Raw genomic sequence first — 144,179 nt, 5'->3', positions numbered from 1 at the left:
ACACAGAAAACACAAGTCGGGTGGATGCTTTCAGCATGCACAGAGTATTGCAGAGACACTGGGGTGCAGGAATGTGTCAAGATGTGCAACGTTTCCATCAATCAGTTGTAAGAACCAGCAGATTGTACAGACCTCATAACTAAGAAGCTAAGAAACATTTGCATGCAATCCAACAACCAATACATTACAAAACACACAATTTAAAGGTGTGCTAAGTCCTTCCATATCTCAAATTAATAAATTCTGTGAGTAAAATTTGACGGAAAAAGCCATGGTATCTGATTTGTAGCACGGTGGTTGGATTAATGCAGATGTTACAGAGTCCTATGGAACACTATAGTGTATTTTTGGCATGATTCAGAGTGACAAAATGCACTTTAACACAATTACACATTTCTGCACCTAAAATAGTGTATTTAGCAGGAAATCCGACCACAAGTAAAAATTGTAATATTTTCACATTTTGTCCATATATTATTTTTATGGCCAATTTAGATGCAATTTTTGAAGCAGAGTGATGCAATAGAAAGCCAAATAAATATGGCATTTACTTGCAAGTTAAATTATTTTTTCTTAAAAAATTTACATTATGTATTGTTCTGTGGTAGGAGGTCTGCCAAAAATATATTACAACTCACCACACATGGTTACTCAGTGTTTTCTTATAGAATTCCCATATATGTACTTAGTTGTTTTAATTAATTTATGCTGGCTCTTCCTCTGGGCTTCACCATATCCTTCCCATTCCTATATGATGGAGGAGGCAGGATTCAAACTACCACTAGTGGGATCCTTGTCAGTTTTAATTTGTTGCCTTCTTTGACCAAATGCCACCCAAAATGCTATGTATCATGTTATAATAATTTAAAAAGAAGCTTACAATAATATCACAATGGCTAAATGGTCACTGCATATTTTGTTTTGTTTAGGTCTCTGGCTACAAAATGACTTTGACTATTTATCAAACTGTGAGCAGCACAGTGTTGGCACTGTCGGAATGCTGACTAGTAAAGGACTATAAATGCCACCTTTTTAAAATGCGCTTCTGCATGATATCAGCAGACAATCTGTTCAAAAAGGGTGAAGGTATCCCTTGGCAAAAGGGAAGGTTATGCTGAACAAAAACCTCTTAGGACAGGGCCAGATACTGATCCCTGACTCTATGGGTAATACTGATTGGAAAAAAAGAATTTTGGTTGAGAAAGGAATGCCAGGGTAGTGTACCTTGTATTGCTTGGCAATATTTTGTTTGTGGCTCTCTTCCACCTGTCGAAATTTGGTCTCCAGACCACGCAACTGAATCTCCATCTTCTCTACATACTGAAGGTCCCTCTGCGTCCGCTGGTCCAGCACTTGGATGGATTGTGTCATGTTCTGGACCTGGAAGGAGGCAAGCAGAGAAATGGATAGGTTCTATGACACATGTAGCTGTCATTATACCAACTGGTTACCCTAAATAATTAACTTCCTGTTTCAAACTTGCCATGCTGTGCGAAAATCTTATAACAGTCCGTTGAGATACAATTCAAAGATCAACTACTTGCAAAAAACCTTTTTAAACCCTTCCAACTTCATTTCAAATGCAGAACAAATGAATTCCACTTGTAAAAGTAATGACTTGTAGATACTATGGACTCTGGTTTCCTTTCTATTCTAAATCTCTTTGAGCTCAGTAATGCTTTTGACACTGTCAATCGTGACATTTTTTTTTTTTTTTTACCATCCTGTCCTGGGACTCTCTTCGGAATTCTGAATATTATACTTAAATGGTTCAACTCCGAGGGGTGCGGTGGCGCAGTGGGTTGGACCGCAGTCCTGCTCTCCGGTGGGTCTGGGGTTCGAGTCCCGCTTGGGGTGCCTTGTAACAGACTGGCGTCCTGTCCTGGGTGTGTCCCCTCCCCCTCCGGCCTTACGCCCTGTGTTGCCGGGTAGGCTCCGGTTCCCCGTGACCCCGTATGGGACAAGCGGTTCTGAAAATGTGTGTGTGTGTGTGGTTCAACTCCTATTTTAGTCACTGCCACTTCCATGTCTTGCTCAATAATTTCAGTGAAAATAAGGATCTCATGTCAGGTGTACCTCAAGGCGTGATACTAGGCTCTCTGCTATTTAATGTGTACATGTTCCTACTTGGTCACATACTAAAACCAAATCAAATATTCAGGTATCATTTTTGTACTCATAAAGCTTAAATCTACATCCGTAACTAACTTTATATTGAAGCAGCTGTCTTGTCAATATCCAAATGCATTTTTGATAATAAATCCTGGATGACTCAACAATTTGTAAATGTAAATGGTGACAAGACTGAGGTCATGCTTCTTGACACCCCTCAAGTCTTACACAAGGTAAATGCTGGATCCAAATGTGTCATTGAATCTAGAGAACAAAACTAGGAGTACTATTTGACCCACCCTTCCACATGGATGAAGGATTATAAAAATACTGTTTTCACCTGAGAAACATTTCCGCACTGTGTCCCGTTATCGTTCTCTGTTGCTGAAATGCAAGTTAACACATGGAATTGAGTACTGTTAATGCACTCTTTTCTGAAACCTCAAAATCCAAAACTTTCGGTATGTTCAGAATTCAGCAGGTGGAATCATAATCAACTGACTTCTAAATCCTTATGCTGACCTCTATAGCTGTACATTGCAAAAAAAAAAAAAAAAAAAATCAATGGTTTCACAACAGAGGAACGTCCAGTGTGTGAATAGTAACAAAATACGTGTAACATTTTACCTGCAAAGACATTTAAAATGTAATGCAAAATGTGAACTCCTATGGAGCACAAATGGAGGTGGTCCTGAGGATATTTTTGGACACTATTAGAGTTTATGATGTTGGTGAAGAATACTATATGCTTGCAGAAAGCAGAGAGACATGACTATAAGATGAGAGGCTTCAGGGAATTCACCTTCTCCAGCAGCTGCCTCAGCTGTTTGGTTCGTGCATCCCGTGAACACATGGCCTGCTGGGGGGCCACCACGGTGCAAATGCACCTGCCCTCACTGTCCTGGGCTGAGCTGTAGACCTGCCATGACTCCTCTGGGTTTGCTGGCAGCACCTGGACACATGTATGGTAGGAAGGGGAGAAGAAGGAGGGTGAGGAGTAGTGGTAGTGTGGGTAATCAAGCAAAAAGTTTGTATAAAAAGCATTTGGATGTTCTAAACATGCAATCATCATTTAGGGTACAGTAAGTGCCATCAGGTTAAATTTGACTCATGGCAACCACTCACAAGGTTTTCATGGTAAGGGAGGTTATGAAAGTGACTAACCATTCCTTTCTTCATTTATTTTGCCTGTGAGGAAATCCACACATAGAAGACAAGAACATGCAAATTCCATACAAACTCAATCCTGGTGAAACCTGAGATCCAACTGTTTCACCATGGTACTGGGCAAAATTTTAAATGTTCAAAAGTAACTCCACATCACCTGGACTATCTGGTCTCTGTTCTCCAAAGAGTCATTTTTTATCATTTATTTAACTTTTATGATATGATCTTGTGTGAGGACGTAACATGTTGTGTATGCAACAGCAAAACGTAGATATCTAGTAGTTATATTTACTGTACATCATTAAGATGCAAGACACGACAGCATTATTTAAATGAACATCATTCTGGCACATAACAATTAAATTACTTCTTAAAGAGCTGAACAAATTCAACAATCCACAAAGAGATTTGAAAAACCATGTTTGTTTGGACACCAGCTGGAACACAATTCAAACAGTCAGCTCCTAGGCCTTTTGAATAATTAACAGATCCATGCTTTGAGGATTTATCCAGGCTAACATTGTCACATCAGAGTAAATAATCATCTAGGATCATCTTTGCGGCCAAGAATTTTAGAGATTTACTTCAATGTGCCATAAAAATACCATTATCATTGTCAAGATTAAGCCATTGAGAGAATGACTTTTCTAGATTAAATCACTTCAGTCAGGTTAAACGCTGCTTGTCCACCATTCATCATTCTTCCAACTCAATAGTGTAACTGTCAGATATGCTAAGCTAATCACAAACAGCATGTGTTAGCCATTATGAAGATCTTTTGGTCTATGCAAACAATCAATAATTTTACTACATTTATCATAGAGAGATTAAAAAATATGTAATGTTGCAACTATATGCCTCAGGTGTTTCATTTTTTTTCCACAAGGCAGACTATTATTCCATACTGTTATTGTTATTGCACTGTTTATGCTTACAGTGGGCATCAGCCCCGAACCTACCCCCAAACTATATCTGACAGCTGCCATTGGAATGGACTTGTTCCTCAAGTGGCCCCAGTTACGAACATTTAACAACATTTCTAAAAGGTCTTTCACGGTGACCTGAGGCAGAACTGGAAGAAGGGGCACTGTGTGTAAATTGTTTGAAAAAAGTGTATGTTACACATTACCGTGTTTTTGCTCCAGTTCCCTGAAAATTGCTGTTGATTGTTTCAATTAAAACCACCTCCTGAAATATAGCCTTTCTTCCCATTAATTAACATATACATGAAGGGTCATTGTTCTTTATTGTCCAACGCTGTTTAATTCCCCATTGTTTATAGGATATAATGGGGAGAAATAAAAACTTGGAGAACAGCCATCAGCCTCTGCCAAATCCAAGCAGTCCCCGAACTAGACACACCCTGGTTCATTACAGTGCTGTTTCACGTCACTCTTGCTGGCCTTTTGTCACACTCCCATTATTATACTGGTTGCTTTCACAGTAAATGATTAGAATCCGGTTGTTTAGAATCTAGAACTGAATTTACATACACTGTTTTGATGCATAGCACTGCATAAAATGCATAACTACACAATCATGCACTTACACAGTTACACAATGCAAGCAGTGAATTAAGATCTGACAAGTTTTAATAAAAATATTTTAATTTAAATTAGTAGCTATAAGAAAACAGAGAATAAGCTCTGAAGGGAATCCAGGTATTCTTTACTCGACAGGTGTTCTACAAACCGGTCCCACTTGATGCAACACGCTGCAATAATTACCAGCTAAGTAAGTGATCACAGCAAAGGTAAGAAATCCACAGGAGATGTGTTGCGCTTTGAGGTAACTCAGAATGAGTACCCGACTCTTTTTTTTTTTTTAATCATAGCCAGCCGTCTGTCACAGATTTTTAAATTTTGTGTGTGAACAGTAGTCTCTGATGTTAGTAATTATATAAGCTTTAATTGACAGACACTATGTATCGCCTCCTAATTAATATGTATCGCCGTCTCCCCATTGTCTTTCTTGGGTAATTTCGCAAATTTATCAGTTACACAATTTTCTTTCAAAATCACTTCAGGGCCTTTTAGTACCTTGAACTATCATATAGACGCGTAGAGTATAAAACAGTAAAGCTAATGTTACTTATGGATCAATGCTAATATATAGTATACAAAATTTGTTGAAACAAGAATTCATACACGTGGCAGGTTGAGCTCCAAGCTGCCCCAATGAGCCTTTCCGATCCTCCTTCGTTAAAATAAATCCAGTCCTTACAAGGAATGTCGCGCTCTTTCCCAAACCCTGCCCTGAAGTGAGCTGGGGGGTCTTTGTTCCTCGCGCCAGCGGAAAGATCCAGTCTTGCATCCTGATCCACATTTCTCAACATGATGTAAAAAGCTTCTCTACGCAACGACACCAGGCTGCATGCTTTTAATTGCCGGCTTCACTACTTCTAATTAAATTTAGACGCCGGTTATTCTCGCTTGAATTCCATATGAAACGGCTCAAAAATCAGTAACGCAATAATAATAATACTAATGATATGTCACAGTGAGTCTCAAGGCAGGCACTCAGTGTCGAACTTACTCCGATACTCCGATCGGGGATACCCCCGGGTGCGGCTGCGAGCTTCGTGGTGTTGAGTCCCACCAGGGAGGGCAGGGTCTGGGACATCCAGTTGGTGATCATGGCCATGGTGCTGAGCACGACCCCGATCTTGAGTAAAGGCACCGACATGTCTGCGCTCTGCGTCCCTCGCTCACCTTCATTCTACACTCGGCAGCGCCCGAGAGCCCTGCAGCCCGCGGCTCATCATGGTGCCCAGAAACGCGCGCTGCGACACCTGTGTGCCCGCTTCGGAGCCCTGCGCCTTCGACATGGCTGGACACACGACTGAGCTGCGCTTGTTACTTTGCTCTCGTCTCGTTCGCTTTCTTTGCTTGCTTATTGTACTGACGCGGAACCTCCTGGCCGTCGCTCTCGAATGCTCTGGGATGGGGATGGTGTCCCGGAGCGGCGCGCCGCAGGTGCACCCGTGAGCAGGAAGAATCCCCGAACACTGACTCCGCTCGGGAGTCCGATCGGTTCCGTTAAACGCTCGTTCGCTCGTTCTCTCGTTCGCTCGCTCGCTCCTGTGCTGTGAACGTGCCGGCGGCCGCGCACCGTCTGCTCGAGATGCGCCTCGTGCCGCGGGTCTATATAACAAAGCGCGGCGTGATGTCAGGTCCACGGTGCTCGTGAAACGCCCACCCGCGTGTCACCGGGGACCCTCGCCGGAGTTGTTTATGCGATCATTCCGCATTTAACCCCTCTTAATTATGAAAGAAAGAATAAAATAAAACACTCTCTCTGCAAAGGCTGCCTGCAGTTTTTTAAGAGCCAGCGGACCGAAGTAGTTGCTTCATCGAGCATTTTTAAACACATTTACCGAGTGGAATAAAATACACACACACACACACACACACACACACACACACACACACACACACACACACACACACACACACACACACACACACACACACACATTTTCAGAACCGCTTGTCCCATACGGGGTCACGGGGAACCGGAGCCTAACCCGGCAACTCAGGGCGTAAGGCCGGAGGGGGAGGGGACACACCCAGGACGGGACGCCAGTCCGTCACAAGGCACCCCAAGCGGGACTCGAACCCCAGACCCACCGGAGAGCAGGACTGTGGTCCAACCCACTGCGCCACCGCACCCCCTCTGGAATAAAATAATCTATAAATAATCAAGACTAATGAAAATGCAAACGAAGCATGTTCGAATATTGTTCTTCCATCGGAAACGTCGTGTTTTGCACACATTGATTGAATGAAATTATGTAGCTCGGTGACAAACCAAGGTCCCCACATAGAAATAACCCGAGTGTGTTAGTCAGGCACTAGATTATGAATTAATTGAACGCGCGTAGTTTGTATTTCCCCGAAGAGTACTTTGTTTCTGAGCGAGAACTGCGGCGACAAAGAGCGCGCGTAACTGCCGCTGAAAGGCTCAGGTTCTGTGACCGCCGCCAGTCCTTTGTCACCGTGTGAGCGCGGAAGGCTCGGTTTCAGAAGGACTCTGTCGCCACCCTGTAGACGCTTGAGGTATTGCACCACGCGTGCGCGTCGCCTGTCCGCGCGGAAGCTCGGAGCGCCTGGACACACATAAGGCATTGGAATGCTTCGATACTCATCTCAGCGACTGAGTGAGTAAAACCAGAACTATTATATTGAACAGGTAACTGAAACTGAAACTAAACTCTGAGCTTCTCAAATGACCACCTATTTTTTTTTTTGCTGTAGCAAGTAACGCCGCTACTGTCTGAAACTGTTCTTTTCAGTTTCACTTGACACACTTCCACTTAGGGAACAGATGTCCACTGCTTTAATGACCTTTTTCCCCCATTTTTCATTGTATTTGTTATGTATGTAGTTCTCTTGAAAAGGTCAGGCCTTTCAAAATATTTTTTTACTGGTGAAATTGTGTTTTCTGGGCCAAATGAACTGGTCATATTCATTCATTCATTCGCTGATCCTTTTCTCCGAAATTTCTTGCCGTTATTTACCTGTTTATACCCAGATTACCTGGATCAACTCCTGGGTCAAAGGTACTACAGCAGAAATTGAAACCCAGGCATCTCATTTGCAAGGTGAAAACTTGAGCCACTACACTACACTAATGTCCTCATTCATTCAGCAATTCCTTTTTGTTGATTATGAGACATGTCTACAAGAGAAAAAAAATGAATCCTAAAAGCGGGCCACCCCAAAATTTGGAGGAAATACACAACAGATTTATTGATGGCTTGTCAGATATCTTGAATTTCACTCTGTTACAGAATTTGATTCTTTATACAATCTAGTCTCGATATCTTGCTCACAGGTACACCAGCAAATTGTAAGCAGAATTGTAACTTTTTGCCACTGTTCCATTTCCCTATACTGTAGTACTGCTGTTTGCAGTCATGACAGTGTAATGTTCATGCTTGTGTGTCTTTGTGTAGTTTAATAGAAAAAAATCATACACGGTTTAGTCATCATTCTGCATGCAGGGGGCAGCATTCTTTTCATTCAGTATCCACTCTGATGAGAATTTCAGAGCCAGAGACAGGGATCTCCCGCAGAGCTAACACACGCTGGATGGACAGGTCTGCTGTTATGCATCTCTTAATACAGTCAACAGTCTCTACGGAAGATGTTCAGGCCGATGCCCAGAGCCACCACAGCGCAGTGCTTGTAAGTCACATATCAGATGATCTCTGCTGTCCTTTGTTAGAGAAGTCTACCACTAACCATGGTCCACGTGGAACCCCAACCTAACCTGAATGCATGTGGCCCTCAATTCCTAGAGGCTGACACCATCAAGCATCAAATGTTACTGCAAAAAATCTTTTTTTTTTTTTTCCCTTGTCAATTCAACACCACTCTCTCCCCATTATCATAATCAGCCAGGTGGCTTGTGTTTGTCATAAATTATTAAATGCAATGACGGTGACAAATTCAATATGCTTTACGACTAATCATGTTTTTTTTTTTAAACAGACACAATGAAAAAAAAGTTATTTTTTAAAATTCCTGACCATCAGTAAATATGAAAACAAGTTTTTAATGTAATTTTTTCAGATGTCCTCTAAATGTTTTTGAGGAAAGGACAATGGAAGAGCAGGGGATATCATTTTAGTGAATCCTACATTGTGTTGCAAAAACGATAAATACATGACAACTCTAAGTATTACAGAGTGTCAGAAATTATTTCACTCAGTGCAATAATCATATAAGTTCATGAACATTTAATGAAATGTAACAAATGCTTGTTACACTCAATATCTCCATGAATTTCTTTTGGATAAAATGTTTAATAATTCTGACTTTATCAAGACAGTGACAAAAATGTAAATGTAGCTGCAACTCTACAAAGGCTGGAAGCTGTACAAATTTTATCAACAATACTAGGACCTCAAACACATTTACGTAAGGATTTAAGATTTGTGAATAATCGCATCCAACCATCAATTACCAATCACCATATGTCCAGTGTAAGGTCAAAGTGGTGTGGAGGTTATCCTGGAAGCAGCATCAGTCCATTGCAGAGCAATCACACACTCACTCATACACACATTTACATTGACTCATTTAGCAGACATTTTTCTCCAAAGCAGTAAAGACAGTTTAGAGTCAGCAATTCACCTGAAACACATGCTAGTAAGTTTTTTACTAATTTAGGTCATGATTTTCTCCAAATCAACGTACATTGCTAAGCTTATTGCAGTGTTTCACCCATTTATACAGCTGGGCAATGTTATGACCCCTGGGGCAATACCTCTAGTGACCAGTGCACCAAAACTGCACCAATTGCATCTTCTTCTTTGCATATGCATATAGCACCTGAAAATAAACTCTGTACTTATGTTGAGCATTATCCATATCATGAGATCATGAGACGTAGTTCTTTCATTGGAACAATTCAGTGTAACTAACATGCTGAAGTTTACTATAGCACGGGGGTGAGATTCTTCTGAGTGCAAATCGGTGGTGCAAGAAAATCCTGCAAACACAGGAAGAACATGAAAACCCCACAAAGACTGAGCTGAACCCATATCGAAACCCACAACCCAAGAGCTGTGATACATCCGCACAAGACGCTACACTACTGAGTCCCCTTCTGTAAATAACTTCTGAACAAATAAACAACAAATAGTGGTATTATTTAGTAGTAGCAGTACTTGTTATATTTTACACGTTATAACTGATCTCTGTACTTTCACAATTAGTAGAATACAGGTTACTAAGCAAGCTGCCAGATTTCACAGTGTAGAATATGTGCTTTACTGTTCAGACTGTTGACAAAAGAACAGCTGCTGAAATGACAGGTCTAAATGTTCCACCTACACAGTGCTGTCAGCTGTGGGAAGGCATGAGGAAAACTCAAGTGTACACTTTTAATGAGCATGTAGTACATTGCAAAATATAGCTCAAGACTGTTATGGTACAGCAGTAAGCAATTTTTCTGTAAAATGGAACTATCTCTTTCTCTCTCTATATATATATAAAAATATACTGTATATATATATATATATATATATATATTTAGTGACAGAGAGAGTTAGAGAGTTAGTGCAGATGTCATACAGTACTGTCACACTTCTTAATACATGTTTGCAGTACATGAACTTTTGAATTTTGCGCACCATTGAAACCACGTTGGAACTTTCATTCTGCTGTAATACAATTACCTGGCAACAATTACTGACTTATGTAAAACATGCTTTTTAAATATATTTTTTTCAAGCATCTTTAAGGAACTACAGAAATACTGAAAGGAAATAAAATTTAGTGAACCACACACATATTTCCTTTCAAGTTATTCACTGGCTTTTTAACACCTGATGCCAAACATGTATTGCAGCTAAGATGCTACCTTTCTTTAAACAACATACAGTATTCTGTCTAGCAAGGCCCAGACATTGCTCTTGTCTACTTTTCTATTACTTTGTAAGTAAACACACACCTCACACTCCAGTTTATCATAAATAAGAAATATGATATACAGGATCTCAAAAGCCCAGTAAAAAGCAAGCCTTTGTTGTTCCACAGGTGGCCCCTTGTGAACCATGTTTAAGGGATTTTGAATTAAAAATTAAAAACACCTCTAAAATAATCGCTTAAAAATTTAACATCATTCTCTCTTACCATTCTTTACAAAACACACAAATACTCAGTTACCTCCACTTTTCCTATTACCCTTCACATTCTGTACCCTTGCAGCTAAACTAATCCCCAGCCTAAGAAAATGAAAACTTATAATGTTCAGGCAGAATCTGATGAAGGATTTGCATTGTGTAAATTAGGGCCTCTGCTACTGCACACATACATTACCCTATAAAATTCTTCTAGAAAATTTTGAAGAAAGGAGGTTGATAACTTAGAGGTAAATGTTCGCACAATCAATTAGCAACTGCAACTAAGAAAATTAAAGAAGTGGCATTATAAAGAACAACAGCCAGGCTTCATAAGAACTCAAGCTGATGACTTGGATCACGAAATTCTCGTTTATCCTTGTTTTTTGTCTTTCAGGATATTTGTGGATTACACATTTAGTAATGCAATGATAGAAGCGCCACCATTATGATAATTATGAACAAAAAATTTTTAATGGGAGTTGAAAACAAAATGATCAAAAATAAATGGAATCCTGAAAGCTATTTCTCTTATGACTATACCTATATTATACAGTTTATTTAAGCTAAAATGACCAAATGTAATTAACACCAAATATCCAGATATTTCGTGATTAATAAACATGCGTAACACAGGCTAACTAGGTAAGGTACAAAGAGGAGAAAAATGGCAGGTCTCTAACTTGAATGTAATAGGTCATTAAAGAATCACAAAAACAACAGATGTGTGCATGCAGTCTCTCCCCACAGGAGTAAATACTTTGATTAAAAGCTAAAACTGGGAGGAGACATACCACACTGATATGATAATTTTAATCAAGCACACCAGAGACACCAAAGAATAAATCCAAAAATGTGCTCCTTATAAATGCAAAACTGCAGGGGTGTCCACAATGACTGTTTTTTATTCATTTTTTTTAATATTCACTTCCTGTAACCATTTATGGACTTAGAATTTGCATACATAAAAATGTTTTTATCAAGTATAGTTAACACAAGGCTAGATACTGATGCAAAACATAATCAATATAAAAAGAAAACCGAACGAAGGTTTCATCAGAAATTAGTTACATGTATTATAACCCTATGATTTATGCATTAAAATCAATTTTTTAGATGTGGCCAAAAGATCTGACAGTATTAATGGAAAAAAAGCTTCCTCTAACAACTTAATTAGGTAAGTCAAATCTGTAATACTGCATAATTTCTCAAATGGAACTGCTGACTAACAACTCTCATTTAATTACAGCTGTCTACCTCTCAGCGAGTGATGCTACATATTCTCGCTTGTGCTTTACTTTTCCTCTCATGAAGGAAGTTCCCAAAGACTGCACTAAGTAGGTCAACTCAGCTAAAAGAAGCAAGTCATTTGGAAGAAAAAAAAAAATCATTCAGACCAAAAAGTAATGAAAATGGATTACATTAAATGCAGGTCCCCTGAAACCTTTCACCAAGACTCATATAACCTTAATGACTCGTCCTGCTTCGTGATTCATTTGGCTATAATGCCCTTTCCAAGGTAGGTATTGTAATTCCCCACCATTAGGAAGATATGGGTAAAGGAAATGCAAAATTTCTGCATTTCTGCATAAAATGACAGGTAATACTTGTTTTTATTAGAACTCCCACTCTGCAAGCAACCTAACCTTGAACTTTTCACAGCTGTCCATGAGCGGCTAGTGCCATCAGCATTCATTGCAGTGAATGGCTTTGCTTTAGAAGTCCACCAAATACAGAGGCCTCATTAAAATTCTCTGTGTTTTTTTCTTTCTTTATTTATTTATTTATTTCTTTATTTATTTATTTGGAAAAGCCTGCTTCTCTACACTCAATTAGGCAATACTTTAAGAAAGCTGCAACCTCAAAGAAGCTCAAAACTGAACTGTAATGATGCAGCAGTTTGTGCCAGTGTTTAATTGGAGTCCAGCCCCTTAACCTCTGTGTTTCCTTATCCTCTAATTAAATCAGTTTGCAAAGCAATGCCTTATAGTGCATTACATGCCCTCTTGGCCTCTACAAATTAGTATGGAATAATTAAGGGGCAAACAATGAGATGTGCATGTACGATACACTTAAAAACTTCACAATTACATTTTTTATTGAACACTTTCATATACTTTCACCTAAACCAATACTGGCATCTGCCTTCCTACTTTGAAAACATTTCATTACGTTGGTAGAAACAACATGGAAAAGATTTTAAAAATCTGCACAAAATACTTGAAAGTACAAAAAAAAAAAAAAAAAAAAACACTAGTCTGTACCTTATACTATCAGAGGAATAGCGCAAAACTGATTAACACTTTCTGTAAAAGTTCTTACATGCGATTACCATGTGATATTTTTCATGTATGAACATATATATTATACACTCACACACCTGTGTGTGTGTGTGTGTGTGTGTGTGTGTGTGTATATATATATACGTATATGTATTGTATATATAGTACATATAAACACACACCATCTGAAACCATTTGTCCCAAGTGGGGTCACAGCAAACCGGAGCCTAACCTGGCAACACAGGATGAAAGGCTGGAGGCGGAGGGGACACATCCAGGACAGGACACCAGTCTGTCGCAATGCAACCCAAGCAGGACTCAAACCCCAGACCCCCCAGAGAGCAGGACCCGGATATATATATATATATATATATACACACACACACACACTGTACATTCATACATATATAATGAAACTGCATTGACTGTTGGAGAAAGCAGATATCGGGTGACTTTGTCAGATGTTGCTAAACGGCAACCTGTCAATAGCAGTTATGTAAAAAATAAATTAATAAACAAAAAACCACAAACAACAGCATGTTTGTTCACCTCCTCTGGCCTCATTCTACTCAAAGAAGTCATACTGTGAGTTTTGAAAGCTTAGCACTGAACTTTACATTGTGTGCTTACAATAGTGGTCATCCAAGACTGACATTCACAGAACTGTGAGTGTGTTTATGATAAAATTAAACATATTAAGGTGAAACTGGTTGATTTTAGGTGTTCGGAGGTATTGCATATCTTGAGGTATAATGTAGAAAATATAAATCATAATTACTGTATGTGAGAAAATACTCCAGTTAAAATAAAAATGTGGAAATCTGAAACTTCTAAAAAAATGATGAGGAATGCAGTGAGCAAACTTATCTTATAAACTTCCAAATAACTTTTAGTGCACTTTAGGTTTTCTGGAAAATTACAGGTAATTTTGCATTTATACAGTTTTCATACTTTTAAGATCAATCAAAGAAGCAGGCTTTTAAATAACTGAATCCAATATTTAATTTTTGTCAGACAGAAATTGCGCTAGTTACACTTCACAAGGAGTCAGTGAATCTAAGGGATCCAGGTTATGTGACAATATGTAATAAAAGTAAGTTCTTTTCTAAATTACGTTTTTAGATAATCAAAGATAAATGTTTGGATAGATGTTTTGTTGTTTCTTTTTCATATTACAAAAAAATTCAGTGTCTTCCTTCAACTGTTCATCAATGTTCAGATTTAACAAGACTCAATTTATTTATAATCAGTGATGCCAAATTCCTAAATATATGGTATTATGTGGATCCTATGGAGTATATGTTTTATAGTGCCTTACTACATCAGGTGCAAATTTATTATAAAACAGTAAGAAGGCCTTATGAAATTCGAAAAACCTGTCCCTAGAGATCTGTGATATTTTAACACACAACTGTTCCACTTGTTTAAAATTTGTGATTTATGAAATTCTTTTCAGCATAATCTGTAAAAACAATTTGATTGTGTTACCTTTAGCACACATGTCTACAAAACCATTTTAAATCATCACACCTTGGGAAGCAAAACACAGTTATTAAGTTAAACTTAACAGGAGACAAGGGCCATTTATTATCCATCCTCTGTGTAGCTTTTGCAACATGTGTTACATTTTTTTGCAGCTCTGTAAATCAGAAAAGGTGACACTTCAAGCAAAAAAAAAAAAAAAAAACACAATATACTGATATGGCATACAAAGTGTGCGGCATCCCCGAGAGCGATAAAACAGAGGAGAAAGTCAAGCTTTGCGTGGCTCCACATGGTTTTAGAAATGTAACTAATTCATATATTTATGCAACTATAACAGAAGTATTTAAAATGCATATGTTGGTATATACAATGTATGTATGTATGTATGTATATATACACTACATATATACATATACCATATACAGTATATCTACACACATACACACCCATACATATATATATATATATAGCCATATACCCACATACGAGACAGATATTGTACGTTTATAATACTTCAGCTTAAAAGTTTTCAAATGAACTTATTTACCCGTGTATATGTGAGATGTACCAGGCAGAAGGACGAATGGAACGGAATGTCCTGGTTCAGTCTCTCCTGACACGCTGTATGGTATGGGTACCGTATGGTGGATGAAGGACGGATGATGGTACAGCGGTGCAGTGCTCATGTAGAACGGGCTCAGCTGAGAACACCAGCAGCAGCAGCGCACCTGTTTCAGCTCGGAGGTCTCATCGCCGGAAACAGGGGACCAGGGGACGCGTCAGCTTAGAGCGGAGCCTCGCACCCCGCCGTGTCCCTTGCTACTGGTCACGCTGGACAGGCTGAAAGTGTACCAGCAAGTTTTAATGGGAAGCCAAAGGGCGACGCACAACTGAAGAAAACGGCGACACTGATTTACAGTCCGCGCGCGCTGTCTGCCGCCGAATCCCTGTGAAGTTGTAAAAGAAGAAGCGCGAGGGCAGGGACCGAGCGCGGCTCTGCCTGCGAAATGTGCCGTAACGGTAACACGAGTCTTCCAGGCTGCTGCTGGACAACGTGGTCGTGGATAGAGCCGCGTGTAGGCAACGTGTAAAGCGCGTGCAGACGGCGGTCGGGCGACGTTCGGACTGTTCGGACAAGGTTCCGACAACGTGCGAACCGCGCCGCTGGCGAGGCAGCTTTCGGACAACAACACCCCGCACCGCGAACGCAACCTCAGATTCACGGTGAGCCGAGGGTACAGAAAACCCCGCACACACGGAGTGTAAGAGCGTGTGCGAGCGCCACGCGGGACCCTCTCGTTCAAGTGCCCCCCTTTTTTTTTTTCTGTTTTTGTTTTCTATTTCTTCGCCTCTGTTGCACCTGTCATGATTTTGCGCACCTCGACGGGCTGCAGCCCATATGAGACGCGCACATTACAACTACGCCAGTGTTGTGGTCCACGGTCAGCCCGTTCTCCGCCCGCGTTCCTTAGCCACCCTGAGCGCATCCATCACGCCACGCCACGCCACGCCACGCCACGCGCGATCTCATCGCACCGCTCTTCTTAACGAGGGAAAATGGCGTTGCGAACCTACTTGCGTGAGTTCTGTGCCCATCAGGACGAGGAGGGTGAGACTCAGGAGCTTGTTGGCGGGCTGCATCTCTTGCCTCCGACGTTCGGAGCGGCGCTTTTCTCACATGCAGGGGATGTCCCTTCGCCTCTCCGTGCGCTCTCTGTCCCCCCTTGGCAGAGTCCTCCTCTTCGGCTCGTGTCCCCCGCGAACCCTTCAGCACTAAAACACGCGAAAGCAGCGCATCGGTTTCGCGAAGCCGTCGCTTTGCATATTTATCTCACCCGCCGTTTTTTACGCCCCGTCTCTTCCTCTCCGTGAGAAATGCCGCTTTAGTTCGGTGTTCATATGCAGAAGAAAAAAGAAAAGATTCGGCGCTTCCCTAATTGCGACTTCTTATTACGAAAAAGTTTGCCTCGCGAAGAGGAGCGCGCAGCTGAGCACGAGATGGGTTTTTTGGGCGGCAGGAGCTAGCCACGGTTCTGAAAGCGGATGTGACGTCACGCTGCGAGGGAAATTCAAGCGAAGTCGAGCGAACGACAAACGACGGGTGGAGAGCGAGAGAGAGAGGAGGACAAAAGTGTACGCGCGGAGGAGGAATTCTCATTAAAGGAAATCATTAAAACCTTATTTGTATTAAATTTAATTACTTTGTTGGCATCTTTGCGGATGAACTTCTCTGCTGCGATCCATTTACTGGATATTATTTCAGCAGTCAGAGAAAAGACAGCCTTGGAGTTGCTATGGAGACCACTCCGTTTCTTTCAGCTATTACTATTTAAAAAAACCGAGAAAGAATTGTTCCATAATTCAACAAAGCTGCATTCAATGGATCCCAATGCAACTGGCTGTCACAATACAGCTAATTGCAGGTTCAGTAGAGGGAAAGCAAGAGAGAGCGAGGGAGTGTGAGTGAGATAATTCCTGTCTGAATACACCTACAGTGTACAAAGTCATTATTTGAAAACAAGGCCTCTCAGTAGATTAGTCACATTTATTCAATGAAATTTGTAACACAAAACACGCAGGCCTTTGTGTATTCCATTATCCAGCTGGCTGTGTGAATAGTTGTGTAAAGCAATACTGCTTTAATGTTTAATGCCACAGTGGTACAAAAAGATGCGCATGTATAAATGCAATGTAAAAATAGAAACCTTTTAAGATGTGAGCTGTCTTGTCAAAATGGATCCTTGTTGTTAAAAGCCTTACCTAAAATGTACACAGAGAGAAATACACAAAAAGCACAGATACTTTTATTAAAGAATACAGCTGGTAGCTCACAGTTTATGGACACAGACTTGAACCTTGAAAGGTTTAATGTTCACAGGTGTCCCATGAGGGGACCTGCTCTAGTACTTTTGAGCAAAGATCTGAAGTTCTGAAAAAACCATCTGCCAAACAACATAATTCCTCCCATGCACACAGCTAGTGTATTAGTAAAGCCATTTGTGTTAATTACTTTTCACAAGGGTACTATAGTTGACTGTACAACAGCACTGTGAACCCAACAGCCACCTATGCCAGTGAAACCTGGAAGACTACGAAAAGGATTGCCAACAAACTGAATGTATTCCACCAACATAGCTGACGTCAAATTCTGGGTGTCTCCTACCACGATCAGATCACAAACGAAGAGGTGTTCATAGTGGTCTGCTGCGACTGGAAGACACTGTTGCTGAACGACGAATGCGACTAGCGGGTCAGATTTTGAAACTTCCTCACCAGGGACTTCCAAAGGTGGCAATGCGATGAGTGCCCCCAAAGGGGGAGCGCAAACAGGGTAGACCACCGAAAACGTGGTGTTCCACCTTTTGAGAAGACCTCAAGACCATGAACATCGAATGGACAGATGCTGAGATCATTGCTGCCAGCAGAGTCTATTGGAGAAGACTTGCTGCCCAATAACTCAACCAACGTGGGAGGAACTAACTACACCTGTTCTGGAACTTGAACCAGCAATTTTCAGGTTACAAATCTGTTCCCTTGGCCACAGTGCTACCTGTTGCTTAATTCATGTAATGTGGATTCATGTGGGCAGGGAGTTCAAAAATTGAGTTTACTCAAACCAGACAAAAACAGATAAGCTTTATGCCTGACAAGGGGGTTTGTCTCCCATTTTGAAAGGGATGGAATGTGTGACATTTGGCTATAACAGTAATTTTCCCCAGGCATCACGTGGCAGTCTTTGCCAGACATAATTGAATTCACAGAATTCAGAGGATTTTAACTTGGAAGTTACAACGACGTCCAGATTGATGTCTCTCACAAATATAGAAAGTGGGAGAGAGATAGAGATTTGCTATTCAAATTTAAAAGTAATTATTTTGCTGACAGGCAAGACATGCAAAATACTTGTAGTGCTGCCAAAGCGGTGCAGTAACATATCATGAAACTATAGAGATGAAGAGATAGATAGTCTCTAAAATATTTTGTGCTACTGAGTTACATACAGGATTAGGGTTAGGATTACATCTTGGATTAACCCTAACCTTAACCCTAAAACTATCCTGTGGTGCCTCATCCTTATCCTTAGCTGATGGTTTATGCTGAAAGGGGCATTGAAGATTTAAATACATTTCTTTGAAAAAGGAAAAACATGTTAAAATAAAACAAATAAAATAAATACAATTAATTTTAAAAATGTTTGTTTGGTGCATTGGTTAGCACTGGTGATTCACATCTTGTGGGTTGCAGGCTCATTGAATCTGGCTCAGAGTATGCAAAGCTTATATGCTGGTTTTGTGAGCTTCCTGACACAGTCCAAAGACCTTTTAGGTGACTTGGTCACTCATGCTCTGTGCTTCTGGGATATGGTCCAAAGCACAAAACCCAGCAATGGATGAGCACTTATTAATAATGGATGGATGGTTTTTAAGCTCAGACAGTTACAAAAAAAGCAATTGAAAAAATCTACAGTGTGCATAATATCATGAGGAGTTAGAATTTGCAATCTGAGGTATGAGAAAATGCTTTTGTTACTATCTCCAAATCACAGGAAACCGGTGGCAATAAATCTGTTTAAGCCTGCCAGTATGCTGAACTGAGCCATTATGTCCCAACTGTTTGTCAGCTCCTCACTGTGTGTTAAACATTCTTTATTCCACTGATCCATTTAACTGAGAAGTTGGTTAATTACTTTCAAAATGTAAATAGATATAAGTTGTCTTAGGTGCCTGTAAGGTAAGCTTTGAAACAGCTTTTCCTTCCATAATTTTTCTCCTTAGCTGATGTTTTATGCTGAAAGCGGCATTACACATCTATATATTTATACAACTGCATACTTCAGCTGTACCAAATGATGACAGATGACGTCATCGCCATCATTAATAGTTAGTCTAAGTGGTCTGTCATTTTCATGGACCTATGAAATAAACATTTTAATATACTTCCTACCATGTAATAGCATAAAATATACAACATTCTGGGCTGCTGAATTTCAACAAGTTTAATAGCACAGAACTATGCAGAGATTGTTGTTCTCATTATTTGGTACAATGGGCTGTTTTGTATTCAAAGATCCCTCTTTATGGTTGAATTAACATACACATAGACATAAATATAACATTTTTTTAAGTATTATTTTCCATTACAAATACTGAACCGTACTTTTTCCTAAACTGCAAGGAAGCTTCTAAAAAGCGACTAAAATATGTAGACATTCTCTCTTGTAATGCTTAGCAGAGATGTTTAACCAAAATTACTTTTTAAATATTACAATAGTCTCTTTAGCTAGTAAGAGTACCCTACCACCTTCAGACAGTTATAATATCATATGTGGCACCTTGAACTGCACCTCTATGTCAGCAACTTAAATCAAAGGGTTATCATGTCAATGACAACATCCTTTGAAAGGCAAGAACACATCAGCAGTCTGAACGCGTCTCAGATATTGCAATTACCGTATAATGTTAATGATGAAGGTCAGGACGTACTGACCCTGATGCTGAAAGATGGATGATTAAAATTATGCTTTTTATTTAATAGAGGGCAGATGCTATTTTTTTCTGCTAACAAGTAGGATATTTACTGGAGTTATAAAATAGAACGTTGTTTTATTTTCATGACAAATGTGTACTGTAGATGTCCTCTGAACGCAGGTGGTAACAGTTGGAAAAAGAGGTATACAATATCATGAGCATTTGAATTTAATCAAAGTAAATGTTGTACAGTCAGCAGATCAAGGGAATATTTCAATGTTCAACGTATAACACTCCGGTCTGTTTTGCTCATTATTATGGTACATCACACACCAGTGTCCTTATTAATGTAGAACACCCAGTGCACTTTAACAACGACTACAACATACAGGTGCAACATAGAACAATAAAAATGAATCCCATGTTAACATTAACTGATAGTTTAAGTCAAATTGTTGAAAATCCCCTGCATGGTGAGTCACAATGTTAAGCACAGCAAGGCTTTAAAGGACCTTATTTTTAATCTTTTGCGTTAAAAATATCTAGAACCACCTTTGTGTTTTTTGATTAGCAGGAATGACCCAGATACTGTCAAACTATTGCATTCTCACAGCTAGGTTTTCATTGTAATAACACCACAGGCCTGGGATTGCAAAAAATAACAGGACACACTCGTTCTTTCGATAAGAACCCACCAAATGAAATTGACCAACACTGCAATTCTGAGTGACACTAGTTTAGAAAATAAGAAAAGCTGTCCCTTCTCCTAGTATGAATTCCGTAATAGCTGTATATATTTCAAAATCAAGGATAAGGTCATCATGTTGTGCATCAGGAATAATATATCCTAAAGTTTATGAGAATGGAAAAGTCATCTCCAGGCTGAAACATGAAGGTTTTGCAAGATTTTTATTTCCTTCTTCTATTATTCTTATTCTTATTCTTATTCTTATTGGGGTGCACGGTGGCGCCAGATTTGGCCGGGTCATGCGCTCTGGTAGGTCTGAGGCTCGAGTCCTTCCTGCTTGGGGTGCCTGTGACGGACTTGCGTCCCATCCTGGCTGTGTTCCCTTCCCCTTCAGCCTTGCAGCCTGTGTTGCCGGGTTAGGCTCTGGCTCACCGCGACCTTGCTTGGGGCAAGTTGTTCTTGATGTTGGTTATTGTAATAATAATAATAATAATAATAATAATAATAATAATAATATAGCTTTTTATCTAAAATTCTTTTCATTCTTTTGTTCCATGGGGTCATTTCCTAGAGCAAATCAGGTGAAGTATTTCTCCGAAACGTAACATAGAAAGTCACCTTTTAAGAATGTGAACCAGACAATATCTTCTTCATAACCATTACTTTACTTGCTACCCAATACATAAGAGATTTAATTTTGTGTTCCTTTAGAAAAATTGCAACAAATGTAAAATGAACCTACAAATGTGCTAACACAGAGGCAAAGCAGTGATCATTATGAAGCAGAGCTTTTTAAGTTGTAATTCTGAATCGCAGCCTTCATCTAATATGAATTCCTCTGTTGTACACCAGGATCTCCACAGATATGGTTACAATTCACTAGAAGCCATGTGAAGAAAATGATGGCTGGATGAAAACTATTCAGGATACTGTTCATCGCTCATTTTTCTTAGATCTCTGTGCCTTATACAATATGACCAGTAAAAGTGCACAGTTGTCATGGGGATTATCAGAATCATTCAGAATCGTGTGAGGGTTCCCCTGTGAGCCTGTTTAATAAAACATCCTTCTCTGGGCTTTCATTAGTCAGGCGGTAGTGTGTGCATTGAAAAAATCAAAGGGAATTAGGCAAAACCCTCTTATGTAATGAATTGTACTAACAGCAGAAAATTAACAAAACAATTAAGAACAGAAGTAAACTGATGTTAACTATAGTGAATAAAAATAGCGTTTTTGTTCTTTGTATTTTATTCTGATATTTTTTTTCATATTGAACAATTTATAATAGTTTTGCCTGTATAGACGTTTGAAGAATTTTCTAGATTAAACACCTTGCTGAAGTACACTGCAGCTAAGGGTTGCCCAAAGCTCAAACCAGTGAACCACTATGAAACTAGTTTTCATTTAAAGAAATAAATTAAGCTTACATGTAGTGCTAAATGAACTGAATTAAAAACTCAAACTCCTTTTACAAAGATATATTAGAGGGCTTTGGATTTAATTAATTTGAGCATTTGTAATTGGATGAGCAGTAACTGAAAATGGATGGATAAACAAATACATAAATTAATCACTGACCCTAACTGCATTTACTAAAATTGGGTGGAAAGTTAATAATTATATAATTCATATTATTAATAATAAGCATGTTCAATTAATTTTACCTGGCACAGAGGATTGCTATCATTACTATTGATCTGCTTCATGCTCATCAATAGGCAAGCTCATCATCTCATTAGTGTTCAGCAAATGCGTGGTGAAGATGGAATGTGAAAAAACAAGCTCCCTTGGATCAAATTAATTTACTTCTAAGCTGTCACTTTCAAGATGCAGTGCGCTTTCTCATAGAGGTCAACACAATTAGGTTCAATATGTATAGTAAATATGCGGTATAAAATAAAAATAAAAGCGGTGTACTCTTTTGTCTTTGTAGAATATTTCACACTAACTTGCTTGGCAGAGCGCAACATTTTCTGTCCTCCCAGGGCAGCGATAGGCGTTTAAATAAAGTCTGACTTAATACAGATCAAGGTCAGGCAGGGAAGTTTCTGCTGCATGAGCATGCTCTCATTTGTAAACCATTTAAAATTTTGTTCTGGGAGCGTAGGCAGACATTTTTTGACCCTGCATACATTAACTCTGCGTCTGGAGCAGACAGGCGTGTGGCAGCTAGGATTTTATGTTTTTCAGCATTCGACTCTTCTTGTCATCTCCCTGGACTTCAGCTGAGTCCTTTTGTTTAAAAAAAAAAAAAAAAAAAATCAGATGAGGGGGATGCCTTCTTGAAAACTGAAAAAAATTGAAAAATGACATGATAGAATTTGCATTTATATTAACATATTGGAGAGTTGGCGCCAATACTAATTAGCCTGGATTTTGTACTTAGAAGGGGGGAAAGCCATCTGTAACCTCCTTAGTCGCAGTATTCATGCCAATAGCTAGCTCTCGGCAGTTTCCTCATGACGAGTATGATTTAACAAATAAAAGTGATTTATTTGCCTATGGGAACAGACCTGGCAGAGACTTTGCTACATGTGTCTGTGTCCCAGGCTCTAATAAAGGAAGTTCAATTTAATCCATTAAAATTATTTAAATTACAGAAAAACTTACTTATATATGTGTCTGTGTGTGTCTGTGTGTGTGGACTGTGCACATGTTCCTTGGGTCGATGTGGGTTGCTTCCTCCCACTATGCAAAGACCAGCTCATAGGATGGTCTGGTGACTCAGAGGTGTTTTTTAAAGCATGTACGTTTGTGTGGCCCTGTTTTGCTAATTGCTGTGGAATGGCATCTTGAATGATGTTTTGACCAGGGCATTCTTTGCCCAGAGGCCTTGGCTTCAAGGAATAGGCTCTCTATTATGAGCCCCTATTCCTGGATAAGGACAGCACATGCCACATTCAGTCAATTCCCTCTTGCCTGTGATTCTAACTGCAGGCAAGTCATAAGGCTCAGTTCTGAAAAAAGGACAGCCACCAGGCAAAGAAACTCTCTGTGGGGGGAAAGCGTCTCACCCAGAGCTTCCCTTTAGGCTCTGGGTTTGGCTTTCTGCTTGATGGAAATCAAAAATGATAGGAAAGTGGTGTGCTAAGGGGGGAGGGGTGCAGTGGATTTGGCCTGTGCCTGCTCTCTGGTGGGTCTGGGGTTCGAGTCCTGTTTGGGGTGCCTTGTGATGGACTGGTGTCCCATCCTGGGTGTGTCCCCTCCTCCAGCCTTCTTCCCTCTGCTGCCAGGTTAGGCTCTGGCTTGCCATGACCCTGCTTGGGACAAGTGGCTTCAGTCAGTATGTGTGAGGTGTGCTGCTGGTGGGAGGAGTGTGAAGTGTCATTTAATGTCACGTAGCTTGCCTTGTCTTAAATTGGCTTTGATGATTAGGTTTTAAAAGAATAAATAAATGTTCATTATAAATTATGCTCAGGGAACTAAGGAGGTTTCTGAGGTTTTATACACCCTTACATCCATAAAATGAGTTCAAAGAATTAAGTAAGTTTTCATTAGTGTACTGTGATAAACTTGAAACTAGGAAGAAGGTGTAAGAAGATTTAATACTAGAAAGCACATGTTATTTATAGCATCAGAGACATTACACTGCCTCTTTCCTAATTCAGTCTGGTGTTTTGGCTGAGGGAGCGCAGTGGTGCAGTGGGTTGGCCAGGTTCTGCTCTCTGTTGGGTCTGGAGTTTGAGTCCTACTCGGGGTGTGTTGTGACAGACTGCCATCCTGTCCTGGGTGTGTCCCCTCTCCCTCTAGCCCTATGCCCTCCATTGCTGGGTTAGGCTCTGGTTTGCTGCGACCCATCTTGAGACAAGTGACTTCAGCCAATGTTTGTGTCTGTTTTGCAGCGTTGTTGAGTGCCAGAACCATGCAGTGCTGAATGAGCATCAGAACTCATGTTGACTTCACCAGAAGAGTGAGAATCTTCAGTGATCTACATCCACCCTAGACCCATAGACTGTGTTGGTGTGGAGCTGATTCCTCTCAAGCCAGTGCCCACCTTCCCCAAACCTAAACGTCCAACCGTGCATCATCTCTGGCTGCTCTGCCAAAGGCATGCAGTCCCCCTTGTCCTACAATCTTCACGTTGAACTCATGTACATATACTCAGCACCACAGAGCTACCAGTCCTTTTGTCTCTCTTCAGTTGTTGAACAGCCATGTTTACCCACAGAGTCATGTACCTGATAGAGAATCTGCAGCTTACTGCTGGGGGACGCAGCTCACAAAAATCCTCCAGCATCATGTTTTATTAATGAAGTGGTATGTAGGTCAGCTCAGGCAGAATGGAAACACGCTTGGAAGGAAGGTGGCAGGTTCAGCATCTGTAAATATTTGTAAAATTAATAAAAAAAGGTAGATATTGGAAAAGTTGGTGTATTCAACCATGAAATGGCACATGCTGGACAGAGAAAAAATTGCATCTAGTTTCCAAATACTTTGATGTATCTCATATGCTAAGCTCTCACTTTCATTTTCTCAGTTGCATGCATGCAGTTCATGTTAGCTGTGAACAATGTGCCAAAAGTGTCTGCCAGACATTGACATCTTTCTTCTTATATTTTTGCATGCCCTCAGGATGTGATATGTGGAAGCAATTATGTGCTAAATTTATCCTGCACAAAACTGTCTTTTTGGTACAGATGACCTTTTTTATGAGCACCAAGTACACGTATATGATCAAACTGAAGGTGTCTTTGAATAGACACACCAGCTAAAGCAATATGTCAACATAAATGCAACCTTAAAAGCAGTGTTTTATTATAATCTTTTAACAAATCTGAATACTGATTATTATATTTTAAAAATAGCCTTTATGACACTGTATACTATATCATACTTGTATTTTTGTTAGCAAGAAACTATCAGTTGATATCTAAGCAGGGACTTCTTTTGAATGACTGTGTAGTGACAAAAACTAACGTTTCTTTTTCATTTTTATTATACCAACATGACAATAGCCTAGCTGTTGTACAAGATCCTGTAAAACCTATGAAAATCCTCATAAAATCCTACAGACTATTAAGATCCATGGTGAGATGTGACATGGAACAGGATATTCTTCCCTAAATCCTGCTCAGACTAAGGTTTATTGTCAAATCCCACTAAAAGAGGATCGTAGTAAAGCATCCAATTCTTTGTTAAAGATCTTATTCAGGATGAGAAACCAGAGAATTATCCTTTGTATCAATTGAATGGTGTTCACGAGTTTCTGTATTTTAAGTTTGAGTGACGAGGTGGAAAAAAACTGGTCAAAATTGATGTTTGATCCCAGGTTAATTTATGCGCATGTCCTTATTTTTCCCCGTTTGGATTATACTTGTTTCTGTAATTTTTTTACATATATATTTTTTAATTTTATAACAATAATTCAACTGTAAGTTTGAATATTTTCACTTACCATTAATTTTTCTGATTTAGTCTGAAAACATACTGTATAATGTTTCATATTCATATTGCTTTGTTTTGTACCTTGTATTAATCTCAGCCAAGCAGCATTAAAAAGCATTGAAACAAGCAAGACAATTCAAGAAGAATAAATCTGTTCTAGAGAAACACCTAGAACAAACTCAGCACATATGCTAATATGTAGCTGATGGTGTTAAGGAGATGAATGGGAAATCATTGAAGGAAAGTAGGATATTTTGGAAATATTTGGTGCAAGATGATTATCTAAGTGCAGCTCCTTCCTAATCATCATGGCAACATGAACAAACCTCCAGTCATCAGTTTTTGTTAGTTGTCCCTGTATTAGCTTCCTCTCGATTGGACATCAATAGCAGGATGTGAGAGGTACAGAATCCAATTTTACTTTCACAGCTGGAGGGCCTACCACAAACATCCCTTTTCTTTCTATGTGTGTGAACACACACAAACATAAACACATACAGTAAATACATGTTGATAATGCTGTGGAACAGGCTGTGAGAGGGCATGAGATTGAAAGAAAAGGACACGAACAAATATTTTTGACATTTTTCTGGTCGAAAGGGCAATTTAAGTAATGTGGCCAAAAGGGCTTACTGCCTTCCCTACTCTGTGAATGTTCGCTCACACAAACACCAGCCATTTAGTTTTCTTACTCTGTGTCATGCTTGTGCTTCCTTTGAGAATCAGTCAGTCATTCCAGTTGCATTGCTTTAGGGATGACAGAAAAACCAGCAAGCATACTGGATATATTAAGAGCATCTCTCTGGGACTGACTTTGCTTTCTTGCATGTCATTGATGACAACAGGGGAGTGTACAGTCATTCTTTGCACTGTGAAAGTCCTTTCTTTGTATTTCCTTTGTCCTCCATTCCTTGTTATTGCTGCAGCGGGTTTGTGCAACAGCCTCAGTTTTGTTTCAAGACCGTGGATTCCTTCAAAAGCAAAAGCGCAGAGAAAAAGCACAGTGAAAACAGAAGAGGGTAATAGGGTTAAGTCACTCAAGGCATTGCAATATCAGAAGCGCCCCCTACGGACCTGTCAAGAACCTGCAGGCAGGATTGATGGTCGGCTGCCTCCAATCAGAGCTGCCTCTGCCTCAGGCCCTAGTGTGACCTACAGTGGGTATGATATAGTAATTGGCCAGGCAGGGATTGGCGTATAAAGGTTTTGCCTTTGAGTCATCTTAAGGCTGCAGGGTTGTGGAGGGATATGTATCTAACAGTGAATTAGAAAAAAAAATAGTTTGGACTCATCATTAAGGAAAATAATTATAAATCATTTCATTTCACAGGTACTTTGTTTTGGCTCATTGCATGACAAACAAATTAATATGCTAAATAAATCATTATTATTCAATCAAATTTAGGTCACGGTCACATCTTTCATGGGGAGTTCTTGCAGAGCATAAAATACTTTACAACAGAAGTTATCACAAGGAACCGAGCACACTAGAAATTAAAACAAATGATCATAACCTTTAAATGTTTTTTTTCATCCTTGAGAAATAAGTCAAAATTAATCTAAATAATTGAGATAAACACTTATTTTGCACTACCTTCCATTTAGGAATCTGCATCTTTTTTTTTTTTTTTTTTTTTAATTAAAAATGTTTTAAAACACTGTGAAAATTAATTTGCGCCTTAAATTTATGCTTTTACACTTTAAATGGAGTACGTAGTATGTAATATTGTGATGTATTCATAGCTGTACTTGAAGAAAGCTGAGGCACTCCATCATTCAGAAAATGTGCAAAGTTGTTTATGCAGTGAGGTCCTATACAACCTTCCTGTCAAATTTCTTGAACTTGAAGTGTGTCATATTTATTTAAATTTCTTTTGAATATATGCATTTTTCCTCACTGGTTTGTGCTGTGAGGGACTTCACATTCAGTGGAATTCACACCTTCTGGTTTTGCTGAAAAGTTTTCCATAATAGCAAAATCCATTAAAATTATTCAATGCTTCCATGCTGTACAATGAGAAAATCTGTCATGGCAGAATTAGCTCTGAGCAATCCACTGCTATTTTAAATTGACAGAAGCAATTTACTTGGATAATAGTGATTTCAGTTAGGCATTTTTGGAAGTAATTTGTTGAGGAAGCTTTTCTAATGTCATTCTTTTTTATTTGATTTACTAGATAAAAGTGAGAGAATATATGAGCCTTGCTTAACTAATGAATGTCTGCTTCATCACCAAGTTGACAATTTAATCCAAACAACCACACATTTCCTTGCAGAAATCTCAGGTTTTCAGTCCTGGGGATTTAAATGAATAATTTGAATAATCAGACAATTGTGAGGTGGTTTCATGAATCTTTAAAGCAATCCTTTTCCTTTACAATCCTACTTGTCTAAGATATAGTCCCTGATAAAAAGGGAAAACTTTTGACGGAAGGAAAGGATAAGTGATAAGGAAAAGACAAAACGAGGTCATACTCAATCAAGGTGATATTTTCCTTTCCATCCCTGTAATTTCAGTCCTTGAATATCTCATTATAACATCATTACAGTCGAATTGCCAGGACATTGTGCAGTATGACAAGCATGGTGGTTGGCAGATCGCTTTGCTTTCCTCCACTGATTGAAATTCAGTGGTTTCTCTCATGCCGCAGGAGGTGATACAAACACCCCCAAATGCAAGCAGTCTCAAGTCCTGAAAGGTCTGTAGGAGGTAAGCGTGATGAGCAATGTGTACACTGGGTGGACGTGTGACACTTTGACACTTGATGATTCTGCTGGACCTCTTTTTCCTTTCTGCATTCCTATATTTTTCAGTAATAGTGCTGGTGGGGGTGGACTGGTTGTGGCTGGTTACATAAACAGTCCAGGTTTAGCTGTTGACTGGAACAGTGTGTATGCATGTATGGGTGTCTAAGAATTCTAGACCGTGTATGAGGGAGCAAAACATGAAATTACCATTTATTAGTCCTGCATATTTTAGCATTAAGAGTATTTCAGAATTTATATGCAGTTTTTAAATCTGTGAGATTGATAGTTCCCTTAACAAATACAATAGAAGTTATACCTTTAACAATGGCTGTATCTCTGAAGCTCCCTTTTCACTCTGCTAGACTTCACCAAGGGTGTGTCATTTAACTTTTTCTTTGCTGCTTATATAAGACCAGCAGCAGAACGCAGTACAGATATAGGCTCAAAATAAAATTTGCTGGTGATTCAGTCTGCTGGAGATTTCACAAAATTGTGTAATTCCCAGTTACGTTGAATTTGAAAAGAAACTCACTTTCCATGAACACTTGTTCCTTGTCAGGGTCATGGTGGTGTGGAGTCAATCCTGAAATCAATGAGCACAAGCCTTGGGGGACAACCCTGGACAGGATGTCAGTTCATCACAGGGTAGCCACACAAATAAATACTCACTCACCCCTTCACACACTATGGAAAACATAGACTGGCCAACTCACCCGAACTTTTTGTGTCTTTTGGACTGTGAGAGAAAGCCCACTCAGACACGAGGAGATCATGCAGATTCACACAGAGTGAGCCTCATTCAACTCAACGCAGGACAACTCAGGTGCTGTGAGGCAGCAGCACTACCTGCTGCACAACTGTGCCACCCTACAAACAATCTGATCAGTGAGAAACAGTTTCAAACGATCATGAAGGACAGAGGGATGGTAGTGTAGATTAGTTTAAATATAAAAATGCAATCACTGACAGAATTAACACCAGGATTTTCCGAGACATATGAAGTATTTACTGTTTTTTTAAAGTAAATGGTTTAACAGATGTTGTATTTGTAATTTGGTTCTAACTTAATTTTTTCCTTGGTACATTTATGCTTGGACTGTATAGGTAACCTGTGACAGTTGCATTACAATTTAATAGAGGTTAAGCATAATGAAGATGTATACTGTATATACATATATATCTATGTGTATATATATATATAGAAAATGGTCTGATCTGCTTGAGATTTAATATCAGTCTTTAGGGTAATTGACAGGATTGGTGTGTTTGTGTGTAATCTGTCTGTCAGTATGGATTGAGTTTCTTGTGAAATTTCCCCTTGAGGCACAGCAAACATGTCAATCAGTTGTTCTAGAGAGGGTAGAACAAGCTCTCTGCAAAGCTGAACACACATAAAATTAATAAGACTAGAGCAGCCATCATGGCTGGCTTCCTTAGGACCTCTCTAGAAAAGTCCAGAACAGCTTGTTCAGGCTGCATGGAAGCTTGGAAGCACAGCCTGCTGTCTTTTGAAGGCATCTGTTACTGTTTTCTCACTCGTGGGAGGTGAGCACAGAAAATAACCCCACGCCTTTTTCTTTTTTCGTTGCGCGCTACTGTCCTGATGTATGCATCTCACACATCCCACGTTGCACCGACGAAGGAAACAAACTTTTTTTTCCCAGCCCAACTGATAGTTTGCACAGCCACTCGTACTGCTTCCTCCAGACCGTAGGATCATTGAGCTGCCCTGTTGACACATGCTGTCAAAGGCAATGAATTCAAAGTCACACTGCTGAGCTCTCAGATTTTTTAATTTATTTCCCCAAAAATGGCACAGGCTAGCAATATTCTGCAGCACAGTATGTTCCCATGACTTCAAAATCCAGTGTTTCTTTGCTTCATTTAACTGTAGGGGTGTGTACAGTACCAGCATATATTTATTCTACGGTATATTTCAAAGGAAGGTAGCCTGAACCTTCCCACACCTGAAAGAAGCAAGAAATGTTTTTTTGATTTGAACATAAGGGCAGTGTCACTGAAGAGCTGAAAGTCGCAACTATTGTTGTGTTATATCACAGAAGCTTCCATTGTTTAATTTCCTTTATCCATGACTAATTGCGATTCAGCCATCTACTGATTACTATTTTACAGAAATGCATAAACAAAGAATTTTTTGCCCTAGATGTACTACATTTCTATAATGATACCATATTGTCCTAAAAAGGTTATGGACCTTGACACATTGTGTTTATCCATCTTCACTCCTACAGCATAGCCAAGCAAGTATGTACCACTCAATATCTGCAGGAGCATTTATGTGGTTAATTCAACTTTAGCAAGATATGGTATGGCAACTGTTACTTCATTTATTCATTTATTTATTACTTCTTGAAGGTTGCACTCCAGCCTTCCTCTGGATCTGTGAATATGAAAGTAGATGGATTGATACAAGGATGCTATACATTTAAATTGCTTAAGACTTCCAATGAATGTTTCAAGGACTATAAATTTAAGTACATTTTCATGTAACTCTCGCTTATTTATTTTATCATTAAAAATGTGAAGACCCTCAAGAATTTATTCCACTAATTAGAGAATAGTAGTGTGAAGAGTAAATTCTGGCTTATTTGCTCTCTTAACAGGCTTTGGACCTGTAAACCCAGGGTCTATAAAAAGTAAAGATGTGAGATGACAGCTGGGATCATGTGGTGTTTGAGAAGATACCTTTCACATGGGCCTCTCTTAGCGTTTTTAGGAAAAGGTACTTCTTCGCTTTTCTTTTCGGCAATGAAACCTGGCAGGACATTTTTAGCCGCTGTCAAAAAAAAATTGAGAATACATTTGCAAGGTACCTGTGCGTATCCTTCTTAATCTCACTTGTAAGAAATAAGTGAACTTACAATAAGTGACCAAAATGAGTTAAAAAAATAAGTGAACAAAACTACAGGCCAGTCTCCATCCTCCCTTTTCTGTCTAAAACTCTAGAGCGGGCGGCTTGTGATCAACTATCTGAGTTCCTCTCCCAGAACCATCTCCTTGATGGATATCAGTCTGGATTCAAAGTTAATCACTCCACTGAGACAGCACTCCTGGCAGTGTCTGATGCTCCTCCAGGCAGCTAGAGCAGCTTCCCTCTCCTTGGCCTCATCCTGAATGACCCGTCTGCAGCATTCGATACTGTCGACCACCAAATTCTACTTTCCACTCTTGGTCAGCTTGGGGTCAAAGGAATGACACTAAGATGGTTTGAGTCACACCTATCTGACAGATCCTATCAAGTGGTCTGGTGGGGCTCCCATTCTCCTCTACCTATCTTAACCGGTGTCCCACAGGGCTCAGTACTGGGCCCTCTGCTCTTCTCAGTCAACACCTCCTCCCTTGGCCTTGTCATTGCCTCACTTGGATTCAACTACCACTGCTACGCCAATGACACTCAGCTCTTCCTCTCATTTCCAGCTGGAGCATCAGACATTTCTCACACGTCACTGCCTGCCTGTCGGACATCTCTGCATGGATGTCTGATCGCCACCTACAACTCAACCTGTCCAAAACAGAGATCCTACACCTCCCAGCTGGCCTGTCTTCCTGTCATGATCTCTCAGTCAAACTGGACAACTCACTGATTTTGTCTATCTCTTCGGCTAAGAATCTGGGTGTGATGATTGACCATGGTGACATCCCGTCTGGACTACTGCAACTCTCTCTTGTCTAGCCTTCCTGCTACTGCCATCAAACCTCTACAGCTGATACAGAATGCTGCTGCCTGAGTTGTGTTTGACTTACTTCCTATAGCTGCCTGTATCAAATCTAAGACCCTGGTTATGGCCTACAAATGCATCAGTAGAACTGCTCCCAGCTATCTACAGGACTTGATCATTGGCTACACCCCATCCAGACTGCTTCCCTCTTCCACATTTGCAAGCTCAGTGGTCCCATGCACAAAAGGTAAAACATGAAGGTTCTCGGTTCTGGCTCTGTTATAATGGAGCAACCTCCCCCTCTCACTCAGAACTGCTGAATCTCTGTCCACATTTAGAAAGGGTCTTAAAACTCACCTCTTCCAGAGTGACTTCACCCATGATCTCTTAAGTTCATGTAAAGTGTAAATGTTCATGCACTAGAACTTTCATGCCTGGATAAACCTTTACAAAGCTACTCCTGCAATGTAACTTAAATGTTTTTATGTATCTCAAAATAAAAAGAGAAATACTAGGAAGGTGATTTGGAATCGTGGATACTTGGATGGAATTTTAAGCAACTTTTCGTGTGTTGAACATTGTTTCATATGGTGGAAAGAAAGAAACTAATTGCACTTAAGAATCTTGCATCAGCATCTATGTCTTTCTTTCTCCTAATGTAATGCACACATTGTATTTTCTATGAGATGTACATTGTTTTGGAGAGAAGCATCTGCTAAATGAATAAATGTAAATGTAGGTGAACATAGCCACAAGGAATAACTTTTTACACTGCAGCAAACATGAAGTTATCACTAAACTTAAATACTACAACAGTATTTACCATGTCCACATCTAGATGTTCATTATTATGAATTATTATTTTCACAACACCTTTGCCAAAGTCAACATGCAGTGTAATGTTCTGTATACTAAAGTATTTGAAATTATTTAGCCCATTTACATGTCTAGGTAAACCTTGTTGGAGTAATTCAGGGTCAGTAATATGGCCAAGGGTTTTAATGCATGGGTTAACATCAATATTTTTCCATTGCAAGCAAAGATCTTAACCACTATATTATCTACTGCTGCATTACATGTTGTAGAAGAGATTTTGTATGATGGCAATAGATACAATGTATCTTAAGGTGTTAAAGGTGAAAATAGGACTTAAAAAGGGAAGTGCTAGCTTGGATATTTGTGGCCATGTGTGTTCAAGATAATGGAGGATTTAGACTGCGGGCCTGGAGGCCTCCTAGGTCTCTGTTGGCATGGGATTGGGTGGCATATCCCTGAAATTCTTCAGAATTCTAACTATGCTGGGATTTTAAAGCAGTCTCCTTTTGTGCAAACAGGCTTTGTTCCCAGCTTTCAAGGTTGAATCACATTTGCAGAAGTAAATTCAGAGCACAATAAGGGTTCTGGAAAATACTTTGTATGGCAGGGCTCACAGCACACAATTCAAAAGCAGCTTCTCGGTGAATTGGAAATGTTGTCTAATTCTATTATGTTATGGTTGAATGCACAGGCACTAGCAGACCTCCAACAATGAGGAACACATTTTTTATATGATATAAGATCATGTATTAATATAACTGATATACAAATATTTCCCAGAAATACAACAGATGGTTAAGTGGAAAATACATCATAAATGATTACCTATATTTGTATAGTTTGTTCATGACAACATGTAACAAGAGATTTTTCATATTATGTAATAACAAATTATGGGGTGCGATGGCGCAGTGGGTTGGACCGCAGTCCTGTTCTCCGGTGGGTCTGGGGTTCGAGTCCCGCTTGGGGTGCCTTGCGATGGACTGGCGTCCCGTCCTGGGTGTGTCCCCTGCCCCTCCGGCCTTACGCCCTGTGTTACCGGGTAGGCTCCGGTTCCCCCGTGACCCCGTATGGGATGAGCGGTTCTGAAAATGTGTGTGTGTGTGTGTGTGTGTGTGTAATAACAAATTGTTTGTTGGTATCAATACACATAATAACGGCATCTGGCATGTTTTCAGAATTGAAATGAAACTTCCCAAGTTAGTATCTTACAGATGAATGAGAAACAAATTGCTTCCAATCTTTCTGCTCTGATGGATATATTTATCTTCCAGACTATTAGTGTTATGTATAAGATGATTAAGCTTGGTGACAAACAGATCACAGCTTTTCATTAGCATATTTAAATAAAAATGAATCTCATAATCCCAAAACAGACATGTTCTTGTCAGACTCTGGGGCAAGACAAAGTATGACATCATGAAATTTGTCATAAAGATATATCCTTCATTGCATGGTGAAACTGGTAGCTAATAATTAAGATTGTTCATCTTTTGAATATACAACACAGAAAAATATTAAAAAAAAAAACAAAAAAAAAGAGCATCAAATGTCCTAAAAGATACTGGAAAGAAGGTGCGCTGGTCAATTTGAATGCTATTATTCATTTATAAGGTATTAGCTAGGAAAGTATCAGTCATGTATTGTTTGCAGAGTTCCTTCATACTATGTTAATGTGCTGGGTTTCAGCTGCCTTAGGGGCTTCTGCTACTTCTGTCGCTGCTGCAAGTACCACATTAGATTTTCAGGATGTGGTTGCTGTGGTGGCTGCTGATTTCTGTTATTTTGGCATCCTAGACAGGGAATAGACATGAGTGTGCAGAGGGATCCAGAGGGTGGGATACTGCGAACAGACACTACATGACCAAATACTTTTTCTGGGCCACATATGCAGAACAAACTAGTAAATTAATAAATTAATGAAATAATTCTGGCATAGTTAAATACCTCACTTTTTTTAAAGTCTTTTAAAATGCTCCAACAAAAATGCAGATATCTCAGGATGAACACATTAGGTCTCATCTTGTCAATCAGATTATCAACATGTGCCAAATAAGTGCGGAAGTTCATACAATCTAGCATCTCATTGAATGAGATACTATACACCAAAAGTGACTTCAGTTGGAAAATAAATGCTGAGTTTCAGAAACCCTTTTTGGCTTAGGGGTAATGTGTTTGGATTGCTTTTTCAAAGCTTTCTTAAATTAAATAACTCAGACTGACTCAAATGATTTGAATATGAACTCACTCTGTGCTCCTGTCGGTGACATTTTGACTTAGATTTCAAAATAGTGCCTAGTGACATGGATTTGCTTTATGAATGAGACATGGGTTTTAAAGTTAAGGACTGTGACACAGCTACACAGGGACAGTTTCAAAGCTCCATTATTTTCATGACTAGCATGAAATGACATAGAAGAAAAAAAAAAAAGTTGCACTTTCACTGATGTTGTTTGTTGTTCTTATGTTGTTTATCTGACTCTGATCTAGCAACAAACTAAAACTGGCCCAGTTGTATCACTGCAATTCACTGCAATTTAGTGGAGCAATTCAGGGTAGGAACCCTGCTCAATGGAACTACAACAAAAAGAAGTGGGGTTTGAAGTTGCACCCTTAAGATTATCAGGCCATGTCCACAACTGCTTTGCTGGTTGTTAGTTAACTGGACATAAATCACTGAAAATGACTGAAGGGCACAAGATTTACTCTATTACCAAAATACCTATTAAAATATTGTGATTAAGTGAATGAATTCCACAGTGAAATGTCCCGTTATTTTATTTACCAAACTAAGGGAGATAGAAACAGGTTGAACAACACAAAATCTGTAATCGAAACCATGCAACAAGATAACCGAAAGCCTGGGTGCCAGTTTTCGTCACCTGCCACAGTCTCCCATCCTGCTACTTTGCTGCGCCCCAATTAGGCACAGCTGGCTGCCATCCCCTAATGAGAGAGACGTGTGTCGGAAGGGACAGCTGTGGGACTGTAGAGGCAGACGGCAGACCTCAGAGATCGCCTAGCAGGCATTCGATGTAACTTCTCAGCACCAGCTGGTCCAGTGTTATTTGTGCAACAGACAGCTTTGCAGATTTGTTTGTTTATGTTTTAATTTGGGTGCCCTGTGAAATCGGCATATCTGCTGTCAGATCTTTGATTTTCTCTGCTCTCCGGATGAACTTCAACCTTGTTGTCAGACAGCTTGCCCACTGCCCTGTGTCCTGCAACAGGGTCACCTGTCTGTGGTCACCGGCCTCCTTCTTTACTAAATGTGATCCCTGAACTTTCATATGCATTAAAGTCTATGTTAAATAGATTTATAAAGGTGCTATTTGTTAGTGGGGTCTGCTCAACTATTACCCAAAGACAGATACCGGTGATTTTCAGGTTCCCACATGTTAGCAGTTCACTCACACACTGTCTGAAGCCACTTGTCCCAAGCTGGGTTGCAGCAAACCAGAGACTAACCCAGCAATACAGGGCACCGAGCTGGAAGGGGAGGAGACACACCCGGGAAGGGATGCCAGTCCATCGCAAGGCAACCCAGGTGGGACTCGAACCCCAGACCCACCAGAGAGCAGGACCCGGTCAAACCCGCTGCGCATACCAGAGTATTTTAAAATAATTGAAAGCATTTCTTAAAGGCTCCCATCCTTTCCAGCTGACTCTGACTTGTCTCAGAACTTTCTGAGCATCTGCCACAGTGAAGAAAACGACAAAGAGATGAAGCAGTGGAAAGGCCTCTCATTCTAAGTTGATTGCTTCATGTTAACTTAACCAGTCACATTTCTTTCCTCCTTCTATCCTCCATGCAGCCTGCCACCCCAGCCTCCCAGTCCCATGAACCACTCTACTGTCGTTCCCTTCCTCTGCAGACAAATTGTCAGTATAATATTGAGGTTGTTTTCCTGTTTTGGAAGGACAAGGCTTTCATGTCGATGCAGCACAGGAGAGGCAAAGAGCACATGGCCTGACAGCACAGAGCAAAGAATGAACGAGGAACCATGAGTGACGGGCAGAGCTCACAAACAGGCCCTGGGGCCATAGGCTCAGAATGGAAGATGAAGCAATATTGAGATGGCTTGGCGTAACCCCTTCTGGAGTAGAGGAAGTGGATAAAAATGGGCACAAATCAGCATCCATATACTGCCACCGCATATTGGATCGGAGCTGTCACTCTGTTGACATTCTGTAACAGGGATGTGGAAAAGGTACAGCTTAGTCTGATGATGTAATTAGGCCAAACACCAGAATTGTTCCATCCAAAAATGATCTTCTATTCAGGATCCTACTGTAGGATATCACATGACAAAAATCTGACAGATTCACATTGCAAATACTCTGCGGCAGAACAGGACCCAGAAAAAAATACCTTTGAGCCGTTTGTTGAAAGTCCATCTTGTCATCTTCCCCGTCTCTGTGTTGTTTAATATTTTACAAACCAAACAATGAATTGTGACATAATTTGATCCAACCTCCTCAAATTCAACATGTGTACAGTAGAATGAGCGTTAATCATCCAAACTATCAATTATCCAAACCACTGCGAACACCTCCGAAAAAAAAAAAATTAGAGTACATACTTTTGGCGCACTGTTTGTAATGTTGAATCACTACTGCTGCTTCATGCATTCATTTCCAATTACTTATTCAAAGATATTTATGCAGCATAGCATAGAAATAGATTTACATGTCATTACAGGTATTAAAAATCAAATGTTGTCTTCAGCTACGGTCTGGAAAATGGACAGTTTTCCATGTTCTTCCCAACTGTTGTCCATTGTGAGAACTGAAGTGTGGTGGCGGATGCTGAGGGCTGACAGTTACCTTTCACTCTGTTTGCTGCGAGCCACTGCAGTGTGAGGTTATTCCAAAGGTTTTGTTCCATGTTCCAGTTTTTATTTGTAGCTGTTTCAAAGTGTTTCAGATGTGTCATTTTGCTTTTTATTTTCAATATTGGTGCACTGTTGTGTTAATACTGGAGTTTACTGGCATAAGAAACCACAATGTCTTCTCAATGGGTATTGTCATGCATGTTTGATTATCTAGACTATTTGATGAATCAAAGTAAACTTGGTCCGAATTAGTTGGGATAATCGACATTGTATTGTAAATTAATATGTTAACCAGGTTGCAACCAGCAAAGAATTCCTGGTGTACTATATATATATATTGGTTCTATAGTAGATGCACTGTTACAGATATAGTTTACAGTGTTTCACTGGTGCCTGTTTAGTGCCTTTCTTAAGTGTAATTTCCAGTGAGATGTTCACTTGTAACACTTTGCTCTGACAATTATTTACTTTTCCTTTATAAATCTATTGCAATAGGTTTGAGAAACTAAAAATTGCAGTGTTTTTTTTTTCAGTCTTCAGATTGACCAAACTGCCACAGGTTTGATGTTACTCATCAAGTTCATTTTTTTCCCCAAGCACACACACTCACACACACACACACACACACACACACACACAGTCTGAAACCGCTTGTCCCAAGCAAGATCGTGGCGAACTGGAGCTTAACCCGGCAACACAGGGCACAAGACTGGAGGGGGAGGAGACACACCCAGGACGGGACGCCAGCCCGCCACAAGGCACCCCAAGCAGGACTCGAACCCTAGATCCTCCAGAGAGCAGGACCCGACCAATTTTTTTCCCCAAGCTATTTCTGCAAATTTTTTGAATATTAAAGAAGTTTTAGTTTTAGCTGTAATCAAATTCATTAAACTGAGATGAGACATGGATTTTATCCTGTCTTAAAACATTGGATAGGATAACCTCTAATAGATTATAATTGAACCATAGCTATACCATGTGAGGCAGGGAAGGCATTCAGGGAATGTGTTTGCAACGGAAATTATATCTGATGGATTGCCAGCTCGCTTATTCCCCTACAGCACTATCATTAAGACCCGCTCATTTAAATATGCTGGGGCCTGCGGAAAAACGGAACAGAGAATTAAATTTAACAAAAGGATTAAATAATGGGAGAAAGCGAAGAGCCTAAATGCAACAAGGGAATGTGAAAATTGTTTGACTTGATAACTCTTGGATCGAACAATGGCTTTTGTCTGGTTGCCTTCCTGTAATTTCTTGCAAGGTTTGCCTTTTATCCCAGGATATTTTCAATTAACAGTTTTCACTGCAGGCGAGAAATTACTCTGGCACATTTCCTGGAAAGACGGAGGGAACAAATTCAAGCCCCTAGCTAACATATAGTCCTTTTAAATGGCATTTAACCTAATATAAATAACATGTGCATTTCAGTAACAGATGAGTAATAATGGCAGGTATAAGAACTAAAATTTCACCATAGCTTGAAACAATGTGCTATTTCTACTGTTTTCTTAACCCATCTGTTCTATATTTGGAATTCTGCTATATGGTAGAGTAAAATAAAATCTGAAGACCATCCACACTTAGAAGAATCAGCTCTTTCTCTTCACAACATGTTACGATGATTTCAGTATCTACGACTTTCTTTCGTTTTCTTTTAACAGTCTGGCAGGAACCTACTTGCTAGCAATAAAAAGGGTATGCCTCCAGTAAAGAGGCAAAGATATTTCTGGAATGCCATCGGATGTTGTTCAATTAATGAATGTTGTTCAATTAATGTTTTAGGTTAATGAAACCCTTTCATAAGTACCGCAGAAGTAAAGCAGCTGCAAGCGCAAGACTATAAAAGTATTGTGCCAGTTAATCAGAGGCCACGGCTCATAGCCTGAATTGCTTTGTGGTTGCTGATCAACCAAAACATTACAACACCTGCCTAATAATATGTAGGTCGCCCTCGTGCCACCAAAGAATCTCTAACCTGTCAAGGAATGGACTCCACAAGACCTCTGAAGGTGTCCTGTGGTATCTGGCAGCAAGACATTAGCAACAGATCCTTGAATTCATGTAAATTGCAGGGTGGGACCTCCATGGATTGGATTTATTTTTCCACGACATCCCACAGATGCCCGATCGGATTGAGATTTGGGAAATTTGGAGGCCAAGTAAACACCTTGAACTTTTTAACAATTTTTGCAGTGTGGCAGGGTGCATTATCCTGCTGAAAGAGGAAATATTGTTGCCATGTAGGGGTGTATGTGGTCTGCAACAATCTTTAGGTAGGTAAATATGGTACATGTCAAAGTAACATCCACATGAATGCCTGGATCCAAGGTTTCCCAGCAGAACATTGCCCAGAGCATCACACAGCCTCTGTTGGCTTGCCGTCTTTCCATAGTGCATCCTGCTGCCATCTCTTCCCCAGGTAAACGGCAGCTCTGTAAATTAATGTATGTGAAGTCTCATTTGCCATAGAGGGGCTCAAAAATCATTAACTTTTAACTTTTATTTTTAGTAGTTAAATTTGTGTTGTTATTTTGTCTGGTGCATTATTGCTTTTGCTTTCTATTAAATTTTATATACAGTTGTTGAATTTTGTCGTTCTGCCTTTACTGATGATTTTATGTTGCCTGCAAGACACAACAGATAAAAGTGTTTTTACCCTGCTTGTAGAATTTTAAATTAGCTCCTAGATGGCTGTAAATGATCTTAGTAACACCTAGGGACAAGCAATGTAAGAGGAACAGTACAGTTAATTAAGCAAATGAGATATATTGCTATGCAAATATACCTACATTTAACTGCTCAAAAAATGTTAAGGTACAACATGGACCACAAGCTGTACAAAAAAAATCAGCCATGAAACTGATATAGTTTTTTTGTAGAGATTTTGAGGACAGATGGTACAAAAAGGACATCAATGCAAATAAAAATATTTAAAAATTCCCAAGCGGGAAAGAATAAAATGATTCCAAAGCTTTATGGAAAAATCTGTGCATATTTTACTATATAATGAATATGTAATAATTCACAGTGTAGTAAAACCTGACATTCTGGGCATAGCTCTGTAACTTACAGTAATGCTTTTTTGTACACCTACAGCAAAATATTTCTTCAGCATACTAATAGTGCACAACTAATATTTGAAAGCACTCATTATTATTATTTTTGCCTACAGACTAAGATATTAAACCATTTTAAATAGTAAGATAGTTAGAAGTTCAACATCTAACTTAAACGTAGCTCCAATACGAATCAAAAGTAAGCATTACTCTGAACAGATAGAAAGTCCCACATCAGCTAGGTTAAAATAAACAGTGAATTAAGCTGTGCTTCAAAACATCAATACTTCAATCAATTCCACTTGGTTCATAACACAAGTCTTGGCACAGAGATAGAATTGCAGACATCTTCTCTCAAAATGAATGAACGAAAAAATGAAATGAATTAATAAATACATAAAGAGTTCCAGATGAAAAAAGGGGAATAATTAATTGTAATTGTGCTGTGTGCAGTCATGCACGTAACTCCATCAAAAGACTTTAATGTACAAAGGAAGCATGGGAGCAGATGGAATATTGAAATTCAGGCACACTTCACGTCAAGGCCACAGTCTTTGCCTGTGGAGGTCTCTGAAAATCTGAAAATTATTTGCATTCGTGTGGTGCTCAGCCCCCGATTCTCTTGTGTGCTTCCTTAAAGTGTGTGTATCAAACTGCGATTCTGTTGTCACCCCGTTATTCATCTTCGAGCTGGTGCCTGGAGTGGGACTGAAGGAAGGAGCTCAGCAATGCGGCATTAATGGAATGCATCTGAGCCATGTTCTGGTTGCCTGGGGGATCTACTGATGAGACAGCCTTTGCTTGAGATAGCAGGGCAACTTTATTGCAAGAACCAATATCACCAGAAATTATTATTTTTTAAAAAATACTGTAAAAAAAAAAACAGATGAAATAATGCTGTTTAAGCAAAAGATGCTGTTGAAGTAACTCACTGCATATATTTATATATTTTTGGGTTAATTTTATAAACAGAGCAATGTTAGGCTATAAGTCTTTCAGTATGACATTCCAGAAACTCATGACTAACAATGCTTTCATGTGTGAAACAAGATGTTACTTTGAATTTCTAATGCTCCAAGCAACTGCAGTGACAGCAAAAAAGGAAGCATAAAATTTATAATTCCACTCCATCTACTTGCTTCCGTGTCATTTACAGACCTGTGCATTTGCAACGGTGATATGCTGCAACCATTTAACTGTTACACAAAGATGCGGGGCACTTGTCTTTAATGGCCCGCTGCGAGAGCTCATAGTTCATATATGTCACCACCCAACCCACCATCATTTCCCAAAGCAACTCTGCAGCATTTCCCTTATGCTAAAAGAAAATGTACAGCGTACACCAGTCACAGTGCATCATCGCCTTTAACATCTCTGGGTTGTTTCTTTGCCTTTTTGTTCACTGATCAGTGTTTGGCACGCAAAGGGTATGGTAAACGATGAGAAAATTTGCAACACTGGACCTTGTATTTGCCCCCCCCCCATCCATCTGCATGTCATGGCAGAGAAAGCAGAGAAACAGAAAGCAGGTTGTTTCTCCAGGTCCCTGCAGATCTCCTTCCTGCTCAATCAGCTCTGGCTGGAGTGGCCTGTGCAGTCAATTACAGAGCACCTTGCTGCACCAGAGCACAATAACTGGCAAAGGATGCAGTCATAGTGGAGTCATACCTTAGCTTCCATGCCTGCTGATATACAGGTGGTTTGGAGGTAATGAGATTCTCTTTTTCAAAGTCTGTGGAACAAGAATAAATGAGCTGTTTTGACCAAATACTACTGGTTGTCAGATACTTTTCTACTGGATGAGGGTGGAACAGTGTTTTCCCTCATGTCAACTGAAATGTAATAACACTACATTATATTTTGCACTCTCCCCATATTTATGAAAATAATAGGTATAATCTTTATTAAAGAATATTTGCATAGATCAACTGCAATCTTAGGGCCTGGAATTATTTTTGTATGTACACAATCATTCCTATAAGTACGTAAATTGTTTCAGTTACTCAGTTACAGTGTGTTGCCTGGCTGCATAGGAAAAGGAGACACATGATCATGGTGTAAACCTGAATGCTGAACCATGCACAGTAATTAGGTAGGGAGCGGCATATGCTCACTTTTCCCTCTGCATCTGCTGCTCCTGGAAGAGGGGCTTTCATCGCGCTGCCTGGCACTTGAACAGAGGATCACTTGAGACCCCGGTCGAAAGTGAATAGGGCTCCACAGTGAGGAGCCAGAAGAACTTGTGCCCCAGTGGAACATGTGCCTCGCCTTGACTGCCAGTGGGAATCAAGCAAAGTACTGGCTCTGGCAACAGAAATGAATGCTGGTCTCTGTTCTCCCTGGCTTGCGTAATAATCTAGCAAACGATACTAAAGATAAAAAAATTGCATTTCATTCCTTTGAACCATGTTTAAGTGGTAGATGGAGAAAGTTGTTGGGGTGCAGCTATGCACATTTAAACATGGTTGATATCCTTATATGTCAGTAGCCTGTATAAAACTCTTGAATCGGTTTTAAGTTTGTCAAGCACTAGATTTAAAAAAAATCTTTGAAAACGTTAATGTCAAAATACTGTATATAATTAACCAGTTTAAGTCAGTTATTCCACAGCATAGATTTCTTCACACAGGCCATTGCATGCAAGTGATACTGAAAAGAATTAATGAAAGCTGAATTCAGAACAGAAACAGATTAAAGGCCTTCAGGGCAAGTTTAAAGAAGACAAGTGGATGATATTTGATGGGTTATTATTGATGACACTGAAAATTAAACTTTGCATTCTCCCTGGACTGGGACATGTTTAGAAACTCATCTTCCAATCTGGACGAGTATGCCACGGTAGTCACTGACTTCATCTGCTACTATGTTAGTGTCTGCATACCCCATAAAACGGTCCGCTCATTCCCCAAGCAAAAAACTGTGGATTACCGCTGAAATCCAAAATAAGATCCATGAGCAAACTTGCGCGTTTCAGTCCGGAGACACAGACGCGTACAAGAAGAGCAAGTATGAGCTCCGCAAAGCCATCGTCAGCGCGAAATGGGAATACAGCAGGAAGGTGGAATCAGAGTTTAACTGCGCTCAGGATGCACGTAGGCTGTGGCAGGGAATCCAAAATTTAACAGATTATAAACCACAGATGCGAACATTGACAGGTGCCACTGCGTCTCTCCCCAACAAACTGAATGCATTTTATGGCCGTTTCAAGCTTTTGAACAAAGACCCCCCAGTGCGAATCCCTATAACGCTGAATGACCCCAGTCTCACCGTCTCTGTAGCACAACACAAGTGAGAAAAACTTTCAGCCAAGTCAACATCCGCAAAGCTGCTGGTCCGGACGGAATTTCAGGGTGAGTTTTAAAAAACATGCAGTGAACAACTTGCTGCTGTGCTCACGGACATATTTAACACCTCCTTAAAAAGCTCAACTGTACCCACCTGTTTCAAAAACACCACCATTATCCCCGTTCCTAAGGAGAACAAAGTGAGCTGCCTTAATGACTATCGCCCTGTGGCACTGACCCCCATTGCAATGAAATGCTTTGAGAGGTTGGTGCTGGGACACATTAAGGACACCATTCCAGACACTCTGGACCCACTGCAGCTTGCCTACCGCCACAACAGATCCACTGAAGACGCGATATCACACACACTTCACACCATTCTGTCTCACCTGGATAATAAAAATTGCTGTGCAAGGCTATTGTTTGTAGACTATAGCTCAGCATTTAACACTGTCATCCCAACCAAGCTGATCCAGAAACTACTAGGGCTGGGACTGAGTGCCACATTGTGCAATTGGATCCTGGATTTCCTCACCAACAGACCCCAGCGTGTGCGGATTGGCAGTAATACCTCCTCCCCACTGACCCTCAACACTGGCACGCCACAGGGAGGCATCCTGAGCCCAGTGCTATACTCCCTGTTCACACATGACTGTGTGGCCAGTCACAGCTCCAACACCATCATAAAGTTTGCTGAAGAACCATTGTCGATCTCATCACCAACAACGATGAGACAGCCTACAGAGAGGAAGTGAGGCTCCTGGCAGAGTGGTGCCAGGACAACAACCTGTCTCTCAATGGCAGTAAAACTAAGGAGTTGGTGATTGACTTCAGGAAACAGGATATGGTTCATGCGCCCATCTACATAGGAGGGGTTGTTGTAGAGAGGGCCAACAGCTTCAAATTCCTAGGGGTCACCCTCACTGCCAAACTCACATGGACTGAGCACACAGCATCAACCATCAAAAAGGCCCATCAACGTCTCCACTTCCTCAGGCATCTGAAGAAAGCCAGGATGCCCACTACTGTCCTCACCACTTTCTACAGGTGTGCTGTGGAGTCCATCCTCACAGGGTGTATTACATCCTCATGTGGCAGCTGCTCCATACGGGACAAGAAAGCCCTACAGAGGGTGGTCAAAACAGTTCAGGAAATCATTGGCACACAGCTACCAGGAGTCCAGGACACCTATACCACACGCTGCCTCAGAAAGACGATACGCATCATGACAGATCATAGTCACCCCGCACGGGCACTTTTCTCTTCTCTGCCACCTGGAAAGCGGCTCAGGTCTATTCGAACCCGCACAGCTAGGTACAGGAACAGCTTTTACCCCAGTGCTGTAAGAGTATACAACAATTACCAGTGTGCCACCTTTACTAACTAGAGTTGGACTGCTCCACCAAGCACATTGGTAAATTATACTGTCACTTTAAGCATTTGCATTCTCGCTTTCACTTTCTGAGTTCTCTGGCTGTCTACTGGTATTATTGTTATTACTGTTACCGTTATTTATTGTCATTGTTATTAGCATTACTCACTGTCATTGTCATTCTTTTGTTTGTACAGTATTTGTATTGTCTCTATCTTCTCCGTAGTCTGTGGAGAAGCATTCAAGAAGAATTTCATGAACTTGTACACGGTACTTGTACCTATGACAAAAAACTTGAAACTTGAAACTCCCTCTCTTGCTGAAGAATATACAGTTAATTACACTATGCATATCAAGATACACAGTTGATGATGTATTTTATTCCATCATGAGACAGGGCATGATATTAATGTAACCCAAATGTAATAGATTTGGATTTCAATATTTGCCTTGCCAGTTGTTGATCTTCAAGTTGGCTCACAGCTCTTACTTGAGTTTCTGTCAATCAGATTCAGTATGAATCTGGGGGATAACACCATGAAAAAGATATATAATACTGCCCTTAGAATTGATCCAAGAGGTAGAGATCTTTGTCTGTGGTTTCAAAAATTATTCCATTATGTCATGGGTAGGGGTAAAATTTGAAAGGTCCTTTTGCAGTTTTAGGAAGCACAATGTATAGGCAGTGAAATGGAGCAATAGAAGTGTTAATAGGCAGTTACTGACCTGTAAAAACATTATAGCTGATACATTTAGCAATGATGTGAACATGGCAGTTTCCTGGAGTTTGCACGCCTTTTAAATATATTAAAATTTCTGACACATTGTGCACCAACGTGTCTGATTTTTTTGTTCTTTTAGTCATTTATCAGGGCAATACACATAATGTAAGTTTTGTTTTGATCAATTTCGCTATTTGCGTCAGATTATTCACATTATGTAAGAATTGCAGAAATGAATGGATTTATCTATGAAATGATCCTGTAAGAGAGTTTGTAACTTTGAGCAGATAAGTGCTTCAAAGCATTTCTTGGTAGAATTAAAGGATTAAAGCTTTATTGAAACAGGCATACATCTACTTTTGGCATCATGTCAAACAAAGAAATTGATAAATACTGTATGTAAATATGGGGAGTATATTAATGGTTATGCTTGGATTTTGAATATTATTCAACTGACCTTTTGAATATTCTTCAACTCAGCTATATCATAATTACTTCTATTTTTCCAACTGATTTTGAAAATCTTATTTTGAGAATAAATCTCAAAATATTATTTTTTCTAAATAATTATTCAGAATAAGAACTTTACCTGAGCATTAAGAAATCTTTAATACATTCAGTACATTTATTTTAGTAATACTTAATATTTTTGATGACTAACATATGCATTGCATGAATAATTCATTTATAGTCCATATTTTCCCCTTCTTATGTTTTATTTATTAGACCACATTTTATTAATATTTCTGAATCTTTTTTAATTAATATATTTAAAATTTAAGTTACTATTTCTTGCAACTGCATTGAATTTAATGTGTAAAAAAATATGAGGCGTATACATGTTTAAATTATTTGTAATAAAATATACATACAAGACATTTGCAAATCAGCATATCTCATCTTGCATAAATTTCTGCAGAAGTAATGTGTGAATGTAAACACCCATGCCACCTTTAAACAGATGAGAACCCTGTTTATCACTGTGAAAAAAAATCCTCCCTCTTTAAGTTTTCAACCAGCTGGCATGCTCAGATTCTTGGGCGAGCTTCAATCACACAATGTCTTTTATTTATCTGTTGCCAGACCTGGCACAAAAAGTGTGTGTAATTTATAACTGACAACCATTTGTTCATCAGCAGGCCTCCATGGCACACAAACGGTGGACAACATTCAGCTAACTGACAGTTTTCCCCATTAACTAACACTGCCAACTAGAAACACCAACATGGCAGCTACATTTGTCTGATCAAAGCTCCTGCAGAACACGTGGACAATTTTTTTTTTCGATAAATCTACACGTCTTTCACATTTTGGGCAAGGGACCAGAGGACTGCCTCAGCACTTCTCACATTCTCCATAGCGAGATCAGCACAGCACTCAGCTCTCCACCTGGCAGCAGTGGCTCTGGATGTCCAGAGAGCTGAACCACAGTGACCCATCAGTGTCAATCATGTAAATCTAGCACCCCCGCACCTCTGTGATAGCCCTTTCACAGCCAGATCCCTTTTTGATAAAACTAGGTACTTTTTCTGTCAGCTGGCATGAATTAGCTGGTGTCTACAGCAGGCACGACAAATTCACTCAATCTACTGCTTTTATCTTGATCCACGAAGCAAACCTGTCCACCATAGCCCCCTTGGCTCTATCACTACTGTTACGATGTATGAAAGCATGAATTGATATTTTATATCCCTCCCTTTACATCTCCCTGTGTTCCCAGTTCCTATCTGTGCTCCATGTTTCCTCATGCAACCCAAGGATGTGTGTTTCAGATGAAATTCCCCATAGTGTGTGTATATGTGAATGAATGAATGAATGAATGAATGAATGAATGTCTGTATGCCTGCTCTACGATGGATTGCCGTGTTCAAGGTGTACCCTGCTCCATGTATTCCTACTTGATAGGTTCCACATTCTATAATAATAATGATAATAATAATATTAAATATTAAATGAATGTAGTTGAATAATGAAATCATGCCATGTTATTTTACATTATTTTTATACTGTTTCCTGTCTAATACATCCAGTATACCTTCTAAGTCTGAGCAGTTGTAAGGAACAGATTATCTGTGTTAACAACTGTGTCCATGCAGTTCAGTTTGAGGTAAGGGCCAAGTCAGGTTATCAAAAATTGATTGAAGACTTTATTGTCATTGTACTGCTGTGCAGAACAACGAAATTATAATGTTATTCCCTGAGGTCTTCAGACATAAAAGCAACCACTTAAGTATAAAAATAGAAAATTAATCAAACAAAATAATACAGTAAAACAGTAAAATAACCAAGAAAGCAATGCTGTTCCCCTAAGCATTCATTCACGATGGAGAGGAATTGAAAAAGGTGTTCTGAAAGAGCCAAGATAGTTTATTGATTATTTGTGTGCCACCAGAATAGCTCAGACCTCTTCAACTGATTGGAAGGCATTGCCACATTGTTCTACTTTTCTCACGACCACTCCATAATAGATTGCAAAGAGGGCTGTATAGGTGTACCTGGATTCCTCAGTTATTAGTGGACAGTCAGGGTACGTGGTGAATAGCATTCAAGTGCTCTCTCTCAGAGAGAATGAGTGGACCATAGTTTACTTGCTTTTCGATGGAGTGCGGTTGTAAATGTCACCAAGACTACTGAATACTGGCCTTTGTTTAATGACCCACAGCAGCTGCTACCTTCCTAAGTAATTTTATGCCTTGGCATACCCTTTGTTGTGCTATAAATATTTTTTCATTTCGTCCAAACCATAATTTATAGCATACCACACATATATACCACATCCTCTACACATCAGGACCTCTGTTTATAGTTTTAACACATGATTCATGCTTACCTAGCTTCTATAGATACTACAAATGTTTTCCTTCTGCCCAGGAATATGCAGCTGCCAATCTGACCTTCATTATAAATGGATTAATGTCTTATTCTGTTCAGATGTTGATAAGTAAAACTTCTTTATTGTGGCTCCTGTGTTATTTCTTGGGGAGTGTTGTGTTAATTGTAATCACTTGCCCAAAGAGGAGAATGACAGTAAGTGGAAATGTTCCTCAAATTTACAAAAAAATGGGTGATGGGTAAATGAAAGACAGAAAATGTGTCAAAAATTATTTAAATAGAGGCATTGCTTTAGTAAACAGTGTAATTATATTTAATTTGAAAATCAATTCAATCAAAAGCAATCTTGCATATGGTAATAATTTCATCAAAGCTAAATATACCAGACCAGTAACACTAATAGATTTACATGACTTACATATACAGCATGTTTCTGTGAAGTACGTGAAGTACATAAACCACATAAAAACAGATTCAACAAATGGGAAATGATTATGCAGTAAGTAAGAATTATCCAAACATATTATACCACAGAACCACAAAGGCTTAAAGACCTAAAAAATCAAAAGTGCTTTGCCTTTATTTGGATGTGTGGAAACATATTGCCTGGTTCTTGAATGCTGAAGCAATGACAAAATCAGATCAAATGAACTGAGGAGTGAAGGGAATGGAACCAAGGAGAGTCATTTCACGGTGTGGGTGGATTGGGGATGAGGTCACACTGCTCTCCAGCAGCATTCGCCAGGCAGTGCCACAAAACGATTGCCAGGGTCTCGCTGTGTACGCCATCTGCCTCACCACAGTGGTCTGGGACTCGGGTGGGCTTGCACGTTCTGGGGTCCATGGCTTAGAAGGAAAGAAGGCAGCCAATGTTCGAGAGCACGCCCTTTGATCTTCCCTTGAGAGCACACCAAGATATATGCAAACAAATCATGTGCTTTCAGAGTGCTGCTTCTGATTTAGGTAAAGAAATCTGATAATAATATAATAATTCAAGGCCATTTTAGGATGCTATAGAAGGCATGCATCCTACTTATGCCATTTTGTAACTCAAATAAATGCACTAAGCTAAAAAATGTCAATGTCAGCTCTATGCATTGTAGCACCATGCTCAGTTGCTGATGAACAAGCATGAAATATTTATATAACCGACCACAGGAATGCTAATTATACTTTCACTTCATTATAAATGCATGTGGCAGTTACATTAAGCATGTACCTGCTAAACTGTACAGAATGAGTGGGCTCAGTAGCAGGGTGAAAATCTTTAAAAAAAAAAGAATGTTAAATAGTGATTCCTACTGATAACATTAAACAGACATTTCATAAATAACAAATGGAACACAATATGAAGTTTGATACTGAACATTGCTTGCAGTCATAAGACAGTGATCACTAATAAAGAGTAATAGAACTAACTACTTTGTAAAGATTACTGGTTTGTGGTGCACTTAAGTTTCTAATTTCAATTTAATATTTGTAACATCCCATCAGAAATGTACAGTAAAACACCGTAGTGGAAAAAAAACCTGCTGATATGACCAAATGTGATAGTTTAAAATATTGGAAGACCCATTCCCTGACAGGTGAAATGGCAGGGTGGGTGGGTTTAGCCTCTGCCTGATCTCTGGTGGGTCTAGGGTTCGGGTCTAGGGTTGAGTTCTGCTTGGGGTTCCTTGTGGCGGACTGACGTCCCGTCCTGAGTGTGTTCCCTCCCACCCAGTCTTGTGCCCTGTGTTACCAGGTTATGCTCCGGTTCACCTTGGCACAAGTGGTTTCAGGCAGTTGTGTGCATTCCCTGACACTCTACCTTATGTGACTTTTGCTGAGCATATATCTTCAACATGCTTTACAGATTGTTTTATTTTCATTATTGAAATGTTTCAAGCTATTTTAGAGTTACACTTGTATCTTAGCAGGTATTTTTTAGTTAATAAGAAACAACTTTTTTTCACTGGAAGCCCCGTTACAATTGATCAGAAGTGATTTGAATAATTTGACATGCAGTCATCATATTCGTTCCGTTAGTTATTTACAAAATCCCCTTATGACTATTAAATCAAGGATCTCGTTCACCCCGCCCGATATGGGGTCACCGGGGCCCCACCCTGTGGAGCTAGGACTGGGGGGGGGCTCGCATGCGAGCGCCTGGTGGCCAGGTCTATGCCCACGGGGCCTGGCCGGGCTTAGCCCGAAGCCAAGATGTGGAGCCGCTCTTCGGTGGGCTCACCACCTGCTGGAGAGGACATAAGGGGCCGGTGCGTTGTGATTTGGGCAGTGGTCGGGGCCGAGTGCCCGGACAACCCAAACCTCGGGCGCCAACTCTGGCTTTTGGGACTTGGAATGTCACCTCACTGGCGGGGAAGGAGCCTGAGCTAGTGCAGGAGGTTGAGAGATACCGTCTAGATATAGTCGGGCTCACTTCCACTCACAGCTTGGGTTCTGGAACCACTCTTCTTGACCAAGGGTGGACGGGTACCGGCGGGCCAGACGGAGCGTGGCTCTGGCAGTTGCCGCGGCAAAAACTCGGACCTGGGAGGAGTTCGGTGAAGACATGGAGGAAGACTTTCGGTCGGCCTCAAAGAGATTCTGGCAAACCGTCCGGTGACTCAGAGGGGGAAGCAGTGTTCCGCCAACACTGTTTACAGTGGAAGTGGTGCGCTGCTGACCTCAGCTGAGGATGTCCTCGGGCGGTGGAAGGAGTACTTTGAGGATCTCCTCAATCCCTCCGACACGCCTTCTGTAGAGGAAGCTGAGGCCGGGGACTCCAAGAGGGACTCGTCCATTACCCTGGCTGAAGTTGCTGAGGTAGTCAAAAAACTCCTTGGTGGCAAGGCTCCGGCGGTGGATGAGATCCGCCCCGAGTTTCTCAAGTCTCTGGATGTTGTGGGGCTGTCTTGGCTGACACACCTCTGCAGCATCGCGTGGAGTTCGGGGACGGTGCCTCTGGACTGGCAGACCGGGGTGGTGGTCCCTCTTTTTAAGAAGGGGGACCGGAGATTGTGTTCCAACTATAGGGGGATCACACTCCTTAGCCTCCCTGGGAAAGTCTATGCCGGGGTACTGGAGAGGAGAATCCGACCGATAGTCGAACCTCGGATCCAGGAGGAGCAATGTGGTTTTCGCCCTGGCCGTGGAACACTGGACCAGCTCTATACCCTCACTAGGGTGTTGGAGGGTTCATGGGAGTTTGCCCAACCAGTCCATATGTGTTTTGTGGACCTGGAGAAGGCATTCGACCGTGTCCCTCATGGCATCCTGTGGGGTGTACTTCGGGATTATGGGGTTCAGGGCTCGTTGCTACGGGCTGTTCGTTCCCTGTATGACCGGAGCAGGAGCTTGGTTCGCATTGCCGGCAGTAAGTCAGACCTGTTCCCGGTGCATGTTGGACTCCGCCAGGGCTGCCCTTTGTCATCGATTCTGTTCATTATCTTTATGGACAGAATTTCTAGGCGCAGCCAGGGAATGGAGGGTGTCTGTTTTGGTGGCTGCAGGATCTTGTCTCTGCTTTTTGTGGACGATGTGGCCCTGTTGGCTTCATCCAATCAAGACTTACAGCATGCACTGGAGAGGTTTGCAGCCGAGTGCAAAGCGGCGGGGATGAGAATCAGCACCTCCAAATCCGAGACCATGGTTCTTAGTCTGAAAAAGGTGGATTGTCCCCTCCGGGTTAGGGGGGAGTTGCTCCCTCAAGTGGAGGAGTTTAAGTATCTCGGGGTCTTGTTCACGAGTGAGGGAAAAATGGAGCGGCAGGTTGACAGACGGATGGGTGCGGCGTCTGCAGTAATGCGGTCATTGTACCGGTCTGTTGTGGTGAAGAAGGATCTGAGTTGTAAGGCGAAGCTCTCAATTTACCGGTCGATCTATGTTCCTACCTTCACCTATGGTCATGAACTCTGGATCATGACCGAAAGAATGAGATCACGGATACAAGCGGCAGAAATGAGTTTCCTCCGCAGAGTGGCTGGGCGCACCCTTAGGGATAGGGTGAGGAGCTCAGTCACCCGGGAGGAGCTCGGAGTAGAGCCGCTGCTCCTCCGCATCGAGAGGAGCCAGTTGAGGTGGCTTGGGCATCTGTTTCGGATGCCTCCTGGACGCCTCCCTGGGGAGGTGTTCCGGGCATGTCCCACTGGGAGGAGGTCTCGGGGCAGACCCAGGACACGTTGGAGAGACTACGTCTCCCGGCTGGCCTGGGAACGCCTTGGGGTTCCCCCAGAGGAGCTGGAGGAGGTGTGCGGGGAGAGGGAAGTCTGGGGGGCTCTGCTTGGACTGCTGCCCCCGCGACCCGGTCCCGGATAAGCGGAGGAAGATGGATGGATGGATAATTATTTACCTAGATAAATATAACTTTACTTTGAACCTAGGTTATTAAAATGTGTCTGCTCACTGAAAGAGGAATAAAGGAGGCGAACAGTTGCAGAATCTCCTTGAGACCACACATTCCCTTTAGCTCTCCTCCTCAGTCTTAGTTACACCCACGTTCTTGATCTTGGGTTGACCTTTTGATCGCAACCTCAACCCGAACCACGGCTTTATTCTTGACTACGACTTTGACTCGGGACCTGGACCTCGACCTGGACCACGGATCTGTTCCTCACCAAGGCTTCGACCTAGACCTGGATATTGGCTCTGATCTGGAACCTCGATCCCTAAACTTCCCAACACCAACTCCTGCTCCAAACCTGCCTTCACTCCCAAACAGTCCCAGAACTAGATCCCTACTTCCTTTCCCATGTTCAAGGTTCCAATAAACTCTCCACTTGGTTCCAACGCTGACCTTGTTTTTGTGTGAATTCTGACAAAATGCATCTCATCTCATTAAAAATAAAAAAGTATGCAACCTTTGATGCGTAACCTTTAATTGGATAAATACACATTATAAATCTGTGAAGATGCCCTCTGACACTGACGTAATTGATGGTACATGTCCACCAAAGTGCTGCTGTGAATGAACATTTAAACAAGAGACTGAGGAACACATGAATGCCTGTGATTTCTGTGGGTTGAGGCTGGGGGGCTTTGTATAGCTTCTCACCTCCCTTTCAGCCTTTGCAAGCTGGGTGGCAAAGATGAAACACTTTTACCAGACAACAAAATGTGACAGCCAAGGCAGCACTGTGAGTGCACTACCATATGAAAGATGCCGTATCTTTCTGACTTTGTGTCAGAAAGAACAGCTGCAGTGGCATATAACAACACGGTGATGCAATTCTCTATCAGTCCCCATCAATCAAATAGCCTGCTCAGAGTGATTCAGGTTCAGTATGTAGAGATCTCCCTGTTAGGAAACCAAATACGGAAGAGGACAATGCAACTTAAATGAAACTGTTATGACAAATGCACACATTATTGTTTTGTTAGTCAACTATTTAATGGAAAATTATTTATCACTTTACAGAAACAAAGCCATATAACCAGATACTTTGCTGGAGCAAATCAAGTCAAGCACCTTGCTGACAAGCAATGTGCGTGACCTTCAATCAAAAACTATTAGGTTAGAAGCCCCTACTTTTCGAGAAAAATATTTATTGAAATTGTGAGATTGAGGTCTTTTGCAAAAGAAATGTCCTTTTTCCTAGGGTGACTTACCTTAGCTTGGTTACAGTTTTGGCAGTTTAATAATTTGATAAGTACTAAACATTCCCTGCTAAAAACCAGCAGTTTCCTTTTCACTCGTACATTTTCGTGAGAGCTGTACCACGTGAAGGGTGGCTAGAACATAATCACAAGCTCAACCAAGGGTTGTGCTATTTAAGGAATTCTTTAAGACATGATGTAGTATATTATTTAGACCTCACAGGTAAGACAGTCTTGCATGTCATAGCGACAGAAAGGGCACAAATTTTTCCTTGTGTCATTGCAAAGCTAACCAGCAGCCTGAACCTCAGGCACAGTTCAAGACACACCCTGAAGCTGCTTTCAATTTACCCTGGTGGCAATTCATACTCAGGTAACTCAGTAACTTAGTAATTCAGGGTAGGTGCATTAGTCGTAGATATTACAGCAGCAGCAAAGGTTTGAACCTAGGTCCATCAGCTGCAAAACGACAAGTCTAACCACATGTCATCAATGTTAAAGAAAGCTTGTCTGGACTCAGTCAGAAATTACAGGCCAGTCTCTCTACATCCTTTTGAAAGTGTCTGTCCTGGAAAGCAAATTTTAAAGCAGTTATTGTTATATTCTTTACCCAGAAGGATCTCCTAAATGGATGTAAATTTAGATTCAACATCAGCCATTCCACCAACACGACCATCCTCCCAGTGTCAGAAGTTCTCTAGGTCTCTCGAGCTGTCTCCCTTTTCTTGGTCCTCATTTACCTTGATGCTTCTTCAGCATTTCACCGTCAACCATTGGAGCTTTCCTGTCTAAAAGAGTTTGGAATCAAAGGCTCAGTGTTGAAATGGTCTGAGTATTACTTATCTGGTAGACCTTACCAGGCAACTTAGTATGCCTCCCTGTCTTCCCTTCAGCCTGTATTAAATGGTGCTCTTGAAGGATCGCTGTTATACCCCATGCATTTCTCTATCGATACTGCTTGCCTAGGCTCTGCAATCTCCTCTCACTGGTTCTCCTACCACTGCTATACTAATAATAGACAGCAACCACTCTCTTTTTCTTCCAACCATCAAAGTTCAGTCTCTTGTGCCTTTTCAATAACAGCTAGTTTCTCTGGCATTGCAATTTGGATGACTGATCAACTAAAATCTTTAAAGGCTGGGATTTTCTATCTTCTAGCAGGTCCACCTGCCTGTTTCACTCAGTCATACTGGACAGTAATTCATCAGCTTCATCAGTCAACAAATTAGGTCTATTAGTTGACTCAAATCTCTTTTTCTTCTAGCTATAACCTGATCCTGCAGATACCTCCTGAATAGCATTCACAGGATCTTCCCCTTGTATCACAAAACAACACTACAGAGCTCCTGGTTCTAGCTAGGGTGAGATCTTGTCTGGCAACTGCAAATCTCCTCCATCTGGTCTCCCATCTTCTGCCATCAAGCATCTCCAGCTGATCCAGAATGCCAAGGCACAAGTTATGTTTGACTTGGCAAAGAGTTTTAAGTATCTCACCTCCTCTTCTCTCTCCATTGGCTACCTGAAACTACCTGGATGAAGTTCAAGGCTATAGATATGTCTACAAGAGGGTCAAAGGCACATTTGAAATCAACAGGTTATTCGGAAGAAGTCCGAAATTAAAGGTCTGTAGGTTTTTAGTTTTGACTCTTGTGTGGTGAAATGTACTCCCTCTGTCCCTCAGAAATATTCATTCTTTCAGCATTCAAGAGGTGTTCCAAAACACATGGACTCACTTCTCTTCTTATCTTCTAATAGCTACATAAAGTAGCTTCACACAGTCTGTCATGATCATCCTTGTAATTCATAACTGAATCTCAGTTCTGTAAGCTGCTATTCAAATAATATGTGCTGGCACAAAATGGTGTTACCAGAAAAACAAACTGTGCTTCAATAACTGTGCATCCGTATTTATAGCTTTGTTTTTAAATGCTCTTTTGAATTTGCGTAGTTGGACGGTGCTTTAGAGAAAAGTCTCTCCTACCAAAATAAATATAACTTAAATGTAAACCACTGCACTACCACCTTCCCCTTTCTATATCTTGGCACAGTGACAAGCACACTTGAACCCTACACCTAATATAGTTTACATAATGTATATTCAAATATGGTACAGACTGAGCAACTTTATGTGCTTACCAAATTGAATTAAGGGGCAAAAAAAATTTGCAAAATTCCATAATTTAAGAATGAGTGCAAAGCATAACCATCAAAAGCCTTCAAAGTACTTTTAAAATAGTCACAAATAATATCATAACTGTACCAAGTGTCAGAAAAGCATCCGAGTGAGAAACATTAGATAAATATCAGACACAATTAGGGAATACATATTATAAATACATATTATTCCAGATATATCAGTCTCAGTGTGTACTATTTAGTGGGCCACAAGACTGATATGTGGTGCTGCAAATGACACACCTTACGCAAAAATTACATATTACATGGCAACTTTCCTGGATTTGAGAGATAAAGAGGGGGTCCTTCAGTGATGCTACTCATGTCAATTTACATTTATTTTCTTAAATAATACAATAAATATACTACAAAGTAACATTTTGTTTGTTTTGACTTACAATTTCCTCCTCTCTGCCTTTCACAATTGACATGTCTTTTTGCTTAATTAGCAGCTCAAAAACAAGTACTAAGTATAAAAAAAGGTTGAAGACTGTCATTCTAAATTACAACAAGAGAAAAAAATCTTACAGTTCATGCATACAGGTTTTAATGCTTCAAAAATCATACAAGATGCACAGCTCAAAAGAATGGAAGGACAAAGTAAATTTGAATTTATTAACAAAACACCAATATCTTAACTGTTTCCTCTTCTTACAGAGGTTTGACATGACCTTAAAAACAACCCAAAGTTAAACAAACTGTAAAGGCAGCATGACCGATGGGTTAGAAAGACACAAAAAAGGCCAATAAAACAGGACTTTCCGCACCAAAAATAACCATATTCTATACATTTAGGTATTTTATTAGAAATACTTCAAGTCACATATATTTAAGGAGGCAAAAAGTAATTTATAATTATTAGTAAATGTATGTAAGTGGTAAATGCTGAGTGGTCTGAAGCAAGTAAAGAGTAATTTGTGATCACTGAACCTCATATTACACCAAAATACCTTAAGTAAGAAAAGTAAAATTGAGAAAAAAAAACCACATGACCAAAGTACATTTTATTAAACTAGAAAAATAAAAATAAAAACAAAAGAAATTTTTTGTCTGGTTAGCCCTGTATTTAAACCAATCGTATGGGAATCCCTGCCTTGTTCCATGATATACATACATGATATTTTCATATTTATTTAGAATTTTAGCAGAAGGAAAAAACACAAAAAAGATGTAAGTGAACCCTATACCAGCAAACCAAGTGACCGAATGCAGCCTGGTTTGTAAAGTAATGGAAAAAGCATTCTTTTCTTTAATTCCCTAAAAGTTCTCCAAAAAAATCTGAAAACTAAAGTCTCACTATTAGCTGAAAGCCATGAGCATCTGTTATGTGTGTTATTTGCATCAGTCTTGTCTGCCCAACGTTTGGGAATTCCATCTGATTGCTATTAAAATGGTAAACTTCTGCATGAAGCTTCAAGAAGTATGAGGAGAACTTCAAGTTAGGAAGGCTTATGTTGCAGTCACTGTGAGTAACTATCGGTCTCCAAAATCCATAAACAGCAAATTTCTGGAGGAACCATACTAAAATATTGCAATCGTTTTATCTTCTTTATTTTTCTTTGCCAACATCTGCTGCTGAGGATGAATTCTATAAATTAGCACCATATTCAGCATATTTCTTAGATCTGCTTTTCCACAATTCTTAAATTGCAGTTGTTTCAGAAAGCATTATCCTTGGTTCTAAATATGAAAATAAAAAAAAGATTCATGAAAAAATATACATAGACAATACAAGGAAAGGACATGCGAAATGTTTGGTTCTCATGACTGTGGGGAACATTATGTTCTCTTGATGAGGACAAGATGTGAAAGGTTCCTGGAAGACTTGGTAATGTTTTGACATCACCAGTGATTCACTTGAGAATTTAAACATGAAAATACATAGCACCACAGACAAAAGTAAAAATAGCACCTATGTCTCTTTTCCATTACAACATGATATCCGTCTCATATATAATCTCACATTGTATAAAATTCATCAAACAAATATGGACGTACTGTAAGAAAATGTGAACGCTTCAGTTGCTTTAAATTAAAAAATTCAGCAAGTGATCTAGCAAGTACAGAAGACGCTTTTACAAAAAGAAAGGGCGAAACCCCCAGTTTTGTCATTATTTATAATGCAAATTAAAGCTCAGATGATAGTGTTGTGCTTTTTTGAGTTTTATTATCATCAATTTTTAAATTACATAGAAAAGGCACTTCCTGGACTGAAACTGCTTTTTTCTAATCCAATTTTTGAGTCCATCTCTTTATTTTGTCCAAATAAGTATCTATCTCCATTATTACACAACATAACAGTCACATGCATGTTTTGAAGCCCGAATCAATACACATTTCCTGAAAAACATACTTACAAAATACTTACAAACATACATAAAAAATTATATATTTATATTTTTTTATATATAGGAACTATTCCAAAGAATAGGCAGCGATATTGATGAAATGAAGGACTGAGACTGAAAGGAAGGAAAAACTGCCAATTAAGGCAAAGATTGTCACAAGTTCCGCTTCCAATGATATGATGTTCCTAATGATACAGCTCAGGGGAACTGGGACTCCAAAACCTGACCTACATGACAGTTCACTGTTTCAAGGAATGGGGAGGTGGACAGAATTGCAGGGCACAGGGTCCCAGAGTGGTTAGCAAATGACTGACTCATTCAGTTTCAAAACCTGCATGTGATGGAGAAGGCAGACTGAGGTTACAAGGTTGCTCTTTTTCATTCTTTTATTGAATATTTATTTCCTTGTCTTGAATCTTTACTCTTTTTTGGAGACAGTGATTTACAAAGGCGATGTCTTTTTTTATTGTCGTGCTGTTCACTTAGTTGTAGTCAATTCGATATAGTTATATATAATTTTTTTTTTTTTTTTTTTCTGTAAACAGTGTCTCATCCGATGAAGCAAACGGGCCCCACTTCAAATCCAAACTTCTGCAAAGCTCCGCCAAAGTCGTTGAACATGATGTCAACAAAAGGCACTTGTTCCACCTTTGGTGTGTTAATCTCAAGTACAGTTTTCTCATAGCCCTTCTTCAACTGCAAAAAAAAAAAAGGACAGTTACCAGTCACTCAAGGCATTAATGAACTCTATGGTGTCTGGGGAACATTGATTCTTGAGCACAGAGACCAGAAGTTTCCCTTTATTCTTTAAGGTTTCTTTGCTCCCCTCAGTCAGCTAACTGACTGCAACAATCTCACTCAAACACTGTTTCTGGCACTTTCTTTGCCAGGTTCTTTGTTCAGCTGATGCAAACAGCATACTTCAACTACCGTTGAAAAACATGTTAAAACTGTGGACACAGCGTTTAGTAACTAATGTAGAAATTAAGCATACATACATACATTTTCAGAACCGCTCGTCCCCTACGGGGTCACGGGGAACCAGAGCCTACCCAGCAACACAAGGCGTAAGGCCGAAAGGGGAGGGGACACACCCAGGACGGGACGCCAGTCCGCCGCAAGGCACCCCAAGCAGGATTCGAACCCCAGACCCACCGGAGAGCAGGACTGTGGTCCAACCCACTGCACCACCGCACCCCCCTAAGCAAATATAGAAGTTTTTAAATTGTTAAAGTTTAGATATATCTTTTAAATAGAGATCGTTCCTCATCTAGATGAGTCTATGCTAGAACAGACAGGAAAATATTTTCCAGAATTGAACAGATACAGTATGTTTTATACATTTTTAGTTGGTACTTTTGATGTGCGGCCCCAATTAGCAATTTGTTTTCAAAACAACAATAATAACAATATATTAAACATAATACATATAATAGGTAAACGTATATAGATAGTATATTGTGTTGTGTCGTATCGTATTATATCATGTTGAAACTGATAAAAAAAACACGTTCAACTCTGTTCCTTTGTTCCCTGCACAGTCAGAGTTAGTTACTGCTGCTGTCCCCTGCATTTGTGCCCTGGATACTCACTGCACAGCCATCCACCACGGCACGGATGTAAGGATTGTTGTCGTGGGACATCTCCTCATCGTTAGAGCCCAAGAAGCGAATGGCCTTGTCATAGTTGTTCTCATCGGGGTCGTACCAGGCCACCGACTGGTAGCAGTTGTAGGTGATGTTCTGTCGGGCAGCTGCACTCAGCAACCGGAGGAAGGTCATCTGGACCACACCGATCGGGTTGCCCTCCGAGTCCGAGTACGAAAGCTGCTCGAGAATACAGAGGGTGGGGAGAAAAGGTCGAGACGGGGATAGAAAGCAAGGCCAGGACACCCAAAGCCCCAGCCAGGGAAAGGAAAAGGGACTACACTTTTGGGATCTACAGTGTCTGAAAACCTACAGGCCACTTCTATGACAACAGACCACTAGACAGCCGACTGGGTTGTATAGTAAAGGAAGGTATCAACAACAGCAAATAGTAAAAATAGTAACAAGCATTAAAAATAATTACTGATTGTAACACAAATGCTTCTGCAGATCATACGTCACCACTGGCATAACAGACAGCTGTGTGATTCACCAAAGACCACTTTTTCTAGCTTTAATGTAATTTTTCTGCTAGGGAGGAGAGTGTCCATACCAACCCGTGACATTTCTTGTGTTCTGCACGGATCTCTTCTTTCAAAAAATACAGGACTGACCAAGAAAAAAGCGCATGCATTGCTCCAAAGCGAAGGACCAGGGACAGACATTCAAAATGGACTTCTAGAGGAAATCAGATCATACCGCAACATGTTATAAAGTGGTTAAAGTAACCTGAAGGTTGTTGCTAATTATTAATTTCTCTTGTACAGTACCTAAATGTGTAAATGGTTTAAAACTGGATGTTGCTAGAAAAAAATGTTGGTTAAAAAAGTACTGAGAGATTTTAGACTTTTTCCTCATATGATTATATAGCATTTTAAAAATTCTGTTGGACTTTTAAATTTCATTGCAAAAAAACTATAGCTAACAAGCTTTGAAAAGAGATCTCTGTGAACTTTTTAAAGTTTTAGATATTATTCAGTTATGAAAAATATATCTTGACATTGGAATTGCACTTCTTTGAGTCCATGTTGAAAGCCTGTATGGTTTATTGAAGGAGGGGCACCACTCCATCAGCAATAAGGGCACAATGAGGGTGAGATACCCCCCACTCCAGTTTGATCTTTCTCACTGTCAGCCATTTCTGGCCACCCCAGGCATGGTTCCAGCGCACCATTTCCACGAACACATTACCTCTCCATTAGAGCCGCAAGTGTGGCTGAGTAGCCAGAAGCCCCTGGACTGTGACTGAGTGCCTCACCCATCACATACTAGAAAGGTGCTTTAATGCTAGTACATGATGCACAGCCTCATAAACAAATCGAAGCAACCTCCCTAGAATGATTTCATCACCCTTAAATTCATCAACCTTGCAGGCAGTGGAAATTCTCTATGTGCACATTTCCTGTCGCCTACATCTGGACATTTTTGACTCTGTACTCAGAATATATTACTAATGCTTACTAATTTTGAATATGTTACTAATCCCAAAGGGTGACATCATAAGAAATTTAATAATACACTTCTTTGGTAAAAATGTAACATTTTATTGAACTAACTGTAAGAAAATGCATTGGTAGTTCTTAGTTTACTGTGCCAATGAAAAATGGCCAGGCACTAAGTCACTTTTAGGTGATGTCTTCTCGCATGAACTGTGGTTGAGCATTTGCATTCAAATGAACAATTCGACAGAAAGCAAATCCAAATTAAAAAGTGACAAAAATTAGAATTTTGGCTCTTCTGACCTATAGATATATAGAATGCCCTGGAGGGACTGCAGAAAAATGTGAATGTCTTTGCCTGTCCCACGGAGAAGTGAAATTTAATGCTATGCTCAGAAGTCAGCGGAAGACACACCTTCGCCGTTTGACTGAGGATGCACAGCTGTGCAGCGAGACTGAAATTAACACGTGCCTGTAGCATGTAGCAGTAGCAGCAGCAGCAGCAATGGACCAAAGTGGGCCTCCAGGCCATGGCATGCAACTTACCAGTGACCCTCGCTTGTACCGACTATACCAAGTGCCTGGCGTGTCTTTGGGCCAACGGGCCATTTTACTCTGTAAAATATAAAAGCTATTAAATGACGAGGAGGAAGCAGAGGTGTGGGGCTTACCAGTTTACCACGTTTGAATTCACTGAACCAGGACCCCGGAACTTCCTTTGCCCAAGAAGTGAGTTTAGCCTAGTGTTTGGAGTGAGGACAAAGAGGGAGAAAAGGCTGGTTAAAAGGGGACCACTGTATAGAGTGTTCTGATTAAGGGACGAGGGGTGGCCATTTTCCTGTTGTGTGGAAAATGAATAAATGCCATGCATAAGTCATGGATTCATGGAAAACCTTTAGCCAAGATTTATACTGTAGAACATTTCAAAGGGAGCATGAGGATTCTAGTAATAAGCAACACTTTCCAAATGTGGAGGTCCCAAAAGAACTGCAGAAACTCATATTCTTTATCCTTGTGCTGCAGTACAGTTTGATTCATCAGAGCCTCAGAACAGTCAGATCAAGCACCAGTTCATTTTCTGAAAATTCCAAGGACTAATTTATTATTAAGCATCTTAACTGATATGATCTATGTGTCATTCCCCACCGGCAGTTACAGCTTGATCAAAGAACTCCATAATCATACCATACAAGTTCCATTATAGACCAGGCTGTCATTCTTCTGAGTGGTCTAATGCCCCACTGTAATATGTAATAAAAATTCGGTGATCTCTTTGTGTCAGGCCACATGCCACAGTCTATCAGTTCTAATGGAGCCAGATGCTTTATAAATGTCATTTGCCTGAAGGATGTGGGTAAGATTCACTGGGCATTAGCTAGAACTGTACACTACAGCTCACTCTATCAGATAATGTGGGAATGGTCTGAACAGTTTTGCAGAAGGTGAAAAAAATGTAAAAACTGACTATTTATTTTTATGGAAATTGCCAAATGGAAGCTGAAACAGATTCTATGAAACTCATTGCTAATGAGTGAGTTTAATGCCAGTTAATGAACATGTATTCTTTCAGTTATGCTTCTGTAATTACAAAGCGCCATAAAATAATCATAAAACATTACTGTAATTTTAGTTCCCACTTCTTCAAAGCATGTCTAAACAGCAGGATATCTCAAATGAGTCCGTGTTCCAGATTATTCTCCAGGGGCAGGAGGTAATATGGTGGTTAAAGCCATTTCTTTTTGCCATCGAAGGACCATAGTTTGAACCCCCATTCCTGTTATAGTACCCTTCAGAATTGTATGACCTAACTTCCTCAAATAAAAATTACTTAGTTATATGAAATGGGTCAATAACTAAGTAGCCTACAATACAAGATTGGCACTGTAAAGTGTCTTAGTCAAAGGCATCAATTAAAATAATAGTTAATAATGAGATATTAATTTACAGTAACAAAATATCCCCAACTGACACAGTAAGGGTACCTTTCCTTAACCCTACATTGTAATCCAGTGGCCAGTACAGGGTCATGGTTGTCTGCAGGATATCCCAGAAGCATACAGTAGGACACACCCTGGATGGGACATCAGCCCCATCACAGGAAAGTTTTATACACCCATTCTCTCACCCATACACACTATATAAGGGCAGTGTAGAGTTTTCACTTCACCTGGAACAATTCTGTGTTATGTCACCTGGCTATTTGGAATAGGAGTTCAACACTTGCATTATTCTGCCCTCTGGATGGTGGTTTAAGTCATCTGAGTTATTCTGGCTGGCCACTACATCACAGATTTAAGGGCCCTGACAGTTACTGGATACAAGTAGCAGTCCTGGTGACTTGTAAAATGAAAAAAAAAAATTAATAAATAAATAAATAAATAAATCATTTAGCATTGCACAGAATAAAGCAGGACAGACCTAGGGATACAATAAATTTTCAATTTAATGGACCCTGATTCAAGAGATATTGGATTTAACAGAATTAATTCTATAGTTCATATGTCAGTACTTCCTCAGCTGATATGTTGGTACGTTGGTGCTTCCCCACCAAATCTGGTTGGAATGTTTGGACTTCTTCAATGGTGTTGCAAACATAACACATATGAAGTACATAGACCGTTCTCTCGGAAATTAAATAGTACATTAAAATATTTGTTTGTTATTAAAAAGACTTTCGGTCTCATATAGGGGATATTTTATGGATATTTGGACTTAATGGTTATGCAGCAATATTGCAAACCCAATTAGTCTGTTAAATCAAGGACTTACTCTGATAAAATCATGGTAAGAATAAATATGTAATGATTAAGAGTGATTTCTCCTCCCACATTTTCAAAGATCACTTACTCCTTCAGATTTCTTGTCAGGGTAAATGCAGCTCTCCCCTCCAGCTGTGAAATTGCAGAAGACCTTAAAGGCGTCACGGGAGCAGCCCTGGTTGGGGTCAATCCAGTATTCACCTGAAACAACATACACCACAAGGCCCATTGTGTCTCGTGCTATAACACCTAAAAATAGAATAAAATTTTGGGAGGAAAGCAAGTGGTGAACACATGACAGCTGTGAACTATACAGCCTTCTGGCAAGTATGAAAAAAATAAATTGGCTTTCATAGAAGATGTTGTGCCTGGACCGTTGACTTTAAAAGAAAGAAAAGAAATGGAGAGGAAGAGGAAAACAACTGCAGAGTAATTAGGTAACAGATACCTCTCAGGTTACTTGTATGTCATCACAGTTGGAGCAGTGCTCGAAATAAAAATTTGCTTGGTTTGTTGACCATTTGAATTCTTTTCGGTTCTTCTCATGACATATAGTAATTATTTTAGAATATTTAATGTTAGTATTTGATTCATTGCTGGCATGTGAATGAATGAATGAATGAATGAATGAATGAATGAATGAATGAAAACTTTAGTAATCCCCTGAGGGAAATGTACCTAAAGAATGTAGCACCTGAGGGCTTAGTTGAGACTGTTATTCCTGACTTTACAGGGCCAATGGGTCAGTGAGAATGTGATATGAATGCTCACCATCCGGAAAATCGAAGTGGCTCAGCTGGAGGTCTTTGCAGGTCCGTGCAGGGTTGTTCTGGGTGCCCAGTGGGTGCTTCATTTGCTCAATCTCCAGCTTGAGGGAATTCAGCGAGCCAAAGATCTCCTCCATACCGTCGTCATAGTCCCTGTAGCCTTCAGCGTTGGGTTCATCCATCATCTGGCTGGCATCTATGTTCCTTTTTCTTCTTTTAGGGCTGGACTGCATGGGCAAGGGGTGAATGACATCACCGGGTGGGCCCTGTGAGAAGAGATGGTGGGGAGAGTAGGAAGGGTTATATTTTATAAATATCATACCAAGATGTCCGTCACCTCTGTTTTTAGTAAGTGCTGATCTAAGCACAGTCACAACTATCATGTAGGGAGAATGGGAATGCCAGTCCTACCACTGGGCACTCAGAAATAACTACACAATTAGACTTCAAAGACAGTTTAGTGTTACCGTGCGGAGCATACCTTTAGTTTGTGGGAAGAAATGGATACAACATGGATAATACATGAAAATTCCTCACAAATATAACTGAGAGGCCACAATGCTGACACACCTCTTACAAAGATGTTAAATTTATGAAAACTTACAGGAGGACCGGGTGGTCCAGGGGTACCTGCTTCACCCTTTGGACCAGTTTGACCCTGGATAGAGGAGAAAACAAAATGAACCTTAAATTCTAAATATGGTTAATATGTCAGACATTGCATGTAAATTTGACTATGTTCAATTTACTTTAAAGAAAAGAAGTGTTGGGATATTTATTTTATGGTTGACTTATCATAGTTCTTTACAGCACTTACAGGTGAACCCTTTGCTCCCTTTGGCCCTGGAGGTCCCTGTAAGTGAGAAATAAGTAAGAAAGCAAAGAAGTAAATAAATAAATACAGAGTGTGAACATCAGAGATTGTAGAGGTTTTGATACATTAAAGCCAGACTCAGTATAATGAGAAAAACTTTAATGGAATGCAGCATTGTTTATCTTGTCACATTGTGCACATGCCATTCTTTGAGTTAATAATGGAGGTCATATGACAAGCTGGTCCTTTGAAAACCACAATTCAGATACAGGGAAACTTAATGAACTGCACAAGATAAGAACACTCCCAAACTTATCCAGTGGCATCAGCCCTTGCCAACATCGCCTTCCATTGTGAAAGGCTGATTGTCGCTTGTGCCAGACGTGGTGAGAATGGGCCATTTCCCATGGATCTGAATTTTTCAATCCTGACAACAATAAAGTCTTGGATGCTTTCCAGGTAGCTCTTGTACCTCTCAGCATTTATGTTGTAGTAAAAGTGATGACAGCATGATTTATTCTTATGGGTTACGAAGGCAAAACATGGGTCTTAATCTCTTTCAATAACTGGAAATCGTATGGATTAAACAGCTGCCTTAGCTGAGCAGGTGGTACATATCTGTGCCTATATGTACACTTTTTTCCTTACTGGTAATCCTGGAGGTCCAGTGGGGCCAATGGGTCCAGAGGGGCCAGGAATACCCTATCAAAAAGCAGAAAGAGCAGTCAGATCTAGGACTATATATGGGAGATAACATAAGCATTCAGAATAAAGTAATAGAATTCAATGTAACTACTCTGCATCGAAGAGGAAAAATTTTAAAGAGGAACAATCAATTTACACATAAAACAAATGTTACTGCATATTGCCAAAATGGTGTCACATACATTGTCGCCTTTTGAACCTGATGTCCCCTGGGGGCCTGGAAGACCTCGGTCACCCTTCTCTCCTTGCTCGCCTGGAGGTCCGATCAGACCAATGAGACCAGGGTGGCCCTAAATATGTATGAATGAATGAATGAATGAATAAAAAAAATATAGGCAAGTGATATACATATACATGATTTAATGGTAAAATGGATTCATCATGTATTTCCCAGTGATTTTACTGAAGTGCATACTTTTAAAAACAACTGAAATTCTGGCACATGTGCTTTCATGCAAACGTGTGCACAAAAAACAGCACATATTGACTATTAAGAAATACACACACTTTCAGAACCGCTTGTCCCAGACAGGGTCGCAGGGAGCCGGAGTCTACCCAGCAACACAGGGCATAAGGCCGGAGGGGGAGGGGACACACCCAGGATGGGATGCCAGTCCATCGTGAGGCATCCCAAGTGGGACTCAAACCCCAGGTCCACTGGAGAGCAGGACCCGGTCCAACCCACTGCGCCACTAAGCCACTGCACCCCCCCCCCTTAAGAAATAGTTCTCACCTTTTCACCTTTTATACCAGTGTCACCTTTCAGACCAGGTAATCCAGGTGGGCCCTGAAAAAGAAATAACATTACCAAATGCAATACAAATAAAAATATAAGAGATAAATTTGTGTTGATGAAACACAACTGGTTTCACACACCATGGGTCCAGGAGGTCCATCTGGGCCAGGAGAACCAGGCAGACCTTGTTCACCCTATAAAACAAACCAGAACGTGTGTGGGGGGGGGGGGGGGGGGGGGGAAAAATCATTGTGCTATACAGGCACAAAAAAATATTAACTAGTTTTACTTACAACTGGACCAGGATTGCCTCTGAGACCTTCGGACCCTGGCTTTCCAGGAGCTCCTTGTGGACCAACTGGTCCTGTTTTTCCTGGTGGACCCTCCAGACCTGGTTCACCCTTTGAAGAAAACACTGAAATGTTGTCATGGCAACCAAGAATAATCTGGAGTCCATTTTTTTTTTTTTTTTTTTTTTGGGCCCTCTTTGATGCCTATATTCCCAGAGGAAACATGGGACTTGCTAAGGCAATAATTTATATACATATAGACACAGTTTCTTTACCTTAGCTCCTTTTTCACCTTGCCTTCCCTCAGGCCCAACAGCTCCTGGGGGACCCTATAAGGCAAATAAAAGTAAATTTAGTTTGCATCACCACTGTTCCCAGAGCATACAAGAAAGACCAAACCCAAGAAAATGAATGACATACCCTCTTTCCAGGTGGGCCAGTGGGACCAGATTCACCAGTAGGACCAGGAGAACCCTGATGGAACATAAAAATAAATCAACTGGAATTTAAAAAATCAAGATCAAATGCATTATAGGAACTCTCAAGGAATTTAGAAAGAACACCTACAGGTTGACCAGGTTCTCCATCATCTCCTTTGTCTCCAGGTGGACCATCTTGACCCTAGGATCACAGTCACACACACAAATATATACTGCACATATCTAAACACATACTAGTCAATCACGACATCATGGCAAAGGGCTGGTATCTGATATCCAGCAATTCCAAATTTTTGAGTTTTACAGAACTCATTAAAATTCAGTTTTTTTTGTGAACTCACTGCTTGACCAGGCTCGCCAGGAGGACCAGGATCACCAGGGAAACCACTTGGACCCTAAAAAAGATGGTTATTACCGCTCAGTTTTATTTATTTATACTAATAGTTTAAAATGGCTGGTTTGTTTTACCAAATAACTAAATGTAATTCTTTCCCACATTTGTACTGTTTTGTTATCAATGTGCTTTGTACCCTTTAAAAAGGAGAAAACAGTGTTTCTGGAATATGAAAATAATTGGAATCATAATGCAGGAAATTGATATAAAAAATGATTTATGAATGATTTGGTTTGTTTCCATGGACTGATTAGATTCAACAACCACATATTTTGATATGTCAAATATACTGAGAGCTAAAACAGTACTGTATTCTCCTGGACCAGGATATGAAAACTCTGTTCCTCACATCCCAATGGGTATTCCATTTTTATTGCATCTTAAATCTTGATTAAACACCCATGACTGGGATTTTGATTCAATGTCAGAATAATAATCAGCTTAAACCAAATATATAAATTGATAACTCAGTCAGCTAAGATGAGAACAACAACTGAATGTCACAATGATCTCAGGAAAACTCCTATAACTACAGTCCGTGTATTAATTCAGTACAGAATGAAGCAGCATTTATATTAATTTTCAGATACTAACCTGAACTTTTTAAGTTTAATTTTTCTTTACTGCATTTATCATACGAATCTGACCAGTGTAAAAATGTTTAAAATTAGCCTTGAACTTACAGGACTGCCCTTGGGTCCATCATCTCCAGGGGGACCTTTAGGACCAGGGGGGCCAGCAGCACCGGCAGGACCGGCTTCACCCTTCTCTCCCCGTTCACCTCTCGGACCCTGGGAGAGGAAAAAAAAAAATCACCCCTTCAGTGATCAAATGTACAGAAAGGAAGAAAGTCCATAGAAAGAATTCACATTTTCCCTATATTATAGACCACTAAAACATCAAAAGCAGAACAACCTCTTTAAACATCAAATTCTGAATTTTTTTTTTTTTTTTTTTTGTGAAGTATTGTAGATTTTTAACATTGGATTAAGTTATATTAGGCTTCATTACAGACTAAAACTTTTGTCGCTACTGTCCTAAACATTTTATTGCAATTGAATTCAATCATCCTATTTCATAAACCAGGAAACTTTGGACAATGGCACATATTCCTTAAACAAACTGTAAACAAACTATTAAAATGCATGAAAAATGTAACTCTGTGGTTTATATCTGTTGTGCACTTTTGAAGTGATAGCAGTATTTGCATATCTTTGCTGTACTCCAAAAATAGACAGGCAATTATGTAAAATTGTACAGAATGGAGAAATGAAATAAAGATCTGCTGAAGGTATGAGATTGCCAGAGGTCACCCTACCGATGGGCCCACATCTCCTGGAAGACCGGGCTCTCCTGCTTCACCAGCTTCACCCTGTGGGAGGAAACAGGATCAAGACAACAGCCAGAAAATCTGAATGCTGCTTCTCACTGTACATCAGAAATGAGAATAGCACAGAACACAGGCAAAACCATGAATGTTCCTGATTCCTTAACATTTAAAAAAAGAGGAAAGGGAAGTTTCAATCCATCACATCCTTCCAGAACTGTTACCAAAAATAAAACGTCGTCGGGGCCTGGCTTCGCAACATAAATCTTTCGGTGCTGATCTTATCCTGTGCCTGACTCCTGTCACTGCCCATTTCTCATTGTCACACAAATAGTACCCTGTTAGGGGTGCCACAGAAAGATGTTTTAAGTGCCTTTTGTATCACATGTAAGGAATCCCTCTGTGGAGGTAACAGTGCCTGGTCGTTTGTGACACTTATATTCAGGCTGGTTAAATTATTTCAGGTAGTAATTTAAGCTGTACTGGTTGATTTAACTTACCACAAAGTGGAATTAGGCATTGCGTCGAAACGTTTTTTTAAGAACACAATAAAGTAACTAATGAAGTTATCAATGAATCAGTAATGTGGATAGGCTAAGTACGTTGCACAGTAGTTTTAAACTGAGTTTAGTAACGGCCATGCGGAAATGTGATTCTCAAGAACAGTTCAGTAAATCCTCAAGTATCTGACAACTACTAGACAAATTGAACTGTACTGTACCTAATTTCACGGTAGTTGTTTGAATGTTGCAGTTAGAATGGCAATGAGATCATTTTACACCAAATAGCTGCAGAGACTTGGGTTGCAAAAAGTCTTTGTTCATCGAGGTGTGCTCTTTTTGCGGATTCTGACCTGGGGCCATTTCATCAATGCAAAGGAGAGAAAGCATACAGGGAACTGGGCACCTGCTGAGAATGGTATACACCTCAATCTTTCAAAATCTATGTACTTGTCTTGCCTCGCACGAAATGTGAAGATTAAAAATCAAAAAGAATAAAAAAGAATAATACAAAAAAAGAAAATTAGAATAAAGAGAAATATTCTAATATATAACATATTCAGAGAGATTTTTAAGTTTTTTTTATGTCAAATAAATGCTAAACCATACAACGAAATGGTTTCATAAATATATCTCTTACATATAATGTACTGTAACCTAACTAAATACAGTGAAAAATGTTATCATATGTCTTATTGCATTAAACACTTTTAAGAGGCAAATGTGTTTGCCCGTGTGTGTGTTTGCATGAATGATAATAGATGTGTTCTACTGTCGACATAATAAACAGTTACATAGATTTTTGACTTCTCGTTCACATTGTGTAAAACGATATTGAATGACACAATAATTAAAATAATTAAAAAAAAAAAAGGCCATACCTTCTCTCCCACTGGTCCAGGATTTCCAATGCCACCTGGGGGACCCTGTGGGCCATCTGCTCCCGGGGGTCCAGAGGGGCCTCTTGGGCCAGGGGGCCCAGGGGGACCCTGAAAGAGGCATAATATATATTTACATTTATTCATTTTGCAGATGCATTTCTCCCAAGCGATGTACATCTCACAGAGATCCAATTTGTGCATTACGTATATCTGGTAAGTAGGTCTTCAACATAGTTAAGTTAATTAAATTCCATATAATACAAAATGAATCTTACCAGTTGACCGACATCTCCAGTTTCACCTTTCTCACCTGGTGGCCCAGGTAGTCCCTGTATAAAAAAGATAAATCGTTTCACTAAAAATCTTTTTTCAACATACAACTACTATTTTTACTACCATGTGTAATTACAAAAAGCAAACAAAAATATTATTTTAATGCATTAAGGTTTATTACACTATTCATTTATTGACAATTGATGTGTTCTCACCTGAAGCCCAACAGGCCCTGGGGGTCCAGGGAATCCTCTGGGTCCTTCATCTCCTTTCTGACCAAAAAGACCCTGTTGCCCGCGGGGTCCAGGTTCACCGTCTGCTCCCTAGAAGATGACAAATAAATAGTGAAATCACGGATAAGTGAGGCAGAGAAAGTGAGAAAAGGAGACCGAGATCATCAACAGAGCAGAGTGACCATTACATAATCATTACACACTTACAGGGGGACCAGGCTGTCCTATGGGACCCTGTGGGCCAGTGGGACCGGGTGGACCCTAGACAAGGAAAAAAAAAACAGGTTAATGAGTATCAACAAAACAGAAATAATAACTTGCTTTTTGGCTATCTCTGAAAAGATACGGCATTGCCACTAAATCGGTATTAAACAATATAAAATGCAAAATTGAATTAAGGAAACATGACAAAAAGAAATACTCACATGTTCTCCTTTGTCACCTTTGCTTCCCTTTTGGCCTGGTTCACCAATTTCACCCTAGTGAGAAGAAAATATGCAGCTCTCATTATCTCACTTGTCTTATTCACCTACTCCACATTTTACCATTAGAAGAGTTACATAATAGTACAGTACATTGTGTCGGAAGTTATGTTTTGGAGATCTATAAGTGTCCACAACATGATCTTGCTTTGCATGTGGCTGCATTGTAGCTATGTCTTGCATATCAGATCTGTTGTGGTCTCATAAACTAATCCAGTTAGTTTAATAACTGCTACCCACATCAGTGTCAGTCTGAGAATAACTGACCCGTGACTGTTATTTTTTATCTCACTGAGATTATATGCACATTGTAAGGAGCACTTGTTTCACTTTTCTGGACACCTTGTCCCACCCTGTAGGGTTAGAAACCAGTGCCAAAGAATGGCACATTTTTCATGGATCAGCATATTGATATAGTTCTTTCACAAAGAGTCCTGTTACACATTTATTATACTAGGCTTTCATACAAATTGATCCTGAGAAAAGGTTGATCCTATATAAATGAAACATTTAAAAAATTGTTACTTTTTGTCAGCCTCTATCATAACAGGACAACCTATTAGCCAAAGAGGGGCAATACATTCAAAAGAAAAAAGATTATTTAGAAAATCAGATGAGAAAATTATATTCTTAATACGTCTTTGCAAACGGATCAATGAACAGGCCTATTGAAATTGTCTAAAAACTGTATTATCTCCTTTAATGAGCCATGTTATACTTCTCCCCATTATCCAGAACAATTTCTACAGTCTATCCCCAATAATTATAACCCGCTGTTTTACATCCATTCTGAGATTACCTTGTCACCATCTTCTCCAGGAGGACCAACTGGACCAGCAGGACCAGGGAGACCCACAGGACCCTGGACACCATCTCTTCCAGCTGGACCTTGAGGACCTTTCTCACCCTACAAAACAAGTTGTGACTTTCAGACAAGATACACTCCTGCTATGAGGACAGTATCATTTATAGCAGGATCAGTCTTAAGACACCCAACAATATGTTATGTGGAACTTTATGGCAATTAAGCATATGGAGGCAAAATTGGAACCAGAATTTGTGTACATGCCCATTAAAGTCAAATCACAGCTAATGCAACATAAAAAACTGAAGACAGATTCTGACAACATGGATATGTGTGATACATGCAATGGAAGCAATATGTCTATCCTTCACAGCTAAATTTCAGTGAGTGTACTACTGGTCCTTACCGGTCCACCTTTTTCTCCAGATGGACCTGGGGGGCCTTGGGGTCCTGGACGTCCAGGGAGGCCGGTGGGTCCAGCTGGGCCAGCAGGGCCTCGTTCACCAGGAGAGCCCTATAGATAGAAGACAACACATATATAATCAGGCTAAGCATATATAACAATTGTACACAATTTAACTGCTCCGTATAAGATCTATATGAAAAATTGCCCATATCAGTATTTATTCACAGCAATAAATATATTTTGGTAATAGACAGAAAGTGGTCCTGCTAAACAAAATGAACATTACAGCAGACAGTAGGTACCTTTCCTCCTAGTGTATTTTGAAGAAAAAACTTGCTTATTTACTCACAGCAGGCCCAGGTGGGCCACTGGGTCCTTCATTTCCTTTTAGACCAGGAGCACCCTGAGGAGAGAAAATCAGGCTTTTGAAATGAAATACATCCTGCAAAAAAGTCCCATGGATTCCTTTCTGCAAACCACCATCCATGGTTCATGACAACTGAGAAGCAAACTTCTGCTCAGTGAATTTTAAAAATAATAATTATCTGAAAGAGATGTTTCTTATCTTCTTTTTAATTTCCCTGCCTTATTACATAATTATTCCATTTCGAAAAACTATAGGTTATTCATTTTTCCAAGGAAAAGTTTCTTCTTTATTGGTTATTTTAACTTTTACAACAAATAGAAACTGACTTTGTAAAACAATTTATTTGAAGAAGCGTGGAATATATAACTTACAACAGGGCCTGGAAGCCCTCGTTCTCCTGGAAATCCTCTCAAACCTGGGGGACCATCTTTCCCAGGAGGGCCTGCAGGGCCTGGGTCACCCTAGAGAAACAACAACTCCATCAGTGGCAGCTGCTCACCGTTCCAGGTCAAAACTAACACTTGGCAAAGTACAGGTTCTCCCAAGAAACTTAGGTACTCTTTCTATAGACAGTCTTAGGCAGAGGTGCCTTAGAACATGTGCAATGGCTCGAGATGCCTTACCTTGGCTCCCTCTTTTCCAGTTGCTCCAGGGAGACCTTGTTCCCCAGGAGGTCCTGAAGGCCCAGGGTGTCCCCGTTCTCCCATTGGTCCAGTCTCACCTGTGGGGCCCTGTAGGAAACAGAAAGTAGGAAGTTCCATAGAAGAAACACTGGCACTGACAAGTTATGCTACCTTACACAATTCCATCCAAAACTATCAATTTTGATAATTTCATAACCACAGCACAGTTACAGTCAGAAATCAACAGTTTACGCAAGTCAAAATTAAATGAAATGATTCAGAACAAAGTTCAGTAGGCAGTAGTATCAGGATTAAGAACCAGTGGCTTTTTAAATAGAAGAATGAAGGCAAAATTTGCATTTCTAAAGCTTATATTTACTGTATTCTGACCTCTGTATGTAACATACAGACACTCCTTGATTTATGCAAATAGATCGTTCTTCAACCTCTTATGTAAGTCAAAAGTTATGTATGTCAGATTCCCTCTCTTTCCCCATCGTTCAGCATAGGCTAGCCTAGGCATTTGTTGCAAACACAGGTATAAAAAAATGACACAATAGAATTCTCTAGTAAATGTCAGACACATTAAATACCGTAATATCTTTTTTTTTTTCAATTTCCTCTCCAAATCGATTGATGTACACTTGCGAGACGACTCTCGCTTAACTTCAGGTGCACGTTTACCACCAGGCATTGCGAATAATGAACTGAGTAAAAATATGCAAAAAAGAAACACTACACTAACGAGAGGAGATGCGTTCACTGCTAAAAACATGTGGGAACTGGGAAGATGCTGATTCCTGCCTTGTCTGGCTACGCCAACTTGCGCTTAACGTATTTCAGGTGTTTTGCGTAAGCGCTATCCGTAATTAATGTATATGTCAGGAATTTTTCATATAAATCCAGATTTACGTAAGTCAAATTCACGTAAGTAAAGGGGTGTCTGTATATATTAGAAGGTGAATAACCTAAAGTAAATTTCATCTACCCATTTGATTTACAAATCAGCAGTTCAAGAAAGCCAAAGGAAATGTCAGGAAAAAAAATCACAAAAAAAATTCTGCCATCAGTAGTTTAAACATTATCTTATCTAGCCATTACATCTTCCCACACATTTCAGTTGTTTCTCTAGAGCAAACACTTTCAGTCCTCACAAAAATTGCCTACTTCTTGTGTTCTTTTAATTCATTTTCCCATCTCTTTACCTGCATTACTGTCTTCAGAACTATATACTGTATTGTGTTATTCCCTTGAAACTATAATTTTACAATATGAAAAAGTATTGAAAGGTATAGCCCTGTAGTGGTACAAGAATCCAAGGCCACTACACCTCTGTAGTAGTACAACAGAAAGGCATTCCAGATTATACCTTGCAGAGGCTGTACTGTGGAAAATAGTGCTCCTAAAACAAAGTTTTCATTAAAAAAATGCCGGGGTAGGCCTAAGGAAGCCATTTGTGCCAAAACTTTGAAGTACTCCACAATGGTTGAACGAGTATTTTGCTCTGAGTTTTAGAGCCATACGGGAATGTAGAAACTTATAATGATGGGTCCTAACCAGTGACTCACCTGAGGTCCAACCACACCAGGAGGCCCAGGAGGCCCTGTCTTGCCTTGGAAGCCCTGTGGAGGAAGACGAACACTTTAGGGCACAGTGGGGAAATGAAGCTTGTGTTCTTAACATCTCCTCAGGTTGCCAGTATAATCAACTACCTAATGATCTCCCATCATAGTGCAGAGTATGCATTTGGCAGGCACTGTACGTCACCCGTTCTTATCTTTTAATTTACTTGCTACTAATTTCTCTGCCTGACAGAGGGAAGCAAGCCATTGTGTGATAAAAATGAGGCACTCACCGTTTCACCTCTCTGTCCGGGGTGTCCTGGCAGTCCATCTTTCCCTGCCGGACCCTGACAGAGATATAAGAATATAAGTCTGCAGGGAAAACTGGTAGTACAGAGAATAAAAATAGCTATGAAAAGGATATTTCTTTCACATAAAAGGGTTCCAAGTTTCCACAGTAAAACAATACAGAAAACAAAGACCCATTTATCAAATGTGAAAAAAAGGGCATTTCTCATAAAGCTTCTTGACATACGGGTGGGCCTTTCGGTCCTGGAAATCCAGTTGGTCCTTGAGGCCCAGGAAGGCCCTGTAACACAAAGCCAAATGATTAGTGGAAAATCACTCTAATTTTACTGCTGTACAGTCCCAAAACCCCATAAAGGTTAGTCAGGACTGATTTGATTAAAAAAGCAAAGACATCATTGATGCAACTACTTGATTGAATACCATCTTATTACTGATTTTAATTGACAATTTTATTGTATAATTGTTATAGATAATGTTTCATACCCTTTCACCTGGTGGTCCAGGGGGACCATCACCTCCTGAAGTGCCCTGTGAAGATGACAGGGGAGGATTTATTAGATTTATTAGGTTCTTTCATGAACCAGTAAGGGATATTACTGTATTTAATTCATAGTAAACTTCATAAAAATCCCCTGACCCACCTTTGGCCCTGCCTTTCCTGTTGGACCCCTGGGACCTCTCTCTCCTCGAGGACCCTACAACACAGCAAGAAATAGTGAGGGTGGAGATGCAACTGTCACACAAAAGTCATTATTATAACTGTGGTTATTGTTATTCTACATTCAGTTACACTCCAGAAATGTGATTCTTTAGGTGCTGAGCTAAAGAAATGTACTAACAAATTCTGAATACTACTTTTTATTATTCAGTTCTACTGTAGTTATTTCTCCATTTTCTTTCTTCCTTTTTGTTTCAAGTTCTACATACAATTTTCACTTTCTATGAAAGAATTCTGCTACACCTCCAGTGTCACTGAGGATACTCACTGTCGGCCCCCTCTGTCCACGTGGACCTGGTTTTCCTGCTGTTCCCTGAAGGAGCACACAAGAACGCAAGAATTGAAGGAAAGTTATATCTCAAAAACATAACAGTGAAGCCAAGAGAGATGAAAGAAATTCAGGTGGACAGTTTGACAGATGTAGACTACATTAGAAGTTTAGGTATGAGATTATATCATTAGTTTACTGTCATCGACCATCGAGCATGTTACAGTTCAGAATAATTTAATTATGTCTTCACTGATACCAATGATACTTGAGGATTGTCAACTACTTATGTTTCATTCAAAGGAAAATGTAAGCTGTTGCTTTCATTTGTTGAAAGCAAAGATAATCAATAATAAAAGGCCATAAAATATTCACTTACAGTAAGTTAGAATGAGAACACGCTGATTGAGTATCTCTGTGACATTGTATGTGAATAGGAAAATGATAGTTAAGATGGAAAGCCTTAAAATAATTTTTCAGAGTTCAATAAATAACTCTGAAAAAATGTTCACAATGTTCTGACAACCTTGCTCTGTGATTCATTGAATCTTGGACCACATCTGGAACTATTGTAAGGACTAAACCTTGCAATTTTCTTATTTCTTTTGTAAATTTACTAAGGAATATAAACTCCAGTAAGATAAAACAAATGTAACTGCATAGTTATTTTTGTGAGATAGAAATATTTAAGTATGTTACCCTGACTCTTGAACGACCAAAACTTAAAGTCATACCCTTGTGCCTTTCTCTCCATTGGCTCCCGCAAAGCCTTGGAACCCCTGGGACCCCTAAAATGAAGGCAAAAAAGATAGAAATTCAATTACTAACCTTTGAAAGACAAAACAGTGGAAAGTACTTACGCAGCAGTGTATTGTGCAATGAGTGCAGCTGACACCAAACAGCATAGCGAATCTAATTCACTTTGATCAACAGGGTTCAAACATGTCCTGTGCTTGCTTCAAAGTTTGAACTGTCAAAAGAGGGCCTTAGGCCTGCTCGAAACGCACTAACTGTCATGTTTAATCGAAGACCTTCAATAACATGTAGCCAAAGATCTGCATGAGTGAATTCATTTGTAACTGGTGTTTCTGCAGAGGTATAGGCACCTGTGACACATGAACCACCTTACCACAGCTTGAGGACACAATTTACCTTCGGACCTTGTCGTCCCGGGTAACCTGGCAGACCGGGAACTCCAAGCTTGCCCTGTAAATGTTAATAAAGCAGGATGCATCAATAAACCATACACATTTTAATGCAAATATAGAGCAGAAAAAACTTCTGTATTTGCATAAGCTGTTGTGCACAGAAACATGTACAAAAGCGGTTGCACATAGCGAATGAAAAAAATGGATCTCCAAGCTGTATGTATAAGCTTATGTTGTGTCTATGCTATAGTAGAATTACTATATACTGTATGATCTTGTCCGAATGATAAATTTTAAATATATGTCAGAATGCCCTAAATTTGCAGCTTTGAAATTACCGTTAGTTCAGGTACATGACATTTCAATTTATAACAATTTTTTTGTATATAAAGGTAGAAACCTGAACATAACATTAGACAAAGTTTCAAAAATTTCTCCCCACATATATATCTTCTTCATTACTCTTTTTTTTCCTAGTATAAAAGACAAGTTAATTTGCGTGCATGCCCATTAAAGTCATATCATGGCTAAAGTGAATGCATATTTAAAAAACAGCAAGGAGGTTACTGAAATGCACAGCTACCGTAAATAGTAGGCAACAGATAGATTTGCTAGGTTGTTTTTAAGGAAAGAATAGAACGACATTTCCCTTACAAAATACATCACTTTAATGTGCAAACAAACTGTGCATGTAAAATTTATTTCAAGGTATGAATCCGATGGTAGACAAACTATAACCTTACCTTTTCACCCGTTGGACCAAGGGGGCCTGCATCACCAGGAAGACCACCACGCCCTTTGGGACCCTCTGGACCATCCTCACCTCTTGGTCCAAAAGGCCCTAGCTCCCCCTATAGATGGTAAGAAACATAATTAATAATGGACATATTGTGGTATGCTCTCATTATTTTTAAGCCAAACTGAAAAATCTTGAACAACACTGAATGAAAACATCTCCAAATATTCATATTGTAGGCGTGGTATCCTATTAAAATCCCCACAGATGGCTAAAAGGTTGCAAAATGGACACCCATGAAGAGCTTCAAATTGCAACTTTGAAATGATACTTGACCAAATCTGCTTAAATCATTGAACATTGTGAAAGTGAACACTTAACAACTAATTAGCAAAAATGAACACTTGAAATAAATGAATGAGCTCCGCACTCCAGTTAATCACACATGCAGTTATAAAAAACAAAGAGGAACAGAAATCTTATCATATCTAGTCATATCATTTTCAACCTATCTTATGACATTAATTCCTTAATTGTCTTCTGCATCTTGTAGTATATCTGCACTAATGATTGACTTCTACTTTGGTGATTCGCCAGACTACATCTGTAACGTTCCCACTCCATCTGATCATTAGACCAGTCAAGTATAAAGGCACTGTAATTCTACTGGCATCGTCCCTCTGTGCATTTTAAAAAGAGCGTTGTTGAAATCCATTTTCTTTATCAGGGAATAGCACATTTTCAAAAGGCTTCAACGTCACATGTTCTAAGACAGACTTCAACATCTTTTTTTCCGCACTGTTTTGAAGAGGTTTAACAAGGTATTGATTTTTAAAATAACTTTCAGGGCTTTTTTAAAGCCAACCATGCCTGAGATTGGGGTAACAGGAAGCAATAAGGTACTCTTGCTGAATTCCCTCAATCTGTCCCTTAAATGTACTATTTACTATCAGTTGAATTCCCTGCTGAGGTTTTCGAAATTAAAGTATTCCATCATTGTTCACGTCATATTTTTCTGACGGATGGCTATGAGAAGCGTTTCTAGTTTGTCATAATTGAAGTGATGAGACACCAGTGTTATCCGAAACTTGGAGAAACTCCAGCATGAGATGTAAACATAGAAAGGGTGTTTCATTATTATCCATAAACAGTGACTGGTACATTGAGTTAGTGCAACTTATGCGACAATGCAAATGGTCTTGATAGCTGTGTTGATCGGTGAATGATTTCAGTCCGGTTGTACAGATAATAATCATAAGCTAAACTCATCCTGAACAATAGCAAAAGTATGGTTGATAAGGACTTGTCCAAGTCTTGAAAGATGCTGGTTCAGGTCCGTTAAAGGAGCCCTGCTAATGTACCTTTGAAAAATAAATGTGATTTCTCTGTGCATATTTTCACAAGTGGAAAATATTACTTTAACAGAAATGATTTGTAATGTTAACAACAGCCAGCACTAGCGACAATAATAACCGAGGTTACAATTGCATCTGAAAATGGTTAACTCTTTTATTAAAGTTATTGAATTAGCCTCTCATTTGCAATGAAATTAAATTCTACAAAGCAAAGAAGTTCTTACTCTGTCACCCTTGATGCCCATATCCCCCTTAGGACCAGGGAATCCATCTTCTCCCTGAGAAAGGAAAAGAGGTTAGAAAATTAGCCCAAATATCAGAAATCAAAAATAACCCTGACACAATCTCTTTATTTTTATGATCAAAAACATAATAGTAAAAGTTCTAAAAAAACCATCCAGTTGACTTAAAGACTAAAATGGCTAATTAATCATAGCATGGAATACACAGCAAGGAGCCTGTAGCTACTTGTTTTTTTCATTTTACTAATCACATAGCATTTCATTTCTTACCTTTTCACCTTTGGTTCCCTTTAAACCACGGACTCCGTCAGCTCCCTACAAAAAGAACACAGTTACGTTGCCAGGAAGAGTGCAAAGATGAGATACTGTTAGATACAGTCAACAGTATCTGGTCTGAGAATATACTGCTGGAGAGAGGAATCAAAGATGTCCATCAGCACAGCACAGCATCAGTATATTAATATCTCACAGCAAGAACACTACTGATATGAGACAGCGCTGACCTTCACTCCTCTTGGTCCAGGATACCCAATTGGACCTTGAGGGCCAGGAGGCCCCTGGGAAAAAAAAAAAAAAATAAAACAAGATTAATGAATGCAATTCGAGCGGCATAATTCATGATACTTTGCCCTACCTACTTTTTTCAATTCATTTTACAGTTTCTTCCATTCATTAGGACATAACAGCAGAAAAAAAATCTCACCAAGTGTCCTTTTTCACCAGGAGGTCCTTCTTTTCCAGGGTGACCCTGCCAATTATTCCACAAGATTTCTTTGTTAAACAAGCTGCGTTCATTATGCATATTAGCAGGTATAGCTTGGCAAACATCCTGCCAAAACCTGTTTAAATTAAAGATCTGGGGTGAAATTTCTTGCCTTAATTCTCAGAATGCAGGCGAGTATAAGAGCATTAAATAGTAATTAAGAACTGCAACTGAAGGCCTCGGGTAGGCTAGGATTCCAGCATCTTTAGTGATGATGATTTGATATGATAACCAAGCCCTTCCGACGACCACTAACACCTGGTTCGTATACTCGGGGGGACTGCCTTGGCGAATCAAGGGGTGGAGTAAATGAACTCCCTTCTTGGAAAACAGCACTACTGGCTTGTTACACATAGCAGCTGAACAGGAGCAAGATGGTTATCATCAACAACTGTGTGTTCTTCAGAGGCCTAGTGATGACCATCAGCCACACAGAGGAGAGCCAAACGCAGGCAGCACTATAAGAGGGCTGGATAACAACTAGAGAGCAGAACTGGGTTTCCTCTGGTGCTCTCTTTTCTTCACTAGAGCCACCTGCTTTGACGCCCTCTTCTCAGGCCATGGTCCGCACCAGTAGTGATTTCATTAGCAAGGTTGACCATGCTCTGGGAACAGGAGAGGCAGGTGGGGTGGGGGTCAGAACAAAGACTTTGCCAACCAAAAGCAGAACATGAGGGGAAGCTTGACCTTGTAAGGCATAAGAGCATGAAAAACTCATTTTCAAGAGCCTCGGGATCATTGTTGCGCTCCTTCCATGTCGTTAGCAACCTCCATATTTTACAGAGCACGAGAAAAGCAGGACTCACCGGGGGTCCATCGGCTCCAGGCATTCCTGGCAGACCTGGTTTCCCAAGTGGACCCTGGAAAGGACCAAGGAACATTATTAGCGAGAGAAAGAGACAGAAGCACCGTGTACTCGTTGACTGCTAAGTCAAATATGTGGGGACTGTTGACATAGTGTCAAAATATAATGGTTATTCATTAGGGATCCTAACAAGGCAGAAATGCTTTTTCTGGATCAACTAATGCAAAGGGGCTACACCACCAATCAGAATGAGGAACAGGATAAATAGATCATATTTCTTTAAGAAACATGTTAATAAAGGCCATTATATACAGTGTAATGTTTTTGAAAATATTTCCTCTACAGGGCAGTGTGACATGCACCTTCTCTCCTGGGGGGCCGATGTGTCCTTGAGGCCCTGGAAGACCCTGTAAATGTTGAGACACAGAGTGAAATCCTCAGAGTGTCTATCTGTATAAAACGTCATACCTTTGAATGTAGGGTGAAAGTACTCTATTAGGCTACTCAGTGCATTCTGGATAACATACACATTAACAAAAAAGCACCATAATGAAAGTCATCTGCCCACTCCCAGCCTACGTTTCTTTAAATAATCTTACCTGAGCTCCTGGGTTTCCTTGCTGTCCTGGTGGTCCAGGCTCCCCCTGTGGTCCCTGAAAGTAAAAAGTAACGAATTATATTGGTCCGATAATGTTTTATACTGATCTTTATCAGACAGTAAAGTCCATCAGTCACAGTAGCCTTACATGGAGTCATTTGTGTGTCATTGTACAAAGATGACATGGGAGGTCACAGCCATAAGCTGGAAAAAAAGTTGGGAGAATACATTCTAAATGGTAACCAATTATTGCTCTGTATTGCTCAATTATTGCTCTGTATTACTCTCAGCTGGTCCAAGAACTAGGATGTCATAACTTGCCACAAAATCGATGAGCTTGAATATCACTTGAATAAGTCACTCCTTATGAAATGCACATGCATGCTTAGGGAGGTATCTTGATATGAAACGTGTCAGTGCTGTACAAACTAAAGTATTTTGTTTTACTATGCTTGAGTGTACTCCCCCAACTTCTTTCAAATTTACTACAAATTATTGGGTTTCAAGCACCAAAGCTCACCAATTATTTCTTTTTGACACAGAGCATGCCTTTTGTTAGTTCTGACATAGGTCATAAGCCATCCCTCCACGCTCAAACTCATAATCAGCTTCAGCAGCTTCAACATAGTCAAGAAACAGGATTCAGTTTTTTAGGACCATACACTGCATTTACACCTGTCAAAGCTGTTTTACTAAAACAATTACATTTTATTACACTTTTGACATTTTTGACATTTTTGAAATTCTGTACAGATTTCAAACTGTGCGTTACCTACTAGGAACTTACACTTCTGAGAGTGAGTTAATGAACATCCAAAGTGAGAGTGATTAGGAACTGTTAAACTGTTGCTTTTAATTATCTGAATTCATGTCTTTAGAACAGAGTGACAGGCAATTACTCTGCTCCACAATTACCACGCTTATGTGGGCAGCACACACATGCATATAGACGAAAATTGATTAAACCAAAATGCCTCGTCAGAGTTAATTGGCAATCAGTTACGAGGCGCAGTCCAGGAATGACTCGAGTCTCCTCTCTCCGCTTAATACGGAGAATCATAAACGGGTCCATCTTTGAACTGTGGAGGTCTCATTAGGGCCTTAGTCTTCTGCAGAATTGATTTGGAATTACAGCCAAAGCCACATCAGCCTTGAGCCCAAGTCCGCAAGAACCAGACAGCAGAGAGAGACTTTTCAATATGAGGCATACATACTGATTTCCTGGTAAAGATGAGAAAAGCATTTATTTCCCTGCTTGTGTTGGGACTGTGAGGGTGAAGCAAGTTTTATGCTTTCAAACTTGATGAGCTTAGACTTACTATGTTTCCTTTGGGTCCAGGGTGGCCATCCATACCAGTTACACCCTATAATAAACAGGAAAATTAAATCAAAAACTGTGGATTCAAATTTATAGAGGTGAAATATGTACAAATCTACTGTCTGTGGTGTCCTTATAGTTGTACTGATTCTTAACTGTACGGTTAAGTAGATGACACAAACAAGCAAACACTATAAACAAAAAAAAAAAAAAAAACATGCTATATGCTGTAAAAAAGAACATTTGAAGTAATGAAAATGTGTGTTTTAAGGTTTTCATTAATTTTTGCTAAGTCTGTGAAATACTCAGAAATATTACCCAGAACATATATTAGGTATTTTATTAATTTTCATGAGGTGTTTCCAAATACCAACTGTTGCTTTTACAGCACAGTTGCCACAAGTGTCGGGGTTTCAAGACACAGTGTACCTGTTGATTTAACATGAGCAGTGAGCCACTTCCAGGGCTCATTATAAGTCACAATAGTGCCAATTAGAATGGCAGGCATACTCACAGGAGCACCGGGAGGTCCCTGGGGTCCTTTCGGTCCAAGCAACCCACGGGGTCCCTAAAGAATAAGAGAAACCGGATTATAAAAACATCACCTTGCCACCTTGAGATAAACAAACGGAAAGACTGACATTATAAAGAGTGCAATTAAAAACAGCATGCGGCCTATTTCAAAGGCATTATTAATAAGGGCATGGAAGTGTTGGTTGTACACAGGAGGGGGGACATGAGCAATGAGATGAATAAAACAGTAAACAGTAAACTTCTAGCATCATCCCCCCCCCCCCCCCCCCAGAACCCCACTGCCAGTGTTGCTCAGAATGAGGTAACTCTATGCAATGTTGTTAGAGATGAGACTCCTGCATGTTTTCTCCATACACTGGCTAATGTGCTGCATGGAGTCAGGCATGAAGTTCTCTTATTGCAACACACATAAGAACAACTCATTCTGCCCTCTGATGGATACCTGTAGGTAATGCAGCAGCAAATTCTTTACAGTTTATCCTGCATTATTATCAGAACCATTTCCATACACTCTATTCAATGTCATTGCTTTTAATTTGCAATTCTGCTTGGCAATAACACGGCAATGTAATGAATAATTATCAAAACATTTTGAGAGACATCAGGCTATATTCCAAAAATATTTCTGGAAAGTCTAATAGAAAAAGACAAATGAAAAAATATTTTAAGGCTTCTCCCATTGGTTTCTTGCTGCTTTACATCCAAACCTGTCACTAGAGCAGAAGTAGGATATGGAAGAGAGCAAAGCCTAAGAGAAATAAGCCGAAGGATGAAGGTCAGAAAAAGGATGCTGCAGTCTCCACTGGCAAATTTCTGCAGCCCAGAAACATTTTGATGCATCGGCTCCAAACTTATAAACCGGATTATGCAGTGTGAATTTTTTATTCAGCACTGGTATGCTATACAGCATGGGTGCAGAAAATGTAAATATGCGCATAGTACACAGGGCTGAGGGGGAAAATACTCACAGGTTCACCTGGCAGACCCCTTGGTCCAATCTCACCATCATCGCCCTGAAAAAAGTAGACTCAATTAGATTTCATTAATAACTGCTTCACTAAAAGAGAGGAAAGTGGAGGTTCCATGGAATAACTGGATTAATTTGTATGATGATCTGGCTTGAGCTCCATGTCTGTTATATAACAGCAATAGGTTAAGGGTCAGCAATGCAAAGTATCTATATAATAAATCATTTCTCTCTCTGTTGTTTTGTTGTAGACCTAAGGACTGTGATGTAATGATACCTAACGGCTGGCAAAAGTAATATATTGCATAATGAAAAATTAAACAGAAAGAGTCTTAGACAGCTGCTAAGAGAAATAAGAATAAGGGAAATTGGTTAACTGGGGAAACAAGAGTAGGAAGGAAGACAGGTAGCAGTAGATGATCGAGAGAAAAAAAAAACATATCGGATGATATGAACTGGATGACAGGAAGGAACTGTGGGTAGAATGGAAAATAATGGTTTCACAACAAGAGGAATTTATGGAGGAGAGGCAGTGAAAGAAAGTGCTTTTTTTCTTTGGGGTTTTTAGAAGGGATAAAGATGAGAGTCCTCTTACTCTTTCACCATCTTCTCCTGGTGGTCCAGGGGGTCCCATGGGGCCTGACTCTCCCTATGACCCCAAGCAGAAAGACAAAGGCATTTACCCAGAGTAACCAATCAAGGCAACTAAAGGACTTAGCCAAGTCTAAATGTTGAACAGCAGATCAGATCACTGAGGTTGTTGAGACATGAAAATAGACATGAAATAAGGTTCTGCTTCTTATTATTACAATGCCAGAAACACGTGGCAGTAGGCAGGCTCAGTAATACTGTACTGTAGTGTAGTCATAAGTCTCTACTTCATCTCTGCCAGTGCAAAATAAACATGCACACACACACACACACACACACACACATAGAGCCAAACAGTGGACCTCTTTTGTTTTGCAGCACTGGTGGTTATTTTTGGTGCTTATAAGGATTTGTCCATACAAAGTTCAATCCATCTATTGAAAATACCCCCTTTGCCGAAGGGGATGCATGTCAGCCTCATTCATTCCTGAACAAGTTGCAGCTTTACAGGCATGAGCGTGGCGGAGATCTCGCCCCATTTGTGTCACAACAGAACACGCGGCCCTCAGAACGAGTAAAATCGCATACAGTATCGTCACTCGGTCTGCATCTGACGAATGAGAGAGTGGTGACTTGACATGCGATCTTGCCTCACGTACATGTGAATGACTTTCAGAGGGCTTGGCAACCCCCAGTCTGTACGCTGCGTTTATTGTTCGTCCGCCCGTTTTGAGTGCCCTTCAACGCTGAACAGCAACACTCAAGAGGCATATTGCCTCTTTCAGCTTTCAGAATAGCCTGACACGTTGTTGGTTGCACATTTGACCAGAAAAAGACCTCAATATGCTCCTCAACAAGTGTGCATGAATGCAGATATTCAAAGTGCTACAATTCTGACAGCCTAAAACACCAGCACAGCATGACAGTAGCTACAATGAAAATTAGCGTACTCTGTTCCTGAAGCGGTCTAAAACAATGTTTAGGCCTGAACAAGGCTGTAGCCTCAGGAACAAACAATGTTTAAACAAAATGTGAAACTAATTAGCATTAATGAATCATGAAGGGAAAAAAGGGCAGAAAAAGGAGGAACATGATTCTTACTCGGTGTCCCTTTTCTCCAGGCAATCCAGCCAAACCATCAAACCCTCTGTCACCCTGTCAATTAAAGAAAGAATTGTTGCCATGGCAATAAGGACAAACGGCAGTACAACACTCTTCTTCACAAAAGACAGACTGATGAAGACTGAAGTTTATCTTTTTCTCAAGAGTTGAATATTTTGGCATAGCCATATAACAATTGAGTCATGATTAATGACTGAAAAGCAACACAACACTCTAGTACCACAACAGGTGGGGAAAGTGAAAAACTGTACTTTATATTTGCCTTATTAATCTTACTGAGCGATATTTTAACTTCAGATGCGTAAGAAGAATTGGATGTGAGCTGGCTAATCTAAAAACTCAAAAAAGTCCAGTAAACCATACAGTTTGCATAAAAAGCACATACAGTAGAGGGTAGACACTGCTTTAGTTATTGCAGCGATAAATACACTAAGGATTCATGTTAAACTCGTAAAAACATAGACAGGTTAGTTCACTTACCTTTGATCCTGTCTGTCCTGGCATACCCCTAGCTCCATCCGCTCCTGACCGACCCTGAAATCAAAGCAAGTCATCTAAATATAAGGATTAAGAGGATGTGATCATTGTTGCCAAAACACATATTTCACATAACGATTAATATTTGTTTTTTTTTTTTTTATTTCTCCCAAAAAATTGTTTGTAAAACAGAGGGAAAACTATTTGTCCCACTTTTCGTCTTTGGTCGGAGAGATTCCTGTCTTTACTGCTCCATTTTTACAGCATTATTTTGGTGCTTAAAATATTTCACTTTTACAGTTGTTACAGGTAAACTACTGTAACCTGTCCATTTATTTCAAAGCAGGACATCAAGCAAGGAATATCAAAGGAGCCAGTCAACTCAGGTATGTTTTAATGTGTTATCAGTTTTTTATTAAATTAGTTTTACTTTATAGCAAGCTTCTGAGTAAAAGGTGAGTGATTCTTTGATGAAATTTTTGGACTTAGCCCTGTTTGACCTGAAGCATGGGGTTGGAGTCCAGTTCACCACAAGAAAATATTAGTATGGTGGGATAACCAAAGCAGCCTGCCATCTGGTTTTTCGTCTTCCTGGAAAGCCTCTGTGCATTCTCCCTCCGGCACCATAAGTGGCTCTCCGCCACGCAATCATGCAAACCCAAACAGATGACTCACCCGTCTTCCTGGTTTACCAGGAGGCCCAGGGGAACCGAAGGAGCCACGTGGTCCCTAAAAAAAAGTGAGATCAAATAATCTAAGATGATGCCAAAACCAATGATGGCTTAGTGTTTCATCACATACTCTACATGCCATCTAAAGGACAAGTGGATAATAGCTGGCAGAGAAAATTTGAGTGTGGTAAAATAAGGTAATATTACCTCCTCTGCGTATTTAATCTATTTGCAAAGGCCAACATTTCAATTTATGTTTCAGACAATTAAGTAAACGAAGCAGAGTAGCGTCACTGAAACACTTCATTAACATTAAGACAGAGAACAGATGGTTTTGACTCCTAAGTGGACTCAGAGAAAACAGTACCTGTGGACCTGCCTCCCCTACTTCTCCCTTCAGTCCTGCAATACCCGGAGGACCCTGCAAAGGAAAGTAAAGTCAGCACTTTCATACTGCAGCCCGAATCACTGTGAGTAAGTTAACATTCAGCAACAAGTTGCTTTGGAGAAAAGTGTCAGCAAAATCAACAAATGCAAATGCAACGTAAACCAAAAGCCTTTAAAGTGAAATTCATAACTGGAATTGTCAAACATCTCATGCTGAGGAATGATATCAAGTGAAAATTAGAAAAGACAAATCTAAAGTTTCTGTGAAGCACTTCAACATCTCCATCACTTACAGTCCAGCTGCTGTTGATGTTGGTCACTAAGGAAACATTTCTAAACATTCAAGAGGAGTGATGTGAATATGGAAGATTGTGTATTTACATATTTTTATTGTGCTTGCTTGAGACTAGGAACATTTGAATGAATTAAACCTCGGCGCTCAGAGACAAACAGGACCGAGTGTGTGGGGTAGATACCGAGGGACTTACCAGTGGTCCTGGCCTTCCAGTCAATCCCATGGGGCCTGTTGGTCCACGCATTGCCAGCTGTGGGTAGAAAGGGCCATAAATGACACAAACCATCACACAGAGTGTCATACAGTGACAGCAGCTGTCATCTGTATGGGACTCCAACACTGTGCATGACAGGATGATGTCTTTACACTGCTAAGCCTTCATTCACACAGAAGTCAGTCTGTGCCTGTGAGTGTATTTCTTCATCTGATGCATCTAGGTCAGTCTAGATGTATTGTAGCAGCAAGACAAGGGGCATCTTTCCATCATCTCTTTGACCATGAGGTAGGTATATATATATATATCTATATATACACACATATATTTATATACACACACACACACACACACACACACACACACACACACACACACACACATTTTCTAAACCGCTTGTCCCATACGGGTCACAGGGAACCGGACACAGGGCGTAAGGCTGGAGGGGGAGGGGACACACCCAGGAAGGGACGCCAGTCCATTGCAAGGCACCCCAAGCAGACTCGAACCCCAGACCCACTGGAGAGCAGGACCCGGTCCAACCCACTGCGCCACCGCACCCCATTATATATATATATATATATATATATATATATATATATAATATATATATATATATATATATATATGGTCCATGGATGATGGAAAGATGCCCCTCAATACCTATATTATATATATATATATATATATATATATATATATATATATATATATATATATATATATATATATCTAGGTATTCTATGAATCAAGTTTAATAAGTGTCTGATGAAACTGTATTAATGCTGATGGGGTGGGCAACAATGTACAGTATGTGAATTTGTACAATCTGGCAGCCCACTGCTAGTATGTTTTATGTTTTATGTCCTTTGTGAGTTTATGTGTTTTGAGGGCTAAGGGCTTGTGGCTGTACTGCACATTGCAGTGCACATTAAAATAAAAATAAAAAGCAGAAACTCTGGTCCCCTGAGTTGTCTGTTGTTACAATATGAATACAAACCGTGCGTGAAGCCACAAGCATCTAAAGTGTGCAGAAGCGTCTGTCGGTTTCTGTTGTATTTACGTGTAAATGTGTGAGAGAATCATTTATTGCATGATGAAAGTTTATGTTAAAAAAAAAAAATCTGTTTTCTACATGCATGAGTGAGAGTGTTTGTGTGTGTGCTGGGCACACTCACCCTGGCCTGCTGCATGAGGGCTTGCATCTGGGCCTCCTGCGCTGACACAGCGGGTCCTTTCTGTCCCGAATCCCCACCGGCACTGAAGCGGAACTGGAGGACAAGGTGGGAAGACATAACCTCAAATAAATCCACACATACTGCACTAACATTCCATCATACATTTTTTTTCTCACATTTTATAGATGAATCCTGTTAACCTCCTACGATTTTTCTTTTTTTTTTATAAGATACACAAACAATCACATACAGTACTGGAACTACAGCTGTATAACGGCTTATCTAGGGATGCTCTTGAAGTTACAGTGCATGAACATTTACACCATACATGAGCTGGAGAGATCTTGGGCGAAATAGGACCGGAAAAGGTGAATTTTCAGACCCTTCTTGAATGTAGACAGAGTTTTCACAGTTCTGAGTGAGAGGGGAAGGTCATTCCGCCACAACGCAGTCAGAACCGAGAACTTCCGTGCTTTGCCTTTTCGTACACCGTTTATCATTTATATACGTATGACACACACTTATGTTCGACTGAATATTTAAACATTTCAGTAACACACTACAGTAAACATAACTATATCTGTCGTGTTCCATGAGAGCTGTTGCAAATGTCTAACTGTCTAACACTTCTTTTCTTCCTCAGTTCACTTTTAAATCACACCCTCTACCCCTGTGAAACCAGCCCTTACTGCAGTGCTGCCCCTTGCAGGCTGCACAGTGTAACTACAGCACAGGTGATTTTCCTGCATTTCCCAAGTCCATCCAAACCCTCAACCTGCGGAAAACAGTAATAGTGGAATTTCATTATATTACATAAGGGAAATGTTTAAAACCACATAGCTGTGTCACCTAGACCAGATGTCTAGAAGAGAGCTGAATTGCGTTTTTTAGCTGACTTAAAAAATGAAAGAATATCACCGTGATAACTGAAATACTAACCTTTAAATTAAGCTAAGTACTAGTGCACACAAGCAAATTAGTTTAGTATTTTAACTGCAAAACATATGTGTGATCAGTGTAAAGTCATACTCTAAATGGTAAATACAAACGAGAGAACACTCAAAAATTAAAGTATCCAAATTCAGTCAGGCATTAAAGACTGTAAAAATGATTTTGAATAAAGCCTTTCAAAAATTCCTAATTAAGACAAATGTAAAAATAGGAATTCTGAACTATTTTTTACAGCTGAACAGAACAAGAAAAAGTGTTTTTTTGAGAAAAATAAACAATACAAAATGATTCATATAATTGCAAGGTAATTCCAGATTGCAACAGTAAAAGCCACATAAAGCCAGTATTTTGACCATTGTGACACATTGGTTATATAATTTTACAGAAAGCAAACATAAAAATGTGTTGCCTGTGTGATTTATGGATCCACCAGCTGAGTGTGTTGGATAGAAAGGCACTTTCAACAGAGGAGAACTGATATTGCCCATGTATTCAAGCACTCCATCAACAGGTCTTCTTGCGCCAGCAATCTCTCATGCAGAATGAGCAAAAACAATACGTACAGGTTGGCCCTTCTCCAGGTATATTCTGGGGCCCAAATCATGATGCCCTGCCAATGGCCAGTTTGGGACTGAAGAGGAGGGAAAACAGCCCCGCACAGCTGCTCAGAGCCTCTTTATCCCTCACAACGAAACCTCTATGCGGCCCTCAAGTGAGAATGAGCTCTGTTCCACTATGAGATAACGCAGAATTTCGTCTGACTCAGCCCATCACTGGGCCCAACCCATCCCAATTTGTGGATCTCTTAGACAAATGGACAGAGCTGAAGCAGCATGTCCCCCATGGCTTCTCCACGGTTCTCCCTGGTATACAGAGTACAGCTTCCATTCACTAGACCTGACATATTATCACTGGAAGAGAGAACACAATTCTTCCAGCACTTTCTGCAAATGTAAAGCTCCCACTTTGTCTTGAGTATGTGTGTGGTGTCCGAGAAATCCAATCCTTCTCCTAATTCTCTAAAGGGATCCCATTCTATCTTCTAATGGAATTTATGTGATTGAAGATGTTTGTTAAATAAAACCAGTTTTGGGTAGATAGTTTAGTAAATAACCTGGGGTATGATTTTCTACCTTAAAACAAACAGTATTATATTAATGAAGAAAAATAAGAAAATATACCAATTACATGCATGTTCTCTTGTCTTAACTTTGAAATGTCAAACTTGCAAACTTGAAAACTTGAAAACTTGAAATTTGAAATGTCAAAGAGTTTTTGCATCACATAGCTATGGGGCAACATGACACATTGTTGAGCACTTGGTTCTGCTTAGTTCTGCTTGGAGTGATTTACAGAAGACTTAAATGCACAGTGCAGCCAAGTGACATTAGAGCAGTATGTATCAGTGTTATGTAGAGTCAAAGATTCTGCCATACATATATTAAAAACAGATGTAGTGTTTTTTGTATGTATTGACAATATAGATTATTACTTCCAGGGGTTCTTTTCTGTGATATTACAGGGAATATGGTACAATATCTGGAGTTGGTTTTCATGTAGAGCAAACTAATACTCCACCAGGTGGGGCTACAGTATGATGGAAAAAAATACCTTTTCTGCCCATTACACCTATTTTCTCCACCATGTGATTAGAAGAAATTCCCAAAATTCCACTTCTTCTTGTAGCAGCACATAAAATGTTCCTTGTGAAATCATTAGAACATGGAAAAAACAGGAGAAGGTAGGAAAGAGAAGCACCCTCTACAGGATGAAGGGCAATATTACCTCATGCAAAATGTAAATATGAGAGTGTTCTAAGAGAGATAAAACACCAATGTCAAGAAAGTTCATATAGTACCATGTTCAGTATTATTTGCAATCATTGGAGGCTTATTAAAATACCCATTTGTACAGCACAGGACAGAAATGATGTTAAAAAAGCAAGGTTATTACAGCTGGATTGTGATGAAGGTGTTGCATAATTCCGTAAATATTTACTTACAGGGAGCATCAGGACAGTCCCTGCAGGGCCTGGAAGACCATCAGCACCAGGCAAGCCTGGTCGGCCAGGTGCGCCCTGTAGGAGCAGACAACACATGCCAAAAACTCTGCATGCAATTCAATGTTGTTCATCGTATGTCAATCAAAAATGAAAGAGAACTGTGAGTTTAGGTTTATCTGGTGACATGTGAAGAGAATTAGTACCATATCAAGTAATACTCTGTAGCCTTTGTTACAAAAACAGAGTGTTGCACAGGTCCACAATACAATTCCATGCTCCATAAAGTTAAGAATAAAGATCATTTTCCTGAGCAGTGATGAAGGACTATGAAAAGGTCACTCTGGTGTCACATCTCAGTCCTGTTGGACAAGTTTACAATTTAGGTGGTGTCTAAGTGGTTTATTTTTAACATGGTGTGCACATTCTTTTCAGACATGCTCAGTGTGCATTCTCAGCATGGCGATGGAGCATACTCACCCTCTCACCTGGATCTCCAGGGATTCCTGGGGGACCAGACGGCCCTGTGGGGCCAGGGAGACCCTGTAAACAATGTCAGAACTCATTAAGACATGGCAAGGAGGACACCCATGGAAGACAAACAGAGGGAGGTTAGGGGTTAAAATAAGCTCACTGTCCACATTCAGATGTGCAACACTCGAAAATGTACACGTAAAGAACAGAAGCAAAAAATGGGGAAAATGAACTGACAATATAACATCACTGGCCACCATCACCCCTCCACATCAGCATGAACCCTCAGAACTAGAGTCTGGAGGGCTCTCCTTCCAAGAACTGCACTCCTCAGCACAAGCAAGGACATATCTGCACAAAAACACACACTCGCTTTGCATGCAGCGAACACCCCGGGAGAGGAGTGGCTTCTTCTGAGCCAGCGGGCTATCTGTCACCATATGAATCACGAAGAATCTCCTCCTTCTCCCTCACTGCATGTTGTTCTTGGATGTCATTGTTAGTTTTATGTTCCCAAGGACCTCAAGGGGGTCAAATAGCGTGCAAGTAACAGTGTGCAGTTAATAAATGAACTGACCACATTCGGAGAAAAGAAGAATATCCTAAGCTTCCAGCAGTTTTGTTGCTACTTGTATGTTTTTATGCCTTTTTGTGGTTGACAACAACTCAGACCAAAATCAGTATATAATGAAGCAAGGCTGTTCATTCCGGGAAGCAAAAAGAAATCCTAATTCACCCTCACTAGTTAGCATGGCACATTCTAAAGAGATGAGAACCGAGACACCGCAAAAGGAGAAATCCATTAGGCTATATTTAGGGCCTGGTGGTGGTACAGTTCTTTCCAGCACAAGTCTGTCAGCTCTTCCCGTGAAAGATGTACTATGAAAGAAGAGTGTGCATGGTGTTTTGGAGGACACGTGTTCAGGATGTGTGTCCATTATAGAGACAGAGCATAACAAAAGAACATGAGGGTGACTCATGCTCGGTAAGGAGATGCTTACAGTTGGACCTTCGGGGCCAGATGGACCCTCCACAAGCATCCCCTGTAACACACAAACAAAAGCACATTTTGTTATATACAAATGACAGGGTAGTTAACATAAATCAGAGCTGTGCCCAACCCTTGAAGAGCCTGACTGCTGTGCTACAAATATTGATGAATAAGGTGTAAACAGTAAAATATTCAAGCAGTTTTCAGCAGTGTCTCTCTAAGGATTCCTGAGACGAAGCTTTGACAGATAAATTTAACATCTGAATAATTAAATCAACTACAACTCCAATCAGACTTTAAAAAAGAGTAAGGCATCTTTCCTTTCTCCTAGATACAAAGTTATGTACCTATTTATTGCTTTTTGTTTACCCTCTTGGCTCTGTTTCACTTGGGAGCGATTCTCCTTGTTTTTGACAAACTGTCTATGAGTGTCAATGGCTGAAAAATTGAAGTTTGTGTGTGAGTTTAGGCTCACAATCCTGCTGAAAATATTATAAAGACTTGCTGGTAATAGCCGACGTTTAACAGCATCATTAAGACGGATCTGTATTTGTGTAGTTACAAAACTTGCATTTCTTTGCCATGTAGTAGTACAAGCTACATAATGGATTATGCAGATCATCTTAGCATGACTACAGCAAGCAGAAGTATCCAAGGAGATTTGCGCAGTCCCAGTTCCAAAGTGCAACATCCTTCCAGTTCTCAGTCTGACAATGGTAGCAATGCACACACTCTTTCCAAGGAGATAAGTTCTGCTTTCCTGAGGTTGAAAAGGGGGGAGAATCTCGTCAAGACAGCATGGGTACTCTTGGCATCCTCTGGCTATACTTGGTGTTTTTAGTCTGTCTTAGCAGCCCACACATGTTTTGAAGCAATTACTTTCCAAATAAATGACTCACAACCTCCTGTCATTTGATGGTTTTGAAATGATTTGGCTTTTTGTGACAGCTGACAAAAATTAAAGAGTTGTTAAAATTAGAAGGGTCTTAGAATACTGCTTGGCTGCGAGAGAAGGCACTATTTAAGAGTTTTTTCTTTTTTTTTTTTTTAATTATATCTATTATTATAATGAATTGAAATTAAAATGTATTTCAGATAAAAAGTTAAAATTAAAAAGTGGACTGATTCTGAACTTAGGCTGAGTGAATCTATATTAAACAGGATAGGAGAGTGTAAGTTTACACCAGAGAGGGCAGATGTGCATTCATGTGCTCAAATAAGCATGAAGATACACTTCAACCACTTTGTAAGGTTGTCTGCACAATATTTTTTGCCTTGGAAAAATTAACAGATTGCTGATGGTCATTAAAGAAATGAGCCCAATGTGATCTCAGACACGGAAAAGGGATGCTGTGAGCCAGGCCCCTCAGTGGTCAAGTTTGAGTGGTAAAACACTTCTGGCTGAGCTCAGTATTTGTTTATGAGCTAAGATGCTGCCCACCCAGAATAAGATGTAACAGAAAGACTGTGATCGGCAGCGGATAGACAGAATTTCAAAACATAAGCAGTTGTAAAGACAAACATCTGTAGCTGAAATAATCTAATGTGGGCCAAAATGCCGGACATCACTAAACCAAAACTCATCTGGTTTGGTAATGAACACAATGTTAAGGGATGCAGCAGTACAGCTGAAGTACCACGCCTGTCTTCATCCTAACAGGATACTCAGTGGTTAGAGAATTAACCTTGTGGTCACAGGTTCAGAGGCAGGTTTTACATCCATTGATTACAAATGCTTAGGAGCACAGTGTGATTCAAAAAGAAACAAGCAAACTGTACTTAAACATGTGACGGTAACTCTCTCACATGTGGTATTAAACAGCATGTAGAACTTTAGTCCTTCTGCATGCGAAAAATCTGTGCCTATTTATGGATATCACAAAAGAAGCGGTCGGTGTCATCATTTTTCAAGAAGTAACATAATTACTATCAGATTATGAATTCACCTGTATGTAGAACCATGGACTGCACCATAACGTGCAGTATGGCGTCATGTCAGATTCTGTGCGCTGACACTACAGAAACCTCTGAGGCATTCATGTGTGCTCAGCCTCCTTGGTCAGTTTCCCTCTGTGTTTATTCTGGAAGTCACTCTATTTAGGCATGAGAAAGGTTTCAAAATCCTTTAATGAAGACACAGTGCAAATGTTTATACCTCAACACTGCCAGTTTATACATATGCATATGTCAGAGACTGCTGTTTTAGTGTGTGTGTGTGTGTGTTTTGCTGTATGCATTATACTACAGTTCAATGACAGCTGGCTCACCCTTCTTCCCCTTTTCTCCCATCATCCATCAACCTGGTCATGACCACATCCAAATATATTTATTTTTTTTTTAACTGGTTGCTCATCCATCACAATTTTTTTCTTTGTAAAATCAGATACAGGTCTGCACATTAACATTAACCCAAAGTTTAATCTTAGAAATATAAATAACTAAATAACAGTATGTTACCTGTCCATAATTGTCAAAAGTTGATACGGGTAACTCTTTGTCTTGATCTGTATAATTGAGGTCTGAGTAGGGATCAGGATAGTTTCCATCATAATCCTCTTCTTTGAACTTATCAAGATCAGTGTAATATTCATCTTCAGTGCCTCCAGCACCTGCAGAACTTCCCCCAGCACTGGCGGAACCACCTGCAGCACTGCCAGCTCCGCCCACAGCACTTCTGGAACCACCTGAAACCCTGCCAGAACCACCTGCAGCACTTGCAGAACCTCCTCCAGCACTTGATGATCCACCTCCAAACCTGACGGAACCACCCCCAGTGGTGACAGAACTGTCATCAACACTGACAGATCCACCCCCTCTGCTGACAGAACCGCCTCCGGTGTCTGCAGAACCACCTCCCAATGTTGACAGAACCTTCTCTTTCTGCTGTCAGAACCCCTCCAATGCTGATGGAACCTTCCCCTCTGCTGACAGAGCCACCTCCGATATCTACAGAACCAACTTCTCTGCTGGCAGAACCACCTCCGATGCTGATGGAACCTTCTCCTCTTCTGTCATAATCACCTCCGAAGCTGATGGAACCTTCTCCTCTGCTGACAGAACCACCACCGATATCTACAGAACCAACTTCTCTGCTGGCAGAACCACCTCCGAAGCTGATGGAACCTTCTCCTCTGGTGTCAGAACCACCTCCAAAGTTGATGGAACCTTCTCCTCTGCCGTCAAAACCACCCTCCGATGTTGATGGAGCCTTCTCCTCTGCTGTCATAACCACCTCGGCTGCTGGTGGAACCTTCACCTCTGCTGACAGAACCACCTCCGATATCTACAGAACCAACTCTCTGCTGGCAGAACCACCTCCAGTGTTGACAGACCCGCCTCCGATGCTGACGGAATTGCTCCCAGAAGTGGTTGAACTGCTGCTTCCCGTTCTGGAGTCTCCTTCATTGTAGTTAAGGTCACCAACCTCATCATAGTATCTCCATAACTGTCAACCTGCATGGAGGAAAGAGAATTTTTTGGCAGACAGAATCATGAGACAGATCTAAGAAATGAACAGCAGCACGTTGTCTACACTGACTGCCCGTTTGCTCCTTTTACTGATTATCATAGATTAAGTTGATAGCTGAGAGAAGAAGTAAGGAAGCCCACTTGATATTGCATGTAAATATATTGTGTGGTAGTAGTTCACGAGATAATCTTTCTAATGTGAATCACATTATATAAACCTTATAGTTAATCAAATGCATTGTTTAATAAATAATTTAATTTTATAAGTGGAAAATTTGCTTCTGATTTTAAATATAAAATATTTTAAAGTGGTTTCTTCAATTTTATTTTTGGTATTTAGAAATAATTGTCATTTTTCATAAGTGTAACATATTCCATGATGTAGGCTTGGTGGCCTGCATACACTGGGAAGCTCACAGGTCCAGAGTGCAGCACCTCCTGCTGGAGATGATCAAGGATGTACTAACATGAGAGCTGTTCCTTGTGACAGTCCGATGTCCATACTCCTGTAGAGAGCTGCTTCTCCAGGTCTATTCCAGTGCTTAGGTCAATCTCTTTCCCAAGCCCAGGTCCACCTCACCGCCATTTGTCACTGTCCCATGCCCCACGCTGCTGCTACTGATGTCAACATTCTTGGTTACATCTGGAGTCTCCACAGTCCTCATCGTAGTAGTTCTCATAGCCATATGACTCCGTGTCATAGCTCTCGTAGGGGACTGGTCACCTCCTCCTCCTCTTTGGTGCCTGTTCTGTCCATTTTGGTTTCCTTTCCAGGTGTCACCACCTCCTGATTGTCGTCGTGACCTGTCAACATCTGGGATCACTTCTTCTACCTGAAACATACAGCATTCAACTGAAAAAATCACAAATCTACAAAAAAAATACAAAATTTGAATGGTATTAAGAAAAAAGCCAGGCAGCAAAAAGGAAACTCAGGGGATAGGCAGTGGGTACCTTAGAGGTTAAGGACAAAAGTTTTGCAACATCAAGGCTGCTGTTTCTAGTGGTTCAAGGGGTTGTGCTGTAGTGCTTTGAGCAAAATACTCAAAAATACAAAACTGAATACCTTACATCCTCTGTCACGGGCCCTGTAACCTCATCCGGTGCAGAGGGCTTTCCATCCATGTCTTCATAGTACGGGTACTCGTAGTAATAATTGTCCTCTTCAGTTGTCTAAGACGTAATGGATAAAATAAGATACCATAAAAATTAGATATGAAAGGTATACTACTTGCAACTAAGTTGGCAAGATTTCCACAGACAGCGGTTTGGCGCATAGGTTGGTGTTTCTCTAGCTCCTTTCCTGAAAAATGCAAATTATTTCTTCTAAAACTCTTGATCTCTTTACTTTTAATTCTTCTTTACAGTCACTGTAAGTAAGCTCCTTCTGGGAGACGATCACATGCCCAAGTAGTGGATTCCTCCCCACCTCCCCTTTTTTTCTATCCTAATACTGTTCTATGGGCTTCCACAGAAACACTACCATATTCTATTAATCAAAACTGGTTCAGTAAAGCTGTAAACTATACTACTTTTAGTAAAGCATCTGCTGAAGAACTAAATAATATGAACATGTAGAGGCAGTTATAGAGTAACTGATGCACTGTATGGTTAACAAAATGCAGCCTTAGGAATATTCAACAAAAACAATTGCAGACGGAGGTACATAAAGTGCACAGTATGACATAGCCTAATAAACATCTTTCCATTTCATACAGCACATATAGCTGTCACATGGAAGAACAGTCAAAGAGCAAACATTATTTCTAACACATACTTTTCATTATTTTTTGTAATATTTCTTTTATAAAGGAAGACAACATGTGTACAAGTGGTATTTTTTTTTCTCTCTTAGTAATAGTGCTTTCTTGTTCTTAGTATTTTTAACATTGTTCATAATCAAATAGCTAAAATTCAACATGTGAAGACACACCACAAAAGAATTCCACCCAAAAAAACCCAAAGTCTGACATTCAGAAAGAATGCTAACATTTCTCCCAAACATTCCACTTTCTGCTTCATGTTCCCCAGAAATAATGGATTTCCCTTTGTGAACATTAGATGTCATGACACTGATAGATTATCTGTCGGGGACTTCATCAGCAGGCCTGCCTTTACTGATGGTAAAAAGTTCACCTAAAGGCCACAAATGTGAATTAAAGAAACATGATTTCCATGAATCTGTTGGGGGGGGGTGTTCAATGAAAAAAAGTGGCTTTAATTGCAGCTTTTAGCCCGATTACATTACTGGTGGAAAAAAGTTTACTATGGTGAGGTCATTCATTCTCATTCTTCCTCTACTCCCTTTAAAAAATAGAAAAAAATGGAATTAAAAAAATTGAACTAAGAGTCTTTTACATACTACAACCAATGGAAAATTAGATATGTCTGTCAATTTTAATTTATTTTAATGTAGAATCCCAATGTATTAGCCAGTTAAACTGTGGGATTCTGTTCAGAGAAGTGTGACAGAGATCCTTAAAACCAGTCCTAAAACTGGATCCTGGAAGAGGTGAGGTCATCTTCAGGACAAGAGTGGAAGGGGGTGGGACTAGCGCATAATCTCAGCAGCTGCATCCCTCTTGAAACTCTCATTCATGTCAGACTCTCTGAACATTGGAGGCTACATGATTCCATTAGGGTATAGCGACTTGCATCCACATTGCCCTTTGCTTAGTGCTGTGCCAGGATGCAGGCTGTAACAAGCGCTCCACTGCGTTCACGCATATTTATCATTCCGCACGGAATTAAGAATCAGCATTTTCCACAGCTAGGGAAGCTCTGAAAAATCTTGTTCACTCTTGAAGCATTACTTATACTGACATGTAATAGAAAATGACAGATTTATACTGGCAGTGACATTACCTTAAATTTAACGGACATGACTGTTGGAATTGGTTGGAAAACAGTTAATCAGTCAGTAGTTAACAGGTAATGGGTGCCTTGATATCTTTTGAGTTCCTACAGGCATACTTTATTTCAGGAAGTGACTGTATATGCAGACAGTGTAGCAAGAAATGATTGAATAAATTTAAATGTTGGAAGAAAGACAACTGTCTGTAAGGGCAATAAGTAGTGAATAGTTGGAGTTCATCGTCTTGCAATCCCATGGCCTGGATTCAAATCTTTGTGCTTGTCTTGCTGTACATCCCCTGAGCAAAGGACCTTACCCTTATTGCAGCAGTAAAGTTAACCCAGATGTATAAATGGGTGGATAGCGTATAAGGAGCCTAATATACAATCTGGAATTGCTTATGTTATGTCCCTGTACAAGCTTTGGTTTGTTATTCCTTTCTATGTTTGTGCATTTTTGCTTCCTGTACAGGTCCATTGTGTACCATTGGTTGTCATTCCTGTCCATCATCATCAGTTTGGCCAAATGTAAGAGCAATAGCAAATAATAATTAATAATAAACACTTTGAAGGTACTTACATATTCATCTGGGTTCGGGTCCTGGCTCTGGGGGACATCTGGGACAGGCACCTCACAGTCAGGACTATAGTGTTCACAGTAGTCATAAGCGGCCCGGTGGTCTGCTACAATCATCAGCTGTTGAATGTCTCCCTGAAAATGACATAAATGACAACTAGTCAATTAAGGCTCAAGAACTGGACACATGGGAAGATAAAAAGACAATGCAACTGAAACAGCTGTTTCTTGTAACACTTAATCTTGGTGGATGTTTTTTTGTGTTTTATTTTCCAGAACAAACAATAAAAATTGTTCCAGACACCAAATTAGGTGACTAAGTGAAAAAGAACTTGATGCTGATTCCTGAAACTAAACGCTACATCAGAATACAACCGCAGCTCAGTGGTACAGAAAAAGAGAAAAAATTCCCAATATATGTTGAGAGGCAATTGTGAGTGACAAATTCTGTTGGTTATGCCTGTTCAGACAGGCCCTTCTTACCATCCTCACACACAAATACAGAGCACTGCCTCTTACGCTGCAGTCAAACATTAATGGTTCATGCAAAGGTAAGGTTAAAAACAAAAAAAAAAGCATGTGCACAGGTGGGTAAACCACATGTTGATGCGTTGACACCTACGATTTAATTCAAACTTATTGGCAAACATGATACATGAGGACATGAGGAAACAACAAACTGTGCTGTGATTTACAGCAGTAGCACCGGGAAGAGGACAGCTGACCTGAATATGAATTTGTTTCCAATACCTCACGTTACCTCATGTTGCTGACTATGCCAAAGCCTTGGGGTAGAACACTTTTACAGCAAAATGTATCATAACCAAAAGCTGCTAAAGATTTAAGCAGAGACACTGCAAGCCACAACAGGAACATGCCACATATGAAAACAGTGCAGTACTTAAAAATGACAATAGTAATAGTAGTATCAATAACTTCAATGCTATAATTAGTATTTTGTCTCCTGTTTCTGAGACTAAAGCAAACCACATTTGCAAAGCTATAGCTTTTTTCTGTAACAGTGCATTTTCCTGGACTATTCTACCCTTCCAGATGTGAACATCTGTTCACTCAGTTTTTGTAATGAATTTATTTGGTAGCGAAAAAAGGCCATAATGTGTACCAATTCATTGGCTCACAGGCTCTTCTCAAGGATTAGGCTTCTGTTATTGGTGATGTTTTTCCATTGCTTTAGCAACGAATGTACTGTATTATCGGACTTCTTTGAAAAAACTAACAAAGCTGAAATAACTTTCTCTTTTTCCGTGATGCAGATGGAAATACAATGCATGTAAGAGTGGTTAGAGCGATTGCCTGAATCCTCAATGCCGGTGCACTAATCCGATCAAGGTACTTATCCTGAGCTAAAACAATAAAAATTACCTAGCAGCATAAATGTGTAAAGCGCTCAGACACTAAGTGGTTTGGAGAAAGGGTTCATCTAATGGAAAAATAATGAGTTTCCTTGACATTTGGAATAGATGTTTATACTTTCTGTCTTTGTTCCATCGTGGTTAGCATTTTATATTCTCTACAGGCTTTAAGTAAAGTAAGCAGAGTCTTGGGAACCCAAAGTCCTAAGGCAATAGAGATAATGATGCTGGTAAAAATGTATCTCATTATTTCCCACTGCTGATCGGATGATTTAACAAACCACCTGACATATGATCATGATGTAAGTTGCAGGTGTGAAGACATAAAAAATGTTTTATGGTTTAGTATTTGAGAGCTCCAGAGCATTCTTTCACCAAAATTTTGCGATGGAAAACTGAAATGCTCTGACACGCTTCAGGTATTAATCAAACCTTTCCGTGATAATTGTCATGATAACTAAGACTGACTGTATAATAAGTGTTAATCACCCTAAAGATGAATATAGGTAACCCTTGATTTACAACGTATGCGACTTGCAACAACACAGACTTAACGATGGTCACCCAATCGACCTTATAGTATTTTTGCATTCTGATATTTGATTGTGGAGGGGGAGGCGTGGTGGCGCAATGGGTTGGACCGGGTCCTGCTCTTTGGTGGGTCTGGGGTTGGAGTCCCGCTGGGGTGCCTTGCGACAGACTGGCATCCTGTCCTGGGTGTGTCCCCTCCCCCTCCAGCCTTGTGCCCTGAGTCGCCGGGTTTGGCTCCGGTTCCCCACGACCCCGTATGGGACAAGCGGTTCAGAAAGTGTGTGTGTGTGTGTGTGTGTATTTGGTTGTAACATCTTACAACGACCCCTCCATTTGCTGCATGGTAACGCTGGATAGCTGTGGTACTACAAATACCCATACTTTCTTTGACTCTGTCATTTTATTTACAGCTAAATTGTTTTACTCAGTTTGGTCAGGTCCTGCTCTCTTGTGTGTCTGGGACAAGCGGTTCAGAAAATGTGTGTGTGTGTGTGTGTGTGTGTGTGTGTGTGTATGTACATATCATGTTAAAATAATACTAATATAGAAGAGTAACAATACAGATAGATCATAATATTACATTTTCGTACTACACTGTTGATTTCACTTTCATTTCTCAGTCTGTTTTCTTTCACGTTGTTTTTTCTCAACCATCAGAATATTTACTTTTTTGGTAGCCATGTAAAAAAATACATAAATTTACATTTATTTAGGAGACACTTTTCTCCAAAGTGACTTCCAGTGGATACTATATAGTATTATCAGCCCACACTCCTTATTCACCAAGGTGACTTACACTGCTAGATACACTACTTAATGGGTCACTCATCCATACATCAGTGGAACACACTCTCTCTGTCACTCACACACTATGGGGGAACCTGAACAGCATGTCTTTGGAAGGAAACCCACAGAGACTGAGCAGAGGTCGAACCCACATCATTTCACAGCACCCATGCGCTTTGAGGCAGCAGCTCTACTCAACAGCTGTGCTTCCATGCCACCCAAAATTCAAATACGCACGCACGCACGCACGCACCCCAAACAGGACTCGAACCCCAGACCCACCAGAGAGCAGGACCCAGTCCAACCCACTGCGCCCCCCTGTGATATGTAGAATTAATGAAAAAATATAACAAAGCCCCATTATGCAGTACATCGTTCATGTGTCCTTATTGTTTATATACTCTTTTCAATCTATCAATTTTCATTAACAGAAAGTCTTATTAGGGTTTTTGGAGTCCAGAGTCTATCTGAAACACCTTGGACAGAATGCCAGTCCTTTTAGGGGTTAAATATTGTTAAATGCCTTAAGGGTATTTGTGACTTATGAGGTAGTTGAGTTATAACAAGGTCACAGGAATGGAACCCAGTTATAAGTCAAGGACAAAACTGTATTAAGAAAAATTCCTTTTCAGCTTCCACGATCAGAGTACATTTTGCATAATCATCTGGATCATTATTTCTTTTATATATATACATTTTTTTTATCAGATATAACCAGATGTATGTAACTTGGAGATTAAAAGTCTAAAACACAGGTTGACTGAAACCAACCTCGAAAAGTCCTTTAATTACATCATATAAAAGAAGCACCCGGTAGTTTCCCATTCCATCCAAGTCATCCACAATCACAAACAAAGGATGCCGATCTGAAATTATGGTCAACTGTTTGAAATCACAGGCTTGCAATTTTGAGGCTATTTTAGAGAGTGTGTAACCAAGGGGCTCAGCACTAGTGTCAGACAAAAAGTTTATAATTTTAAAGGTCGCGTATCCCAGATCTCAATAATGGCAACTTTGCAAAATCACCACCTCACAAGGCATGGTAGAATTAATATTGCAGCAGCCAATATGCCCCACATCCCCAGATGAGGGCGTGGACTTGTGGTCCAGGGTTTCTGATGAAAATATGCCACTTCATAACACCATTTAGAAGGCAAAACCACAGTTCCCGTATGACTTTTTAAACAATTCTTTCTTTACTCCACCCCCAATCAAACTTTTCACTATTTTAAAGGTTTTTTTTTTTTTTTAAATCCAGCTTCAAATAACAAAGGTATGGCAAATCATTTATAACAACACTTGATTAGAGATTCTCTATACAGTGGGTTTATGATTTAATTATCCCATAATGAATTTAAAATTATCTATAACAGTAAAGAGTAAAAAGTCTATATATGAGCCAAATGAAATAACACTGTGATAAAACTAATTCACATGACCGAGTTATCTTTAGACATTAAACTTCAGACACAACTTGCTCTTTCTCATAATGGTTTTCAGATAAAGCTTTGTTAATTTATTACTTTGTGCTAACTTATTTACACCATAACAAAACTGCAGTAAGATCAGGTAATAGCTCAGGTCATACGGATAGAGGGAATGGAAAATAAATGTACACCATATATTCTAAGCCCATCTCACAGCAGGCAATAGTCCAAAGTAAATTCACACATGAGGTCAAAGCATGGGGATGTCGAATTAGGTCATGCTGATTTGGCATCATTTTGGAAATGTCTAGAGCAAGCAGTTTAGTCTGTCCCCACTGTTTCTGTGGCAACAAGAGCTCTGAACAACAACGCACCGAAAAGACAGTCATCAGCCTGTGCGCTCAGAAACAATGAGGCACAGTATTTCACCTAGTGACCTCTTCCCCTCTTCATCTTGTACAACTGAAAGAAAGGGAATGAAAAGAGTATTGTGCATGTCTTGCTTAAAATTTATGAACACGAGGGCCTGGCTGCAGCACAAATAATTTGGAAGGGATGATTTTCAAAATTTTCCAAAAAGCTTAGCAATATTTAGAGTATATTGCACATGTCTGTTTCATTTACGGGGGTCACGGTAGCGCAGCAGGATTGGCTCCTGCTCTCTGGTGGGTTTGGGGTTCGACTCCTGTTTGGGGTGCCTTGTTACGGATTGACGTCCCGTCCTGGGTGTGTCCCCTCCCCCTCCAGCCTTTCGCCCTGTGCTGCCGGGTTAGACTCTTTAGCCGTGACCCCCGCTTGGGACCAGTGGCTTCAGACAGTGTGTGTGTGTGTGTTTCAATTACAAGGGAAAGTAAAAAATATCAGCAATAATGCTTATAAACAGTTTTCTTTTTTGTTTGTATTTTGTGGATGCTTTTTCACATAGCCTTATAGTAAAGCTAAATAATAAGTAACACACACACGAAGCTGGAGCCTAACCTGACAACTCAGGGCACTCAAAGCTAGAGGGGGAGGGGACACACCCAGGATGGAACACCAGTCCATCACAAGGCACCCCAAGCAGGATTCAAACCCCAGACCCACCGGAGAGCAGGATCCAGTCCAACCCACTGCGCCACCACGCCCCCCATAAGGAACTCAGTACTAAATTAACATGTAATCATCTTCATAATCAGAAAAAAATAAAAAATATATTCTTGGATTGTAAAAGGGAACTAGTGCTTTTTTGTAAGATGTTTTTTATTCTGTAAAATGTTATAAAAGTTTCTTCTAATTTTATGGTTTCAATCTGCTTCAAGCTACAATTTAACTGCACAACCAGATGGGGGCAGAATGGGTTTCTCCCTTAGGGTTCCATGCTAAGTACTGTTGACTCAGAATGGACAGAACCTGGGCACTTGCAACACGCTGTATGATGATAGTCCAGAGAACCGGGTTTACAGCCTCAGCAGAATCAACAGCAGCTGCTTGAATTTATTTCTCTTCTTTTTTTTAAGGGACAAAACACCCCAGAGCAGCTCTCCACTGACGAAGCCTGCTCAGTTGGGGAACACGTGAGCTCTGTCCTATCCTAACTCCAGTCATCTGCGTGGGAGTGGTGCTCTGCTCTGGCCCAGCTGGCCAGGAGGAGCTCTGATTTCATGTGGAGTGAAGCAGTGTGTGGGGATGGTGGGTATTCCACTCACAGGAACATGCTCTTCTCAGTTTGTTTATTTTGGGATTTCTTGACACATCTGAATCTACAGTAATAACCCTTAGCACAGGAAATATTTAGCAATACTGTTATCATTTGCATTTTTTATCCAATAACAAAACAGAAGTTAATCCATTTCCTTTGTTGTCCTTTTTTCAGTTGATTTACTGATGGTCTGGTTACTAGGAAATATGGCTGGGAAACGAGCTAAACTGGGAATGCGGTTCTGGAATGGGTATGCCAACACGGCTGGATGATCATTACTTCTCCATCTATCACTTGAGTCACTCTTTTCCCATTATGAAGTCATACTAAGTTGCGAAAGCGAGGTCAATGGAAAGAAAAAAAAGGCCTTATGAGTAATACAATAATTTTTGGCCTGTATCACTTAGTTTGTCAAAGAGCATAAAGTCCTTCGACATCCTGGAGGCCCCATTTTAACCACTAAAAGAGCTTATATTTAGAGTACTGTAAAGTTCAGTCTAAATCAACAGTAAAGCTAAACTAGCGGCATTTCAAACCAGCCACTTAACCAAATGACCCACTGCGAGGATCGACTAACAATGCAAAAACCATAAATCGATATTTCCCCGTGCTACTCCTGCTTCAGCGAGAATGAAGGAGCCTGGACGATCCGGCAAGAGCAACAATGTGTCTACCAACTTGTTCCATTCTCCTTTCTCCTCTTTGCTCTCCCATTTCTCACGGGGAAAGTTACCTGGGTCGACAGGAGAGCTCTCTTCATGGTTGGCTCCATTTTCAAGTCTTTTCAGCTGACTGGAAGCAGCTCAGCTTGAAGACACAGTGTATTCTGGGAATGTTGTACTTGGCATTTTGTTGAACTCGTCCAAAAAAAAAAAAAAAAAGAAAAAAAAAGCTCTGGAGGGCAATGTTTTGGGCCTGTTCTGATAATTAGGAGCCCGACGGCAAACGTCTGTGACGAGTTATGGAAATCTCTGCATGTTCACAGGATAACTTTATCCCTCTCCTAAGGTAGCAAAAAGCTACGATTCCAAACTTGCAATCATGCAACATGCAAGGGTTTGTATTAGTGCCATATCAGTTTGCTTGTACATATGTCTGTATCCTAAACATGTAGATGGGTTTATAACTGTTTTTAGTCCTCAAAAAGAAAAACTGAATCATGACTCAATATTTCAACCACTGTCCGCACTTAAAGGAAAAAGGATTTGTAATGAATAGCTAAAAAATAACTTGGCATGAAAGAAGCGGGAAAAAATAATTTAAAAAACACAAGTACAATGATAATGTAATAATCCTAAATAAAAATCCTTCAGCAGTGGGATTTCCACAGCATGGTAAACAGTATTTTACAGCTTTTTCCTGGCTCTCTGCATTGGCAGGACAAAAGTAGTGTTTATCAGGATCAAGATCCCACTCACCTACACTTCTCCTGGCTGCCTTTGACCCTAGAGCTGCTGGGGGAGCAGCAGCTGCTGGGTTCGTCATCCCCTTTTTGGCATCAGTTCTTGACGAATGCATAAATTGTCAGCATCTCTCTCTCTCTCTCTCTCTCTCGCTCTCTCGCTGTGTCTCTGTGTGTCTGTGTCTGGGCCAGGCCACATTTTCCCATTTCCTCCCTGTGGTTTGGTTACCTCTGTTTGGGACACTACATTATGGATTGTCTTAACAGGCCTTCTTACCCGGGGTGGTTTACACAGTGTACACAAATCGCAAACTTTTCCATTTACGCTTTTCTCCCATTGGGTTTTTAGAGAGGAGTTGCTGAACCCAAGTTATGATGTGCTTAAGCTCAGAGGCACTCACAAACGAAACATGGGAATTTAAGTGATGAACTGAAATTTTTAACAAACAAGGACAAATGCATAAAGATGCATATGTAGGAGAGCTGGTACGTAAAAATTCAGCAGAACACTGAAATACTGAAGTCATTATCTTCATCCACTGAAAAATTCAAGCTGTAAAATAACTATATTTACTGAAACACCATATGCCTAGCATCTATTTGAACTATCATTGGGTCGTAGTGGAGAACTCTGCCAAGAGCAGTGAATGCCTAGACAGTTAATAAGGCCTTTTTCTTTGCCACTTTATGAAAACAACTATGCAGTACAATAACAGTTCTCAAACTTAAAAGCTCCATTCCACATCTGCCTCCGCCAGAAGACTTTAATTTCTCTTAATGTTGTATCCAGTCCTTTATTATGCACTTTTTGGCAGTCAACGTGAAACAACAGTGTTATTAAGCAGGGGACAAGATCTGCCTGCATACACAGCCTTAGTCACACCCTCAGACACACACAAACACACACACACTTTTACACAGAAAAGCAACTAAGATAAGTAATTTTCCAAAGTAAAGTGAAAGAGAAGCCAACTACGATGAACAGAAGACACCCCTGTACCTAAATTTAAGAGGAGTACACCTTAAGGATGATCTAGAAGCGCCTGTAGATGTCTGTGCCATGAGCCAAACCCCTACATGATCCCTCAGTGCTGTCTGGTAGAAATCCCTTCAAAACATCCCCCAAGTTAACAAAAACTTTGTGGCCGACTTCCCAGTTTCAAAACCTCCATTTGTTTGCACTAGGACAGAAGTTCTGATTGAGTACTTTCACCTGAGAAGGTCTATACCTTTTACCAAAAAGTGTGCTCATTTTATGGTTTTATACACTACAATGAATTTTTGTTCCTCTCCAAACTGTCCAACCTACCTCATTAAGCAAACTATTTGGATTATTCTGGAAATGTTTGGTACCAAATTACACACTTTATTATTCAGCTTCCCAAACCCAAATAATACCTCAAGCCTTCTATCTTCCTGAAGTGCACTTTAACAGTAAAACTACACTGAAAGATTAAATTAAAATGAAAAGAATAATAATTCAAATTAACCTTAATCTCTATCAGCAAATGCAAAAATTAAAATTCAATTCTGTATTAAAATTGAGAAATAAAGGATGGGATGATAGTAAGGGGGGGGGTTGGACCGGGTCCTGCTCTCTGGTGGGTCTGAGACCATGACTATGGAAAATATTTAGCAAGCATTTTAACTATTTATTATGCCCTACCATATATTATGCCATAGAAAAAAAAATCTAGAGAGGGCCTGTGTTTCTTACATTCCCTCAGTCGGGCTGCAATCTTGGTCATTCTGTAGGGTTTGGTGACCCCAAAATCATCCGTCTCATTCCAATTCCCTATGTTTTCATAAACATAATATGTGTAACATTAGTACTTCTAAGTATAGTAAGAAACTGAAGGAAGCAGATTAGATATGTTTAGAAAAAAAAATATCTAAAACTGCTATATAAAAACAGGAAAGACAAAAAAAAAAGATCACAGGAACAACTGAAGGGAACAATACAGAGATGAGAACTCAGTGGACACAAATATTCAGAAATGTTCAGAACTGGTTGGAAATGTGCTTTAGGTCTGGCTCAGGTGCTTGTTCTTTCAATTTCTTTCTTTCTTTCTTTATTTATTTATTTTTGATTATTATTATTATTATTGTTGTTGTTACCAGCTTTGATAAGATGATGCAAAGAACTGCAGTAATGAAACTAAGTAACTGGTTTTGAAATCATATTATGGTATACACACACACACACATTTTCTGAACCGCTCGTCCCATATGGGGTCGTGGGGAACCAGAGCCTACCCGGCAACACAGGGCATAAGGCCGGAGGGGGAGGGGACACACCCAGGACAGGACGCCAGTCCATCACAAGGCACCGCAAGTGGGACTTGAACCCCAGACCCACTGGAGAGCAGGACCCGGTCCAACCCACTGCACCACCGCACCCCCACGCCTAATACAGTATATCCACAGAGAAAAATAAACTGTTTTTACATCCTGCAAATGGTATATTCTATAAACAGATGGCTTGAGGAATAACAGTTTTGATCTGAATCTGCCAACAAGACGATTAAAAAGGTCTGATATCATCAGTTCTGGTGTGCATTTTAATCATTAATGGAACATCTTAAACACTTAAGTGGAGCCTACAGTGTGAGCTATGTCTGCCACCGCTAGTATAGTACTCCAAACAGTGTGATGTCATCTGACTTGCATGTGTTGAATCACACAGCACAGCTGCAGGTGAGATGGGTTGCTGGTGCAAGATCAAATTGATCTGCTAAACACTTCAGTGAAGCACTTATCATTTATTCCATGAAACAAAAGAATGTAACGGACTGTTGTTTTTTTCAAAATGACACCACATTCTGCCAAAAATTAAAATGTATTAAATGGTCTTTTTACACATTTAAATACATTTCAAGCCTGTAACAGATTTCAGAAAAAAAAATATGCATATGGATGAAATGGTATGATCAGAAGGGCTTATACATACAAATATTTCTTTTGTCAATGATGTTTGCATTTAATTTTAAGTGCAGTTTGGTTAAATGGATACCCTAAGATTGGCCTTTTTCAGATTTCTGCATAATAGAAGTAATAGTTACCATGTAACTTGTTACCTCTGTCCAGAAAAGGTTGGCAAGTTTCACTGTAGCACATATAGAAATCATTCCCAGCTTTAGCATTATGTGTATCATAAGCACACATGAGGGAGTACACCCAAGTGAATAATGGTCTAAAGACTAAAAAAATATGGTTACATGATCCATTCCATTGTTCTAAATTACTGAAATACTACCGTTTTGGAAAGCCTACCCAAAGATTTTTAAAAACCCCAGCAAATGAAGAAAATTAATAAACGTGTTTTTAAAGATATGGAGAGTATATACTACCACAGATACAAAGCTAATCGCAACAGCAAATTTGTCAAATTTGTTCAGCTCTTCTATAAGGAACTATGTATATGCTGAATGAGTGATACACTAACCTCTCCTCTTCATCTAACACGAGACAGTAATGCCATACATCTCCAAAATGGTCAACCTACCTCGAAGACTTCTTCGTCAAGTATCCTAGTTCCAAAAACGAGAATGCCTTTTGTATCGATGACAGGGTGCGGACTTCTACCGAGGTCTCTGGATATCTTCTTTTTACAGTCCAGTATCATGGTGATGGTTTGCTTGTGTACACTAATTGCTACTCGATGCCACCTGTTGAAGGAGGATGAGACAACTTTGCACAGGCTCTCAGTAACTGGATGTCTCTGTGAAGCCACCATAATTAATATTTGCTTTCAGACAAGATCTTGGCTTTAACAGAACGTGAGTCTGACCTTGTTTACTGCATGACAAAGCAAAATAAGGCTTTTAAAAGTTAAAACTGTATTCCCTACAAATTCACTGGCATTGGACAAACTAGCTGTATTCCTAGAATTGTGAGAAATGCACTTTTGTTTTCTCTGAGTTCTATGTTGCTTTGGAGAAAAGTGTCTGCTAAATGAATAAATATAAATATACTTATTTCAGCATCTGCGCAGGGCACACGGTAACCACTGGGCACAGGGAATTTACACAGACACACAACAAGAGCTATTCATATGACATACCGTTAGACTATTGGAAAAGTCCCACCTGAACCTTGTGAGACAGTATGCAAACTCCACAGAGACAGAATCGGGTCAAACTCAAACCCATCCAAGCAACTGTGCTTCCTCCGTACTCCAGTAGTTAGTAAGAAGTTTTTATTTTTTATTTTTTAAAGTGATGCTGTAAAATAGACAAATCATAATTGCCCTTTCTAAGTCAAAGATTCTGTACTCTTAAAACAGGCAGATTTCCAGTCCAATGACTTCTAATAAAATGGGAAGGGCTGTCTGGTATAGTACAGCCTGAAAAACCAGATGTCTGCCTCAGGATAGCAACCATGTCAAAACTATCAGCGTTCTCTCTGTCACCTACAAGAAAGGCAGAGAGGTTGAGGCAACTCTGCTATTTTCTCTGTGCAGTTTTCCATGTGGATTAAGTACATCTGACAGAAATTTCAAAATCATAATTCACCCAAGACAAGAGCTTAAAGCGAGTAATTACCGTGCAGCCCAGGAAGCAATTACACTGCTGTGGGGCTAAGACACAAACTATGGACAGAGGGAAAAGGCCGTTTTTTACTTACTTCCCATCAGCTAGGTTGATTCCTCTGAACAGGGGGTAGTCCTCAGGTCCAGGTTTGCCCATGTGGTCTTCGTAAAGGAAGACAGGTGAGCGGCCAACCTCCATTCCCAGCTGCTGGATGCCCTGGCTATTGTAGATGGACATCAAAAAGGCCTGGATGCCCTTCTTTGGTCTCACCGTTGTCAGAATTGAGAAATCTTCAGGGAAACCTGAAGCTGGTTGGTAGAGTTATGCAAGGTAGAAGTTTTATTTCAACAACTGACATCAATCAGTTTTTGAATTAACTTGTCTAGAGACCAGAAACATTGTAGACACTAGTGGGTGATTTCTTGTAGATTCATTTTATCATTCTTCAGCAGACACTCCTGAATTTACATAGACATTGGTTTTACAAAAAATCTACTGCTCTAAAAGCTATTGAAAAACCAGTCTAATTGAATCTGACTGTGAAACACGTAGCATTTTCATTTAAGGGTTTGTATGTTTGAAAAGAAGTGCAAACTGGAGAATTGTTAGTTTATACATGAAGACCTGGTTGCCTAGGCTGTTTGATTTTATGAATCAAAAATTCCTGGCACAAAAGTGATGAGTCATAAACAAGAAGGCAAACACCAATGTAAGTTGGGTTTTGATGATCACACCTTGCAGGAGAGGGGGAGAGGAAGTATTTGAGAGGTGGAGTTGTTTGGGCTTTTAGGTAGTGTCAGGACTGTAATCTGGTCTTCAGACCAGCACCATAAAAATATATCTGTGACGGGTTACAAGATACAGGACATAAATAAGATACAACACAAGCATATTTGGGGTGTGATACTAATTCAGCAGCCATTCTCCTGCAACACAGTGCAGAAGGTAACAAGAAGCTGTGTTGTTATGCTAACATCTTTTTGTGTCTCCCTTGACAGGCTCCAAATGTGGCGAGCCAACCCAAAGAACACATCTTAAAGACTGAAAGCAGTATCTAAAGTTACAGAACTGCGGTGATTCAAACAAAGAATGTGAGATGTCCAAAATACATTATATTATCTGGTCTTACCATATGGTTTAGCAAATAGAGTTAAGGATGACTCGTCTTTGTAAATGGTGCATGTAGGTCTGAAATTACATAGTCCGGAACTTACACATAAATAGAATGTTTAGAAGCCATATTTCATGTTAAGATTATGCCAGGAATTACTGTCACTGCAACTGCTCTGTCACCCCATAAGAAAGGGGAAATGTAAAGAGCTTTGCCCCATCAACCCGGATGCTGCTTAAATTTTCCGAATTAATGGATCTGCCAGTCCCCCTTGAAGAAACATCGGCATTCATATTTCTGCTGTCCTCGACATTTCCCTTTGCTTCTCAAGCTGCATCTGGCATACAGATGCCCCTGTGCATTGATAGTCTACAGAACTTGTTACTTGGCGAGGCTTGCAGCAAAGAGAGTTTCTTATACACACTACTCAGAATTGCAATTAAGAGTTCCCCAACTGTGTGTCTGAACACCGCATTGGGAGAGCATGAAATGTTTTGCACCCACAGCAGCAATCCTCTAACTCCCCCATCAATGTCAAAGGTGGGGGCTGCGGGTTGGAGCAGGGGTGGAAGGGAGGGGGAGACCCTTAGGGCAAGTACAGAAGAATGCTGAGTCTCACAGAACCGCTGTGGTGGCTTCCAGAGGTTGGCAGTTATTTCCATGTCTGGAGCTCAGCAAACCCTTGCACTCCGCACAGAAAGAGAAGGAGGGGGTGGGAGGGTCTGACAAGAGGTTCTCCAGACACAGATGGAGAATAAGGGCCTCTCGACGGCCATAGTCTTGTCCTTCCTTTCCTTTTACCACACAAAACACACATCGCTCCATTAGACTGAAAAGGAATGCCTTATATTATATCATCAGTCTTCAGATCTTTGTTGAATGTTTTAGTGGTATTTAACTGTTTTGGCTTACTGAATTATTTCAGGGATCAGGAGGTGACAGATCCCTTTAGCACAGACTGACACTAGCCATAAAGTAATCTTGGTACAAAACTTCTGGAAACTTTAAATTGGTGTTTTCATTTGTGTGCATGTTAAAAGCAAAGAACCTCTCTAAGCATAATTAAGTACAGTGTTCACAAGCATGACTATGGCATTGCTAGATTGATCTGTAACTGAAAGACTGGTCAAGTAATTTAACAATTACCTTATTACTTCCACGTTTTAACCAATTGTTATATCTTAGCACCGTAGCAAAATTTAAGCCGGGGGAAAACCTAGTATAACAATTAACAAGTTTACAAATACATTTGATTGCTAAATCTAAAGTCCACAGCTAGAAGCAAATTTTCCGACTACAATCTTCACACTTACAAGTTTCCAGGGCTATAAATGTACTTGTAAAACAAGGTCTTAAAGAATTAGTTTTCAAAAGCTAGTCTATGTTTAGGATGATGGTTAAAAATGTCAAAAAGATGGGGATTATTTGACGGATTAATTGCCTGGACGACTGCAGTGTACTTTATTACTTTGCATTGGGAATGATATCTATCTACACTATTTATTCATATAGCTGATTTTCACCAACACAGGTTTAAATTTGAGAGTTGTATAGTAAAAACCTTACAATTATTAACTTATTGATAATGAATGTCAGACCAACATCAAACTGTCAAAAGAGTCAAAGCAAAGCACCTCACAAGGGTGCTACATGTCTGAAAGATGTTGCAGAACAGGTGGAATGGCATTTCTATAATTTCCTGCCCAAGTTTGTTAACCAAATGGCTTACGGACAAAACAAAATAGTTTCCAGCAAGTGTACTCAAACTTTTAACTTCCACTGTATATAATCAGAAATTCTCCTTAACATTGTCAAGGCACGGGGGGTGCGGTGCAGTGGCGTAATGGAGCTTTGTTATATTTTTTCATTAATTATACATATCACGGGGGGGCGCGGTGGTGCAGTGGGTTGGACCGGGTCCTGCTCTCCGGTGGGTCTGGGGTTCAAGTCCCACTTGGGATGCCTTGGAACGGACTGGCGTCCCGTCCTGGGTGTGTCCCCTCCCCCTCCAACCTTATGCCCTGTGTTGCTGGGTTAGGCTCCGGTTCCCCACGACCCCATATGGGACGAGCGGTTCAGAAAATGTGTGTGTGTGTTAAGGCACAACTACAGAGTCAGTTTTTTTTTTTTTTTTTTTAAATGGTGTGCATGTAATTAACTTCAATGGAATTCCGTTGTAAAACTCAAGCAGCACCTGCACCTGTAAGCTTTGAAAAAAGTTAAAAATAATTTGGAGCTTTATCAGATATGGATGATGTCCAAAAATCATCCACCACTCTGCAAGGCAGAGGATTTTTCTTTAAGTTTTGCTGTACTTTACAAACCTCCAAATGATACTGATCTTAACAGTCCCTTAGGTGAAATAAGCCTCTGCAGTATTCCTGCATCACAAGGAATTGAATTACTCTCAGATCTCTAAATGATGTACTAAATCTGACTTGTTTCAATAAATTACCACATAAGTTAGTATGTAAATAATGAAAATTTGCAAGTTTTTTTTTTTTTTTAAATATAGCATGTCTGATATTGTAATGTTTAATACAACAACTGTATACAATGGCACTTAAAGGATGAATAAATATTCAAAATTTGTATTGAACTATGCATTAGTTTTGCCGAAGACAAAGGTACTGTTTCAGCCAGGCTGAAACAGCTGATGTCTATTTACACAGTCAATAAACTGGACTTTAGTTGTTCAGTTGTTATTTATAATTTATTTTTGTGATAGGTAATGAATTGTTTTTAAAATATTGAAATGGATAGTTGGAAACCAGTTTTGCTAATCACTACCATCTACTCACCTAATCTATGGAAAACAGTGTACTACCCCTCCATGTTTAACACAGTTGGAAAATATGTGCAGAAGTTTTCCATGAGGTTTTTTTTTCTAGATAACCCTGATAATAACTGCTCTCTTCTCTCTTTTGTAGCTTGAAAATATTTTCCCCATGTACTTATGTAGACTGTTCGTTTTCTGTAGGAAGCAAGAAAAAGTGTTCCCTAGCCTCCAGTTGCACACTCCAGAGTTAAATCTACTGGAAGAACACTACACATAAACACCACAGTACGAATTAGCACATAGTGCAGTGGTTAAGAACACAGACTCATAACCTGTTGGTTGCCTGTTTAGATCCAAGGAGGGGCTACTCTGTAGTATGTGGCTAAGGTCCAGCTACTTAATGTAAAGTGCCTGAGTAAAATACTCAGCCGTATTAAAAAGCAAAACTATGTCCTTTGGGATAGAAGTACAAGGGAAATGATTATAACATAATTCTACAAACTACTTAACTGCTGTGAAAATGGACATCTATTTAGTGTAGAGGTCCAGAAATCTAATTGTGTTGTCTGAGTTAGTGATTCTAAGAAGAATTCAGTTCAACTACACTTGCATTCCAGTGCAAATTGCAGCATAAAATATGCTAAGTACCTATCATTTCATCCTGTTATCTTCCACCTAAAACTGGCCAACGATTTCTAAATGAATGATGGCAGGTTTTATAGTTTCTACTACAATTCACCCTGGCCTTCTCTGTTAACCTTTCATTCAGTCAGGTAAGTAGTATTTACAAGCTTTCTATGATAGCGACCAACCCTGTCATTCCAGATTTAAAATATTCTCCAAATGGAACATGGAACATTCCCCAGAACTCCCAAGGGCTTTACAAATGCAGATTGACCCTTGGAAAGTGATGGGAGGATCCTGTTTAGACGGAAGATAAGAGGAGGATGAATAAACTGAGAGCTAAGAGGAAAGGTTTACACTCTGAATTGTGAAACAATATTTATCCAGCTATTCAGTTTTCACTTCACTATCCTCCTGAGACTCAGCTGTTCATTCTTGTTCATTCTAGAGGACACATGTCTGAGAGCTTGGACAACTTCCTACAAATGTATTCTTTTTTCATGGTCTCAGATGGGTATATGTCTGAAATCTGTCACGAACTGACCCAGATTTGGGAGAGGACAAGATTTTTACAGAACCTCTGTAATGCTACACTAACTTTTTTTAAACTTTTTGTGTGCAATCACCCCTTACAAAGAGATGTCAACTTTTTCTCTACAGGAAAAGACCACCTGGTTTAACTGTCATGCTCAAAGCGATGCCAACATGTGTGGGAAAATAACTTCTTCCTGTATGTTGAACATGATGCAGTCACTCTTTCCGCATGCTGTGTTTTTATAGGCTCAGCATTAGCAGTGCTTGGCAACCAACCCTTGGCGACTCCATGCAGGGCTCGCAAGACCGAGCCAGGCTAGAAGAGCTTGGGATGCGTGCCTACCAAGCCACACCCGCACACCCTCCTCACCCTGGCGCCATACAAACACACAGGCAGACAAACATGTGCTAGTCCAGATGCAAGAGTAACTTAGCTTCTTACCCATGGTGAACCTGGGCTCAGAATTGTGGAAAGTAGCCTATGAGAGGTGTTTTGTGCTGAGAGGATGGATGGTTGAAAGTAGAGGAGTTGAGGATGTGTTTATGAAACCACAGCTGACAAGTGGTTTTTGTATTCTTTTGACCCTGAACACAAGCAGACGAACTGAAGGTGACTGATAAATTCAATGTTTGCACTCATGGTAGAAGTTACTCTGTCTCTGTGTGTGTGTGTGTGTGTGTGTGTGTGTGTGTGTGTGTGTGTGTGTGTGTGTGTGTGTGTGCGCGCTTTGTCCCCCTGTGTGCATGTATAAGAGAAAAATGTTAGAACAGAAATTGTTCTTAAAAAAAAAAATTAAAGACGGTTATCTTTTTGCTTTTATGAAACCCTTTCAAGAAATGTTTGACTGGCAACGAGAATCAATTATGTAAAGAGTTCAAGGCTACGTTCGGGAAAGGAAGCGAGTGGATTTCTTAGGAAATTAAGAATGTACCCCCTCAGTTAACAACAAAAGTTTAACATTTAAATGAAGCATGCGTCCAATCGGGGGAAGGGTTGAAACTTAAGTACCCTTTCTCACATTTCTTTATGGTCATTGCATTTTTCTAATGTTTATAAATTATGCATGAATGTTCAATCTTGTCATTTCAGCAGTAGATAAAAGTTCCATGATATACATTCTAAAGTAAGAATAAACAGACATGGATATGGAATGTGAATCCCTTTAGGGAAGTCCTGAAGGGGAAAAAAACGTGCCCTATACATAAATCTGCTGTGCTAGAAGAAACCTTCTTAACACTACAGTCTGGAGACATTAAAAAGACCATTTTCTGCTTTTGCAGTGGGAAAGGAGGCACGCTGTGGCAATAATTAGAACCAGTGCCCTGGCCCAAACCAGTACTGAGTGGCAAAAAGAGGAAAGAGAATAATAAACTGCAATAAATGATCTCATTCTCTACCTTCTGGAAAACATTAACTATACATTTCCTTCTTCATTAAGCAGAGGCCCCTGCCATACATCTAAACTTGAAGAGTCTAAAAGGTCTTCTCCAGTTTGCATGGCTTAGTCTATGTATGACTAGTTGCTTGGCAAACACTGTGGGACTGAGGGTTGGTTGCACACAGCTCCCCCTTCTGCTGGTGTAAGAATTACAAAGTTTGCCTCACTTGTCTCAAAACCTCTCTTTAAAGGAGACAAAATGAAAACAATAATTGAATCTTTCTGGGACTAAACTGGCTTCAGGAGTCCAACAATATATATCGCAAACTTTGCCAGTATGACGACTGACTGTCCCATTTTCGAGCGGTTCAATTGTTAAAAGTTGAATTTCAATGCAATGAATCACAGGACTGACTTTTGTAAGAAATATAAACACCACAGAACAGATGCTTCCCATAAAGAACAAGAGAAAGGAAAAAAAAAAGCCAGATAAATGAGAAAATAGCTGGGATGTAATGGACAGAGGAAAAAACAGCTGTGGAGCTAACTGCCACGTCAGCTCAATGGCGCTGATACCCAATAACCGCCAACCGACCCATCCCCACCCTCTCCATCACCTCACCCCTCCGCTTTGCAATGGCACGTAATTCACAACAAACATGTCTGCTACATATCCAAAAAGGGACTAATCGGACTGCTTCTAAATGTTTTTTCCTCTGTCCTTCTCTCCCTCTTTGCCTGGGTCAGAAATAGAATAAGACATGTGTGATGTAACACAGAGCGGGAGGAAAGTTGTGTCTTCATGGAGATTACTTATCTTTTGCACTGGAATCACCTTAAAAATAATTTTTGCTTCTTTTAAAACTTCATTTTGTGTTCATTAAAGGATCAAAGTAAGAGTTGTGACACCTTTTAAAGTGATATTTTACAGCAGAAACATCAACTGGGGAACAGAGGTGAATAACATGATGCGTGAACACCTATAATGAGAAACATTTGCTAAATAAAAAAATATCTCATGTCCGTTTCTTGTTCGCTATTTTCAATAAAGGCTTACATTCAACTTTTAAAAAAGGGAAAGGGATCATAAGACTAAGAATCAAAATCACATGTTCATTGTTAGACTTCATAACTCATGTCAGATATAACTCTCTTAGGTACAGTGCCAAATATGCACCACCGTGTTATTTTCACAGCACTGCCTTGTTGTTTCAAAGCCATTTTAAATGTGGAGTAAGCCTGAAAATTTGTATTAACATAAAATTATATGAATTGGCTGCCTTCAGGCATTTTCACACACATACTTTTCAATTTTTTGAAACATTACTGCTTTTGTGGTGGTGATTTTGTTTCAGATCCCAGATGTTTCATGTGCCAATTATTTTACTAGATTTTGTGTTAATCATTCTGGGATAATCATGCCTTGAAGGCTGCTATATGGAAATCAAGTTAAATCTACAGAATAAACTAAACCACTTAATACCTTCTAAATGAGGGAATTTAGAAAAAAAAAAAAAAAACATGACTTTGAGCTAGTTTGATTTTCTGGTTTATTTAGTCAGAAACAACAAAATGAGAAGTCATGCCAAAAGCTTGTACATGTATTAAAACAGGCTGGAGGTGTACACTAGTTTTAGTTCTGTAACCATTTAGGCAATTATACTGGATCTTGTTTTGTTATTCTTGTATGCAGTTCAGACATGTTGGGAAGCATCTTAAGGATTAGTCCATGTGATTGATTTAATAGATGACACTAGCTTTAGGTCCTACACTGTGGAGTCCCTACTACTGAATTTGTGCACAATATTGTCCTTAGATTTTGGCGTTCATTCACTGGTGTTCGTCACACTGAGGAGTTCCTTCACTGTAGTGTTCTGCCTTTTTCGTATTGCATAGTGCTCTTACACTATGTAATCCTTGCAATATGGTGTTATACAGAGGTGTTCCTCGAATGGGGTGTTCATAGACTGTGACAAATGCACTGTACTCACAAGGATAGAGTTGTTTGGTCGGAGCACTGAGTTGGGCCTCTTTGGATACTTTGTAAGCCACATCGGGTCCTTTCGATGACTTCCTTTGTGCACAAAAACCCGTTGTTTTCGTTACCCCTTCAGGTAAACTGTGAAAATCTAAAATCTTCAAGAGATCTGCAGGTTCCGCTGTAGGTGGAAAAAAGAAAAAAAGAAGAACTTCAGACTGGAACAGCTGAACAATCTAGGACCAACACAAGCTGCATACTGATAGCATGCATGAGAAAGAGCAAAGTCAAACCCAACACTCAAGATACAGAGAACGCCAAAAGAAGCTGTTAACATATAGTTCAGATCATTTTGTCATAGTCCCAGCTGCCACACTTCGTGATGGGTTGCCCAAACTGAAAGGTTAGTGAATGGAAACTGAATAAAAACAGAAGGCAGAAAGTAAAATGTACAATGTAGTGTCCACAGAACAGAGTAAATTAGTATTAATTTAGTCTAACAGCAAAATGTGTTCCCAATTGTTCCAATTTTATCCCCTTAGCATGGGTTTGTGGACTACAGCAGCCATTTGGAGAGTGTGTGAAGATTAAACAAAGTGATAAATGTGCTCTGCATTTCATTAACAAAGGTCAATGTAAAGAAAAATACCACAGAGTAATAATAATTTTAAAAAATGATAGGCATCAAGGTGCTAACTACTAATAGTAAAAACTATTGGGCCTGTTTTACTGCAATAAAATTAAACTTCATTTGGATCGTCACTCATGCTGGTATGAAAGCAATTAATAGATCAGCTGTAACGGTTTACCACATGAAAACATTCACTACTAATAAATTCAATGAAAAGGCTACGGAAGTAAGATGGTCTGATAATGTTCTAAAGTCTTCTGACTGTATGAAATAGAAAGGATTAATTCTGCTTTCACCGAGAACATTGTGTTTTGGAAACATGACTTACCCAAAAATCCAACCCACTGCTGTCTGCAAAAACAGCTGACCAGACCAGGACACCCTTGGTTACTTTAGTGTGGAATAGAAAGGATTTAGAGAAAAGAATGCAAGCAGCTCTGTGACTCAGCCGGACAGTCAGACTCTTCCACTAATTTGTGTTCTTGTTTCAGGAAGACATCCATATTCTTGGGCAACTGATTAAATATGTGAGGGCACTGTCTTTTCCTGTAGGAACAAATCATCTAAGTAAAAGGCCTGAATATTTTGAATGGGTTTTTTGCACCATAATTTCAGAACTTACACTCTTTTGGATTACGTGCACATTCAACAGCAACACACTCAGGTTAAACTAAAGATTGCTTTTTTTTGGGTTCTGGAAAGAGAGCACAAATAGCTTGATCGATCTCTGCAAACTCTCCAAACACATTCCATCTCCCTTCTGGTTCTGTGTCACTGTGCCAGACCACACGCCTTCAAGCCCCATCTCAGCACACTCCCGTACAACCGCAGTGTTTACTCGGACCTTTCAAGCTTAAAGGATCACATCTCCCACAGACTTGCGCCAAACTGTATGGAGAAAAGCAGAGGAGCGCAGAGGAATGCCTCAGAAATGGGAAAAGAACCTAACCTTGTCGGTTAAAAAAGAAACCCTCGCCACATTCACCACAGAGAGCACAGAATGTCTCATGGGACAGAGCACTGATGGCTGGACACAGTGCCAAGTGCCATGTGCTGTTTGCTCAGCACTCTGTATGCTGCTAAAGTGAGCAGCCTACTGGGTAGTCGCTGTCCTTTCCTTGGCCTGCGATAAACATGGCAAACCATTTGGTGCTCACCGCCTCACTGCCACTTAGAAATGAACCCAAGGCCATACAACAAAATGAAAAACCTGCTTTGAAGGTCAAAATAACATCTGTATGCACAGACATCCAAAAGTCTTTTGGAAATGTCTTCTCTTTGATCTGACAGCAACCAGACATTCTGGCAGTGGCCATTTTAAATTTGGATCAATAAAGAAAGGGAGCATAGTCTGCCATCCTGGTTGGCTCACAGATCACTTCGGTGTCAACCTTTTAAACCTTCTACAAAGAACTAAAGAAATGATAAGTTATTCCCAGCTGAACAATTTTATGAAGTACTGAGGTCCATTTTTTAATGTATACTGTACTGAATTTGAGGGGAGTGTAGTGGAGCAGCAGGTTTAGCCTGTGCCTGCTCTCTGATGGGTCTGGGGTTCAAGTCCTGCTTGGGGTACCTTGCGACGGACTGGCGTCCCATTCTGGATGTGTCCCCTCACGCCCTGTGCTGTGGGGTTAGGCTCCGGCTCGCCGCGACCCTACTCAGGACAAGCGGTTTCAGTCAGTGTGTGTACTGAATTTTTTTGGTGCCTGTAGCATGCTATAAAGCTTACCATTTTAACAGTTCTATTGAGGATATGTGCTTCCTCAAATTCTGAAAAGCAAGTCCCTCTCAGGGATTTTATGAGAAAACCATTTATCTGAATAATTAGGCTGAATGATAAGACTGAACTGCTTAGTTTCTAAGTATCTCTAAGAAGAAGTGTAACCTTACAAATGAAATGCAAAATGAGGATGCATAAGTTCCAGCCCTCTTCTCTGATTTCTAGTTGGGCAATTCAAGGTTGCAGTAAGTTACGCTACATCATACCTCGCCTTAGCGTAAATAATGTAATGACATGCAAAATGTAAACACATCCTCTACTAAAAGTGCTCTGGTTGGCAACCTACAAGCCCTATAAGTATTTTCTCCTTTATAAGTACTTACGCCTTCTATTAATTAAGGAACAATTCTATTTCCGTTAGTTTTACGTCAGTATTGATAGTGAACAGGATCTTAGTTTTGCTGTCTGAGTGTTGGGTCATCAGAAGAAATGCCACCCCTTTCTATTCTATGAAATTATCCATGATATAGGCATGCTAACGGTGAACTATGTGGCAGTAGAAACTAAATAAACAAACAGTATTGCTGTTAGCCGGCATTCACCATTAGGCACTTCCAGCGCACAGAGCAGGCGTTGCTTTGCACATTGTATTTTTTAGGAAGACAATGGTGGAGCTGGTCAGTATTTTAGGTTAACCGTGCATGCCTCCCAGTAGCATAAATCTCAATCAATCTTGACAGCAGGCGATGTTTGTCTCTGAGCATGTGACAATAAGTGTAGTTTTTACGTGCTGAAAATACTCAAGGCGTAGCAGTGTTTTGTAATTATACAGTGCACCTAACGCAGAAGAAGAAATGTACTTTTCCTTTATCACATGCAAACTTCTGAATTTCAATTACAGTTAGAATCGGCCAAAGTGCTCAAAGTGGTTGGTGAGCCTGTTAATTAACAAAGTATAATTAGGTGTGTGAGCATGTCATTACACAGTGCAGATCCCTGTCCCCACCCCTGCCACATTGCAGCAACGGTTTGTGGGTACTCTGTCACCATAAAAGGAGGTGTTCTAAGGGGAACTTTTTTTTTGCCTGGGGAAGCTGTGTGGGAACGTGCTCTGGCAACCCAGGTGATGTTAGCCAGCAGAGACCACCCTCAAAGAGCATTCAAAGGTTCAAAAAAAGCCAACGCTTCACTTTCTCTACCCACCCCCGTTCCAAAAGGATTCTTCCTTGATGTTAATCACCTGTCTTCACAGACCACCATCATACATTGGAAAACAAGATAACCCTTTGCCTGAGACACCATTTCTATGTGCAATGAATAACACTGCCTTAGTCCACACAAGCATCTGTTCTCACACAAAGAACACTCCTTATCCATCCATTTTCAATAACTGCTTGTCCTGATCAGGGTTGCGGAGAACCAGAGCCTCTTCCAGAAGCATTGGGCACCAAGCTGAGGAGGGTTCACTTCGGACGGGGTGCCAGCTCATCGCAGAAAAGCCATACATGCACACACACTCACTCACCCATTCATACAGTATGGGCAAGTTAGCGTCGACAATTTACGTGAACTGCATGTTTTTGGACTGTGGGAGGAAGCCGGAGCACTCGAAGGAAACCCACACAGACACGGAGAGGACATGTAAACTCAATACAGACTGAGGGAGGAATCAAATCCAAGTTCTCTCCCACCACCGATGTGCTATGAGACAGCAGCACTACTTGCTACACCACCATGCCTCCCGAGGACACCCCTCTTTGTTCAGAAAATTTACAGTTGAGTGTGAGTTAAAGAGCAAGGAACTGCATGAGGGAGAACTTTTTTGGTGACCTTAGGCCAAGGCAGTTTATTTTACTAATCGTCCTCAATCAAAATGTAATCCCATCGAGTTGAGCCACTTAAGACAGAAAAGTGGTTGGCACCTTAGGTGACCTCATGACCCCTTCCCAATCTCCCTGTCTTTTTCTGTCTTCCTCTGTCTCTGTTCTTTAGCAGTGAGCTGCCAACCCTGGCGGTCAGGGGAACATCAAGCAAAGAGGGGAGAGGCAGTCTATGCTGCCAGGCTTCCATTTGTCACAGTCATCTCTTTTTAGGTGAACCCACCTCCCCCAGGCCCCACACCACTGTTTGACTCGGAGTGCTACACCACCCGGCTGCCATGAGGGGATGTCTATTCACCCTCTTCGGGGTCACAACTCGTAGCGATGTACCGGAAGGGCAATTAGGACAGCTAGAATAGGCACAGCAGGGGTAGATTCCATCTAAACAAGGCAATGAAGGCTAGCCCCTCTTTCTCTCCACTGAGCGAGGAAAGATATGGTGCAAGGGCGGGGAGGGACCCACTATTAGTAACATGAGCTGAAAGATAAACATCAGGTTTCTAAAACCTCTTTTCAGGTGAAATTTAATGTTTGGAAGACAAAACAGCAGAATGATAAATGTTCTGTAGACCTATCTGACTAAAGTGACAGTGAATTGCTTTCAATCGCTTGTAGAATTGGAGCCTGGACTCTCTCACCAGGAACACAATAAAGAAAGTGTTTTTCGGGGGGGCGGGGGGGAATAAAGCAGGTCTAGTGTCTGATCTTGCTGAGAAAATTTTGCCAAGAAAACTTTGCTGACTATATCAGTAGGTGTGTTGAAAAATAGCCCCATTCTCTAAAGCAGAAACCAAAGTCTTTCACTTTATTTGGCATTAACAAATGCAGAAGGTTACATTTCACTAAGAATCACGTCACATAAGACAATCATGATGTAGTAACACTTGTAGTATTTGGCTGCTTTGAACAGGACATCGATCAAACAAGTTGATGAAGATATACCATAGTCCTTAAAATACCAAGCATACCTCAACCAGACTCAATCCCACAGATCAGAGTGGACAAGAGCAGCATGGCTACATTATAAATTTTAAATAAACAAATAAATAAATAAATGGCTGCAGCTCATCTGAACTGTGCCTGGTCCTCCAGGACACTGCCCATGCTTTCTAGTGCATTCTCATGGTGAACAGATATTCCAGAGGGAAAGTGAATAGAAAGAAGAAATTAAAAAAAGAAAAAAAAACAACTGTTGAATACCGGAGCTAAGATATATATATATAGGCTGTCTTTCTTTTTGATATAATCAGAAAATATACTTTACATGCATAAGCTTTCATTCAAATGGGGGGAAGACCTGCGACCTGAACAGAAAGACTGAATCCAATGTCTGTGTGGGAATCTCCACAGTTACCTAATACTAGAAGAAAGTCAGAGTTTCAAGCCACATAACACACATTGCCCTTCCATAACTGAAGTAGCTGGCAGCTGAAACAAGGCATACCATTACATGAGGGTAGTATTAGTACAATGTTTCCTAAAGTATTTCAGGACCATATAACTATATGAAAGCTTTCCAGATATTATTTTGTCAGTGTTAAAAGTAAAACACCACAACTGAAGATAAACAAAGGAGCTGTTCTATGATAGCGTAGGAACCACTTTGGAAGCACACAGTCCAGAGTGTGACCTTAAGCCTGGAGAATATCACCAGAAACATGCAGTCGAAGCATTTCAACAGCATGAGCAAGTAAGGTGGGACCAGATCCAAGATTTCAGGCGCCCACCAGTGAACATGAATTAGGACGGAAGAAAAAAATTCCAGAAGCCACATCAACACCACCCTTATCCATCTGAACTTTGACGGACACATGTACACTGTCAAGATGGCAGTAGTGGAGAACGAGAACCAGCTACCAGCTATTCTAACTTCTTCTGTTGGTGACTTTTCCCTGCTGTTCAAACCCATTGCGGGTGGCTGTCTTATGGTAGTTGCACTCCATGTACAAAAAAAATTACAGTGTTAATGGAAAAAAATACTCATTTTTTCCTTCATAAAACAACTAGATTGACCACAGCAAAGGTTGTTTGCTGCTTAGTAATTTACGAGAAACAAAAAGAAAGCAGAAAAATGCAAAAATTAATGTTTTGTGAGTTTCGATTTAAACCGCTTCATCTGATCTTGATTCATGCTCAGTTACAATTAAAGACCCACCAGTCACTTTTTATAGGTTTTTCAAAACAAAAGTTAAATAAGAAACGTAAGGAAACATTACACTTCCTCATTCTCTGATAATGTACAGAACATGAGCAAAATTTATACCAATCCCCAGTTGCTACACCGGTTTTCCACCTCTCTTTCATTTTTCTTTTGCTTTTGCTTCGCTATCCATTACTAGCTCCACATGGCCGCAGAATGGCATTTTACCACAACACAGGGTCTTTCTCCATCTCTCTGCCAACTCTTAATTGCACACCTCATACCACCACTACCAGAGACTCACGATCACAGACTTGCATCAAAACGTTTGACTGTATGGAAACAACCACAGGGACCACAGCAGCGGACAGCAGATTATAGTGCAGAAGCCTCAAACTGGCCCTAATGTCTCCTTAAGAGTCACAAGTAGTTTCAGACAGGGGCAACATCAGGCTCTGTACCAACCCATGACTTGGATTCATTTCAGCATCGGAACGTATGTGTTACTGCGAAATAAAAGCAAGGAAATAAATGAACATTGTTCTGCAGTTAATGCAGAGAATTATGCTTTATAACTTATCAAACTGAATGTTAGTCAGTGCAGGTCAGTGCGTAACACAAGATCCTGACTAACGTTTTATTTCAATATAGTGTTTATAGAAGCTAAATCTGTAAATCTTATCGGATATCACAAAGAACAGAAATTTCAGATATTAAAAAAAAAAAAAAAATGTCTCCAGAAGAATTTTAACTGCCAAAAGTGTAAGTGTTGCTTTCATTTGAAAAATATATGAGGCAACCAATCTCCTGTCTCTTCCTTCTCAAAACACAGCATGGCGGGAACCAGAGTCATCCCAGACTTTCCAAGTTGTTCAATTCGGTCACCAAGACACATAATCCTAATATAACGTAACAAAGATAACACTGGGAGCAAGACTAATGTTCCCTTTTGATAATCTTCTGGTTGAGCTTCCTACTGACTTAAACTGCAGTTGTTTAGTCGGCATTTTTAAAAGCGCTTTAAAGACAGAGAGGAAACACTGGGCTCATTCCACTCATTCATTCAGGCGTGATTACTAAAAATAGGAGCAAGTCCTACAGGTGTGACATTTTTATGTTCACTGAGGATCAGCTGACCATGCGGAAACTGCAGTGCTGTGTGCTTTTGTTTTAATATAGCTAACCATACCACATTCATCCAGCTGGCAACAGACTAGAACAGAATCACTGAATGAAAAGATCAATTTTAGGACTTCGTCATAAGCCACACATCCCACTGTCCATTACGTAACGTCTTTGGCTAGCCCATAGATGGCCACTGGGAGAGAGAAGGCTCTGGCAAAAGTTTGGTGTCGGGCAGCACGTTTCTGCCACTAAACTACGGCCCTTACATCACCTTCATTAAATCCATTGTCCAAGACAATGGTCTGAGCTTCAGCAAACAGTAGCAGCCCGGGCCCCACTTTCAGACAAATTGCAGGCCTTATCATGCTGGAACCACACTTCAGACACACACATATAAAAACACACACACACAACTAATAGTGACTGAGTCAGACTGTCACCACTAATGGTGATATGAAAATGTACACACACACACACACATTGTCTGAAACTGCTTGTGCCAAGCGGGGTCGCAGCGAGCCGGAGCCTAACCCGGCAACACAGGGTGTAAGGCTCGAGGGGGAGGGCACATATGAAAATGAAAATGTATGCTACATTTTTCACTTTCCAAAATGTTACCCACTCATGCACAAATAAATGTGATCAAACTTTTACATTCAAGAAATCAGTACTTGTATGCGTCTTGACGAAACAGAGAGGTTTCTGTAAGGTTAAATACTGCTTGCTGGCCTTCCAATAAGGCTTCCTGAGCCTATAGCTCAGGATTTGTGGTTACATTCTGATTGCCTTCGGTTAATCCCAGCTGAAAACTCCGGTCCATGACGTGTGTCACAGATAACAACAGAGCATAACGCTCTGCTTCTAGGAATGGACCTGTAGAAACAAGCTCAAAAATTAAACAGACATCACATAAATGTGTTCAATGTAATGCAAGAAAAGCAGCCATGAACAGATGCTAATGAGACTGATTTAATCAAAGGAATAAACAACTTAACCAAAGAACAGTAGGAAAAAGATGTATATTAGCTTTAGAAGTCTGCTTTCCTGTTTTAATGGTACAACAGAGCCAATTATACAACAATACACTGACTGTTGAATAATGAAACTGTCCTCTTTTCCTGACAAATCAAATTGACACTTGGTTCATTAACATTTGAATATAGAAATATTTGATGCAGACAACTGATATGATGAAATGGTTTGTAAAGCAGTCCTCCAGGTCACACCAGTTCATCGGAGACAGAAACGACAGCCATACAGACGTCTCCAAACAGCCTGAAGATGACGTCTGGAGGCCAGAAGAGCTAGAAGAGCAATGGAACTTTACGTCCGAACTTGTGAAACCATGTATATCTATTTATATCCAGTTATAATTTATGTATCCAGTTATACACATTATGTGTACAGTGTGATATGGAATTCAGCCAAAATTGTTTTTTTTTTTATTTGAAGAGATTTGTACAGTTTACATTACGCTTGTATGTGTACGTGTGTATGGTGAATACCATGTGTGAAGAACCAAGGTGAAGCTCTATGTTTAGACTATACAGACTATATTTACTACAAACTTGTATTGCACTTACAATAGCAAATCTACAAGAATTTCCTTACAGAAAAAAGGTAATTTATTCATGGCTGATTTTGGTGTAAAAAAAGCTGAAACATATGTCCAACCTGTGGACATGCTACTGCTCCACATTACTAAATTAACAGTTTAACAAATGACAGCAGCTGCAACAACATAGTCCAGTTAATGAAAACTCCTCAAAGTCATTCCAAAGAAGGGTTATTCTGTCTTCCAAAATCAGAGGTGCATGCTTTTCTATTATTATCGTAAAGGCAGGAGTTAAGAGCTCTGATGTCCTGTTATTTATTTCTCAGCAATGCACTGGTTTAGTATATCTGACAGCTGTCCATGCACAAACTTTTCTTTGACCTGAACAACATGTCTTAATCAGGCCCTCGACGGTCACTCTGACCAGAGCACACTTCCCCAGACAGTAGGGATACAGTAGACACATACCACCCTAGCCCTACTTCATGTACCATAACCTTGAGCTGTGACTCCAAGCAGAAAAATGCCGGATGGTTTACTTCACCGTCTCTGCAGTTAGCCTTGCTTAAAGTAGAGATAAATCACTGTCCAAAGGACACATGCTAAAACGGAAAAAATGACTCATGCAACTAGGGTGCATTTTTCTTTTTCTTTCTTTCTTTCTTTCTTTCTTTCTTTCTTTCTTTCTTTCTTTCTTTCTTTCTTTCTGTTTGGTTTTACTGCAATAGTTCTGAGAGATTACACAGAGGAGAACAGAATGCTCTTCCTTCACTGCTTCTCTTTAACTGTTCCCCACCTTAGAATCCTTTTCTCCTTCCTGGGCCCATTTCGGCACAGCTGTGTAGCAGGCAGCTGCAAAGCAGGGCAGTGACTGCTCTGAGTGATCGCTAAGTTTCCAGAGCAGTTCTTTGGTGACAAGCATCCCCAAGGGAGCAAGGGAACCCAACTCTAACTGTCTTTCTGTGAACCTACTTTGAAGACCACCAGAATACTTCACAACTTTTGGAAAGTGAAATATACTCACTTTCAAGTCTATATTAGTGTAAAGGAAGGACTCAAGAAAATAAAATTGCTGATTTGTTCTCTTTTTTTCATTAAAATCTGATATCAGATCTGTTGATGTTCTCATTAGTTAAAATTATGAAAATTATATTGATGAATGCCTCAGAGCTACAGTATGTATAACACTAATATCTGAGTGAACTGTTTAGATGTACACACACACACACACACACACACACACACACACACGCAATGAAACTGCTTGTCCCAAGCAGGGTCACGGCGAGTCAACGCCTAACCCGGCAACACAGGGCACAGGGCTGGAGGGTGAGCGGACACACCCAGGAAAGGACGCCAGTCCATAAGAAGGCACCCAAGCGGAACTCGAACCCCAGACCCATCAGAGAGCGGGACCCGGCCAAACCTGCTGCGCCGCCACACCCGCGCGCCCCACTTAAACAAAACGCATTTCAATTGATTAATTTATGTTCCAGTCAAAGAACAACATGAGCATCAAGAGTTCAGATAAACATTAGTGACTGGGCACGTTGTCAGTTCTCAGGTACAGGAAACAGCAGGCCGATCGTCCCAGTGACAGTCTGGCAACAGTCAGGTTAAAAGGTCCACATATAAGTGTCCACTTAACACCAATTGCCTCAGATATTGTATTTCGTCGATTCTTCTCTCCATTGCATATTTCATTTAAAAGCAATGATCAGTACTACAATACAACCATGGCCTTTGTATGTCTATCTGCATACTTGAGGATCACAACTTTGACAGAAATGGCCTGTATTATGTCATTTTTGTATTTCTCTCCTTAATGTTCGATGGCAAAACGTTTCAAAAGCCACATTTCAGGTTCAAAGCTTAATACGCAATTTCTTTTATGAAATTGTGCATTTCTTTTATGAAATTATGAATTCTGCAACATCAGAGTGTCCCCACTCTAGCAAACTAGCCTTTCCCGAAAATTTTTTTGTTCCATAAGATTATGAACTATGAAACAATGATGGTCCTGGGAATTCAACCCGCTTTCTCCATTCTGTCATTCTGTCCCAGTGTCATTTTCAAAGCCACTAAAATATTACTTAACAAAAGGTGTTGTACAGAGGAAGAAGTGGATCATTGATCTCAACTACATTTTTGTTGGAATTTTCATTTTTCTTTAAAGCTCGTAGGGATATTCTTGTCATTATTTTATCAGAATTAATTCGGCAAGCTCGTGAGCTAAGGAACTTACATGTGTTTGTGGAAGTGTTTAGGTACTCTAAGACTACAGACTGCTATTAAATAACTGGAATGATATCCTAATACCCAAAATACAGGAAGGAGGACAAGTACTTGCTCACACCGCAGCAATGTTCATTTCAAATTCTGCAACATCAGAGTGTCCCCACTCTGGCAAACTAGTCTTTCCCAAAAATTGTTTTTGTTCCATAAGATTATCAACTATGAAACAATGATGGTCCTGGGAATTCAACCCGCTTTCTCCATTCTGTTTGAACAGGAATATTTGAGGGCAAGAAGTAATACATAATTTTCCAAGTATGAAGCTGTCATCAATTAAATGATTGCCAAATTACTGAGTGCAGTAAGACTGGTAGAGCCAAGAGGGGGAAAGCTTGCTGTAAAGCGCAGCTTGTTCACCAAACGAAATGACCTCAAACAGAGCTGGCAAACCACACAGGAAAATTCTGCAATGTTTTCTCCCTACACATAAATCAAAACTAAGCTTGTTGCCCAGGCATCGGAGGTAATTTTTTAATGTTGTTACAAACTGCTTTTGCGCTTTTAATTCTCTACACAAACAGCAGGTTATACAGTTATTAAGGATATGGACTTTTTTTTTTTCTTTTTTTTTTTTTTTTTAAAAGATTGCTGGTTTAAGTCCAAGGTGTCCTGGATGTTGTTTCCTTGCAAAACGTTCTGAACCAAATTAGCTCCAGTAAACATGCAGCTGTAGAAATGGGTAAAACTGGGTGTTTACATGAACGTGTTGGCTAGGCAACAAAATATTATCACAGTAAAACAGCATATTTTTTACATTTACACTAAGAATAAGTATGGAGAAGAGAAACATTTTGTACTGTTAACTGACATGGAAGCCCCTCCAAGTGCAGGAAGGGTCTATGCTATAATCATGTGTACATGGCCTTCAGAGTATCACCACTATCATCATAATTTTCCCCCTGTTAATCTGACATTTACACTGGTGCTGTGAACTCAGCCTTTACTGTTTTGTGCTCTGTGAACATGGAGCCAAAAAAACCTACTCAGCATTTCCCTCATATTCGGTTACCAAACCCTAATATAATAATATAGTAGAAACAGAAACCAACTCTGAAAAAATGTGACCACTTCGGCAATCTGAGGCCACATCATGCAATCCCATTTTTTCCTTTCAAACTGTCACACTCGCTGCATCTTACCCGCAAGTCGTGGCTGGAATTAGGGATGGAAAAGATGAGTCATGTTGAGCTGGAGTTCCCTGCTCTGTGATTATCCTATCTACTGGTGAAAGCCTGCAACCCCCCGCCCCCTCCTGCCCCCACCTCCCCAAACATCTCCCTTATCAAATACTTCAGTGTTTTTCGTGAACCACTGTGCAGCACTGCCTTTCACCCTCATTTTAGCATTGCTGTTGAACTTCATGTATGTGTGTACAGAATAACCACAGCACTTAGCAAAACAATGTTCTCCTGGAATTTGCCAAAGCTCTTATGCAAACCTTAAGCTTTCTCTGAGGCTAATAAATGCAATTACATAGATTTCATTACTTTGGATTAATGAAATGTGCTTTAGGGCAAAAGAAATCCAATTTTACAATGCATTTTTTTACATATTAAACGCTGTCATTCATTTCTGTAACATAAAAAGGCCTGCTTTATGACAAGCAGTTATCAATAGTGAGTATATGAGTCACTGAGCAAGTAAAGTAGTATAATACAATGTTATACTGCAAAGAATAAAATTACAGCCAACGGTAAAGAAACATTTTTCATGTCAAGCACTCATGTCTTTTCTGGCAATCTTAAAATTCTGTAATATTTGATGCATATTACAGTGCGAGGAAAAATATGTTACTAAAGTACTTTTTTTTTTTTTTTTTTTTTTACACTATTGCCATTGGAGAAAGAACCATTCATTATGACGGAATTCAAGAGCAAAATTACTATAAAAAACATTGCCCTGAGTTTAAAAGATTAGAGAATGAAATAGGGAAGATTTAGCCTGCATTGCAATGCACAATGGGCAGAAATGGGTAACAACCTGACTTGCACACTTTTCAATCAATTTTCTGAGAAGTATTAAGTACTCGTTTTCATAAAGAAAGCATACCATACAATTCAAATGCACGCCATAATTTCACGCCATGTGCCGACAGATAGCAATTGCAAATAAGAAAATCTGCCTTGAATTTTTCCGAAGCACGGAGAAGCAAAGAGAAGGTGAACAAGTTGTAAACGATCCTACGGCAACCGTGTGCCAATTTTGATCCCCGTCAATGAAGTGCCACGTCTCCATCGTGCTGTATCTTCACATAATACCTCCGGCTCAGAGTCGCTGCGCGATTGTCTGTGCTTCAAAGTGTAGAACATACAACTTAGATTAATTTTTTAAAAATTCTTATAGTTATGCATTTAATTCTTATTATTACAGTTGTATTGGGTATCGGTGAATTTTGTGTGATTTGTGGAGTAAAATAAGGAATTGCAGAACTGCACATAAAACCAACACCCTGGTCTAGCTCTGAGCCAACATTCTTTATTGGGCTTTCTTATTTACAGCATGTTATAAATTCTTCTGCCAGGGGACTCGGAACACCCAGACATGTGCACAAGACACCCTTACTCACTAGAGGAAGGGCCTGTGAGAGAGATAGACAGACAGTCCGTGACATAGGAGGCATGGAGCTGCCAGGGTTGCTGACATTTACATTACATTTATTAATTTTGCAGACATTTTTTTGTGACATACTACTAAACAAAAATACAGATGCATTGTTTTTGGCATTGCTTCTTATACAGGTATACACAGCATGACGACCCCCCTGGCCTTCTCCGTGTTACATTCAACTTACAAATTTTTCTCGGTAAAAAGGCCAATTCTTAGTCCTATTGCAAATTACAAATTATGAATTTCTAAATTTATGAATACGTTGCAGACTCCTCATCAGATCACTGAGAAACCCTATTTCCATTAATATTCATGGTGTGCTTTAGATATTTATTGCACTGGTCACACATAAACCACTTTTTTCAAGCCTCATTACCTGTACAAACCGCCAGATATATGGAGACAAAATTATGCCCAGACTACGGATCCCTGAACCACTACAGGCTGCCCTTCATCTCCAATGAAACCATAATACACAGAATAATATTCAGAATGTGCATGTATAACAAATCAATGCCACTGGTTATGTTTGAATTTGTTTTAAATATTCACCCTTCTAATGGCTACCAAAAGCACCCAATGTGACCTTCTAATTTTTTAACCATCCTTTGAAAAACAGAAGGAAGACTAGCATATTTTCTTTTTAAATGAAACAGTGCTTTATTTCACAGGCCCTGGTCCACAAAGAGCAGAATAAATACATCTGGAACACATTTCATTTGGATAAACAGAAGGTACAATAGAACCTTCAGATCTGTACGTGTAAAGGGACAGTAAGAAATATTGCTATGGAGATTGGGCAGCATTTTACTATCCTTGTACTGCCTCTTAATTTAAAAAGAAAATCACAAAAAGTTTGAGGAACTACAATAATGTATGTGAGATTTTCGGAAGTAGAACAACTCAGTAATGGTCTGGAGCAGGTATTTCTTTGAAGATCATACACCCAGATTTAATGTACTTGGTATTCTAAGAATGTTATTGTACAATATTTGATGAATAAAATGCATTCAAATCTCTGTTCTTGCTGCATAGTAACTTTCTTCCTGACCTGGACCTGGACCTGGCTTGTCTCTGAAAGCTTTCTTAATTAGAAGAAATGGACTGGGTAAAGTCAAACATCAGATTGTGTTCCAGCTTTTGAAATATCCCAGTGAATGCAGATGACATCTTTGTTGCCATGTAACCTTTACCGTTTAGAATGAACTGTTACAGATGACTGAATTTTCAATAAATGTAGCAGGAAGACATTCCAGCAGGGGAGTTAAAGCCACTTAGCACAGAAGAGATAATCATTTTTAAATTATTCATATATATGTCACTAGTTTCAATTAAGCCGTAACTGTGCAGTTCACTCAACTCCCCAAAATTTCGTTCTACAAAAACTGCATGTAATATTTGCAGTTTTACACCTAAAATCAAAAAGGTAACAATTCTAAGATGTTTTTTTCTAAAATAAACCTAGTATTAAATTTGCCATAACTTGAAGTTCCAAGAGGAAATGTGTTCTTGATTAACATTTTTTTAGAGATGCACAATAATACCTTAGCCACTTCTGAGAGTTTCTAAGGTCTTTGTATATTATGCGTATCCCAGAGTTCTACTGCAAGAAAGCATGATTTCTTTAACAATCAAAAATTAATTAATAATCAGCCTGTTAAATCTATTAGAAAATAAATGCAGTACGCAGTGCCCCTTACAGATGTAACACCGTGATTCTGATCATCACTAACCCTTTTTGGTGATAAAGTTACAACTGGCAACTAAACTGTGGCTTCTACTTTAATGATTTGAGTGCGTGAACAAGTATATACATACAGTGCATGAAAATACCGAAAATGGTACTGAAATTCAAACAAAAATGCAATTTTTTTTTTGTCACTGGAGACGAACTGTCAAGATCTGACAGAACTGTGATACATGCACTAGGTGTACTTGTCGTTTTAGTTATTGCTCTGTTACTTAATTGCGAGAATTACAGCAATTATTTGTTGATCTGGGGGGCGCGGTGGTGCAGTGGGTTGGACTGGGTCCTGCTCTCCGGTGGGTCTGGGGTTCGAGTCCTGCTTGGGGTGCCTTGCGATGGACTGGCGTCGTGTCCTGGGTGTGTCCCCTCCCCTTCCGGCCTTATACCCTGTGTTGCCAGGTTAGGCTCTGGCTCCCCGCAACCCCGAAAGGGACAAGCAGTTCAGAAAATGTGTGTATTTGTTGATCTGGAGACAAATGTAAAGAGGGAAAAGTGCTTTCTCTTCAGGTCAAAGTCTAAAAATATTTTATGCCTGAAAATTAATGTTGGTTGTTTTTACATAAGAACAAAGTCATAGAAAAAGTTGCTGAAAAACGTTATATTACATAGAACAGAAAAGTGGGAAAGTGTCAGTGGCGGCTGCTGTTTTTTTTTCTTTTTTTTTTTTAAGGGTTAAAGGTGTCAGTGAAAGTGTTTGAGAGTTGATTTAAGAATTGTCCATTTTGCTGTTATGTTTCCTTGAGATATCAGTCATCAGAGGCTATCCATCACAGCACTGCCTCCCCTGTAGCAGCAACTGTCAAAAATCCTCAAATTACAGGTGCTCCTCGACATACCATGGTTCGACTTACGATTTTTCGACTTTGCAGTGGTGAGCTGGCAATAGACATTCAGTAGAAACCGTACTTTGAATTTTGAATTTAGATTTTTTTCCCAGGCAAGCAATATACGGTGCGATACTCTCTCGCGATGCTATATCTCCCAGGGTGCCACACGGTTGTGTTTTGTACATCCATAATGTCAAAAAAACGCCCATCTGTGTCTCCTGCTACCGGTGGGAAAAAGAAGAGGAGGGCAATTATTCTTGAAGTGAATCTCAAGATAATTGCCCAGCATGAAGGCGGCAAGCCCGTAATGGCCATCGCACGTATGCTAGGCTGTGATGTTCGGTAGGTGAGGTGTATTAAATGTATGTTCAACTTACAGTATTTTTGACTTACGATGGGTTTCACAGAATGCAACCCCATCGTAAGTCAGGGACCACCTGTACAACTAATGAGCAATGTGATCACGTGCCTCATCCATTTATTGTTCACATGCTTCCTGTCACACTATTAGCACATAGAAGAAAGGCCTATCTGAGCCCATCTACACATGTGAGCTTCAACAGGTTTCAGATGACAGAGTGGCTTCTTCATTTGAGTTAGGATGTAACCACAGCTGGTCATCAGCAGGAACTAGTGGACCCCCGGCAATGCCAGCCTTAAGACTAACTGTGCCTACAGTGAGGTACATTCGCTAGAGCATAGGCATGCCAGGTACACTATTGACAGGGCACCAGTGCACAATCATACACCCATTCACCTGCTAAAGGCGATTCAGAAGGACCAATTAACCTTAAAGGAATATCTTTGGACTGTGGGAAGAAACCAGAGCACCCAGAGAAAACAATAAGTATATGGGGAGAACATGCAAATTCAGCAAATGCCAAAAATGGGACCAAACCTACGCCTGGACCTGGCAACCTACAGTCCAGCCACTGTGAAGTACCTGTGCTACTCACTGCATCACTGTGCTGCCCTTGTTAGACTTATATAACCTTACAAACATACCAGGGTCATAAAAAAGTATTCTAGTGATGCAGATTCTCTAAGCAAGTCTGCATTTCAAAAATAATAAATTACATGAGAAATTCAGTTCTGGCACACACTTCTCTGGCCTTGGCTGCTCTTCTGAAATGTCCTGGAGCATTCTGGGAAAGAACTTACAGCATTCAACCAGCTGTTTAGTCGTTTAGGTACGGGACTACAGAGAAAGACACAAAAAAAGCCTGCTTTCTTGGCTTTGAAGGCAAAGGAATGGGGCATCATCGTTCTATATTTACCTCCTTGTGTTCAGGACTAAATCAGCCAATATTTTCTTACTGGAGTCTAGTTCATATCTCACATCTGGGGTCTCATCCAATAATAATCTACAGTGTCTTCCCAGCTTGTTCTGTTTCCTTCCTTTCTGGCGTGTGGAACGAAGAACGACAGAAAAAGGCTAATGCTGAACTGCTGGGATGCTGCTGCATGTGGTGCCTGCTTTCAAAATGCTTCTATTGGTCCTGATTCTGAATGTTACAAGTCATACTGTGTATTGTTGGAGTGGTTGCAGGTCATAACCTGAACTGTGCATATATAATAAGGAACCAGAAGAAACTATGTTTTTCTGCATGTGAGTCCATTTCAAACTCACAGCAAGAATTATTGCAGTAGGACAAACCAGCCTTAAGAAAAATTTTTGTGCAACCTCAAAACCACAAAAAGAGATTGGATCAACCGACAAGTTAAAGTTACTTTGAAACTGAGAGTTAAATGTTAAGATTTCACTGTTATCCCCTTTATCAACTCAAAACATGTATATTCAAGCCAAACAGTGGGGAAAAAAGAAGCTTTTCATATTAAATCTACTTACATATGCTACATTACCACAAAACAGTACAGTATATAGAGAGACTTTCACCATTAAATGCCTTTTTAAAGCATAACTAATAGGGTACTCAACACGAATGCCAATGTAACAAAGGGATATTGCACATTCAGATTTTTATGACAAGTGTCACTGAGACTACACTGAATACAACTGAAAGGGTTAAATTAAATCCAATCTTTAGGCATACACATTTTTTTTTCTTTTTATTTTTTGCTTCAGTTTTTTTTTTTTTTTTTTTTTTTTTTTTTAAAACAGCAAACTCTAGTTTTCTTTTACTTTTATTTATTGCAGTACTGCTAATTCAATTTTGAAGTAAAATACTTAGTGGTACAGCAGGTAGCGCTGCTGCTTCAGAGCACCTGGGCTGTTAAGGCGGAGTTTCAAATCCAGTTCAGTCTGTGTGGGTTTTCTCCAGATGATCGAGTTTCTTCCCAAAGACACGTGTTTCAGCTACATTAGTGACTCCAAATTTCCCTTAGTGAGCCAATGTGTGCATGGCTGTCATGCAATGGACTGGCGTCCCATCCAGGGTGTACCTACCCCCCCGTCTAGCCTAACACACAGCGATTCCAGGATAGGCTCCAGATTTTTGCAACACTGACAAGGACAAGTACTTAATGAGAGCGAGTGAGAATTCTCTGAAGCTGTGTCACAATAGCTGTACCGGTTCAATCTAAAACAGCTGTAACAAAAGAGGTCTTGTTCAAAGTCACCTGGAGTTAATTAAGCCATAATACTGCCAAAGGGAAAGGGCAGATTAACAAGCATAGTACATCACTTGATGGTTATAACTGTAGCCCAAATACTGGTATTAAGCAGTGAACAATGTCATTCTATCATTTAAAAAGAAAAAAGAAAAAAAAAAAAAAACTTTGAAAACTTTGCTGATGTGATCTTAGGTTAGGGAAGCTTTATAAAGTGTCCACTAATGACATGAGCATGTGTTCCAGCTATCCGTCAATTATGGGTCTATGTTTTCACAGTAATTTTTTTACTTTTACCAGAATATGGAGGTAAAAAAAAAAAAAGAAAAAGAAAAAGAGTTTGGTGATGGTACTGAAGCTACCTTCTTCTAGAACCCAAAACCACTTCAAATTCCAACTTTAACTTTTACCATTACTTCACTAAACCTTTAGTTGACTTTAAAAGGTTGTGTTTACTGTATGTGTGCTTATGCACGGTTGGAATGCTCACATGAATCTCACTGTCCCTACTTTACTAATACAGTAAACAGCGAGTGCACTTCACTGAGCATCTCAACTGATTTTAAATGCAGGACCTCAACTTTTCCCGCATGACAAATATACGCAAGAAACTTCATTTCAGCTGCAGAAACAAAACTTAAAAGCTCTGAAAAAGTTGCTTCAAGTCGCATGCAGGCGCTGATCTTTTCTGAACACTCCTACGGTTCAGAATTATTAATCTCAATGAATCTGCGATGGAAAATGGTCAGTAATTTGCTACAAATCTTAAAAAGAGGGAAGGTGATGAAAGATGAGGGGTAAGCGAGTAAAAGAGCGCAATGCACGGATTCGGAAGAAAGCAACATGATTTAAGGTAAAAAATAAAGAGTTTGGGAACAGCGATGAAGTAATGATGCCGGCACGCGGAGGGATGGGAGCGAATCCCGAGGCATGATAAGGGAGAGAAATATCATTCAAGCAAGTTATTGCACTCAAAGTGTGTTCCCATCGTGTCCCACGAGACGTTACGGTAACGGTAAGGTGGACAGGATTTTATCTGGGGACCAAAATAATTGTGTAGTCGACACTCACCTGAGCTGGCTTGAGACGTTGCATAAAGAAGAATTAATACTAAGGCAAAGTGCATGTCCCTTATCCTCCGTTTTATTTTCCATCTTATATGGGTATCCATGATGGCCAGTGGCATCCACGACAGAGGTGGATGGAGACAATAAATAGTATTCTGGAGATTTGCTCAGGAGGAGGAAAAAAAAGGACTCTCGTGGCCAAGATCCCAGAAGAAGAGAAAAAAAAAAGAAAAGCACGTATTTTTTTTTTTCATACAGCCATAAGTACGAAGTGGGGGATTCCTCCGAGGGCTAGTTCATTGACGGGACACCCAGTCTCTCTCGCCCTCTCTTTCCCCTCTCACCGCTCCTCCGATCTGCCCAGTTCTGGGTCTGAGATCAGAAGTGATACCCTTTCTTTGCATTGACTTTGAAACATTTTGGAAATAATGAAAAGGGGGCGGAACAGTGAGAGAGGGCGGGGAGAGCGCGGAATTCTTCGCGCCTGTCATTCAAATCTATACTGAAGAGGCCAACCAATAAAAACAGTCTATGTGAAGACCTTGTCTTCTCATTGGGCCGAGTTGAAGTGGGCGGTTCAGGGAAAGTTACACCCCTTTGAACCGTGCTTCTACCACACTTTAATTGAACGTCTGTGTCAGTGTTTCAGAGTGTTTCACGAACCAAGTTAATCCACAAGGGCGTTGGAGATGAGAGACTTTTTTAAGAGAAGTAGTGAATTCTAGTTTTAGAAGGTTTGTAGTGAAACTTTAAA

General features: G+C 40.0%; 3 protein-coding genes across 6 annotated transcripts in view; all 3 read right to left on the bottom strand.

The window, feature by feature from the left end:
- olfm1b (olfactomedin 1b) overlaps positions 1-16,744 on the bottom strand; it is a 24,672-nt gene extending 7,928 nt beyond the window's left edge. The window contains exons 1-3 of one of the 2 annotated variants that reach the window (XM_018736872.2): positions 16,252-16,744; positions 2,915-3,064; positions 1,225-1,380 (exon numbers count right to left, since the gene is read on the bottom strand). In XM_018736872.2, the coding sequence (XP_018592388.1) occupies positions 1,225-1,380; positions 2,915-3,064; positions 16,252-16,317 (372 nt within the window). In that variant the 5' untranslated portion in view covers positions 16,318-16,744. Of the gene's footprint in view, positions 1-1,224; positions 1,381-2,914; positions 3,065-5,814; positions 6,665-16,251 lie in introns of those variants that run through there. The other variant, XM_018736871.2, reaches the window with a different exon arrangement.
- Positions 16,745-58,329: 41,585 nt separating this feature from the next.
- On the bottom strand, positions 58,330-96,309 carry LOC108925065 (collagen alpha-1(V) chain). Of its 2 annotated transcripts, none has more exons than XM_029252758.1 (57): positions 96,236-96,309; positions 95,241-95,303; positions 94,764-94,838; positions 91,811-91,903; positions 90,612-90,668; positions 90,104-90,157; positions 89,741-89,794; positions 89,069-89,122; positions 88,568-88,621; positions 87,471-87,524; positions 86,877-86,921; positions 85,889-85,942; positions 85,376-85,420; positions 84,058-84,111; positions 83,821-83,865; positions 83,460-83,513; positions 82,594-82,638; positions 82,394-82,447; positions 82,161-82,205; positions 81,873-81,926; positions 80,301-80,408; positions 79,562-79,615; positions 79,144-79,197; positions 78,410-78,454; positions 78,065-78,118; positions 77,907-77,951; positions 77,650-77,703; positions 77,408-77,461; positions 77,121-77,174; positions 75,553-75,660; positions 75,301-75,390; positions 74,912-74,965; positions 74,563-74,670; positions 74,151-74,258; positions 73,295-73,348; positions 73,077-73,130; positions 72,852-72,959; positions 72,639-72,692; positions 72,364-72,471; positions 70,974-71,027; positions 70,339-70,446; positions 69,603-69,656; positions 69,389-69,442; positions 69,242-69,295; positions 69,097-69,150; positions 68,825-68,932; positions 68,672-68,725; positions 68,529-68,582; positions 67,978-68,085; positions 67,739-67,792; positions 67,094-67,129; positions 66,881-66,934; positions 66,281-66,542; positions 65,598-65,710; positions 63,422-63,490; positions 61,258-61,491; positions 58,330-60,361 (listed from the first exon to the last, which is right to left on the bottom strand). In XM_029252758.1, the coding sequence occupies exons 1-57, from the start codon at positions 96,272-96,274 to the stop codon at positions 60,215-60,217; spliced, it is 4,131 nt and encodes a 1,376-aa protein (XP_029108591.1). In that variant the 5' UTR covers positions 96,275-96,309; the 3' UTR covers positions 58,330-60,214. The 2 variants fall into 2 exon arrangements, with proteins under 2 accessions (XP_029108591.1, XP_029108592.1); XM_029252759.1 differs by lacking the exon at positions 63,422-63,490 and adding an exon at positions 63,297-63,365.
- A 2,377-nt stretch (positions 96,310-98,686) lies between these two features.
- On the bottom strand, positions 98,687-143,828 carry LOC114910685 (collagen alpha-1(V) chain-like). 2 transcript variants are annotated; one of them, XM_029252761.1, is made up of 9 exons: positions 143,430-143,828; positions 123,271-123,438; positions 114,947-115,160; positions 113,826-113,988; positions 103,127-103,258; positions 100,761-100,866; positions 100,161-100,528; positions 99,541-99,678; positions 98,687-99,330 (listed from the first exon to the last, which is right to left on the bottom strand). In XM_029252761.1, exons 1-7 carry the CDS (start codon positions 143,542-143,544, stop codon positions 100,236-100,238), a joined length of 1,191 nt encoding a protein of 396 aa, XP_029108594.1. In that variant the 5' UTR covers positions 143,545-143,828; the 3' UTR covers positions 98,687-99,330; positions 99,541-99,678; positions 100,161-100,235. The 2 variants fall into 2 exon arrangements, with proteins under 2 accessions (XP_029108594.1, XP_029108593.1); XM_029252760.1 differs by having other exon boundaries at positions 98,687-99,678.
- Positions 143,829-144,179: the final 351 nt, after the last annotated feature.

Source organism: Scleropages formosus, chromosome 6, assembly GCF_900964775.1.
Source record: "Scleropages formosus chromosome 6, fSclFor1.1, whole genome shotgun sequence".
Lineage (NCBI taxonomy): Eukaryota > Metazoa > Chordata > Actinopteri > Osteoglossiformes > Osteoglossidae > Scleropages > Scleropages formosus.
This window is presented reverse-complemented; position numbering and strand designations above follow the sequence as displayed.

Coding starts and splice junctions, on each gene's coding strand:
- LOC108925065 (XM_029252758.1), bottom strand. CDS start 96,274: ATGCTTGTGGAGGGTCCATCTGGCCCCGAAGGTCCAACT. Junction 75,661..77,120: donor CTGGTGTGGTTGGACCTCAG/GTGAGTCACTGG, acceptor TGTTTCCTACAG/GGCCCCACAGGTGAGACTGG. Junction 73,131..73,294: donor AAGGTGACAAAGGAGAACAT/GTGAGTATTTCT, acceptor TTCCTTGTCTAG/GGTCCACCCGGTCCCACTGG.
- LOC114910685 (XM_029252760.1), bottom strand. CDS start 143,544: ATGCCACTGGCCATCATGGATACCCATATAAGATGGAAAATAAAACGG. Junction 115,161..123,270: donor GACCAAACAACTCTATCCTT/GTGAGTACAGTG, acceptor TCTACCAACCAG/CTTCAGGTTTCCCTGAAGAT. Junction 100,867..103,126: donor ACCCGAACCCAGATGAATAT/GTAAGTACCTTC, acceptor ATTACGTCTTAG/ACAACTGAAGAGGACAATTA.